Raw genomic sequence first — 139,471 nt, 5'->3', positions numbered from 1 at the left:
GGGACCAAGTGGGGCTGCTGCTGCGGTGGCTGCTGCGGCTGCGGCTGCTGCTGCTGTGGCGGCTGTGGCTGCGGTTGCGGCTGCGGAGGCTGCTGCGGCGGCTGCGGTTGCTGTGGCTGCTGCCAGGCGGTGACGTTGCCTAGCGACAGCCCCCCAGGTGAGCTGAAGGCTGGTAAGGAGGAGAGCTCGGCGCTGGTCAACTGGTAATCTGCAGCGGGAAGGACAGAGAAGCCTGAGGGGGAGCACTACAGGCAGTACTGGGAGGACTACGGAGGCAAGGGGCAGGCGGTGCGTGACAGCAGGTGTGGGGTTTGAGGAACCCACAGAAACTCAGTGGACACGGCCCCAGAGGCAGAGAAATGCCACTCAGAATAATCATGAGGTGCTGGTTTGTAACAGGATGAAAAGAGAGAGAGTACTTTTGGAGTGACGACAGGGGATTGAACTCAGAGACATTCTGCTTCCAAGCTACACTCCCAGCCCTGTTGCCCTGTTTATTTTATTTTATTTTATTTTATTTTATTTTATTTTATTTTTGTACTGGGGATTGAACCCAGGGGCATTCTACCTCCAAGCTACATACCACAGCCCTATCTTTTATTTCTTTTTGGTGGTACTGGGGGTGGAACCCAGGGTCTTTCTACCTCCTGGCTAGACTCCCAGCCCTATTTTATATTTTATTTGGAAACAGAGTCTCACCAAGTTGCTGAGAGCCTCACTAAGTAGCTGAGGCTGGCTTCGAACGTGTGCGATCCTCCTGTCTCAGCCTCCCAAGCATTGGTATTACAAGTGTGCACTACCACGCCCAGCTTGATTTTGTTTTTAAGTTCAACACTTTAAAAACATTTCTTGCTCCGTAGAGTGACGTGTACCTGTAATCCCAGCTTTTGGGAGGCTGAGACGGGAGGATCAGGGTTCACAGCCAGCCTCAGCTACTTAGTGAGGCTCTTTGACACTTAGTGAGACTCTGTTTCAAAATAAAGAATAAAAAAATAGGGCTGGGGTATAGCTTGGAGACAGAATGTCTATGGGTTCAACCCCCAGCACTGTGAAAAAGAAAAAGGGGGGCTGGCTGGGGTGGTGCCCATCTATAATCCCAGTACTTGGGAAGCTGAGACAGGAGCAGCCCAGGTTCGTGGCCAGACACGGCAAGTACTGAGACTTTCATCCACTCGGCGAGACTCTGTTTCAAAATAAAAACTAGGGTTGGGGTGCAGCTAGGAGGTAGAATGCCCCTGGGTTCAGTCCCCAGTACCACAAAATGGGGTAAGAGTGGGAGGTCCAGCAAGCACATGCCCACCATCTCTCCCTGCATCAGCGCTGGGGCCTTCCCGAGGCAGGGGGCGGCCATGGGGGCACGAGGCAAATGGGGCCGGGGGAGTGAGACTCCCGGACTGCTGACACCTGCACCAATGGTGGCTGGGTCTAAGCCCGGGGCGCACGCAAGCAGGACGCCTGCCGATGCCCGGTCCTGCCAGCCCGCCACGGGCTAAGTAGAGGATGCACCTGAGGGCGCTTGCTCTCCCTAAGAAGTCTAGCCTCAGGAAGACACTGGTGTCTACGCTGCCACGGAACAGACAGACCACAAACCGTCTCACGACTTACACCGCACTGTGAGGTTCCACACGCTGCAGGAACATTGTTTGGGACAGTTTAGAAAAGCCCTGCCCTGAGGACCACAGAGATGCTGACCACGGCGAGGGCGAGCTGGGACCGGGCCGCACCCAATCACTGCAACCGGCACCACAGGCCAGCCCTCCGCCTGGGCAGGAAGATGAGAGCGTCTAACTTCCAAACTTCCTGGCCGCCTCCACTTACAAACCGCATGACCTTGGGCGGCTTAGACACTCTGCCCGCATGGGAGGCACCAAGCTGCCTTCGGTGCACTGCTGCTGCGAGGACCTGGATGGCATGCAGCACGGACCCTGTTACTTTACCTGAGGAACTGGCCGCATGGCGAGCTCAGACAAGCTCCCAGTTCTCTGTGGGGCCCATAAAGCTCACCCACAGGTGGTCCACGCTGGACGCTGGCTTCCTAATCTTGGCCCACTCACAAGTTTAGAGATGCTTCTAATTTGTTTTGTTTGGGTGGTACTGGGAATTAAACCCAGGGGCAAGCTACCTCTGAGCTATTCCTCAACCTTTTAAATTTATTTTTTGTGGTGCTGGGGATGGAACTCAGGGTCTTTCTACCTTCGGGCTACACTCCCAGACCTATTTTATATTTTATTTGGAAACAGGGTCTCACTAAGTTACTGAGAGCCTCACTAAGAAGCCGAGGCTGTGCAATCCTCCTGTCTCAGCCCCCCAAGTACTGGGATTATGAGCATGCGCCACCATGACCACCTCAACCCTTTTTTATTTTTATTTCAAAACACAGTCTTGTTGGGTTGATGAAAGTCTCACTACTTGCTGAGGCTGTCCCTGAAACTACAATCCCCCTGTCTTAGCTTCCTAAGTACTGAGATTATAGACATGCACCATCATGCCCAGTTTGCATGCTTCTATTACTTCTTCTTCTTCTTCTTCTTCTTCTTATTATTATTATTATTATTATTATATTATTATTATTATTATTTTGATGATACTGGGGATTGAACCCATAGGCATTGTACCTCTGAGCCACACCCCTAGCCCTATTTTTTATTCTTTTTGAAACAAGGTCTAAGTTGCAGAGGGCCTCACTAAGTAGCTGAGGCTGGCCACGAACCTGCGATCCTCCTGTCTCAGCCTCCAAAGTACTGGGATTACAAGTATGAGCCACCATGCCCAGCTGAGATGCTTCTATTTATTTTATTTTATTTTATTTTATTTATTTATTTGTGGTACTGGAGATGGAACCCAGTGGCATTCTACCTCTGAGCTACACCCCCTCCCCTATTTTTTATTCTTTTATTTTGAAACTGGGTCTCACTGAGTTGCAGAGGGCCTCACTAAGTAGCTGAGGCTGTCCGCGAACTGCAATCCTCCGGTTTCAGCCTCCCAAATGCTGGGATTACAAGCATGCGCCACCACCCCGGCCCCGGCCATATTTTTAATTCTTTATTTTTGAAACAGAGTCTCACTAATTTGCAGAAGGCCTCATTAAGTAGCTGAAGCTGTCCATGAACCCAAATCCTCCTGTCTCAGCCTCTCAAATGCTGGGATTACAAGCATGCGGCACCACACCCTGCTTGAGATGCTTCTATTTAAAAAGCAAAAGAATGAAACTGGTGTGGTAGTAAATACTTATAATCCCAGTACTGGGAAGGCTGAGACAGAAGGATCACAGGTTCCAAGCCAGCCTCAGCAACTTGGTGAGGCTCTCTGCAACTTAGTGAAACCCGATTTCAAAACAAAGAATAAAACAGGGCTGGGGATGTAGCTCAGAGGTAGAATGCCCCTGGGTTCAATCCCCAGCAAAACAAAACAAAATACCACCGGGCGTGGTGGCGCACGCTTGTAATCCCTGCGCTTGGGAGGCTGAGACAGGAGGATCGCACAGGTTCCAAGACAGCCTCAGCTACTTAGTGAGGCTTGCAGCACTTAGTGAGACCCTGTTTCCAAATAAAATATAAAAAAGGTCTGGGAGTATAGCCTGGAGGTAGAAAGCCCCTGGGTTCCACCCCCAGTACCACCAAAAAAAAAAAAAGCACTGGGCAGCCGGGCATGGTGGCACATACTTGTAATCCCAGCATTCAGGAGGCTGAGACAGGAGACGGGAGGCTGAGACAGGAGGATTGTGATTTGCAGACAGCCTCAGCTACTTAGTGAGGCCCTATGCAACTCAGTGAGACCCTGTTTCAAAATAAAGAATAAAAACTAGGGCTGGGGGTGTAGATTATATATATATATATGACTGGGGGTATATCTCAGAGACAGAGTGCCCCTGGGTTCAATCCCTAGTCCTGCAAAAGATAAATAAAATAAGCTAGGGTGCTGCGCGTGGTGGCCCATGTCTGTAATCCCAGTAGCTGGGAGGTTGAGACAGGATGCCTGTAGGTTCAAGAACAACCTCAGAAGGAGTGAGACTCGCATTCACCTAATGGGAACCTGTTTCAGTATAAAACTATAAAATAGGGATAGGAAGCTGGGCGTGGTGGTGTCAGCTGGTAGTCCCAGTACTTGGGAGGCTGAGACAGGAAGACTGCAGGTTCTTAGCCAGCCTTAGCTACTTAGTGAAGACTTGTTTCAAAATAAAGAATGATAAATAAAGCCAGGCGTGGTGGCGCACGCTTGTAATCCCAGCACTCCGGAGGCTGAGACAGGAAGATCCCGGTTCACGGACAGCCTCGGCTACTTAGTGAGGCCCTTTGCAACTCAGTGATATCCTGTTTCAAAATAAAGAATAAAAAATAGGGCTGCGGTGTAGCTCGGAGGTAGAATGATCCTGGTTTCCAGCACCGACTGTTTCTAGGACTTGCTTTACAAACAAGAGAGCCTGGCCCAGAACAGTGCAGAGCCTGCTCCCAGTCCCCTTGTCCCCTCCCAGGCCCTGTGACTGAGCTGTAGCGCTCACACTCAGTCCTGGCCTGTTCCACAGACCCCAGCCCAGGGCCAAGCACAGCCCAGGACACCCGGCTCCCTGTCTGTCCCAGAGCCACCCCTGCAGCCAGCGTCAACAGGGGCCAGGCCCTCTCTTGCCCAAGACGTTACCCTCGCCAGATCACCCCAGCCACAACCCGCACCCAGGCCAGCACGGTTACAGCGAGCCAGGACACAGCAGCTGCCCACTGGCGTTTGGTTTATGCACCTCAATTCACCTGAGAACACCTGCTGTCTAAACTGCGGCTGGCTTAGCTACGGAAGCAAGAGAACTGGAGTCCCGGTTGGTTTGTAAGGTGTGAGAAGTCCCATCCGTGTCCCAGCAGGGCCCCAAGGGCAGACGCTGCTTTGCACCAGAGCGGCGAACAAGAGCCAGAGGCCGGCCCTGCCGGGCGCCTGCACCAGGTCCACAGCCAGCTTTCTTGCTTTATGTCACTGCTGAACCAGAAGAACCGCGGAGCGCCCAAGGTGGGACCCAGCTAAACCACGGCTTGAGGCTGGCCTAGCTGCTCTCCGCTATTTGGCCCCCACCAGGGACTGAACCAGGAGCGCTCTGCACCCCAGCCTTTGTTTTTTAAATTTATTTTGGGACAGGATCTCACTATGTAGCTCAGGCTAGCCTTGAACCTACTTACTTACTTACTTCCTCTTTCTTTCTTTCTTTCTTTCTTTTTCTTTCTTTCTTTCTCAATACTGGGGATGGAACCCAGGGTATTCTACCTCTGAATGACACCCCTACCCTATTTATTTTTTATTTTGAAACAAGGTCTCACTAAGTTGTGGAGGGCCTCACTAAGTAACTGAGGCTGGCTGTGAACCCAGATCCTCCTGTCTCAGCCCCCAAATGCTGGGATTACAAGCGTGCGCCACCACGCCAGCTTTTCTATCTAAATTTGAGCGAAGTAAGGCATAACTTTTTTTTTTTTTTTAAGCATAAGTGTGTCTTTGGGGCATACTCAGGGAGAATGTCTTTGGGGTAGTTGGTCACAGGAACACCCCTGATGAAAGTATTCAGCTGTGAGACCTGCAGAAGGCAGTCTCCTCACGGGCAAGAGCCCAGAGTTCCCGCTGCCAAATGCTCCAAAGCTGGGTGACCAGATAGTTCCCCTAAGAAGTCCTTCCTGACACCTGGAGCAGCCAGAGCAGGGACAGCGATGGAGAGCATAACAGGGTGTTCCTGGGGAGGTGTGAGTGGGTGATGCAGCAGGACAGCCCTGGGGACCAAGGATAGCCCTGGGTATCCCGTCTGAATTCTTCCTCTGTGCTCTCCATGACCCCCCAGCTTCAGTCTCCTGCCTGCCTCCCGCCACTGCTCCACCACCCACCAGCACCGAGGGTGGGGACGCTTCTTCTCCACCACCTTGCCCAGTAAACTGGCACATCCACACGCCTGCAATCCCAGTACTTGGGAGGCTGAGACAGGAGGACCGCAGGTTCAAAGCCAGCCTCAGTAACTTAGCTAGGCCCTATTTCCAAATAAAAAAAATAAAGTAGGGCTGGGAGTGAAGCTGGGAGGTAGCATTCCTCCGGGTTTAATCCTCAACACCACACATGTGCATGCATGTGCACACACGTGTGCACACACAAATAAATTTCAAAAGCAGACAAAACGATGCATAATTTTTAAAGCATAAGTATGTCTTTGGGACACTCTAGCAGAAGGGATTTAGTTAAAATTGTTTTTTGTCTTTGGGGAATGGGGGTCAAACCCAGAGCACCACACCTGCAAAGCAGGTGCTTTGCTGCCGAGCTACATCCCAGCTCCTTAGTTAAATTTAAAAAGTGTGTTTTTTTTTTAATCTGAAACTCCAATTTAACTAGGCATTCTTTTTTTTTTTTTAGTACCTTTTTTTTTTTAGTACCAGGGCCTCGTGTGTGCTAGGCACTCTACCACTGAGGTACAATCCAAGCCCTCCCTATTTTTTATTGTATTTTGAGACAGGATCTCGCTATGTTGCCCTGGCTGGTATCAAACTTGCAATCCTCCTGCCTTAGCTCCTGTGCATTAAGATTACAGGTGTGCACCACCACACCCAGTCAGCATTCCATGATTTTTTTTTAAATATATATATTGGAGATTAGACTTAGAGGTAGACTACCTCTGAGATACACCCCAATCTTTTATTTTTTAATGGCACCAGGGAAGAAACCGAGGGGCTACCTCCGAGCTACACTCAGCTCAATTTTTATTTATTTTATTTTATTTTTTATTTTTTTGGTGGAACTGGGGTTCCTGGAAGCCCTTCTACCTCTGGGCTACACTCCCAGACCTATTTTTACATTTTTATTTGGAAACAGGGTTTCCTAAGCCAGTGCGCACGGCTGGCTTCGAACCTGCGTGAAGCGTGTGCCACCACGCCTGGCTCAATTTTTATTTTGAAACAAGGTCTTATTAAGTTGCAGACAGCCTCACAAGTTGCTGAGGCTGGTCTCGGACCCGCGATCCTCCTGTCTCAGCTTCCCAAGTACTGGCATTACAAGTGTGTGCCACCACACCCAGTTCCTATTTTGCTTTTTATTTGGAAACAGGGTCTCACCAAGTTGCCGAGAGCCTCACTGAGCTGCTGAGGCCGGCTTTGAACCTGTGCGATCCTCCTGCCCTAGCCTCCCAAGGACCTGGATTACAAACCACCACACCTGACTACGTTCTACGTTTTTGCTAAATTTAGGAGCTGTAATCAGACGGGGACTTCCCGAAATCACAGCTTTCCTCAGGTCGGTGTCCCCACAAACCTGACGCTCTCTGGTGCACACGAGCACCCGTCCCTGGCGCACTCACCTGTGCTGTAGGCGGTGGGCATGGAAGAGAAGGGGAGGCCCTGGCTGAGTAAACTCGGCGTTGCCACGGAGACCACTGGGGTAGTGAGCGAGTGGGTAGACTGGGAGACCCCGAGGCGCTGGGCGTTGTTCTGCAGGAGAGAGCCATCAGTCAGGGTGCGCAGGCAGGACGCCCAGACACAGCCGGTGCGTTCACAGCCATGAGATGGGGCAGGACGTGTGCACACCGGCTCCCTGACACCTGCATGCGTGCCCCACCCCTGGCTCCAGGGCCCTCACGCTGTGCGTGCTCCCCCGGAGAGGCGCACTGGCGTCTGGGAGGGGACGCAGGGCCCAGCGTGGCGTGTGCCCGCGTGCACGCACACATGTGCATGGCTGTCAGCCCCATCTGCTGCTGAGTCACTTGTTTATTCCAACTCCACACTGGGGCCGAAACTGCCGCCGTGTTGGCCGCCAAAGCCTGCCTGCCTTTTCCAGTCTCCCTGGCCTCCCGTCAGGGAGCTGGGGAGGGAGGAGCCCCCCATTCCTGGCTCAGGGTGAGCACACAAGTGTGTGAGAGGGAAGGAGAGTGCTTTAGAGAAGGGCTGAGTGTGGGAGGGAGGGAGGACAGTCCGGCCAGGAAGGACAACACTTGGACTCTGGGCCTGGGCCTCGGCTTCCCCTGGAAAACCAACACTACCGGCTAGCCAGCACCCTGAGGTCCTGTCCTGGCTTCCAGGAATGCTATGTGGGCCTACATGGGTCAGAGGGCTGTGGCGCCCCCCCCCCCGCTGCACAGATCTGTGAGTGCATGCACACGCACACACACATCTGAACGGACATCACAGATACCTGCACACACTGGCACACACCCATGCATATGAAGCCCCCACCCCCTTCACCTCAGTATCCCACTCAGCAACCAGCATAGCTCACGGCGGGTAACCAGACACACAGCACATGCTGAACACAGGCAGGGCACATGTCTCATGCTGGGCTGCGGGCCCCGCACTGAGGGCGCCCGCAGAGCTCACGGCCCACTCACCAGATCTAAATGGTCCTCAGTCTGGGAGCGGAAATAAAACCAAGGGTCGCTTCAGTCTCTGGCCGCGCCCGCCCCAGAGCTACCCAGCCACCCCTCTGCCTCGGAGCACAGTGCTCCTGCCTCCGAGGCTCCTGCCTCCAGCGCGACTTCACCGACCTCCAGAAGACGGGGTACCCTAGCCTCCACTGCTGAGGACGACCTCTGATCCCACTCTCCGGCCATAGCACGAGTCCCCGCTACCATCCTCTCCATCACAGAATCCTCCACCCCCTCCTGGGACCCTTCCTGGTACTTCTGGGCTCCAACTTGTCAAAAGGCCCTTGGGAAGAAAGCACCCACGAATGGCCTGGCTCCCTGACCGCTCTCCACAGCCCTACTTACCAAGTGATGCATCAGCCCCTTCCCAGCCTGCGACGTGATGACCCGCAGGTCGGGCTTGCGGCTGGGGGCGCCGAGCTGGGTGCTGTGGGTGGGCGGGGGCGGAGACTTGGCAGGGATGACCTTGTTGAGGCTGTTGCCATTGGCCACGGGGAGGAGGCCGGGCGAAGCTCGAGCGCTGACGTAGCCATTCCCTGGAGAGGCAGGAGGGAGGGTGAAGGGAGAGCCTAGGCTGCCTCACCCCATTCACGTCCCCCGAGAGCTCCGTCACCCCGAGAGCTCTGAGTGCCTGCGTGGCAGCCCCCAGAGCCTCCCATCCTGGGACAAGACAGGGAACACACTGGTCCCTGCATCGCAAGGGCGGCTGGGAGCACTGAGGGAGAGGCAGAAAGCAGCTGCTGCCCACATCAGGACCACAGGACGAGCGAGAGGCTGCAGCCACGGCCTCGCAGCCTTCTCCAGCCACCACAGGCAGCAAACCCCACTCTCAAGACCCCACAGTCTGCCCAGACCGGATCCAGAGGGAGCAGATGGGAAGGGCGCAGCCTGGACCTCCGTGGGGAGCAGGTCAGCAGGACCAACAACCTGCCACTGACTGCTCTCTCTGCGTGTGCTGGGGTACTGTGATTTGCACCAGCACCTGACACACAGCCTGCGGGGAGACGCACCGCTCACGGTGGGGATGGAGTGCCCGGCGCTGAGGGCAGACGGCATGGCCGCCACCGTGATTAGGCTAGTAATTGCAGTGTGATAACCACCTTATGGGCTCGCTCCACTCCCCGTGTGCAAAGGCTCCTCACACACAGATCAGCTCATCTAATCCTCACACTGACCCCGCGTGGGGGACGGCACAGGTATCACTAGTCCTCTACGGCGGACACTGGAGCCTGGCTGGGCACTGCTTCTTTAAAGCCTGCAAGCCTTTCTCTGGCCCTCTCCTGGAAAAGGAGGGATACTCACTCACTGCCCCCCAGAGTCCTGGCCCCACCACACCGTTGCTGCCAGGAGGAACCGCAGGCAGCTGCGGCTGAGCTGGGGACTCTGAGGCTAGGGAGAGGGAGCCACTGCGGTCAGAAATGCCACCTGGGCCCATCCCAACCCCCGAACTGCCCCACGAGCAGCGGGGATGGCAGGGGGACGTCAGCACGACACTGAGACAGGCAGGAGAGGCTGTCGGCCGCTGGGCTAGGGGCAGAGGCGACAGCTTTCTTCTGTGGCGTATGTACTTGTCCTGTAAGCGTACACCTCACCTCCAGGCATCTTGGGAGAGCGAGAATGCACACGCACATGTGCTGGCGCCCGCTGCGCATGTAGGTGAGGCCGAGCCTCCTCATCCTCCAGCCCCACCTGACACCCCTGCTGGACCAGGAGAGCTGGGACCTTCTGCTCCAACTGGAAATGCTGGCCTATTCCACAGCTGGCCCGGCATGCCCCGAGCCCGCATCTCGGCCTCCCGTCAGCATCAACTGCAGCCACAGATGTCCAAACCTAGGGGCTTACAAACGCTCTGCCGCTACGCTACAGCCCGTTCAACCCTGCAAGCTCCTCTCTAGTCCGTTTAGGTCTAGACACACTGAGCGGACAGGCTCCCCTCTGCCGGGCAGGATGGCACACTCACCTACGGGGCTGGGGCAGGCTCCGTTAGCACTGGTGAGGTCTCCCCCCAGCATGGCCCCTGTGGAGAAGCACAACTGTGATGAGCCGGCCCTTCGAGCCAGCCTTGGGGACTGAGCGGAGGAGAGGCCCCAAGGAGGGCGGGGGCCCTGGTCTAGAATCCCAGGTCCGGTCTGTGTCCCAGCCACACTCCCCCGCCCGCCGCAGCACACTCACCTGCACTGGCCGGCCGCTGGGGCAGGCCGGGAGACACACTGTTCCTCTGCAGTGCTGGCTGCTGGGGGGACAGGAGCCGCGGGTCTGTGAGGGATGACGTCACCAGGGAAGGGGTGACCAGGGAGCCGCTGGGATTGCTGAACTGCAGTGAGCTCTGATTGGATGCGGGCACGGTGACAGGCATGGCGAAGTTGGGGGCCGGGACAGCTGACTGCAGGAAAGACAGGAGGGCGGGTCAGGCCAGGTGAACCCCTTGCCTGGGCCCCATGTGCCCGGAGGGCAGCCTCTCACGGGCCCACCCACTCCCCCTTCAGAGGCAGACATTGGTGGAGTACTCTGGGACCCCGCTCTGGCCCAGAGAAGGAGAACAGGGCTCTGCTCACTGCAGACAGGACCAGGGACGCTCCCTAGACGAGTGGGTTAGTCCTCAGCCAGGCAGGACATGCGGAGCAGGTTAGAGGCCCCAGGACAGGCCACGCTCACACACGCAGCTGTCGGGCTGTGCTGGGCCAGGGCATCACTTGGCCCTCAGCCCCTCATCCGCCCGGCCCCTGCAGGGAGGTTGCACCGCCTCGCTGCCTGCCCCTCGGGGCGTTCCGCTGCCCCTCAACCAAGCCCAAAGGGGCCTCTCCCCAAAGTGGGTCCAAGAGCACACTGCATTTTCCTGTCGTCTGGGGCTCCCAGGTCATCTACACACTGGTCTGGGCCACTCCACGCCTCTCAGGTTTGGGCCCCGTCCAAGATGAGCAGGGGTCAGAGGGTGTCCTGACCGAGACTGGAGGGTGCCCAGCATGGCTCAGAGCAGAACACGCATCAGAGGCAGCGAGGCTGGAAGCCACACCATGCACGGGCTCCTCCATGCGACTACTCACGGCCAGTCTATAACTCTGCATCATTTTATCAAACTCCTCGTCTATCTTTTTATATTTCTCCTCCGTCTGGGGGGTCAGGGCAAACACCTCGTCCACCTCGGGGCTCTCACACTCCCTGTGCTTCTTGTGCAGCGCCTGGGAGAGGGGCCGGGAGGGGCCAACAGACAGAGAGTGAGTGGGGCTCACCCCATAGCGCCTGAAGAGCCCGTCCAGCTCCTCGCTGGCGCGCCGGTACTTGTCCTCCAGCAGGGGGCTCTGCTCCAGCGAGTCCTCCCCGTCGGGCTCCGGGCTGTCGCAGCCGTTGAAGCCCTTCTTCCTCAGGGTCTGAAACCGCACGCGTGCATGGCTGGGTCAGCCCGCAAGCCCCGTCCACCCTATGTCCATCCCATCCTCAGGGGCCCAGCATCCCAGCCTACCTCAGGGCCACCTTGCCCTTCCCTGCCCTCCAAGAGGGCCCGCAGGCCCAGTGTGAAGACCAACACAGCGCTCAGAACAGGGACACGCGGGATGCCAACCTAGCCCAAGGAACTCGCCTGGGGAAACACACGCTCCCAGAGTGGAGGCTTGGAGGGCACCACGGGCGACTGCCGAGGGGCTGGTGCCCCAGGGCCAGAGGGGAATGTGGCCAGGGGCTCTGCCTATCCCAATCCCGGGGCTCTACTTAAAGAGAGGGAGAGAAATCGAGGTGGAGACGGTGAGGGAGGAACACAGGATGTAGGAAAGCAAAGAGGAATTGGCACTTATTGAATTCCTACTGTATACCACTGCAGACCTTGTCTCTGCCAGTGGACTGACGGTGTGAGTGTGACCCTGTGAGCACAGTGGAGGCGCGTGAGGTGCGACCTCAGGCAGCCTCATCAAGCTCACAGTCTTGCGGACACAAGCCATTGTCTTGTGTCTGCGCTGCCTATGGCTTCCTGGGCCCCTCTTTTGTGTGTGTGGTGCTAAGGATTGAGCCCAGGGGCTTTCCACCTCTGAACTATACCCCCAACCTGATTTTTTTATTCTTTATGTGGAAACAGGGTCTCACTAAGTTGCTGAGAGCCTCACTAAGTAGCTGAGGCTGGCCGCGAACCTGTGATCCTCCTGTCTCAGCCTCCCAAGTACCGGGATTACAAGCGTGCGCCACCACGCCTCCTGGGCCCCTCTTGATCAGCACAAGCTCTGCACCCCGAGGCATGCGCCTCACTGTGAGGCCGGGCGCAGGCTGCCTCATCTGCCCACACGCACCCCTCTAAGCAGGCACTGCCTCATTCTGCACAGAGGCACGCCGCGGCCGATGGAGGCCGAGCCACCAGCCCAGGACCACCTGGCCAGTAAAGGCCGGAGCCGAGTTTCAAAGCTTTTACCCTCCCACAGCTCACGAATTCAGCTCTCTCTGAAACAAAAAGAGCAACACAGACCTACGGAGGAACAGAGACAGAGCAGGAGAGACAACGGGACCCAAAAAGAGGAGTCGCGGGACACAGGAACCGACCAGGGTGAGCGGCCCGCCCCCGTGCCCCTCCCGCCTGCCCTCCCGGCTGCTGAGGGGCCGTGTGCAGGCGGCCGGCGGCCCACCTCGATGATGTCGGCGTTGGTACGGCTCTCGTGCGGCTCGTTGTACTCTGTGTACTTGAGCAGCACCTTGTCCATGTCGGTGCTGGCGTACTGGAACAGCTTGTTGGAGTGGTTGAAGATGATGAGCGCGATCTCGCAGTCGCAGAGCACGCTGAGCTCGTAAGCCTTCTTCATCAGCCCGAACTTCCGCTTGGTGAACGTCACCTGCAGGAGGGCGGGGGTCCGGCTCAGGAGGGCCCGCCCAGGGTCCCGCTGCATGGCCACCCAGTGGCCGGATACAGAAGGAGCCCACTCTGCAGGATGCCCAGCATCTGTGCTGGGAAGGAGGAGTCAGCCTGGGGTAGGGAGCGCACGACAGACCCTTGGGCTACCCAGGAGCCACAGAGGTTCCAGAGCTAAGGGGAACTGAGGGCTCTTCTCCCAGCTCGGCCCCGCCCCTCCAGAGTTGCTCCTCCTCTTGGAATCCCGCGGGATAAGGGGCAGAGGCTCCGCCACTCTGAGGGCCGGGACTTCCTCACCTGCCGGTTCCGCTCATCTGTGATTCGCTGGATCTGAATCTTTTTCCTCCCCATCTTCTCCGGAGAGCCTCAGTGCTATGGAGGGGAGGGGCTTCTGGGTGTGGGTCTCACGCTGTGCTCATCAATGGCTGGGACCAGCGCTCAGTTCATGGTCTGCAGGACACCTCTGCACAGCCTCCTGGCAGGGGAGGTCACAGGAGGACTGTCAGCCCCCAGCCACGCGCTCCTTGGGGACACGGGCTGGCTCCTGGCACCCCTGCGAGGGGCTGGCAGTGTTCGCACCCTACCCTCAAGAGGACGCAATGCCGGCCACCCAAGGCAGTGGTGCGCCATGCCAGGGACACGTAGCCCCACACAGGGCCCGGGGCTCTGGTCCAGCTCTGTCTGCTGCCCTCAGGTTCCAGGATGGACAGAGGACATGGAGCCCCTGGCTTCAGAGGGTCTGAGTCTTAGACAATGCCTTTGCCCCCTTCTCTCCAGAGCCTGCCCTGGCTCCCAGCTGCCCCCTGGCCTGGAGCAGCAGCTCCACTCTGAAGCCTGCCAGTGAAACCTGCCCAGCCCTGAGCAGTCACACGGCACGCCTGGTGCTGGGACACAGTGTCTCTGGTGCCCCTGGCTCAACACACTAAACCAGACCTGCAGCAGGGGTCCTCGTACCAGATCACAGGACCCTGGAACAGTGGATCCCACAGTGGGGCTCAGAGCTGTATAGCTCCCAAATCCCTTTACCCAGCCCCGTGCAGCAATCCACCTCACTCTGCAGGACTTGGCCTAAAATTTTTGTTTGGAGAAGGGGTTCTGCTGCTCCAACCAGCCAACCAGCCAGCCAGCCAACTAGCCGGCCAGCCAGCCATCTACCTTTCTAGACCAGGTCAGCAAGGTGTGTTTTGGGGTTTGTTTTGTTTTGTGGTACTTGGATGGAAACCAGAGCCTTGGGCGTGCTAGATGACCACCCTGCCACTGAGCTCCATCCACGGCCCTGGCAGAGCTTACTATAAGTAAGGGTCAAGTTAGCAGGCAAGGCCATAGGTCAACTGCCACGGTCGAGTGCAGGCTCCTAGGCAGCACCAACACAAGCCAGCAGGGCTGCGAGCCAATCAAACGGCACGGGAGACAGGCTGCGCCATGCCCACTCCCGACAGGTCTGGGCCAGGCCTGCAACCCAGCTCCCCACCAGCAGTGCCAAGCCAGTGATGCCAACCTCGTTGACCTGCACCCAGCCAGGCTTGTGATCCCGGCATTTGGGAGGCTGAGAAAGGAGGATCACGGTTCACGGACAGCTTCAACTACTTAGTGAGGCCCTCAGCAATTCAGTGAGACCCTAAGAATGAAAAATAGGGCTGAGAGTGTAGCTCGGAGGTAGAACACCACTGGGTTCCATCCCCAATACCACACACACACACACACACACAAAGAAAGTGATTCCAGACCAGCTGACCGCGAGGCCCTGGCGGCCAGGGGACGCAGCAGGAGGAGGACCCCATCTCAGCATGCCTGCAACCCACTCGTGGCCAGCTAGAAGCCCAGGTCCTCTGCTGAAGCAGGCTGGGAAGCAGAGCCCTGACCAGGGCTCCCAATGGCCACGTGAGGGGACGGCCACACGCAAGGCAACCCAGCCCAAGCCACAAAGAGTGCTCCCCGTGAGGGCCACCGGGGCCAGAGGGGCTTAGGAGGGGGGGAGAGACCTCGAGCCTCGCCAGCTGTCACGGCAGGGTCCCTGCACCACGCAGAGCTATCTGGGAGATGGGAGAGGCACATGCCTCCTTCCTTCCTTCCTTCCATACTAAGAATTGAATCAGGGGCATTCTACCTTCCAGCTACACCACCATTTCTATTTTTTTTTTCCCCACAACTGGGGATGGAACCCAGAGGCATTCTACCTCCGAGCTATACCCCCAGCCCAATTTTTTATTCTTTATTTTGAAATAGGGTTTCACTGTGTTGCAAAGGGCCTCACTAAGTAACTGAGTCTGTCCTCAAACTACGATTCTCCTGTCTCAGCCTCCCAAATGCTTGGATTACAAGCGTGTGCCTGGCTCCCAGCCAAATTTTTAAATTTTTATTTTGAAACAGGGTCTCACGAGGTTGCTGAGAGTCTCACTACTTGCTGAGGCTGTCCTCAAATCTGTGCTCCTCCTGTCACAGCCTCCAAAGTACTAGGATTAAAGGCGTGTGGCACCACGCCTGGTTTCTTTTTTTAAGAGTCCTGCTAACTCACTGAGGCTGGCCTTAAACCTGCAATCCTCCTGTCTCAGCCTCCCAAGTACTGGACCACTGTTCCGGCTAAGGAGGGTTAGGGTGCAGCCTGTCTGACCTCCCCCTAAGTTGGGCTGAGCCAGTGCTGCCAATGGGCTTAATCCTCTCTGGGCCCCCTCCCCATGGTCTCAGGTCCCACAATGCCTGGCATCTCAGCCACAGAGGGACAGGGGGGCAGCAAAGAGGGGCATCTGAAGCCAAGCGTGGTGGCACACGCTTGTAACCCCAGTACTTAGAAGGCTGAGACGGGAGGATCACAGTCCCCAGACAGCCCCAGGTACTTAGTGAGGTCTTCCACCTCTTAAAGAGATCCTGTTTCAGAATAAAGAATAAAAAATAGGGCTGAGTGTAGCTCAGAGGTCGAATGCCCCTGGGTTCTATCCCTGGTTCCACACAAAAAAAGAGGAGCAGCCGGGCGTGGTGGCGCACGCTTGTAATCCCCGCGCTTGGGAGGCAGAGACAGGAGGATCGCGCAGGTTCGAAGCCAGCCGCGTGTGCTGGCTTAGGAGACCCTGTTTCCAAATAAAAATGTAAAAATATGTCTGGGAGTATAGCCCGGAGGTAGAAGGGCTTCCAGGAACCCCAGTACCACCAAAAATAAATTAAAAAAAAAAAAGAGGAGCACAAAACAAAGAGTCCAAGTGGCCCAGACTGCTCCCCAGCCCGGCTTCCACTCTGCTTAGTGAGCTAAGGAGACAACACAGCACCGGCCCCTCTGCGAAGGACCTCGGCCTCCCCTGCTCTCCCCAGAGGCGGATCCCACCATTTTTCCTCCTCGTTAAAGCACGCCACGGGCCCTGGACTCCTGTTGCCCCGACGCCTGCCTTCTGGGACAGCACTGGCAGCCTGGTCAGCCCCGCATGGCCCAGCAGACACCGGGGCCTGGACCCGGCACTGGACACTCCTTTCCAACCTCTGCCTAACTCCCACTGCAGAGACCCGCGAGGCTCTGGATCCACCATTCTCACGCTCCCCGGAGCTGCTGGGGTGGGCCTGGGGGAGGGCACACAAGGCAAGGGAGGGGTGAGAGATGCCTCTAAGTGGGATTCTTGGGCTTGGCTGTGAACCCCAATCTAGATTGCTAGGGGCAAGAACTGCTGTACCCCTTGGGCCGAGGCATCTGCCCGCCTCCCCTCTGCCACCTCCTCTCCTCCCTTTCTCCATCTATGTCTTTATTTAGTGGTACTGGGGAACTGGACCCAGGGGCATTCCCAGTAATAGGGTTGTCCGCAGCCCTATTTTATTTTATTTTGAAACAGGGTCTCACTGGGTCGATGAGAGTCTCACTATTTGCTGAGGCCGACCTCAAACCTGCGATCCTTCTGTCTCAGCCTCCCCCGAATACTTGGATCCCAGGTGTGCGTGTGTTGTCACGCCCAGCTTCCCCCCACCTTCTGTTCAGAGCAGAGTCTGGCTGAGACGAAGCCCTGGGCAGCTCCAAGGCAGTACTGCCTCTCCCTCCCAGCCAGGAGGTAGCCGTCTGTCCTCAGGACGCTCTGAGAAGCCGCTCTCGGAGTCGTTCTAGTGCTCACCGTGACTAAATAGCCACCTTTTGTGCTTCTCTTTAATCCTGGCCCCCACCAGACTGGAGCCATGCCTGCTCCACTACCCTATCCCCGTGAAGAGGGGCTCTGGGGAGGAAAGATGGTGTGCTGTGATCCTGTAAGAAGTCCTTCTTGCTGTCTAGCCTCCGTTAGCCCTGCTGCAGCGCCAGCACCTCTCGCCCCACCTCTGGGTAGCCAGAGCTGTCCTCTCAGGTGCCCTTGAGGCTTGTGTGTTTGGACACCACCCACCCTCCAACCCATCCTGCACCCAGCACCCGCCACGCCCACCTCCACCCCGGGGCTGGCTGGTGCAGAGGGTGAGACTCTGAAGTCTTCTAAGGAGCAGCCCCGAGCACATGGAGATGGAGAGGATGGGGTTGCTTAGGCAACTGTCGCCTGGCAACCAGCTCCCTGGCTGATCTCCTACACCCCCCACCCCCGCCTCAGCTGGGGGAGCTGAGATGCAAGAGGGATCAGGGCTGCGAAGGCAGGGAAGCCAGAGACCCACTGCGATCCTCTGACAGAAGGAAGTTGGGGTCACAGAGACCAGGCCCCCATCCACCCCAACTCCCTCCAAGCAAACTCAAAGCAGCCTTTATGATTCCGTGCTTCCTGGGTGCTCCGTGCTGCCAAGGGAGCCGTCTCCGTCCTGGGCAGTCCTTCCTCCCGTCTGACCACCAGCCCTCCTACACGCGGGCTCACTCTGTACTAGCCGTCTTCCCCTTCTATCCATTCCGCATGCTGCAGGATCTCTGGAAGCCCTGGGGCGAGAACACGAACTCTGCCAAGACTTTGGAAGGAGGGTGAGGGTATCTGGGGCCCAGATGAGTAGAAGGACCCTAAAGTGCCCCTGCCTGAGGTGTGGAGGCCATCCCGCCCATCGGGGAGATGCTAATGAGCACCTGGGCCTCCTTAATTAGCCCTCTGCCTAACTGCCTGACAACTGCGAGGAGCCAGGGGCCTGGGCATCTGTTCTCCAGATGTGCGCCAACCTCTGCAGCCTGGCCTGGCCCCCTTCCACTTCTGCTTTACAGCCTAGTGCTCCTCCGAAAAGCCCTCTCGGGTGGCCTGGCCCTTGGCTGCTTCTCCTCCAGCCCCTTCTTCACTCTGCCCTGGGAGCCAGGGAGTGGAGGGCAGACTGGCCTCCCTGCTCCAAGTCCTTGGCTTCAGCTGGGACTCTCCTGGCGCCCTCCTGTCACAGCACCCCTACAGAGGCCCGCACGGTGGGCAGGGCAGGGCGGGAGGACCCTCCTGGAGACCAGGAGGAGCTCAGGGAAGAGGGCAGCTGGGTCGGCCCAGGGTTCATGGGGAGGGCAGGAGGGAGGGTGGGGGCCCACCTGGCAAGGTGGGGGGACCAGGGAGCACGTCAGAGCCCTGGACAGCCATTTTCCAAGCTGCACTACAGACCCAATGGGAACTCTGGGCTGTGTTTGTGTGCAAAGAAGGTACACATGGAATAAAAACGGATCCTGAAGGGGAGTGGTGCGGATGGGGCAGAGGGGAAGAAACAGGCCCCTGCTCACCCAGCAAGACACCTCTCAGCACCTGAGCAATATTCAAACCGCGCTGGGGTTTCAGAATGAGGCGAAGTCAGTTCCTGTGTGAGGGCAGCCTGGAGCTGGGGAGCTGCAGCTGCCGCAGGTCGGGGCATCCTTCCCATCATGGGGTACCTGCCTGTTCTCCCTCCCACCCTCCCACCCAATGCTCTGGGTCAAAGCCAGCGCTGGCCCAGAGAGGTCGAGCACAGCCGGGTGGCACAGAGCCGCCCTCCATGGCGGGCAGGGAGCTCATTAGGCTAGGCGGGCCCAGGCTGCTTGGGGCTGCAGAATGTGGAGTGGAGGGGAGGCGGAGGCGCTGGAGACAGCTGTCACCCTCCTCCCGCCCCTTCCCTGTGGCTGGGCTGCAGGGCATGAAATAAGCAGCAGGCTGGGGGAGGGGTGACAAGCCAATCCACCTGTCACCCCAGTCAGGAGGCCTCCAGCAGGCTGCGCCTCTAACGAGGGTGGGGAGGTGGCGGCATGAGGGAGGCAGACAGGACTGGGGGCACACACACCAGGAGAGCAGCGCAGAGGTGGCGAGGTCAGAGGCAGCGCGGGCAGACACGGCCCAGAGGCAGCCAGGTCCAGCCACCATGCGGCCGGTCTGCCCCGCAGGTGCTGGACACCATCCCTGCCCTCTCCAGAACTTGTAGTCCAGCCAAGGCCCAGCAGGGAGGGGCAGCGCCCTGGGCCCTGGGACACAGCACCAGCTCGGCCTCCCCAGGGCGGGAGGCCAGGGGGCCCCAGGATGGGAGGGAGGGGTGCGACCCCTGAGCTCACTTCTTGGGAGACTCAGCCTCAGGCAGACTGGAGCTCCAGCAAAAGGGTTCCTGGGGCACCTTCCCATGCTGGGGGGAGGAGATGAGGGCGCTGCCCCTCATCAGGAAGCCTGAGAGACAGGCCCAAGGCCCCCACTTCCCATGCCCCTCCTGGAGGGCCCTCCCCATCCCACCCACCCACAGCAGCTTCTTCTCTTCACCCCAGAGTTCTTTGGGGTCTGATCCCCAAGGCGAGGGGAGCAGCTCCACCCTTCCAGGTTCCTAGGCCAGGCTCACTACCCAAAAACCTGGTTCCCACCATCTTCCCTTCCCCGGGGACTCCCCTCCCCCAGCCCAGCAGCCTCAGGGCTGGGCAGGGGCTATTTTTAGCCTGGGCACTGTGCTAATTTTAACTCACCGACAGGGAACCTGGGGGCGGGCAGGGGGGAAGCAGTCCAAGAAAGCTGGGCCTAGGGCAGGGGTGGTCTCAGGCACCCAGGCAACCTAGGAGCACAGGGGGTGGGGGCTGCCCCCGGGCTTCTGAATTGAATGAGGGGCACCCACCCTGACAGGGGATGGGGCAGTGGGGGGAGTTGGACGCCCTCCCCTGGCTTCCGCTGGACGGCCCTCCCAGGCTCCACCCCAGCTTCCCGCGCCTGCCCCTCCTGGCAGATCTCCTGGGATGGGGTCATCCTGTTCTGGCCCAGAAGATGCCTCTGCAGGAGGGTCTTCCGAGCCGCCCCGCCTGGCCTTCCTGTAGTCTAGCTCCCATCCGTCCTGTAGCTGGAGTGGAGGCAGGGCCTGAGGACTCCAGCGCTTCCCACCCACCTCTGGCCTTCCCCTCCCAGACCCCCCCTGGAGAAAGTTCCCAGGGCCACCCAGGCTGACCTCAGGAAGTGCCTGGGGCTGAGAAAGATTGAGTCCTCATAGAGAAGGGGTGAGTGGCTGGTAATGTGACGCAGGCCTGTGACCCCAGCATTTAGGAGGCTGAGGCAGGAGGATCAAGGCCAGCCTCTGCGACTTAGACCCTCAGCAACATGGTGAGACCCTGTGTCAAAGTGCAATAAACAGCGCTAGGATGTAGCTCAGCGGTAGAGCACCAGTACTGAAAAAAAAAAAAAAATTAAGAAAAGGGGTGAGTGTAAGGATGTGGGAAGGACCAGCCGGGCGCGGCTCTGGGCAGGCTCTGGGCTGGGGTGCTGGCCCCTTCTGGCCCCTCACTTTCTATGTGGCTGTTTTGTTTTTTTCATAGGAGTATGGAACCCAGAGGCAGTTACCTCTGAGCTACACCCCAGCTCTTTTATTTTTTATCTTGAAACAGGATCTTATGGAGGATCACAGGTTCTAGGACAGCCTCCGCAAGTAGCAAGACTCATCAATAAAAATTTGAAAGCAAAATAAAAATTATACAGGGGTGGGGGTGTAGCTCAGAGGCAGACTGCCACAAGTTCAATCCCCAGTACCACAAAGAAAAAAAAAAAAGGGACTGAGGGTATAGCTAAGAGGTCAACCCCCAATATCGCAAAAATAAACATATATATTTACACATAGATAAACTATACAAATATAAATGTATATTTATATATAAATACATATAAAAGAGTGTCTTACTAAGTTGCTGAAGATCGCACTGAGTTGCTAAGGCTGGCCTCAAACCCACGGGCCTCCTTTCTCAGCCTCCCAGGCACTGGGATCTCACGTGTGCACCACCATGCCACTCACTGTGTGACCTGAGTGAGTCGCTCCCTGGATGGCTTCACCTGTCCTGACAGGTACAGTGGATAAGCTGCCACGTGCCCCCCAACCCAGATATTGTTCGCACATGCTCTGCAGAGGCCCAAAAGAAAGTGGGGTCGGGAGTGTGTGACTCCGGAGATGGCCCTGCTGGGCCGAGCATCTCCAGCTGGGGAGGACTACGGAGGGCAGGAGGGTTGGGCTAGCAGAGACGCAGTACCCGCTCACTGTGCCCCAGCAGATGGCCCAGGCCAGCCAAGGCTCGTGGCCACTGCAGCAGAGCCAGCCTGTGGCAGAGGGCCTGCCGCCCCACCCGGCCAGGGCACCGGGCCCCCCACAGTCACAGCACGGTCTGGCCAAGGCTGCTGTCATGGCCCTGGTGGGGCCAGTCCTAAAACCCAGGCCTGCGCAGTGTGACTCACGCAGTTCATTTGCATGGGGATTTGCATGGTGTCTCTGACCTTATTCCTTCAGGTTCAACTTCACATCCCAGCACCCGGCCAGCCCACCCACACCCAGAGGATTCCAGGCCCCAAGTAGTGTTCGTGGCCCTCTGGCCTCGGGTCCCACCTTCTCCAGAAAGCACTCCTGGGTCTACAACCCCAGGGCCGGCATCAGGCTCCGCCCTCCTGCCCAGGTAGGGACCTGAAAGGGCTGCTCCACCACTGCGCGCTCCCTCCCTAGTGCCAGCCGTGGGCAGTGGCTCCTGCCTCCCATCCCCATTTCTAGAATCAACCCACAAGAGCGCAGAATGCAAGGAAATGGCCCAGGACGGCAAGGGGGTACCTCCCACGGATCAGCCCCTGGGTTCCAGTCTTTGAGGTGCAGCCTTGCTTTGCTGGAAACCACCATCACCAGCAGCTGGAGGCCCTGGCATCGGCATCGCCCGCGGCCAGTCCCCTACCTGCCTTAGAGTCTGGTCTCCATCTGTCTAGGCCCAGCGTCTACACTTCCAGCCACACCTTCTGAAACAAACGAAGCCCAGTAGAGGTCCCCTGGCCTAGGAAGTCCTTCCTACCATCCAGCCACCACCTCCAACTGCAACCTGAGCCCATTCAGTGGTCGAGACAGGCCGGTGGACAGGGGCCGAGGAGGTGAGAGCGGTTGGGACGGTTAGGGTGTCACCTCCCGCCTCCCCACTCCACTTCCCCTGGGGTCTCAAGAGACAGAAGTGAAAGTGGCAGCTGGGCTCTAGGCGGGTCAGCTCGAGAGTGCTGGGCTGGGCTGCCCGCAACCCCGGGGGCACTTCCCATGGAAAGGAGAGCGGGGCACATAGACAGGAGAGGCGCTCTTCAGGAGGGCTCCCCTCTCCCACCCTGACTGCCAGGTCGGAGGCAGGGCAAGGGCGCCCGAGGAGGGAGCTGGAGGGCCAGCGCAGAAGTGTTCATCTCCCTCACCCACGCCAGGGGATGGGGACCCGAAAGAGGCCAATCCAATCAGGGAAAGCAAATCCTCCTAGAGACATCATGCCCTCCAGAAGCCACCAAGGATTTAAAGGGGCCGCTTGGGGGCAGCGGCTGGGTCTCCTTCTCGCTGGAAGGACAGGCCTCTAAGCTCCTGGCAGGGCGGGCGGGCGGGCAGCAGGGCCGCGTGGGCCCACGCAGGCGGCCAGCCAGGCAGCTCTTACAGGATTAGCTTGCCGCTTTCAGGAAAGGTGCCAGGTGAGGCTAAGATGCCCAGCCGGATGGAGGATGGAGGGGCCTGCTGGTGGGAGGGTGGGAAGGAGCACCGCACAGGGCTCTGCAAACTACCGGACACTCGTCCCTTCGTGAGCGCCCCGACTTCTGCCAGTGGGCCTCTGCCTGCCAAGCTTTCCCTGCCATTCTTGTCACCAGGGGCCATCCCGCCTCGGGAGGGGAAGTCCTGCCTGTTGTCTACTCTCAATCTCTTGGCTACACTTTCCAAGGAGGGCCCCACCCTGGGAACAGGTGAAGGGCTCCTCTCCCCACCCCCAGGCTGACAGGTGGGAGAGACGAGAAGGAGCAGCTGGGCCAGGGCACCTGTCCCACCCCACCAGCCGGGCCCAGGGGCCTGCCACGCACACACACACGCACACACACACACACACACACACACACGCATGCACGCGGTGGGGTCTGCATCGGGGTCAGCACAGGGGCGGCAGTCCTGGAGGCTGAAGAGAGGACCCAGAGGCCCAGGGGCGAGGTGCTTCGAGATGAGCCCATCCTTTGGCCTGACCCCATCACCTCTCACCCAGCACAGCGCAGTGCCCTACAGGGGAAGCCACAGACTCAAGGTCGTCCCTGCTCCCCTGGCTCCATCCCCTTGCCTCCAAGTTACTCGATCCAGCTGGAGAGGGGGTGCTAGGGAAGAGGCCCAGCCTGCCCTCCCCCACTTTCTCCCGAGGCTGGGCGGAAGGCTCCCTTACTCTATTCTCTGGAGCCTCGGCATAGGTATTTGCTGGCTGGCTGGGGTGAGGAAGTACAGAGGCATGAGCGCGCCTGCATTTGGAACAGGCAGGCGCTGAGCAAGAGAGCTGGACTGGACGCTCCCCCCAGACCCACCCAGGGGGCAGCCCTCAACGCTGCCTCAATCCCCGCGTGGGACACCAGGGTCCCTGTAGCTGCCTCAGCAGGCAAGCCCTGGGCCTGGCAGGGCGGGAGGAGGGACGCAACTCCCATCTCCTCCAGGGGGGGCAGACAGCTTTCCCTCTCACAGACATGATGGAGACTGACCCCAGGGTGGGCAAGGGCTGCCCAAGGACACCACGGAGGAAAGGAAAAGGGAAAGTGCCTGTGGACCCAGCACTCCTCTCCAACCTGGACCAAGAGGAGGGGGCTCCTTCTGCTGGGATCACAAGTGGCCCCTCCTCCCATCCTTGCTGGCAGGAACAGGCACCCAGGAGGTCGCATGTTCTCCAAGGCCCTACTTTGAGGGCTCACTGCCACAGCATTCAAATCCCAAGAGGACACCTTCTCAGGGAACCTCAGCCCCATTCCAGTCCCCTCAACGGGCTGCCAGCCCTGATCCTCTGCCCTGGCAGGGAACCCGGTTAGGTGGACTTCATCAACCTCCGCCTCTCTTAGGGGTCTCCTCTGCCCCTCCGGGAGGACAGGACGTGTCCTTGAAGCCTCCAGTCCCTGGTAACTGGAGAAGCCTGACCGAGTCACTTAGATCTCTCAGACTCAGTTTCCCCAATCATTAAAAATGGTGGTGGAGACGAAGGGGTTTTGTATGTTACCCTGCCCGGCACAGAGCTCTGCACCTGGCCACGTACAAATGGAGGTTTCCTTCCTCCAGGCCCCAAGGATCTCACAAGCTCTTGGTTTTGGTCTCTGAACTCCACACAGTGGAACACTGGGTGTGTGATTAATGCCTGCTGGGGAGGCTCCCTTGGTGGGGGCAAGGAAAACTCCTTCCCCAGGGCCTGCCCGTCTGCCCAGCTCCAGGGAGCGGCCAGGGCCCTGGCCAGAGGCACCAAGCCAAGGTCGGTGACCAGGCCTAGAGCCCAGGGCCTCCTGGGAGGCAGGTTTAAATGAGTAAATATGGTCCCGCCTGGGTGTGGCTAGCCACAGGCCAGAGCCTCAGACCAGCCCCTCCCCTCCGGCCTACAGCAGACAGCAGGGCTTCAGCAAGCCATCAGGCCCAGGCCCCCCATCAGGGCCTGTGGGTCAGTGGGCGCACCCCTGCCCCATCCAGCCTGCCCTGCCCAGAGCGTGGCTGGCTCCTGGAGGTCAGACTGTGGACCTGGCCTCAGGAAAAGTCAACTGTGGAAGGCCTTGAGGGTCACCTAGGCCAAGATGTGCCCCCCACACTAGCATGCAGCCTCGCCCTTCAGGCTGGCCTCCGAAACCAGAGGCAAACCACCAAGGCGCCAGGTGTTCGGATGCCGGATGGCGAAACTCCTGTGGCCAGGGAGGGTGACTTACCCAAGGACACACGGGCGGGGCGGCAGGGGAAAGGCACTGGGCTGGCCAGGACAGGGCCACACGGGGAGGGATGGAGGTGAGCCGGGGCTGCTCTTCCCTTTGCACATAGGGCTGTCTGCCCATCAGTGGTCTAGCCTCAGCCCCTCCTGCTCCCTCCCCTCTTCTGAGTTCTTGCTATGCCCTTCGCCTTCTCGCCTCTGGTCCCTTCGCCCCATCCTCACCCTCCAATCCTTTAATCATCTTTGCTGTTCGTTACCCTCCGCCCCCCGCAGGGTGGCAGCTGCTCTGTGGGTGTCTACACACCCAAGCAGGCGCGCACACCTCCACGCGCGTGTGCCTCTAGGTGCTGGGTGCCTGCCAGGTGCACCTGGGCCTGCTGGTCCACAGACCCGCAAGCCCTGCTGGGAGAAGGGGGCTGAGGCTAGCCCTCCTGTGGCCTCGGGACACTCTCCTTAGAATACTCTGTCCCAGGCAGGGGAGAGAAGAGAAAATAAATACACCAGGAGCCAAACAGCACCAACCCCACTAGGCCAAAGGTCAAGGCCTCCTAGCAGAGCAGGGAAGAGTGCTTTGAGCTCTTTCTCTTCAAGAGGCAAGTTAAGAGCCATCTCCCTGGGAAGTTCTTCCTGAAGTCTCAGCTCCATCCTGCCTGCTCTATATAATTGTGAACAAGCTGGGCAGCATCAATCACAACAGAGCCAGATGTCCAGCTTCTTGAGCAGAACTCCTACCACCGAACACCGCCTCTCCCCCCATGAGTAAGGCACCAAACTAGGACAGAAGGGCAGAAGGTTGGCCGGACTCCGGCCCCATGACTGGCTCATAAAAGCCGCCAGCGATTACAGTGATGCTGAGGCTGTGCGGGCCGCCATGACCTCCTCCTTCCCTCTTCCCTGTAAAAGGGAGATAATTGCCTCAAACCTCCGAGAACCTGGGGCGCCCCACCATGGTCCCGGGAGGCAGGGCAACCCCTGGCCCTGCGGGGCCGCAGGCCCGGAGCCTGGACCCTGAGAAAGGGTGCTGGCTTGCACGGGACCCACCTACAAAGCAACAGTGTCCCTGAGGACAACAGGTACTGCCCGCCCGGCCCGCGCCTCAATCCAGCCCACCATGGCAAGGGGGCAGAGAGGGGCCAGCTCAGACACCAGCCGCCAGCAAAGGGCCAGGCTGCTTGCAGCCTGCCTCCCCTTCCCCACAGAGGCGCACAGGTGGGCGACAGCGCCCAGTGGGCCCACCCAGGCAGGGTAAGCACCGAGACTCTAGACCCAGTGCCAACCAGGGAGGCCAGGGAGAGCAGGGCGGGAGCCCGGGTCTCTCAGGACACCCACAGCAGAGGCACCTTCGGGGGCAGGTTGGAGGAGGAGAGTGGGAAGGGCTGGACCTGCCCCCCAGGCTTCTCTTCCCAGTCCCGGGGTGGGGGACAGGGCACCCCCTCAGCCTCCCTGCTGCAGCTCCTCCAGCCTCCAACCTGGGGAGTCTCCCTCCACCTTCTCCCCCCATCACACCTCCCAGGAAAGACCCAAGGAAGATTAAAAAAAAAAAAAAAAAAAAAGCCCTGCTGGAGAGAGATTATATAACCGCAGCCAGAAAGACTCCCAATCTCCCAGCCTATGTGAAGAGCCGGAGCCTAGAGGGTCAGGGGCTTCCAGCCCGGAGCCAGCAGGCAGAGGGGCTGGGTGGTGGGCAGCGCCTGCCGCCCTTCCAAACCTCCATCACTCTGTCGGGTACTGGGCACAGCAGACACACCGCCAGTCCAACCCCATGCCCCTCCCCCCCGCACGGGACTCTGGACGCTCCCTGGCTGGTCCTGCTTCTCCCCTTGGACCACAGCCTCCAGGAGCGCAGCTTCTGTGTCCTCTTTCATGGGGTCTCTCCCTACCCTGAAGCTGTGCCTCAAAGGCTGGAGACAAAAGCGCTGCCACAGATTTGCTGTGTGGCCTCAGATAAAAAGATTTACCTCTCTGGTTGCTACAGAGGTATGAGTGGAAACTATCTCGCCCAGAGGAAGCCCCTGCATATGTACATGTATGCACAAACACACATACGCACACATGCAAACACAGACAGCATGCTGGGGGGGGCAGAGAAATTAAAACAAAGAGATTAGGACCACTGAGACCCAAGGGCCCGAGTGCCGTGCCAGGCTAGTGGGGAAAGAGCTACATTTGCGCCCCAGTGTCCCCCAGTCACCCCACATAGAGGTCCTGAGCCACTCCCACGATCCCACCCTGCCCCCACCTCCTGCCCAGCACTAGGAAGCCACAGGAAGGAAATTCATTCCCAGGCAGGCTGTGGGAGCCGGGACAGCCATGCAGAGCGCTGGGGCCCTGTGACCTGGTGGCCATCTGCACACACTGCCTTTCCAGTACCCTTCTCAGACCCCCACTGTTGGGGGCTTGGAGGGATGGGAGGTGGTCAGCTCCCCAGCTCCAGCCTGCCCAGTCTCCTGCTGGCCTGGGCTCCCCTCCTATCTCCAGGCCAGAGCAGCCCAAGGTCACCACCCCAGACGGGAAACTTCCCACAGCCCAGGCTGCCCAGGCGCTGCACAGACCCTCCGGAGGGAGTGAGGGAGGGCCGAGTGACAGCCACCCCCAGACCAAGGAAACTAGGTCCCTGAGGGAAACCCGAGGTGGGGGGGGCACAGGATCCACCCACTATGCCCCCAGACCCTAACAATACACGTGGTAAGGGGGACAAACTGGATGCCCCAGGAGAAGCTGGACTACCCACTCCTGGGTTCCAAGTGTGAGCCCCCTTTCCCGGAGGGACCTCAAGGGACTGCTGGGAGGTCAGCGTGAAGCACCAGGGGACAGCCCCTTACCCCATCCCTGTTACCCCAGAACCCGAGGGAAGGGGCTGGCATTGGGGTGGGGGACTAAGTGCATCTGTGTCCCAAAGCCCCCCAGGTCCCCCACACAGACCCTACTACACTGTACCCCAGCCCCGTGCAGCCTGCCCTCCATGGAGAGAGGAGCTGGAGAACTCTTGCCCAGATGTTGAACAGCTGCAAACTTCTGGCCAGGGGGTTCTCCAGCTGGGGCTGCTGACAAACCCCATCAGGGGGCCGGGGCGCGGTCCCAAGCGGGGTCCCGCGCGCCCACCTCGGGGCCACTCCGCGTCCCAACTCCACAGGCGCCGGGCGAAGGCGGCCCGAGCCGCACGCACTCACACCCCAACCCACCGCCCCGGTGTCATCTGAACAACATCCCCCCTCCCTCCCCCGCTTCCCAAACAGCTGCGGCTCCCCCCGCCCCCACCCTCCGCCGCCCTCCCAGGCCCCCTTCTGCACCATTTCGGGCCAAGGAGGAGGGAGCAGGCGGCGAGAGGAGGGAGAGGGAGGGGGGGCCGGCTGTTAAAATGTCAGTCGCTCCCGGCTGTCACCGGAGACCCCCTCTGAGGCTGGCGCCCCATCCCGGACCCCGGGGAGGCCGCCGTGACCCCCGCCGCCCGCGGGCCGGCGCGCCCCGCACCGCCGTCCCCACCCGGACCCCGCCGCCCTGGGGGACCGCAGCCCCCGGCCCCGGCCCCCCAAGCCGACTCCCCGACACACGCACACGGTCCCCGCGCCATCCCGCACACGGTCCCCGCGCGTTCCCGGCGGCCGGGGGGCCACCCGGCGCACCCCTCGGGGGGACGGTCTAGACCACCCTCCACCCCAGCCCAGGACGGGGTGGGGGAGGGGGCCTCTTAAAGTGGCAGGCGCGCTATTTTTCTCTACTCACCAGTCCCGCGGGGGGAAACGGGGTGTCGCGGCCGGGGAGGGGGTGCCCTCGCCTCGGGTCCCGGGGCTCTCCAGCAGCGGGAAGCCGCAGCTCCGGGCGGGGAGAATAATAAATGAGGCCGGCGTCCGCGCGGGCCCTGGGCGGCGCCGGGGGGCCGGGGCCCCCGTCGTGCGTGCGGGGGTGGGCCGGCGGGCGGCGGGCGAGCGGGGCGCCGGGCCGAGCGCCGGAGCCGCCTCGACTGTTGTTGATATTTTGCTTCCTTCCTCCTTTCGGGTTCCAAAGGTAACTCCTCCAGCCCCCGGGAGTCGAGGCCGACGTAGGCACAGCTCAGCCTAGCTTGAGGGGTGGAGGGAGCGGCTGATGGACGGCCGCGAGGACCAATCAGGTCGCAGTATGGGGCACGGGGCGGGGCCGGGGCGGGGCCTAGGTCCGCCCCGCCCCTCGCCTCCCGGGCCGGCCGCGCCGGGCCGGGCAGGGCTGGCCTCCACCCTCCGCCCTCCCAAGCTAGGCTGCGGCGCCGGGAGCGGCGGATCCCTCCGCCTGCCGGGAGGGAGGGATGGAGGGCGGGCGGCGAAGTCGGGAGGCCAGACCCTGAGCCCTTGGCGGGCATCGGCCGGCGCCCGCGGTGCCCCTTGGAGCTGCCTCGCCGCCACGCGCTCAAGGCGCTCCCCCCGGGCGGGCCGCACGCACGCTCCCCGCCGCACACGCGCTGCCTCGCAGCCCCCCCCCCCCCCGGGCCCCGGGAGAGTTGGGAGGTGGGAGTCTAAGTAGATAAATTAAGGGGAGACTGTAAGTGGCGAAAAGATTCCTTCTCCCCCACTTAGCGTGTGACAACGCTGCGCTTAAAGGGCCACGCTCTGCTCTGGGTGGGGGGCACCTGGGAGCTCAGCTGCTCCCTCTACCTGTGACAGGCCCCCTCCCCTCGCCGGCCCGGCTCGGCAGACGCCCAGCAATTTAAAGCGACAGCTCATAGTTCTCGGGTGACCTAATCTTTAGTGCCTTGCGGGCCCCAGCGCACTTAGAGCCGAGGGGGCAATTTAAAGGGGCGGGACCCTAACCACCATCACCACTACCCCTCACCACCCCACTCCAGCCTCGCAGGAAACATCCAGAAGCATCTTATTAAAGAAGCAAGGAGTAGCTCTTAAAAAAAAAATTTTTTTTTTTTTTAATTCCTGGCTGCCACAGGGTGGGGTGAATTTTGAAGTGTCCTACCACAGGAGTGTGGGCGGCTTGCTTCTGGACAACTGGCCCATCAGGCTTCCTGTCCGATCTCCCAAGTCCTGCCTGCTTTTTACCTGGAGTTTGAGGAAACGATGGGATGATGGGATCTGGCTTAGATCTCAAAGAATCTCGCAGAACAGAAGAGCGTTCAGCTCTTCACACACCCTGATTTCTATCGGGCTGGGTCTGATTTGCTGGACAAAGACTCAATTCTGGGGTAGTGCTGAAGGGACCAGTATAGACAGAGAGAGGTGGTGTGTCATGGTGGTTAAGAAATTGTCAATTCTGCAATAGAGCTGCCTTGGTTTCAAATCCTTCCTCCACCATTTATTAACTGTGAACACAGACACATTATTTAACTTTCCTCTACCTCATGATCCTCGAGGGTAAAATGGAGATGGTGATAAATTAATACCTAACTCATAAATTTGGTGTGAAGATTAAATTAGTTCTTGTAGCCGGGCGTAGTGGTGCACGCTTGTAATCCCAGCATTTGGGAGGCTGCGACAGGAGGATCGGGTTAGCAGACAGCCTCAGCTACTTAGTGAGGCCCTTTGCAACTCAGTGAGGCTCTGTTTCAAAATGAAGAATAATAAATAGGGCTGGGGGTGTAGCTTGGAGGTTGAATGCCCCTGGGTTCCACCCTCAGTGCGGGGGGGGGGGGGGAGTTCTTGTAAGTAGATTACTTCATTCTAATACCTAGGACTGTTGGGCCAGGGCTGGGCTCCAGAGACCCCTTGCTAGTCCACAGGAGTCCCTGAAGTTCAGTGGGGCTGTTCTGCAAACAGGTTGGAAGCTTATCCTAGACCTCAGACAGGAAGCTGGCAGGCTATTTCCTTGGCCTCCCTTTCCAACCCTTCCACCTGGCCTCTCCTTCAGGAAACCTGAAACCTTTATCCTCGAATGTGGCCTCTGGGTTCCCCATTGCTGTGGAAGGTGGAGCCCCTAACCCCTGAGGATTTCAGTTCTCCCTGCCAGGCAGCACTAGCTTGCCCCCAAAGACTCCAGGGTAAACAGAGGGCGCCCACCGGCCCTTCCCTAGGAACTTGGAGAAGAGCAGAGCCTGTGTCAGGCTGCGGGATGGGAAGGAGCCCCCCCTCCCCAGTGGGGAACCTCCCCTCACTTGTGCCTCTATTTTTAGTGTTTCCCCGGGCTCTAGCAGGAGAAACCGTTTAGTCATCAGGGTGTTTATTTTCCGGCTGTTTCCGACGTCGGGAAAGCAGAATGTTGAGACTGGAGAGATCCAGGACTGCTGGAAAAGACGTCTTAGGAACAGGCATGGGAAGACAGCCTTCAGCCCCTGGGGTCTCACACCTTGGGTGGGGGCGGGGAAGGACCTCAGAATGGCCCAGCCCCCAGGAGACCAGGCCGGCTCGTTTCTCAACCTGCCTCCAGTTTGGAGGCTCTCCAAGCCAGAGAACCCTCTGGCCTCAGCTCGACTTGAAGGATTCCCTCCAGAAACATAAGCAGCCCTAGAACAAATTCTTTCCCAGAGCCCGTTCCCAGAAACCCCCTCCCCATCCTGCAGTTGATGGGTGGCGTGGTGAGCCTCCCGCCAACTCGAGCTCCAGCCAATCTGAAGCCCGAGGCGGGCCTGCCAGGGCTATGATTGGCTGCCCGGTCCTCCCAATCTTGGAATGTTGGGTCCTTAACAAAGGAATGAGGAAGAAGGTGAGTCACCTGGGGAGGGTATTAAAGGGCCAGGAACGGAGGGGAGGGAAGAGTCCAGTGGCTGAGATGGTGTGTCCTGGACCCGAAGATAATTATCCTGGGATGCTAATCTACCAATGGACACAGTAGGAAGCGTCGACTCCACAAATGGGACAGAATTCCAAACACAGAGAGCTTCCTGGGAGAGGAAGAGCAACCCACGCGAGGTCCTGATTTCCATGGGGAACTGGGAGAGGACCTAGGGAGCAGTGTTGCTGGGAGTTGGATGGAAGCGGGGACTTCCTGAAAATGACTCACTAATTTTTTCCCCCCCAGTATTGGGAATTGAATCCAAGCATGCTCTACCTCTGAGCTACACCCCCCAGCTCTATTTTATTTTTTTTTATTTGGAAACAAGGCCTCACTAAGTTGCTGAGGCTGGCCTCAAACCTGTGATCCTCCTGCCTCAGTCTCCCAAGAACAGGGATTACAGGCCTCGTATACCACCACGCCCCGCTGACTCATTAATTTTTTTTTCTTCTGGCCCTGGACTTCCCATCCCAGAATGCTCAGGGTGGAAGATGACGGAGAAGGCCCAGATGCCTGGGTCTCTTTTTTTTCCTTCCCCACTTCTGGCAGCCCACCTGCGTTTTCTAGAGGAAAACTACCTAGCAGATCAAAGTTGCAGTGAAATCCTCTGGGAGTCAGACACTTAGATATTCACCAAAATTCTAAGAACAAAACGCGATACAAACTATGAACAGTGTCATCCCCATAAGTTTTCAGGGTGTCTGGCTCTTCTCAAATTTCCCTAATCCAACTTCTCTTTCCTTTTCTCAAGCATCACCCTCGGGGCTGTTTCTCTATTTGCCCGTAAGTTCCATAACTACCGTGGCTTCCAAGGAAGCCATTAATGCTGGTCCAGACTCTATCTGCTGGGCTGCATGGCTGACCTCTTATCTTCTCCACAGCCATCCGGAAATGTCCAGCCCCCTAATCTCCATCCACCTCATCCCTTCTATTGGGTTGACTTCTTCCTCCAGTTTTTGAGTGGTGCTGGAAAAGCTCCCCCCCCCAATCTCTCCCCATGAATGCCACTTCCATGGCAAGAGAAAAGACCCCGTCAGCAGGTGTACTCTCGTGTATATATTCTCTGCACGGACTCGGTACCACCCCGCTCCATATTTCCGCCTCCTCAGCACGCACCAGCACCATAGTATACTGGCATTTTTGGCCTTCTGATCAGACCCTGAGCTCCTTGAAGGCAGCAACCCAACTCAGGTTTGGGTCTTGAGGGTTTTGCAGGACTAGGATGGTACGCGGTACGCGCTCAGGGAGCGTGTTCCATGAGTGTGCGCGTGTGCTACCTGCGCATCTGAGTTAAGACTGCAGAAAGTTATTGGACACCTCCCTTGCCCACTGAGAGCTGTACCAGCCCCGGCCGAGGGGGATCTGGTCTGGGACCCCTATGAGTTCCACTTCAGGCTAGAGTTGGGGAGGGCAGGCTGACAGCTGTCCAAGGCTGTCCTGGCAGAGCAGTGTCAGGAGTGTCAGAGCTCAGTGCCAGGGTGCCTGGGGCAAAGGGCAGAGGCCCCACCCTGGAGCCCAGAGGGCAGGGTGGGTGCCAAGGCCGGTCCTTGGTCAGTGCATCCCCCCACGCGAGCTGCCTGCCCCCGGCTGGGCAGGATGTGGTGGCAGCTGCAGGAGGGTGGGCAGGATGTGGGGGTGGGGCAGCTGAAAGGCAGCCTTGACAGTCGCCTCCCCAGCTCCTCCCTCCTTCTCTCCTGCCCCCCTCCGCCCCCTCCCGGTCACGTGCTCCCAGTCTGGCACCGACGGACTATTTCTCCCTTTTCGCGGAAGGACATAATTGACATCGCAAACTCTAGTCACCAAGGACTTCTTCGGGAGCACCACGCCTTTTTCTAGCCCCGTAGCCCAGGGGGCAAAGTTTGCCAAGGCACAGTGCTTTAAAACCTCCATCACTAACCCTCCCGGAGTGGCCCCTTTAAATGCAAATGAAGCCCGTCTCGCCCGTCTCCCCCCCCACCCCCATCCCAACTTCGCTCCTCGTGCCCAGACTCCACCAGCTGCCATTGACGTCATGCGTGCGTCAGCGTCGCCAGCCCAACCAGACGGCACGTGGGGGGAAGAAGGAGGCCTTAAAGGGCCAGGTGCAGAGGATCGCTTCACCGGCAGCTAGAAACTGGGCACGGAGTGGGTACTCGATTTAAGTATCTGCTGAAAGAAGGGATGGATCATGAATCCTTGGAGTCCAGTGCGAAGACGCTCAGGGCACACACTCCGCTTAAGAGTGTCACACTTTGTGGGGGGAAGGGGGACATTGGAGTTGAACCCAGGGGTGTCCTACCTTCGAGATACACCTCCAGCTTTTTTTTTTTTTTTTTTGCGGTACTGGGGATGGCACCCAGGGGCATTCTACCTCCGAGAGACACCCCCAGGCCTATTTATTCTTTATTTAGAAACAGGGTCTTACTAGGTTGCGGAGGGTCTCACTAAGTAGCTGAGGCTGTCCGCGAACCGCGAACCTACTGGCTCAGCCTCCCAAATGCTGGGGTTACAAGCGTGCGCCACACCGGCCAGCTTTTTTAAAATTTTTATTTTTATTTGGAAACAGGGTCTCACTGCTTGCTGAGACTGTCCTCGAAGCTGCGATCCTTCCTGTCTCAGCCTCCCAAGTACTGGGATTACAAGTATACACCACCAGGCCCAAGTACTGGGATTACAAACATACACCACCATGCCCAGTTTCTATTAAAAAGGGACCGAACTTGGAATCAGGAGAACTTGGGTTGCAGTTCTGTTTACAGTGTCTACTAGTTGAGTGACTTTGGATATGTCTCCACATCTCATTTATTTCCTTTTTTTTTTTTCCTTTCCTTTTTTGATACTGGAGGTTGAAACCAGGAGCATTCTACCTCTGATCTACACCCCGAGCATTTATTTATTTGTTTATTGACTTATTTTTGTGTGTGATGTTAATACACCCAACACTATTTTCTTTTTTTTGGGGGGGGGGTACTGGGTATGGAACCCAGGGGCTTTCTATCTCTGGGCTACACTCCTAGACTTATTTTTTCTTCTACTTTATTTGGAAATAAGCTCTCACTAAGTTGCTGAGAGCCTCACTAAATAGCTGAGGCTGGCTTCAAGGCTGCAAGGTCCTCTTGTCTCAGCCTCCCAAGTACTGGGATTACAAGTGTGCACAACCATGCCCAGCCCCAACACTATTCATTCATTAATTATTTTAATTTTCATTTTTTTGTAGTGCTAGAGATTTAACCAGAGGCATTCTATCTTCAAGCTAAACTCCCAACCCGCTTTTATTTTTTATTTGGAAACAGGGTCTTGCTTGGTTGATGAGAGTCTCACAGGTTGCTGAGACTGGCCTTGAACCTGTGATCCTCCTGTCTCAGTCTCCCAAATACTGGGATTACAAGTATGTGCCACCACACCTGGCTTAATTTTTATTATTTTTTATTTTTATTTATTTATTTATTTATTTATTTTGCAGTCCTGGGGATGGAACCTACCTCCAAGCTATACCCCCAGCCTTACTTTTTATTCTTTATTTTGAAACAAGGTTTCACTGAGTGGCAAAGGGCCTAAATTGTAGCTGAGGCTGTCCTCCAAGAGCAATCCTCCTGTCTCAGCCTCCCAAGTGCTGGAATTAGGAAGGGTGCGCCACCACACCCGGCCTTAATTTTTATTTTAAATAGGGTCTCATCCCAGCGTGGTGGGGCACGCTTGTAATTCCAGCACTTGGGAAGCTGAGACAGGAGGATCACACAGGTTCGAAGCCAGCCTCAGCTACTTAGTGAGGCTCTCAGCAACTTAGGGAGACCCTGTTTCCAAATATAAATATAAAATAGGTCTGGGAGTATAGCCCAGGGATAGAAAAGCCCCTGGGTTCCACCCCCAGTACCACAAAAAATAAATAAATAAAATAAAATACAAATTAAAAAAATGTAAATAGGGTCTCATCAGGTTGGTGAGAGGCTCACTCTTGATGAGGTGTTCTCAAGCCAGCAATCCTCCTGCCTCAGCCTCCCATTCCCAGCTTCTAGTGTGTGTGTGTGTGTGTGTGTGGTACTGGTGAGGAACCCAGAGGCTTTTCTACCCCTGGGCTATACTCCCAGACCTATTTGATACTTTATTTGGAAACAGGGTCTCACTAAGTTGCTGAGAGCCTCACTCAGTAGCTGAGGCTGGCTTCAAACCTGTGCGATCCTCCTGTCTCAGCCTCCCAAGCGCTGGGATTACAAGCGTGCACCACCACGCCCAGCTCTTATTCTTTATTTTGAAACAGGGTCTCACTAGGTTGATGAGAGTCTTACAGAAACTGTGATCTTCCTGTCTCAGCCTACTAAGTACTGGGATAGAGGCATGTACCACCACACCCAGCTGCTAGGAATAGGTTTTTTGTTTTGTTTTGTTTTGTGGTACTGGGGATGGAACCCAGGGACATTCTACCTCCGAGCTACACCCCCAGCCTTATTTCTTATTCTTAAATTTGAAACAGGTCTCACTAAGTAGCTGAGTCTGGCCGTGAACACGAATCCTCCTATCTCAGCCTCCCAAATGCTGGGATTACAAGCGTGCGCCACCACACCCGGCTCCTGATTTGTTTTTTATCGTGAGACAGGGTCTTGCTTAGGCAAACTTGTCATCCTCCTGCCTCAGCCTCCCTCCTGAGTCACTGAGATTATAGGCCTGAACCACTGCGCTGGGCTAAAATACTTCTTGAATGAGTAAATATGAATGAATGAACTATTTCAGTATTTCCTGCAACCTGACCTCCAAACTCACCCCTGAAGTCTTTACCCAAAGAGAGAAGACATTCCCCATTCCCCTCCCGCACCCTCCCTTGTCTTGTTTTCAAGCTCTGCGGTAGAACCGCAAAGCAGGGTTGAGGTTGATGTTTGCAGTTGAACCAAAAATACCAGGCATCGCCTGGCATGGCGGCACATGCTTGTAATCCCAGCACTTGGGAGGCTGAGACAGGAGGATCGCAGTCCATGGACAGCCTCAGCTACTTACCCTTTGCAACTCAGTGAGACCCTGTTTCCAAATAAAGAATAAAAAATAGGGCTGGAGGTGTAGCTCGGAGGTAGAATGCTCCTAGGTTCCATCCCCAGCAACACACACACACACACACACACACACACACACACACACACACACACCAGGCAAACCAGCCCCCAGTGATTGTTTGCCTTCCCCGCAGGCCCCGGCAGCCCACGCTGGGCTTCTGCAGTTGGGGACCCAGGACTGCGAATGGGAGCTGGAAGAGGGGGTTCTGGTCTGCCCGCTAGCCCATCTTTGCCTTTTCTTCTCTGGAGCCTGGTCCATCCTTCCTCCACCAATTCCTCTTCTCTCCCTAGTTCTGCCTCAGGCTCCCCCTCACTCCACACACTCCATTCACAGCTTCCCCATGGTGATGGGGTGGGGGCACAGCTCCTGGGGCCGGGGGCTGTCCGGAGGAGCCATGGGGCCTCATTCTGGTCCAGGCTGTTTAGTTCATCATGATCTGGTTGTGAGAATCTCTCACCATATCTGTAAGGAGACCTGACCGACCTTCAACAGGAGACACTTGCAGTAGGTGCTGTAAGAAGACCAGAGCAGCAACAGATCCTTAAGAGGGGACGCACCGGGCGTGGTGGCGCACGCTTGTCATCCCAGCATTTGGGAGGCTGAGACAGGAGGATTGCGGCTTGAGGACAGGCTCAGCTACTTAGTGAGGCCCTTAGCAACTCAGTGAGACCCTGTTTCAAAATAAAGAATAAAAAATAGGGCTGGGGGTGTAGCTCAGAGGTCGAATGCCCCTGGGTCCCATCCCCTGTACCGCGAGAGAGAGAGAGAGAGAGAGAGAGAGAGAGAGAGAGAGAGAGAGAGAGAGAGAGAGAAGAGAGAGAAAGAAAGGAAATAGGGATGGGGTGTAGCTTGGCGGCAAAATGCTTCTGGGTTCCATCTTTAGTATCACACCAAAAAAAAAAAAAAAAAGGGAGAAGAAGCAGGGAACCCTCCTCTGGCCCAGAACAACCTGTTAACCTGAGGAGTAACCCCAGGGGTGCGAGTGGGTGTCCCTGCACACTGACAGGAATCTCCCAGCAGCCTCCATGCTGTCTCCGCCCTCTGTGGGGAGGGGTGTCACACCCAGGAGCATGTGTTCCAGAAAACCCCAAAATAGCCCTCTCTCACTGTCCGGCTGCTATTTCTGTCCATCTTGTTTAATTATTCAAACCCAAGTTGGGGAGGGAACTATAAAGAGCTCTCCTGCTTGGGGACCCAGGAGGGCCGGGAGCCCGGCCAGGCGGCCACAGCAGCAGACCACAGGGTGTGGTGAGGTCACTCGGCAGCCTCCGGCCTCAGAGTTCCTCCCGCTGTCTGCTCCCTCGGCTGGAAGGCAGATCCAGGCCTCCTTCCCAAAGTGCCCTCCTTCCTGTGCCTGTCTGGCCCCGGTCCCAGGTCCTGCCTGGGACCTGACCTTCGCCCCATCTTCCTTTGCTCTTAAAGTATTTCCTCTCTCTGTCCCTTTGAGGAGCAGTTCCTGGCTTGGTCCTGGCTGCTGCTCCTGCTCCTCCTCCTCCTCCTCCTCCTCCTCCTCCTCCTCCTCCTCCTCCTCTTTCTTCTTCTTCTTCTTCTTCTTCTTCTTCTTCTTCTTCTTCTTCTTCTTCTTCTTCTTCTTCTTCTTCTTCTTCTTCTTCTTCTTTTAGTACTGGGGATGGAACCCAGAGGCTTTCTACCTCTGAGCTACACCCCATCCCTATTTTTTATCCTTGATTTTGAAACAGGGTCTCACTAAGTTGCAAAGGGCCTCAGTAAGTAGCTGAGGCTGGCTGTGAATCGCGATCCTCCTGTCTCAACCTCCGGAATGCTGGGATTACAAGCGTGTGCCCAGCTCAATCTTCTGCTTTTTTCTTTTGGTACCAGGACGGAATCCAGGGGTATTCTACCTCCAAGCTACACCCCAGCCTTTTCTTTTTTTTTTTTAAGTTTGAAACAAGGTCTTAAATAAGTTTCTGAGGACCTTGCTAAGTTGCTGAGGCTGGCCTTGAGGCTGTGATTCTCCTGTCTCAGCCTCCCAAGTACTAGGGTTACAAGTGTGCACCACGCACAGCTTGGTGTTGGCTTTTTTTTTTTTTTTCGTGGTCCTGGAGATTAAACCCAGGGGTATTCTACCTCTAGGCTATACCCCCAGCCCTCTTTTTTATTCTTTATTTTGAAGCAGGGTCTCACTGAGTTGTGAAGATCCTCACCAAGTAGCTGGGGCTGGCTGAGAATCACGATCCTCCTGTCTCAGCCTCCTGAATGGTGGGATTACAAGCATGTGCCACCACACCCAGCTTTGGTCCTGGCTCTTAACCCACAGAGAATATTCTCAGACAAAATTTTTAAACCTAGTACTTGGGAGGCTGAGAGAGGAGGATCAAAGGTTCGAGTCCAGCCCTACCAACTTAGTAACAAACTGTTTCAAAATAAAAAATAAAAGCTAGGCATGGTGGTGCACACTTGTAATCTCAGTACTTGGGAGATTGAGATAGAAGGATCTGTGTTTACAAAAAGCCTCAGCTATTTAGGCCCTCCAAAATTTAGTGAGACCCTGTTTCAAAATAAAGAATAAACTGGATGTGGTGGGGCATGCTTGTAATCCCAGCGCTTGGGAGGTTGAGACAGGAGGATTGCACAGGTTCAAAACCAGCCTCAGCTACTTAGTGAGGCTCTCAGCAACTTAGTGAGACCCTGTTTCCAAATAAATTATAAACATAGGGCTGAGGTGTAGCCTGGATATAGAAAGCCCCTGGGTTCCACCCCCCAGTACCACCACAAAGGAAGAAAGAAAGAAAAGAAAGAAGGAAAGAAAGAAAGAAAGAAAGAAAGGAAGGAAGGAAGGAAGGAAGGAAGAAAATAGGGCTGGGGTATTCTGGATATAGAAAGCCCCTGGGCTCCATCCCTCAGTATCACGAGAGAGAGAGAGAGAGAGAGAGAGAGCGCGCGCGAGCGAGCAGGGAAGGAGGAAGGAAAGAATAAAAATTGGGCTGGGGGTGCTCAGAGGTAGAATGCCCCTGGGTTCAATCTCCAGTACTATATAAGGCCAGGCGTGGTGGCGCACGCTTGTAATACCAACATTCCAGAGGCTGGGACAGGAGGATCAAGGTTCGCGGACAGCCTCAGTTACTTATTGAGGCCCTTTGCAATTCAGTAAGATCCTGTTTCAAAATAAAGAATAAAAAATAGGGCAGGGGCCAAGCGTGGTGGCGCATGCTTGTAATCCCGCACTTGGGAGGCAGAGACAGGAGGATCACGCAGAGAGACCCTTTTTCCAAATAAAAAGTATAAAATAGGTCTGGGATTGTAGCCCGGAGGTAGAAGGGTTTCCAGGAATCCCAGTACCACCAAAAAAAAAAAAAAAAAAAAAAAAAAAAACCGAAAGAAAAGAAAATAAAATAGGGTAGGGGGTGTAGCTCAGAGGTAGAATGCCCCTGGGTTCCATCCCCAGTAACACACACACACACACACACACACACACACACACACACACACACAAAAGAAGTGACAGAAGCCCCAAATGAGGGCAAGACCCCAGGGGCCGACCTGGACACCGGGGCAGAGGGAGGCTGATGAGCAGCGGGCAGAATCCAAGAGGGGGACACAGCAGGACTTTGCAAGGGTCAGCGTGGAGCCTGTGTGCAGAACAGCCATGGCCTCACAGGCAGGCTCTCAGGGGGCTCAGTCCCACAGGCTGCCACAATGGCGGTGGCCGTGGCTCTGGCCAGGGCCAGCTCAACCAACAGCAAGGCTTCCCCAGCTCCCAGCAAGGTTGCTGAGCTGGGGAAGAAGCGGCCGTTGCTAAGCAACAAGAAGCTTCCTACCTGGAGGGCATAGGAGGGGGCCTGGCACCTTTGTGTGGGTGGGTGGAGGCAGAAAGACAGAATAGGATCAGAGGGACCAGGCTCAAGCCAGCCTGTCCCTCCCCTGACGGTAGTGCCCCAGTGGGAGGTCGGGAGAAGCGCCAGGGTCAGCATCATCACAGGACCCGGAGGCCTGGTTCCATCTGCTAGACGGTGGGAACCTGGGCAGAAACGCAGAGGTCAGGAAGGGAAGTTGGTGGGGCGAGGGCAGAAAGTGGAAGGAGGCAGCCAAGCGTGGTGGCGCACCCTTGTAATCCCAGTACTGGGAAGGCTGAGAATGGAGGATCACAGGTTCGCAGACAGCCTCAACTACTTAGCGAGGCCCTTCGCAACTCAGTGAGACCCTGTTTCAAAAATAAAAACGACTATACCGGGCGTGGTGGCACATGCTTGTAGCGCTTGGGAGGCTGAGACAAGAGGATCGCACATGTCTGAAGCCAGCCTCAGCTACTTAGTGAAGCTCTCAGCAATTTAGTGAGATCCTGTTTCCAAATAAATATAAAATAGGTCTGGGAGTATAGCCCGGAGGTAGAAAAGCCCCTGGGTTCCACCCCCAGTACCATAAAAATAAATAAATAAATAATATTTAAAAGATTAAAAAATAGGGCTGGGAGTGTTGCTCAGAGGTACAATGCCCTTGGGTTCCATTCCCAGTACCGCAAAAACATAATAATAATAAATAAAGTTGGGCGTGGTGGTGCATGCTTTTTTTTGTGTGTGTGTGGTACTGGGGTTCCTGGAAGCCCTTCTACCTCCGGGCTACACTCCCAGACCTAGACCTATTTTTTATACTTTTTTATTTGGAAACAGGGTCTCATAAGCCAGCGCGCGCGGCTGGCTTCGAACCTGCGCGATCCTCCTGTCTCTGCCTCCCAAGCGCGGGGATTACAAGCGTGCGCCACCACGCCCGGCCTTGGTGGTGCATGCTTTAAAAATAAATAAATAAATAAATAATAAATAAATAAAACCGGGATGGGGGTGTAGTTCAGAGGTAGAATGCTCTTGGATTCCATCCCCAGTTCTGCTAAATAAATAAATAAATAAATAAGGCTGGAGTTGTAGCCTGGAGATAGAATGCCCCTGTATTCAATCCCTAGTACCACCAAAAAAAAAAAAAAAAAGTAGGAGGAGCCTGCGCAGTGGGGAGGCAGTGCGGCCAGTAGGGCACTCCCCCTTAGCCAGGTTAGCTCAAAGCTGACCTTCTCTACTGTAGGTCATTAATTTTCTTTGCTTTTCTTAATTATTTTATTTATTTATGTATTTATTTATTTTGCTGTACTGGGGATGGAACCCGGGGGCATTCTACCTTTGAGCTACACCCAGCCCTGTTTTTTATTCTTTATTTTGATTTTTTTGTTTTTGTTTTTGTTTTCAGATCTGGGGAAGGAACCCAGGGGCATTTGACCTTTGAGCTACACCCCCTATCCTATATTTTATTCTTTATTTTGAAACAGGGTCTCATTGAGTTGGGGAGGGCCTCACTGAGTAGTTGAGGCTGTCGCAAACTGGGATCCTTTGGTCTCAGCCTCCCAGATGCTGGGATTACAAGCGTGCATCACCACGCCAGGCTCTTTATTCTTTATTTTGAAACAAGGTCTCACTGAGTTGCAAAGGGCATTATTACTAAGTAGTAGCTGAAGCTGTCTGCGAACTGCAATCCTCTACAATCCTCTGGTCTCAGCCTCCCAAATGCTGGATTGCAAGTGTGGGCCACCACACTCAGCCTCCCAGCCCTACTTTTTATTCTTTATTTTGAAACAGAGTCTCAGTGAGTTGCAAAGGGCCTCACTGAGTAGCTGAGGCTGGCTGCAAACCTGTGATTCTTCAGTCTCAGCCTCACAAATGCTGGGATTTCAAGCCTGCGCACCAAGGCTCTATTTTATTTATTTATTTATTATTTATTTATCTTTTGCGGTACTGGGGATGGAACCTGGGGACATTCCACCTCTGAGCTACACCCCCAGCTCTATTTTTTTTTTTATTCTTTATTTTGAAACAGGGTCTCACTGAGTTGCAAAGGGCCTCGCTAAGTAGCTGAGGCTGGCTGCAAACCTCAATCTTCCTGTCTCAGCCTCTCAAATGCTGGGATTACAAGCCTGCGCCACCATGCTCAGGTAATTTTATTTTCTTATAAATATTTGTGGTACTGGGCATTGAATCTGGGGTGGGTGGGGGTCCTCTCTCTGAGCTATACCCCTAGCCCTATTTTACTTTTTACTTTGAAACAGGGTCTTGTTAAGTTTCTGAGGATCTCACTGAATTATTTAGGCTGGTCTCAAACCTGCAATTCTCTTGCCTCGGCCTCCCAAGTACTGGGATTACAGGCATGTACCACTACCCTCTTTTCTTCTCTTCTCTCTTTTATTTCCTCCTCCTCCTCTTCTTCTTCTTCTTCTTTTTTTTTTTTTTTTTTTTTTTGGTGGTACTGGGGGTGGAACCCAGAGGCTTTCTACCTCCGGGCTATACTCCCAGACCTATTTTATATTTTATTTGGAAACAGGGTCTCACTAAGTTGCTGAGAGCCTCACTAAGTAGCTGAGGCTGGCTTTGAACCTGTGCGATCCTCCTGTCTCAGCCTCCCAAGCACAGGGATTACAAGCGTGCACCACCACGCCTGGCTCTCCTCCTCCTCCTCCTCTTCTTCTTCTTCTTCCCTCTCCTCTTCTCCCTCTCCCTCTCTCTCTCTCTCTCTCTCTCTCTCTCTCTCTCTCTCTCTCCTTTGTTGTGGTACTGGGGGTGGGACCCAGGGGCTTTCTACCTCTGAGCTATACTCCTAGAGTATTTTTATATTTTTATTTGGAAACAGGGTCTCACTAAGTTGCTGAGAGCCTCACTAAGTAGCCGAGGCTGGCTTCGAACCTGTGCGATCCTCCGGTCTCAGCCTCCCAAATGCTGGGATTACAAGCGTGGTACTCCACCATGCCCAGCTATTATTCTTTATTTTGAAAGAGGGTCTCTCATTGAGTTGCAAAGGGCCTCACTAAGTAGTTGAGGTTGTCTGAGAACTGCAATCCTCCAGTCTCCGCCTCCCAAATGCTGGGATTACCAACATGCGCTACCACACCTGGCTTCTCCCCAGCTTTTAAAAAAAATTTTATTTGTCATGAGACGGCTTTTCTTTTCTTTTTCTTTCTTTCTTTTTTTTTTTTTGGTGGTACTGGGGTTCCTGGAAGCCCTTCTACCTCTGGGATACACTCCCACGGGCTATACTCCCAGACCTATTTTTTAACTTTTTATTTGGAAACAGGGTCTCTTAAGCCAGCGTGGCTGGCTCTGAACCAGCCGATCCTCCTGTCTCCGCCTCCCAAGCGCGGGGATTACAAGCTTGCACCACCACGCCCGGCCATGAGACGGCTTTTCTAGGTTGCTGAGAGTCTTAAATTGCTGAGGCTGGTCTTGAACCTGCTATCTTCTCGTCTCAGCCTCCCAAGTACTGGGATTCCAAGTATGTGCCACCCTACTGGGTGCACCTCTTTTTGTTTTTGAAGTTTTTAGTACTGAGGGTTGAACCCAAGGGTATTCTACTACTGAGTTCCCCCCTCACTCTTTATTTTTTTTTTATTTTTTACTTGAAATAGGGTCTAGATAAGTTGCTGAGCCTTTCTTCAAACCTGCTGTCCTTTGTCTCAGCCTTCCAGTGCTGGGATTAGAGGTGTGCCCCACCCCACCCAGACCCCTTCAAAGTTGCAGCCCCCCTGTCTCCTCTCCTCCATTCCCAGGTCCCTTCTGCTGTCTCTTCCTTTTCCCAAGCACTTAATACTTTAACACACCCAGGCATCTGTCTTTCTTTGCCACATGTGGCTCCAGGAGGCATTGGTCTATGTCTGACCAGGTCTCTGAAGCATCTATCCCAGGGCGATGCCTGGCACACATAGAGCACTTCACAAATATTTGTTGAAGGATTAAACATTTTTAAAAATACTTGCTGCTGTCAAGGGTGTGATGAGACGAACACACACCCACTGAGTGGGATTAAAATAAACTTTAACTGGGCATGATGGTGCACCCTTTTAATCCCAGGACTTGGAGACTGAGATGGGAAGGATCGCAGGTTCAAGGACGGCCTCTGCAAGTAGTGAGATTCTTGTCCATCTAGAGAAACCCTGTCTCAAAATAAAAGTAAAAAATAAGGCTGGGAGTGTAGCTCAGAGGTAGAATGCCCCTGGGTTCCATCCCCAGTACAAAAATAAATTTTTTATTAAATATAAAATAATTATTAAATAAATTTATAAAGTTTATTTATTACAAAAATATATAAAAATAAGTTTATTTGTTTATTTTATTTATTTACACTAGGGGTTACAAGCCCGGCTAAAACTAAACTTTTACTTTGTAATGATTTTGGGTGGGGGGAGGCATCTTAATTTGGAAACCAGGTCTCACTGAGTTGTGGAGGGCCTCACCAAGTTGCTAAGGCCAAGGCTTCCTGCGAAACTCGATCCTCCTGTCTCAGCCTCCCAAGTGCTGCTGTCCTTAGATTTCCTTCTCCTAAGTTGCTAGTCTTCCCTAAGTTAAGTGACCTCCAACCTGTGACCCTCCTGTCTTAGCCTCTCAAGTTCCTCTTTTGTTCTGTTCATTTGTACAGGCTTTCTGGAGGACAGCAGACCTCCTATGACAAGATCCTACATAGCCGGTGTGGTGGTGCACGCTTGTAATCCCAGCCTTAGGGAGGCTGAGACAGGAGGATCGCGGTTTGTGGACAGCCTCAGCTACTTAGTGAGGTTCTCTGCAACTCAGTGAGACCCTGTTTCAAAATAAAGGATTAAAAAAAGGGCTGGGGTGTAGTTCAGCAGTAGAATGCCCTTAGGTTCAATCCCCAGTAACACACACACACACACACACACACACACACACACACACACACACGAAAAAAAAAATCTATCAAGTACATAGACTTTGACCCAGCAATTTCCCTTCTAGGGATGTGTCCGGAAAGAGTCTTTATAAACAAGAAAACAGGTGCCAAGGAGCTCCACCCTGGAGGGATGGGTTGGGAGCGTGCAGAGCACACCCAGTCATCATAGAATTGAGATGACTTGGGAAGGAGGGCGCACTGGCCTCTGGGACCCTGTGTCCAGGTGACTTGTCTCCTACCTTCCAGGGCCACCCTCAGAATTCTTGATACCCCCCCTCCCGAAGCCGGGTGTGGTGGCGCACGCTTGTAATCCCAGCACTTGGGAGGCTGAGACAGGCAGATCACAGTTCAGGGACAGTCTTAGCTAGTTAGGTACTTGGCAACTCAGTGAAACCCTGTTTCAAAATAAAGAATAAAAATAGGACTGAGGGTGTTGCTAAGAGGTAGAATGTCCCTGGGTTCCATCCCCAGTACCAGAAAAAAAAAAAAAAAAAGAAAAATTTCCTGATCCCAGACAGAGGGAAAGGGCTCAAGGGGCTGGTCTAGAGCCTTAAGCCTACCCTGGACAGTGGGGAAGAAGGTTCTGCCAACCCTTAACCTACCAGTCATGGGAAGGGAGGGAGAGAGCCAGTTCTAAAACAATTTCTTTTCAATCTGAGCTGGGCATAGTGGCACATACTGGTAATCTCAGTACTTGGGAGGCTGAGATAGGCAGATTGCAGATTCAAGGCCAGTCTCAGTAACTTTGTGAGATTCTGTTTCAAAATAATAAGTAAGCTGGGCGTGGTGGCGCACGCTTGTAATTCCAGCATTTGGGAGGCTGAGACAGGAGGATTGTGGTTCGCAGACAGCCTCAGCTACTTAATGAGGCCTTTTGCAACTCAGTGAGACCCTGTTTCAAAATAAAGAATAAAAAAAGTAGGGCTGGGGTGTCACTTGGAGGTAGAATGCTCTTTGGGTTCTACCCCTAGTACTGCAAAAATAAATAAAGAATAAAAAATAGGGCAGGGGGTGTAACTTGGGAGGTAGAATCCCTCTGGGTTCCATCCCCAGTACTGCAAATAAATAAATAAAATAAAATATAAAATAAAAAGGGCTGGGGTGTGGTTTGAAGGAAATAAATGGAAATGTGTCCCAGAGAAGAGAAAAATACAGGGGCCATCACGTCTGAGTGGAAGGGGCTGAGTTTAAGGCCCTGATCTGTCCAACCCTCTCCAGGAATTTCATCATCTGTTAAAGCTGGTAAACGCTCACAGACATCCCAGCCCATGAAGGCCCTAATGACATTTTGTCTGACCCGTGTGGCCTGGCTCACGCGATGGTGGGGGACAGTCGCTGGGCTGCGCTGGGCTAGTGCTGGAGCCGTTTGACGAGCGTGGGATTTTTAATGATGACCGAGCACGCGTTAAAAGCTCGGATCTGCTGGTATGCATGTGTCACTGTCACCCAGAGCAAGGTGGCACTTGAAGTCTTTGCCGTGACACCTTAGGGGGAGAGGCTGTGACTGAAATTGATGTGACAGCAACACATTCTGACGGGACAGGAGCGCAGAGGAGGGAGGCAGGCTGCGCCCGCACGTGTGGGCCAGTGGAGGCTGCCCGGGTTCCCGTCACAGGGCAGGTGTGTCTGTGCTCCATGGAGGGGGGCTTCGGCCAGAATACACAGCCTGCAGGCCCCCGGAGCCCGACACCTCTGCTGTGGCCGCGGAGGCGCTGGTAGGGCCTCCCAGGCTGTGTGGCCTGGGTGGGGTAGAGCTTGGGCTGGTTTCTCCTCTCGGCCTGGTTTTCAGAGCAGCTGAGAAAAACAGAATTGAAACCAAGGCATTCCTTCCCCTTCTTTGTCCCCTGAGGGGGAGGAAGACAGGAATAACTGTCTTGTCTCGTGGAACTATAGGGTCTCGGGCAGGCAGAGGGGCCTGCACCGCTCTCCAGGTGGGCGCAGGCCACAGGAAGGACCCCCAGTTCCCTTGGGGACTCTGTGTCCCACAACTTGAGGCTTGTACTTCCAGGAAAAGAAAAAAGGGGTAAACAGATGCGGGGTTAACAGCTGCTTTTATTAAGAAAGAATTGGAAGGGCGTCAGGGACAGGAAGTTGGAGATGAGGGGTGGACAGAGACAGTGGTAGAGGCGGGCTTGCAGATCTACGGAAGCTGCTGAAGTCAGCTCTGAGAGTCCTGAGGGTGAAAGAAAAGTGACTGGCCGCTCCTCGCCCCTAGACACCAGCAGGAACCCCACTGCCCCAACCCGAGATGGCTTTACCACAAGGTGGAAAAGACCAGCACGGATATTAGTTTTGTTTTGGTTTTGTTTCGTGTGTGTGTGTGTGTGTGTGTGTGTGTGTGTGTGTGTGTGTGTATGGTACGGTGATGGAACCCAGGGGCGTTCTACCTCTGAGCTATACCCCCTGCCCTATTCTTTTATTCTTTATTTTGAAACAGAGTCTCACTGAGTTGCAAAGGGCCTCACTAAATAGCGAGGCCGTCCTCGAACCACAATCCTCCTATGTGAATCTCCCAAATGCTGGGATTACAAGCGTGCCCCACCACGCCCAGCTACGGATATTAGTTGGGATAGGGGAAATGAGAACTCTTTCTGTGAGCTCAAAAAAATGAAACAACTGTAATCCCAGATCCCAGTTACTCAGGAGGCTGAGGTAGAAGGACTGCAAGTTCGAGACCAGCCTGGTAACTTAGTGAGAACTTGTATCAGAGCTCAGTGGTAGAGCATGATGCCTGGGTTCAATCCCCAAAACTGAAAAGAAGAAAAAAAAAAAAAAGAATTAAAACCATGATTAAGGCCACACTATGACCTGGAGTGTAGGAGTGGGAGAGAATAAATATAAAAGACCATACAAGGGGGAGGCTGAGGATTGTGGGAGGCCATTTGCCCACACGGCCACAAGGGCATCACAGCCCTGCGCCCCTGGCTCTCTTCCCAGGGGAGGCTGGGGGCTGGAGGGCTCACAGCGCCACCTGGGCAGGAACCAGGGCAGGAGCCACCACTGCTGAAGAGGGAGCTGGGCGAGGGAGCTTGCCCTGGCTCTGGGGGTCTACACAGAGAAGGCAGCGGAGGCCGGGAGCACCAGCCTTCCCAGGCAGAAGTGGGGCCTGGGCTGGAGAGCCGTGGGGTTTGGCACCGCAGATCTTCCCACCCGGGAAGGCCTGAACATCGTGGAGCCGCCGGCCCTGAGCGCCGGTGTCCACGGAAGCAGAGTAGTGTGTTCGCATTCAAGCATCTAGCCCAGTGCACGGGTCGCCGGCAGGTGGAGGGGTCTGTCACTTCCGCAAGAACTTCTTGTTGAGGAGGAAGATGAGGAGGTTGACGTTGACTTTGGCCTTGTTGAAGAGCTTCATGACGGCCACGCCCTCGTACTGGAGCTGAAGGAGGTCCTGGAGGGAAAGGGCCTCGCACATCACTGGAGGACGCCCACCGAGGAGGCTGAAAACGCCCTTCAGCACCGAGGCAGGAGGGCGGGGACGTAGCGCCCGGGCTTGCCAGTTCTCCCGTGCTGTTCCCAGGCAGAACGGCAGAGCAAGACTGAGATTTTTTTTATTCTTTTGGCACTGGGGATTGAACCCAGAGGCACTCTACCTCCCCTCTGCACCTCCAGGCCTTTCTTCTTATTTTTTATTTTGAAGCAGGGTATAGCTAAATCACTGAGGCTGGACTCAGATCTGTCATCCTCCTATCTCAGCCTCCTGAGTGCTAGGATTACAAGCCTGTGCTACCTCGCAGGATAGGCTTTGCATTTAAACTGCTGCTTCCCTGAAGCTGGCTGTGACTTAGGCTGGCTTCTTAACCTTTTAGCCTGAAGTCTGCAAAAAGGATAATTCTTGAAAGCAGCAGGAGAGGATTAAAAGAGGTGACACAGAGCCGGACACGTGATAAGGCTTAGAATTAGTCCCACTTCCGGCGCCATCAGCCCACCCCTCTCCCCAGTTCCCGGTGGGGTCTGCGTCAGGGCAGGGGGATCGGGCTGCACACACCCCAACCTGCTTTTCAGGAATAGACAGGACTGAGAGGTGGGGACCCAGGCCGAAGTTGTCTGAGGCCGTGGGAAGCCAGGCTGGCCACCTGGAGGGGCCGCAGGGGAGCCCCCTTACCTGATAGTGAAGCTGAAATCGTTCCATGTCCACACCCAAGAACTTGGCGTTTACTTGAAATGCTCCTGCCTCATCTCCTGGTGTGATGTTAAAGATGACATTTCGGAAGCTATTGGAAACAGGATTCAAAATGGGGACCTGTCAGCTCTTTTTTTTTTTTTTGATACTGAAAATTGACCCAAGAACACCCTACCCCCCTAACCTCTTTTTTTTTTTTTTTTTTTTTTTTTTTTTTTTCCAGTGCTGGGGATGGAACCCAGGGACATTCTACCTTCAAGCTCCACTCCCAGTGCTATTTGTTTTTATTCCATATTTTTGAAACAGGGTCTCGCTGAGCTGCACAGGGTCTCACTAAGTAGCTGAGGCTGTCCGTGAACCTCAGCCTCCCAAATGCTGGGATTACAAGCGTGCGCCACCATGCCTGGCTCCTCCTCCTTTTTCTTTCTTTCTTTCTTTGTTTCTTTCTTTCTTTCTTTTTCTTTTCTTTTTTTTTTTTTTTGTGGCACTGGGGATTGAACTCAGGAGCATTCTACCTCTGAGCTACACCCCCAGCCCTATTTTTTGTTCTTTATATTTGAGACAGGGTCTGGCTAAATTGCAGAGGGCCTCACTAAGTAGCCGAGGCTGTCCTCCAACCTGTGATCCTCTTGTCTCAGCCTCCCAAGTACAGGAATTATAAGCATGTGCCACCATGCCCGGCTTCCTTTTCTTAAATTTTGAAACAGGGTCTAAGGTACTGAGAGTCTTGCTAAGCTGCTGAGGCTGTCCTGGAACCTGTACTCCTCCGGTCTCAGCCTCCCAAGCACTGGGACTACCGGTGTGCGCCACATGCCCGGCTCACCACCTCCTCCCTGGGGCGGGCCCTGCTCCCGCAGCTCATCGGGGCAGCGGCACGTGTCAGCTTCCCTCCCTCTGCCACTCCCAGGGGCACAGCTTCTGTTCACTCATGTCTCTCCTACTGCTGGGTCCTAGCAGCTGTTCTTTTTTGTGTGTGTGGTACTAGGGATAGAACCCAGGGGCTTTCTACCTCTGGGCTATACCTCCAGCCCTGTTTTATATTTTATTTGGAAAGAGGGTCTCACTAAGTTGCTGAGAGCCTCCCTAAGTAGCTGAGGCTGGCTTCGAACCTGTGCGAACCTCCTGTATCAGTCTCCCAAGAGCTGGGATTACAAGCGTGCACCACCATGCCCGGCCCTACCGGCTGTTCTCGTCTGCAGAAAGCTGTCCTTAAACCTCTGACTCGGGGTCCCTCGCGCCCTGCTATGCCCTGCTCACTGCCTGTGATGTGAGCCCAGGGATGCCTGTCTCTGTAGCTCCCCAAGGCAGGGGTCATACTCCTCCCCTCCTTTCAGGTGGCTTGCTGGTCTCCATCCCCACCGGCGACTGCACGGGCCTGACCCCTGCCCGCTAAGGACACTTACTGAGAGGCGGGAAGGTCTTCAATTTCCATCAAGACACCTTTCTCCAGGAGCTGGGCTGCCGTGTAGTGAAGAGACAGCTGCTTCTTTCTTTTCCCAGAATTCCTGGTTAAAAGGCCACAAATAATCCATCCAATAAGCTCTTTGCCGCCACAGACAGTGCTCTATGGCCGGCAGGAAGGAAACTGGGCCCTGTGGAAGACGCCTTGCTGGGGAAGACAGAGGACAGGCTGCTCTGGAGCCCAAGACCTTGGCTGTGAGGCTCGGACACCAGAGTCAGGAGGGGACCGTTGTGCCGGGCTGAGTCCTGGCTCAGAGTAGAATTGGTGGGGTAAGAGGTCAGGGTAACGTTCCCAGCCGCAGCTGCACCTACTGGGAGCCAGGGGCCAGGTGGTCCAGGCAGGCCCGGATGTACTGGCTGTAGTAGTCCCCCTGCTCCTCATAGAAGGTGGTCTTGGCGCTCAGTCCCTGCAACGTGGCCTGAAGCTTCACCAGCTCCGCCCTCCGCCGCTGCCGGTGCCTGCGCTGGTTGCGGATGTCCTGGAGTTGGGGACCAAGGGACAGGGTGTCAGTTGGCCTTTCCTGGTGGGGCAGCCTCAAGGCCCGACACAGGCCCCAGAACAACTCAGTGTTGGGTGATATTTCTATCATGATTGTCATTTTGGTGTGTGGTACTGGAGATGGAACCCAGAAGGCATTCTACCTCGGAGCTACACCCTCAGCCCTTTTTCTCCTCTTATTTATTTATTTATTTATTTATTTATTTATTTATTTATTTATTTATTTATGCGGTACTGAGGATGGAAACCAGGGGCAGTCTACCTCTGAGTTACACCTCCAGCCTTGTTTTTTATTCTTTATTTTGAAACACGGTCTCACTGAGTTGCAAAGGGCCTCACTAAATAGTAGCTGAGGCTGTCCTCGAACTGTCGTGATCCTCCTGTCTCAGCCTCCCGAATTCTGGGATTACAAGTGTGCGCCACCACACCTGGCTCCCAGCACTATCTTTTTTTTTTTTTTTTTTTTTGCAGTACTGGGGGATAGAACCCAGGGGCATTCTACCTCTAAGCTACACCCTCCAGCTCTATTTTTCTATTTATTATTATTATTATTATTATTATTATTATTATTATTATTATTTTGTGGTACTGGGGATGGAACCCTTCTACCTCTGGGCTACACTCCCAGATATATTTTATATTTTATTTGGAAACAGGATCTCTCTCTCGCTCTCTTTTTTTTTTGGTGGTACTGGAAACCCTTCTACTTCTGGGCTACACTCTCAGATCTACTTTTTATATTTTTATTTGGAAACAGGGTCTCCTAAGCCAGCGTGGCTAGCTTTGAACCTGCACGATCCTCCTGTCTCTGCCTCCCAAGTGTGGGGATTACAAGCGTGTGCCACCACGCCTGGACTTATTCCTTATTTTGAAACAGGATCTCACTGAGTTGCAAAGGGCCTATGATTGAGGCTGGTTGCAAACCGTGATCCTCCTGTCTAAGTCTCCCCGATGCTGGGATTACAAGCGGGTGTCACCGTGCCCGGCTTATTCTTTTATTTTGAAAACAGGGCCTCACTCAGTTGCTGAGGTTGGCCTTGAACCTGCAATTCTCCTGTCTCAGCTTCCCTAGTACTGGGATTATAAGCATGTACCACCATGCCCATTTAGGTTCTTTGTTTTTTAGTAAAAGAGTTGTAGGAACATCCCCGCTCCCCATATAGCTTTGGGACCATTCCTTTTGAAAAAGTCTGGGCTTCCTCTGGCTGGTGACAACTTTGGGCGGCCAGCCTTTGGACTGCTACTCTGGGTCCACTCACACGAGTGTGGGCCCCCTGGTGCACGCGCACCCGTGCACAGGCACACAGAGCCCGGCCCCCGTCGTCACCTTGGCCAGCTCGTCCACGATGCCCTGGTAGCCATCCCTGGCAGTGAGCAAGCCCAGGCCTTCCAGGCGACGCAGGTTGCGCAGAACGCGCTGCTGCTTCTCTGCCAGTGGCAGGAGGGAGTGCGCCCTGAGCGAGCGGTGGCGCCGCAGCAGCTCCGGGGTCTGGGCCTCGCAGGCCTGGCGTCGGCACATCAGTCGCTTGTGAGCTGCTTCCTGTGGGGCAGAGAGGCTGGACGGGCACCATTCTGTCTCAAACCAGGGCAGCTGGGCCCCAGAGGAGGGAGCCGGTGTCCTCAGGAAAGTTAGCTTTGGAGATGGTGCACAGGTGGCCGGCCGCTCACTTGAGTGTGAACAGGCCTGTGGGCTGCTAGGGCCGGGGACGGCGTCGGGGGGTCGGTGGGAGTGGGTAGCACTTGGAGGGAGGGAGGGTGGAGGGGTGAATGAGCCGGGACTGTGGCTGGCTCAGCACTCACCTGCTCTCTGGAGGCCGAGAGGGACAGGACCTCCATGATAGAGTCCCCCGGCTGGAACTGTATGATGTCAGCCAGCATCTGCTTGGTGCTGCAGGGACCCGAGGGTAAACGGGCCTGTCCCCTCAAGCACACACCACACACGCCCTCCTCCCCACCCTCCTCACAGCTCCCGACACCTCTCCTGGTCCTCCTGTGATCCTGTGAGCTCACCCGGCCCACCCACTCCCAGCTCTCCCGGGCAGGCAGAGAGCTCCTGGAAACTCAGCTCCTCTTCTGGCCCGCTGGGGGTCCTGCCTCACTGTGCAGACGCAGGCCTAGCCACCCAGAGCTGGGGATGGCAGACTCTCATAATTATTGCATTTTTATTTTCTTTTATTCTTTTGGTACTGGGAATTGAACCCAGGAGCATTCTATCTCCATCATTTCCATCTCCAAGCTACATTGCTAGTCTTTTGTATTTATTTTTGTGGTACTAGGAATTGAACCCAGGGGCATTCTACCTCTGAGCTATAGCCTCAGCCCAATTTTATTTTATTTATTTATTATTATTATTATTATTATTATTATTATTTTTTTTTTTTTTTTTTTTTTTTTTTTTTTTTGCGGTACTAGGGATGGAACCCAGGGGCATTCTACCTCCGAGCTATATCCCCAGCCCTATTTTTTATTCTTTATTTATTTTGAAACTGGGTCTCACTGAGTTGCAAAGGGCCTCACTAAGTAGCTGAGGCTGTCCTGAACCATGATTCTTCTCTTTCAGCCTCCCAAATGCTGGCATTACAAGCGTGTGCCACCATGCCTGGTCCCATTTTATTTTATTTTATTTTGAAACAGGGCTTAAACTGCTGAGGCTGAGCAAGAATGTGCAATCCTCCGGACTCAGCCTCCCAAGTACTAGAATTATAGGCGTATGCATGCCACCATGCCTGGACCCTTTTTTGTTGTTGTTGTTTGGTTTTTTGGTTTTTTTTTTTTTTTTGGTGATACTGGGGTGGAACCCAGAGGCTTTCTATCTCCGGGCTATACTCCCAGACCTATTTTATATTTTATTTGGAAACAGGGTCTCACTAAGTTGCTGAGAGCCTCACTAAGTAGCTGAGGCTGGCTTTGAACCTGTGCATTCCCCCTGTCTCAACCTCCCAAGTGCTGGGATTACAAGCGTGCACCACCGCGCCCGGCCTGTCTGGCTCCTTTATTTTGTAACAGTCCCACTAAGTTACTGAGTCTGGACACAAACCTGTGACCCTCCTGTCTCAGCCTCCCCAGTACTAGAATTACAGGTGTATGCTCCGGCTCCCGGCATGGCTGAGTTTCTTGCCTTAACTACGAAGCAGGAAATCCCCACCCGCCTCATAGCTTGTTCCTGGTGGTAAAGGCTAACTTGAAGAAGGGTCTGGTATGCAGCACAATCTGCAGACCCACGTTGTTGCCAATATCTTAACCACCCCTTTGCCTTCAGCTCTAACACTCAGCAAACAGCTGAGGCTGTCGGGAGAAGAGCAGAGACTCCAGCGAGGGGGATTCGAGATAAGCTTCAGGCAGAACTTCCTGAAGGCTATGGGGCCAACAAGAAGGTGGAATGCTTGCTCGGGGCAGGGCCATGGCACCCTCCTCGGGCGGGGGAGCTCGGGCCGGCGGGCAGAGGCCACCTCACCCACCTCAGGAGCAGGCTCCGGACGCTGGCGTCATCCTCGTCGGCCTCCAGCCCTTCCAACTTGTTGGTGAGCGTCAGGGACACTTCGAGCTTGCTCAGATCCGTGTGCCCATCTGCAGCGATGCTCTCCCCTGCGGCGGGACACGCGTGTGCAGACAGGGTCCCAGCAGAGATGCTCCTTACACACCCTTCCTCCAGGAAGCACCCACCCAGCACTGGTGCCGAGGGGAGTGTTGTGTCTCCTGTAGCCTGGAACCCTGCCCCCATCCTGTCCTTCCACTCTCGAATGGAAGCCTCAGCCCTGATATCTCCCACCACCAGAGAAGCCTACTGAGATCCCCGTCGACACGACGTTACTGGGTCTGTCTGTCATCTGTCCACTTTTCCATATCAGTCCACAGGCCTGTGTCCGTGTTAGGACCAGGGAGATGAGGGAGGGAGAGAGGGTGCGACTGGCCACTGGGCACTCGCTGCAGGCTGAGCGCACACACTCCCGAGCGGGGCACGCACCTATGAGGTCGGGGATGGTGGGCAGCTCCCCGAGGTCCTCCAGGAGCTGGTGCAGCGGGTCCCGGTGATCGGGGGCAATCCAGTCCTGGTGCTCCAGCAGCAGCTACAGAGAGAGGGACTGTGGGGCTGAGCTGGGCCTGCCCAAGGGTGCATAAGGCCGGCCCTGCCCACCGGGACCAGGACCCTCACCCTGTGCGTGTTGACCAGCTCCCCGACGGTGATGTACACCACGGGCTTGGCCACAGCCACTGTGTCTGAGTACTCGTCCACCGAGAAGCGCTCCTCTGGCTCCGGCACCTGGCAGGCTCTGCGGATGAAGTTCCTGTCCCCAGAGGGAGGGAGTGCGCGTGTGGGGAGGGCACGCCGCGGCCAGGCCCTGCCCCTCCAGCGGCTGCTCGGGCCAGCCCTGCCTGTCCAGCCTCGGTCCTGCTGGCTTCCGTCCCAATGTCCTATCAGAACTGACCCCCCCCAACTGTCCTCTTTTCTCCACTGGAGAGCCCTGCCACACCTGCCCGCAGGCCTGTCTTCCTCCATGACCCCAGAGGGGAGAAGAATCAAAAGGGACAGGGCGGGGCAAGATGCCGGGAACAAGACCTGAACTTGAGGTGCGTCTCTTCCAGGTAGTCGTTGAGGACGCACAGGTGCCGGCTCTCCCCGAAGGCCTTGCCGGCCACAGCATGCTGCAGGAGCTGGGCCACGGCCCCCAGGGTGTGGCGCTGGGGGGCAGCCAGGGCGCCGCCTGCTGCCATGGCCACGATGTCGAAGGCGTCGGGAGCCACCACGGCTGGGTTCAGGAAGCGGTAGTACAGCAGGTTCCCCACCACCTGTGGGCAGAGGAGACTCCCACAGGCCCTCCAGAGGCACCCCTGTTCCCAGCTGCCATGGCGGGAAGAGACCCGGGGGCCAGCCTCTCTCTCTATGGAAAAATGGCCCCGGAGCGGGTGGCTCTGGAGCACCCTTGAGCAAGACCCAGGCTTCCCCATGAGGAACCCAGCGGCGTCCCTGCTGCTTGCTGTCCGAAGCCTGCAGCGGCCCGACCACGGGCGGAGCACATTTCCCTGCTTGGCTCTCCTGTCCTGTCCTTGCGTAGGCTGAGGACCACAGGCCCCGCACGGGAGAGAGGGGACATACTTGCCTTATAGATCTCGCTCTCCTGGGCGTCAGGGAACTTCTCTGCCAGGGCTGTTTTCAGGACTTTGGCCACATAGCGCATCCCGTACCTGGAGACAAAGCAATAGTCATGCTGTGGCCCTGCCCACGTCCTTCTCAGGGCTCTGGAAACCATCCTGGGCTGCTCTGCTTCCCAAAGACGTCAGAGTTGAGCCCAAGAACTGTCCCCCGGCTGCCCACAGCCAGGCCCCGCTGCCGCTGCCTTCCAAACAGCTCTGGCCCTGGCGTCAGTACCAGGGACAGGGCCTGCCATCTGCTAAGGTTCTCAGGAGGCTACCTCCCGCCCGACCCAAGACGACCCTCCTCCTCCTCCTCCTCCTCTTCTTCTTCTTTTTTTTTTTTTTTTGCAGTAATAGGGTGGAACCCAGGGGCATTCTACCTCTAAGAGATACCCCCAGCCCTATTTTTTATTCTTTACTTTGAAACAGGGGCTCACTGAGTTGCAAAGGGCCTCACTAAGTAGCTAAGGCTGGCCGTGAATCGCGATCCTCCTGTCTCAGCCTCCCAAATGCTGAGTGACAAGTTCGAGTCACCACGCCCAGCTTAAGAGTCTCTTCTTTAAGACTTTCTTGTCTCCCCTGAGGAACCTTCAGCCTATCCCTTGGGTACGTGACACTCACAACCAAGTCCCAGGTCAGTGCTGGAAGCTCTGAGGCTATCAATCTTGTCAGCTGTCAGAGCAGCTGAGGGTCCTGCCTCCCACCTCCTAGGGCATACAAGCCGGAAGTTTACAACTCATCTCTGATGTCCCTTTCTTAGGCTGAGAACAATCTTCTGTGTCTTTTTTTTTTTTTTTTTTTTTTTACAGTACTGGGGATGGAGCCAAGGGGCATTCTACCTTGGTCTCACTGAGTTGCAAAGGGCCTCACTAAGTAACTGAGGCTGAAACCAGATCCTCCTGTCTCAGCCTCCCAAACGCTGGGATTACAAGCGTGTGCCACCACATATGCCCCTATTTTTTTTTAATTCTTTCTTTCTTTCTTTCTTTCTTTCTTTCTTTCTTTTTTATTTTTTTGGTGGTACTAGGGGTGGAACCCAGATGCTTTCTACCTCCAGGCTATACTCCCAGACCTATTTTATATTTTATTTGGAAACAGGGTCTCACTAAGTAGCTGAGGCTGGCTTCGAACCTGCGTGATCCTCCTGTCTCAGCCTCCCAAGCGCAGGGATTACAAGCGTGCGCCACCATGCCCGGCCTAAATTCTTTATTTTTTTTTGAAACAGTGTCTCACTGAATTGCAAAGGGCCTTATTATGTAGCTGAGGCTGAAACCAGATCCTCCTGTCTCAGCCTCCCAAACGCTGGGATTACAAGCGTGTGCCACCACGTATGCCCCTATTTTTTTTAATTCTTTCTTTCTTTCTTTCTTTCTTTCTTTCTTTCTTTCTTTTTTATTTTTTTGGTGGTACTAGGGGTGGAACCCAGAGGCTTTCTACCTCCAGGCTATACTCCCAGACCTATTTTATATTTTATTTGGAAACAGGGTCTCACTAAGTAGCTGAGGCTGGCTTGGAACCTGTGCGATCCTCCTGTCTCAGCCTCCCAAGCGCAGGGATTACAAGCGTGCGCCACCATGCCCGGCCTAAATTCTTTATTTTTTTTGAAACAGTGTCTCACTGAATTGCAAAGGGCCTTATTATGTAGCTGAGGCTGTCCATGATCCTCCTGTCTCAGCCTCCCAATTCTGTGTCTTCTAATTGTAAACTCTTGATCCAGTTCTCTAGTTTGGGGCTGGATTATGAACTCTGGGCTCCACCCTCCACCCCCTACCTTGCCCTGGGCAGCACCAGGAAGGCTGGCAGCCAAATGATGGGTCTCAAGGGTGCGCACCTAGGCAACATTTCCATTCAGTTGCTTTCCAAAAACCACTCACTGACAAATTTTAAAAAAGGAGATAACTATAAAATGCTTTGTTAGTTTGAACTATTTTTTTTTTTTTTTTTTTTTTTTGTGGTACTGGGGTTCCTGGAAGCCCTTCTACCTCCGGGCTACACTCCCAGACCTATTTTATATTTTTGAAACAGGGTCTCTTACGCCAGCGTGGCTGGCTTCGAACCTGCGCGATCCTCCTGTCTCCGCCTCCCACGTGCGGGAATTACAAGCGTGCGCCACCACGCCCGGCTATTTTTTTTTTTTTTTTTTTTTTGGTGTGTTACTGGGAATGGAACCCAGGGGCATTCTAGCTCTGAGCTACACCCCCAGCTCGATTTTTTTATTCTTTGTTTTGAATCAGGGTCTCACTACTTTCCAAGGCTGGCCGTGAACCTGCGATCCTCCTGGCTCAGCCTCCCAAGTATGGGGATTACAGGTGTGCACCACCACGCCTGGCTCCTCAGGCCTATTTTTAATTTTAATTTTATTTTTTGTGTGTCGCACTAGGGATTGAATCCAGAGGCATTCTGCCTCCAAGCTACACCCTCAGCCCCATTTTTTATTTTCATTTTGAGTCGGGGCCCTCACTAGGTTGCTGGGAGTCTTGCTGGTTGCTGAGGCTGGCCTCCAGCCCGCATGGCTCCTGTGTCAGCCACACCCAGCTTTTCATTTTGAAATGGGGTCTTGCTAAGTTGCAGAGACAGGCTTCGAACTTACAATTCTCCCATCTCAGACTTCTAAGTACTGGGTTCCAGACCTGTGCCATGATGCCTGCCTAGTATGAAGTATTTCTTATTTTGGATTTTTTTGACCAAAGAGTTCCATTTTATCCGCAATCCCTCTCAGACTATAATACGTGCCTGCCATGACGTCCCTGGCTCCCATGGGCCCCTGGTGGGCCACACACAGCCCTGCTTGCTGAATGCTGTCTCGGCTCCTGGCAGGGCGTCCATCCCTCCCCCCCACAGCCCCTGGAGCCCCCCGACAGCTCTGTCGCCCTTCCCGCTCTTCTTTCTTCAGGATTCACCCTGCTCTACCCTCCCCGTCACAGCCTGGCGCTGCTGCCACCCCGTGCCCAGCCTGTCACACGTACGGAATTTGGTCCACAGATGAGATGATGGCCACGAGGAATTTATCAGTGATGGTGAGGAGGTTGCGCAGGGAGATGTCCAGTCGTCTCTGGACCTCAGGGTGGCTCAAGGCCTGCTCGGGGGTGACATCATAGGGCAGGTGGCTGTGGGCAGAGAGAGGGAAGTGAAGCTGGGGCCCCTCCTGTGCCCTTGCTCCCCAGGCCCTCTCCTTTAAACTCCCGACAACAGAGTTTCACATTGACTTGCTAAGGCAAGAACTGCAGGTAGCAGGGGGAGGAGCAGGACGCGGGAGTGCCCCGGGGGCCTGGAGCGTGTATGAAGGACCACAGAACCTAGAACCTATGCAGAACCCAGAACCTATGCAGAACCCAGAACCTATGCAGAACCTAGAACCTATGCAGAACCTAGAACCTATGCAAAGACTTTATTATTATTATTATTATTATTTTTTTTTTTTGGTGGTACTGGGGATGGAACTCAGGGGCTTTCTACCTCTAGGCTACACTTCCAGACCTATTTTATATTTTGTTTGGAAACAGGGTCTCAAATAAGTTGCTGAGAGCCTCACTAAGCAACTGAGGCTGGCCGCGGACCTGCAATCCTCCTGTCTCAGCCTCCCAAGTCCTGGGATTACAAGCGTGCACCACCACACCCGGCTCAACGCAAAGACTCTTAAGGGGAGCAGAAGAAACCGGGGTCTGCTTGTCAAATAGTCTTTGGCACCGGGGACAACAGGGAAAGTGGCTTCAGTCCCCCTCCCCTGAGGCCTCCTGCGCCCCGGAGCAGCCACCATGACTGCCGGGCCTTCTCAGTGGCTCCTTGCCGCCGGCCCTACTCGCCAACCTGAGTAGCTAGTGGCCAACGTACGGGGCCAACCTATGTCTCCCAGTCTCGTCTGCCCATTCATCTGTAAAGTGAATATTCATCTACACCTCTTCTCAATGCGGAGTCTATATCCTAACTCCCAACAACTCTGGCATATCATGTGCAGGTCCTGACAGGGCAATTAGGCACACCTGCATATTCATCCCTGCTCATCTTCCCTCAAGCGCACCAGCATGGCGTCATTTACATCACTTCTGAAAGGCTACCTTATTTACTCCCACAGGGCTGGTGTCCTATTTGCATGAAGCAGCATGCCCTTTCTAAGTCACCTTCCGGCACACTAGGCAGCCCCCAGCACAAGCCGAATCCGATGGAAGAGGGCGCCCCCTCTGGCCATCCACTCACCTGCGCTGCCCGGTTTGGGCCTCCGTCTGGTTGACCCAGCTCTTGTAGAGGTGGACGGGGTCCGTGTGGACGCTGGGCGCCTTGTCCTCCAGCACGTCCTGGATGACCTTGCCCAGGATCGCCCGCAGCGCACTCTGGCCACGCTCATTGCGGTAGAACCTCACCACCAGCCGCACCACCGTGGGGTTGCCTGTTACCACGTCCTGGGGCCGCTCCACCTTTGACCTGTGGTTGGGAAGGTCAGTGGAGCTGCTCTCCTGCCTCCTGTAGCACAGGTAGCTGCTTCTCCATTTGGAGAAGTTGCTTCTTCCAAACTTCCAGGACTGGTGTCCTCATCATTTTTTGTTTGTTTTTTGTTGTTTTTGCGTTACTAGGGATGGAACCCAGGGGCATTCTACCTCCGAGCTACACCTCCAGCCCTAATTTTTTTTTTTTGGGGGGGGCAGGTTTGGGGATGCAACCTAGGGACATTCGACCGCTGAGCTACACCCTCTGCCCTAATTTTTATTTTGAAACAGGGTCTCACTAAGTTGCAGAGGGCCTAAGTAGCCGAGGCTGTCTGCAAACCACAATCCTCCGGTCTCAGTCTCCCGAATGCTGGGATTACAAGCATGTGGCACCACACCCAACTTTATTCTTTCTTCTGAAACAGGGTTTCACTGAATTGCAGAGGGCCTCACTAAGTAGCTGAGGCTGTACTCAAACCACGATCCTCCCGTCTCAGCCTCCCAAATGCTGGGGGGATTACAAGCGTGAGCCACCATGTCTGGCTATGGTGTTCCTGTCTTAAGGAATGTCCTGTCTCTGTCTTGTCCTTTCCGCTGACATATCAGCCTGCCCCATCCTGCTGTGCTGCCCCAGAAACTCACAGTCTGCACAAGAGGCCAAGAAGAGTGGTCTTGTGATGCCAACCCACCCCCACCGCCTGCAACGGAAGGCACCTGGGGGCATCTCCAGCCCAGCCTCCCAGCAGGTGCCCTGGGCCCAGGGGACCTACGTGATTTCCTCCTGCAGGGCAGTCCTGAAGAGCTGGAGCAGGAGGTAGGCCTCCCGGCGGTTGGAGGCATAATTGTACAGGCTGAAAATCACTGCCTCCATGAACTTGGTGGTTTTGTTCTGTGGCATCTGAAAGATCAGCTTGGCCAGGTAGATGGGCTGGGTCTGTGAACAAGCGGGGAGACAGGAAGGGCTGGAGTGGGAACTCACTGCCACACCTTCTCAGGGTTCTGGGAATGACCTGTGTAAATAGCGGAGGAGGCAGTCTTTTTCTCTGGGGACGGGGCACTGGGATGAAGGAAAAGGACCCCTTTTGTGGGGAAAAGGCATAGAAGAGGTTTCAAGGTCCTGGGCCCTGCTCGGGCGGCAAGGTAGTGGAGACTTCTCTCTTTTTTTGGGGGGGCATACTGGGAATGGAATCCAGGGGCATTCTACCTCCAAGCTACCCCCCAGCCCTATTTTTTATTCTTTATTTTGAAACAGGGGCTCACTGAGTTGCAGAGGGCCTCACAAGTAGCTGAGGCTGTCTGGGAACCCGGATCCTCCTATCTCAGCCTCCCAGATGCTGGGATTACAAGCGTGTGCCCCCATGCCTGGCTAGAGTGACTTCTCTTTCTCTAGTCCTCTGCTCACCTGGAGGAGGTAGAAGAGGTGTTGATAAGCCTCTAGTTTCTGCCGTTTCTCTTTGCTCAGCGCCTTTAGCCCCTTCTGCTTATCCAGAACCATCATATCTGACAGCTGCTCCTTATTCTTCCTGGTCAGTCTCTTGCAGTGGGAGACCACCTCCTGCAGGGCGGGGTCAGAGATACAACCAGCCCGGCCAGCACCAAGCGCAGAATGCAGAGTCTAGAACCAGCACCTAGAAGGGCCAGGGCTTTCGACAGCTCAGGGAATCGCACAAGCCAGGGAATGACAGTTCTGGAGTGGGGAGGGTCCCTACTGCCCCAGCCTTCACCTAAGCCTCTGTGCTCACAGGGAGGAGTCCCCACAGAGGACTGCGTCGCTGGGTGGGGGCCTTGGGTCCACTTGGTGTTTTGGTTTCCATTTCTTTTTTTTTTTTCACTTTGTGGTACTGGGAGAATGAACCCAGGGGCTCTCTACCATTGAGTTACATTCCCAGCCCTTTTTGTTTTGTTTTGAGATAGGGTCTTGCTCCGTTATCCTGAGTTGGCCTCGAGCCTGGGCTCTTCCTGTCTCAGCCTCCCAGATCCTGGGATTACACATGTGCCACCATGCCTGGCTTGATATTATTTCTTATTAGACTATTATATAAATTTCAGGCAGAGATGTCACTATGTCACTACCATCTTGTCACAGTGTATCTGTATGAAATTTACATTTTAAGAAGCTTTCATACCTACATCTATATTTGGCCTGGGGAAGGTAGACATTCTCATTATTACAGTGCACTAAGTAGGGGAGTCTTAGAGGTTACATGATGGCTCACTGCTGGTCACTAGGAATCAGTAGAGCCAAACATTCCAGTTTCATGTATGTATGTATGTATGTATGTATGTATGTATGTATTTATTGTGGCAATAGGGATGGAACCCAGGGGCATTCTACCTCTGAGCTACACCCCCAGCCCTATTTTTTATTCTTTACTTTGAAACAGGGTCTCACTGAGTTGCAATAAGGCCTAAGTAGCTGAGGCTGGCTGGGAACTGCGATCTGGTCTCAGCCTCCCAAATGCTGGGATTACAATAGTGTGCCATCACAACCGGCTTATTTATTTATTTTTTTGTGGTACTGGGGATTGAACTCAGGGGCATTCTACCTCCGAGCTACACCCCCAGCCCCATTTTTATTTTTAAACAGGGCCTTGCTAATTTGCCGAGAGTCTCAATACTTGCTGAGGCTGCCTTCAAACCTGCACTTCTCCTGTCTCAGCCTCCCAAGTCCTGGATTGCAAGCATGCGCCACACGCCTGGCTGAATCTACATGGTGGTTTTTTTTTTTGTTGTTTTTGTTTTTTGCGGTACTGGGGATGGAACTCAGAGGCATATTACTTCTGAGCTACATACATAGCCCAATTTTATTCTTTATTTTTGAAGCAGGGTCTTACTGAGTTGCAGAGGGCCTCACTAAGTAGCTGAGGCTGTACGCGAACCACCATCCTCTGGTCTCAGCCTCCTGAAAGCTGGGATTACAAGCGTGTGCCACCACGCCCGGCTCCACATGTTTTTAAAAATGTGGTTAGCAACTGGAGAATGGCTGCGGGTTGGGGGTTGGGCCGGTGGCTTCACCTGCAGGGTGATCCGGTTCTTTACCAGCAGCCCGATCTTGATATCCAGAAGGTTGAGGTCCTGCTCCAGCTGCTGGTTGGTGCGGATCTTCCTGACCACCTCTCCCTGAAGTTTCAGCAGCTCCGCCTCTGCCGAGAAGTCCTGCTGACTCTGGCTCAGGAGGTGGGCGAACCTGCGCACCACGCTGAGGGGAGGGTGGGCCGCGTGCACTGGAGGCAGGAGGAGGGCTGGGCTGGCACACCTGCCACAGGCTCCTTGTCCCCCAGATTCCAGCCCAGGCTCCTCTAACTGGTTCTGCTTGCAGCCTCCTAGCCGGGCCCATCCCAAGCTCCTCTCTATAGTGGGGGTGCTAACGGAGCTGTTCTCCCGCTGCCCCAGTGCGCCCCAGCCCAGGCCTCTCCCTGAGACCTCCCACCCAGAGCCAAGCCCCGCTCCTCACTGCCTCAGTCCTCACTCCCTCCCCACCGCCGGGCCAACCCAGCTCTTACCCTCCCACCCCCAGCCTCTGCTCAGGCGTGGGGAGCCCAGCGAGAGCCGGCGGCCACTGGGTTTCATAACAGGATAATTTGGTATTTGAGGGAAAGAAGGAAGGAGGAAGAGGAGGGGGAAGAGGAAGAAGCCTCTGAACCAGGAAACAGTAACTAACACGACATTTACTGTGTGATGGACACTGTTCTAAGGGTATTAAATAACCCTGCAAGGTCTCACCTTCCTGAGGTGCGCAGTGAGTCACAGAGGGGTAAGTAACATCTCAGGGCCACATAGCTACCAGAGGATGAAGGAGGCAGATGTGTGTGTGTGTGTGTGTGTGTGTGTGTGTGTGTGTGTGTGTGTGTTACTGGGGATAGAGGGGCTTTCGACCTCCAGGCTACACTCCCAGACTTTATTTATTTTTTGGATGGAACCCAGAGGCATTCTACCTCTAAGTTATAGCCACAACCTGATTTGATTTCTTATTTTAAAACAGGGTCTCACTAAGTTGGAGAGGGCCTCGCTAAGTAGCCGAGGCTGGCTTCAAACCTGTGATCCTCCTGTCTCAGCCCCCCAAGTGCTGGGATGACAAGCATGGGCCACTCGTCCAGCTCAAGACAGGCATCATGATCTTCCTGGTACGAAGGAAGAAACTGAGGCAAAGGAGATTAAGCGACTTGCCTGGGGCCACACAGCCAGTAAGAGGCCGAGCTCCGTAGAGTCCGGGGGCTAATGAAGTTGGGAGATAGAACTAAGAAGAGCAACTTTCTCCAGAAAAATCATGAATTTAAAGAGAAGAAAAGCCGGGCATGGTGGTGCACACTTGTAATCCCAGCATTCAGGAGGCTGAGACAGGAGGATCACGGTTCACAGACAGCCTCAGCTACTACTTAGTGAGGCCCTTTGTAACTCAGTGAGACTTTGATTCAAAATAAAGAATAAAAAATAGTGCTGGGGGTATAGCTTGGTAGAATGCCCGTGGGTTCCATCCCCATCCCCAGTATCCCCAGTACCTCAAAAGAGAGAGAGAGAGAGAAGAAGAAGAAGAAGAAGAAGAAGAAGAAGAAGAAGAAGAAGAAGAAGAAGAAAAATAAAATAGAGGGAAAATAAGAAAAATAAGATAAAATAAGAGACCAGGGCAGTGGTATTAGTGCAAAAGTGAGAGAAAAAAAAAAAAAAAAAAAAGAAGCCAGGCTGGGGAAGGTGGGGAAGGAAAGACGCTCCCTGCATCTGCATGGCGGGGTCCCTGAGGCCCCTGCCTGCAGGAGGGGCGGGATGGAGAGAAGGAGGTGGCTCAGGTCAGCACATCACCCTGAAGGCGGAGTGAGCTCCCAACCCAGAAAGGAAGGGGTCTACTGCTTCAGAAGCCAGGGCCAGGGGGGAAGGTGGCGGCTGCACTAGGCAACTCCACAGACAGGAAGGATGCTCAAGGCTGGGCTGTGGGCTGAAGGGACAGGGTCAGGAGCTGCCTCTGGGGCCTCCTTAAGGCTCTGCGTGCTCTCCAACTGAGGGAAATACAGGCGGGAATATGGCGCCCCCTGCAGAGCGTCTTAAGTTCTCCAGCATGGCAGGATGACTGCGTGCCCATCGGGCCTTGTGTCAAGCCTTATGTGTGCAGGACTGCTGAGGTGGGAGGCCGAAAAGTCAGAGTCTGGGGAAAAGAACAAAGTTAGAGAAGGCTGGACTCTGGGGAGAGGAGAAAGAATCTTTTCACTTTGCTCTAAAATGGTAGCAAGAGTTGGCAGGCAAGCTAAGCCTGGTACAGACCCAGGAATAGGGCTTTGCCTGTGACAAGCTGTCAGTTGCTGGGCCTGGGGAAGGTGTGTGTGTGTGTGTGTGTGTGTGTGTGAGAGAGAGAGAGAGAGAGAGAGAGAGAGAGAGAGAGCGCGCGAGAGAGAGCGCCCTTGTGCCACATTCCTGAATGCACCAACAATTCATTTTCTGTGCATCCTCAAGAGAGCTGCCCAGCTCCGCCGGGCTCTGGGGGTCTAATCTCACCAGCAGATGGGGTGGGCCAGCGGGCGGGGGGGGGCAGACAGCTTACCTAACATCCTGTAATCACCCCGGGCTTTCCTGGCTCGGAAGAATGCCTGGATCTTCACGACAGAGCCAACCTGCCATGAACACAGATGGTGACGGGGTAGCTGGTCACATGGCCAAGGCCGGGTGCGGGGCGCAGAGCAGGGTCACACTCACATTCTTCTGGAAGTAGCGCAGGCGCCTCAGGTACCGTCTTCGAGCTGACCACATCCGGGCCCAGGCCTGGATCTGGGAGGAGAGACACTGCCTTAGGGCCAGCACCAGAGGTCACTGGAGGTGAGGGGACTACAGAATTGCTCTGAAGGCCCCTCAAGAGACAGCAACGACAGAGCGTGGTGGTGCACCATTGTACTCCCAGTATTTGGGAGGCTGAGACAGGAGGATCGCTGTTCGTGGACAGCCTCAGCTACTTAGTGAGGCCCTTTACAACTCAGTAAGACCCTGTTTCAAAATAAAGAATAGATCCTGGCTTCGCAGGCCCCGGCAACAGCCTCGCTGCTCAGCCTGTGAGGCCAGGATCGGAACCTGCCATGCGGCAAGGTCAGTGCCAGGGCCTGTGAGGCTGGGTCCCTGCAATCGCGCGGTCAGGCAGCACTTGAAGCTGCCGCTGCCTCACCCCATCTCTCAGCAGATCTCCAGATCCAAGTGACCTCTATTAGAAAACTGAGTGTGAGTGGATCATCTCGTCAAAGTCGCTCACCTTCTGGCTGTCATGATTTCAGCAAATGGAAAATAGTGTGGAAAATAAAAGTAGGACTTCGAGGAAGAGATTAACTGTAATTGATCGGGTGTGGAGAAGTTGAAACTCTAAAACATTATTGGTGGGATTGCAAATTAATGTAACCACTTTGAAAAACAGCATGGAAGAGCCTCAGAAGAATGAAAACGAACTTACCATGTGACCCAGCAACGCCACCTCTGGGTATCTACCCAAAAGAATGAAAACCAAACGGCCAAACCAATGCACGAGTATCTGTGCTCATAGCCGCACAATTCATCATTGCCAAACTGTGGGACCAGCCAAGATGTCCATCAACAGCTGAGTGGATTATAAAACTATGGGATATGTACACAATGGAATTATACCCAGCCATAAAGGAGAGCAAAATTATGGCATCTACAGGAAAATGTCACAAAAAATAAGGAATCAGATGCTTCCCCTAATATGCAAAAACAAGGGAGAAACGGGTAATAGGAGGAACTCTAGTTGAAGAAGGGGCCCTACAGTGGAGCAATTAAGGTGACCTATCTAAGGGGATGGGGGGGTTGGAAACTCTTCAAAGCACATGATGTACTAAAACAAACCTATCAAAGTCAATCACTAAATCAAGCATGGGATCGAGGGAGGGGGAGGGAATGGGATGGGGACTGGATAGAGGCTAATTGGGATACATGTGTACATGTATATCTCCACAAGTTTTTTATTCCATTAAGATGTTTGACTACAATGCACCAATAAAAATATATTTAAAAAATAAAGAAAGAACAGAAAAATTGGGCTGGGGATGTTGCTCAGAGGTAGAATGCCCCTGGGTTCCACCCACAGTATAAAAAAAAAAAAAATGTAAGAATAAAAAAATCAAAAATAAATAAGAGATAGCAATCCACCCAAACTGCCACAGCTACCTTGATTATGGCATCCAGGTTTGCTTTAAAGTACTGCAGCCGCTCCAGGTAAACCCTCCGCTGTCTATAACCCCGCCAGTGAGCCTGTGGAGCACGAAGATAGAAAAGTTAATGCTAGCAGGTCCCCTGGGGCCTTAGAAATAGCTTTGTCCGTGTGTGTGTGTGTGTGTGTGTGTGTGTGTGTGTGTGTGTGTGTGGTACTGGAGATGGAGCCCAGGGGCCTTCTACCTCAGGGTTACACCCCTGACCTATTTTATATTTGAAAATAGGGTCTAAGTTATGAAGGGCCTCCCTAAGTAGCTGAGACTGGCTACGAACCTGCACGATCCTCCTATCTCAGCCTCCCAAGTACTGGTATTACCAGCGTGCGCCACCATGCCCGGCTCCAGACCTGTTTTTTATTCTTTATTTTGAAACAAGGTCTCACTGAATTGCAAAGGGCCTAAGTGTAGCTGAGGCTGTCTCCGAACTGCAATCCTCCTGTCTCAGCCTCCCAAATGCTGGGATTACAAGCGTGCGCCACCACGCCTGGCTGAGAAGCACTTATTAAACAGGGCAGCTCTGTACCGCCAGCATCTCCATGAGGCTGTCAGGTCGCAGCAACCTGGGAGGCTCCCATCACTCCTGGCCTGCACAGGGCCCCTGCCATCTTCCCGGCTGGCCCCAGTCCCCTGTTACCATGGGCAACCTCAGAGGGGGACTGCGTGCAGGCTGGGGAACGAGGTGAAGGGGCCGGTTCCCAAGAACAGGCAGAGGACTCTCCTCTCTCTAGGGACAGTTCACCCACTCCCGTCCAGCCACTGTGTCCTCCCCGTGACCATCAAGCCAAGACATCCTCTCGGTGCCCGGCCACATCCTGCTTCACTCTGAACAGTGCCAGGCACTACCTAAACTTTCCATTCTAAAGACTGGACCCAGGGCATGCTGATTCTGAGTTATAACCCCGGGCTATTTATCTATTTACTTATTCTGGTACTGGGGATTGAACCCAGGGCATTCTAACTGAGTTACTACTCCAGCCCTATTTTATTTTTGCTTTGAAATAGGTCTTGCAGGTTGATGAGAATCTCACTACTTGCAGAGGGTGTCCTCAAATCAGTGATCTTCCTGTCTTGACCTCCCTGGTACTGGGATTACAGGCATGTGCCACCACGCCAGCTCCTTTTTATTTTTATTTTATTTTAATTTTTAAATTTTTTTTTGGTGGCACAGGGGGTGGAACCCAGAGGCTTTCTACCTCCGGGCTATACTCCCAGACCTATTTTATATTTTATTAGAAACAGGGTCTCACTAAGTTGCTGAGAGCCTCAGTAAGTAGCTGAGGCTGGCTTCGAACCTGTGCGATCCTCCTGTCTCAGCCTCCCAGGCACGGGGATTACAAGCGTGCGCCACCACGCCTGGCTTATTTTTATTTTTTTGAAATAGGGTCTTGCTAAATTGTCCAAGATGGCCTCAAACTTGTGATTCTCCTGTCTCAGCCTCCCAAGTACTGGGATTCCTGTACTTTAGAAATTACCTCACTGAACCCTTGCAACAACCCCAGTCCCTATTTTTCCAAGGAGTAAACTGAGGCAGAGTATTGCAAGGTCTGCAGCTGACAGGTGGCAGAGCTGTACTTTATACCTTGACTGTCAGCTCCAGTCTGGGCTTCTCACCAAGGACTATGTCAGCCCTCCTCAGTAGAGGAAGGGGGCTGTCTGCACTCAGGTAGCCCTGGCCTGAACCTCCAGCAGCCAGAGTCACCACCTGCATCCTTTTTCCCCCTTTTTTAGCAGTACTGGGGATGGAACTCAGGGGCATTCTACCTCTGAGCTATACTCCACCGCCCTAATTTTATTCTTTCTTTCTTTCTTTCTTTCTTTATTATTATTATTATTATTTTTTTTTGGTGGTACTGGGGTTCCTGGAAGCCCTTCTACCTTGGGGCTACACTCCCAGACCTATTTTTACATTTTCATTTTGGAAACAGGGTCTCCTAAGCCAGCGCACGGCTGGCTTCGAACCTGCACGATCCTCCTGTCTCTGTCTCCCAAGCGCGGGGATTACAAGCGTGCGCCACCACGCCTGGCATTTTTTTTTTTTTTTTGGTGGTACTGGGGTTCCTGGAAGCCCTTCTTCCTCTGGGCTACACTCCCAGTCCTATTTTATATTTTTGAAACAGGGTCTCTTACGCCAGCATGGCTGGCTTCGAACCTGCGCGATCCTCCTGTCTCCGCCTCCCAAGCACGGGAATTACAAGCATGCGCCACCACGCCCACCTATTCTTTATTTTGAAACAGGGTCTCACTGAGTTGCAAAGGGGCCTCACTAAGTAGCTGAGGCTGACTTCAAACCTAGATCCTCCTGTTTCAGCCTCCCAAATGCTGGGATTACAAGTGTGCGTCACCATGCCCAGCTAGAACCACCTGGATTTTTTTTTTTTTTTTTTTTTTTTTTTTTTGGTGGTACTGGGGTTCCTGGAATCCCTTCTACCTCCGGGCTATGCTCCCAGACCTATTTTTATACTTTTTTATTTGAATGGATTTTTTTTTTTGTCTTTTTTTTTTTTTGGAACTGGGGATCGAACCCAGAGCACCACACTTGCAAAGCAAGCGCTTTGCCACTGAGCTACATCCCAGGCCCTGTACCACCTGGATTTTGATGGCCGCTGGGAGCCGGGTCCTCAGAAGGTGCCAGCGCTCAGCAAACTCCTGGCGAGTGAGGAAGCCGCGGAGGCGGGCCTGGAGCCGGATGACGAAGTCAACGTTGGCCTTCCAAAGCTGTCGGCGGTCGTGGGCAGCGGTGACCTTGGTGACGGCTGACTGGTGGTAGGAGAGGGAGCCAGGGGCCCTCTGGTGGGTGGGTCTCTCCTGCAGGCTCCCCTCACCCAACATCCCCACCTGGCAAGAGCCCTGCAAACCTGGATCTCCTCCCGAGTCAGGTGGGAGGTGTTGAGGTGGCAGCTGGGTGGCCTCTCCCAGGTCCCCTGGAATGTCTGCAGATGGAAGTAGTAGCTGGTTCCATCCTTCATGTTATGTTGAACCCAGAAAGCCGTGGCCCCTGCGCAGAAAGCAAAGCAGAAGAGATTCCAAAGAGGCGGCAGGTACTCAGGCGGGCAGAGAAGATGACGGTCAGGCGGGGGCCATTACCTGGACGCCGCTTCTTTGCCACAGCCCCTTCCAGGGCACGCTGGTAGCCCTCGGCACAGTCAGGAAGGACCCCGCAGAGGGCCACAGTGGGGTTCCGCAGCACCCGCTCTGTTTGGGCTGCTTTGCCCTCCTTGATGGCCTGGTTAATGGCAGCCACGCCAAGGGCCACTGCCAGGGGTGGAAGGAGACAGCAGTCAGCCCTCCCCGAGACCCTGCCCTGTGCCCTGTCCCGTCCAAGGGACAGGATTCAGAGGAACACAAATTCACTGTCTGACAGCAGCAGCGGCAGCTAGACCAGAGGTGGGAGTGGTGGACAGGAGGCAGTGGCAGCTGGACCAGAGGTGGGGGTGGTGAACGGGAGGCTCCCACTGAAGCCAGGGATAAAGAGCAGGATGCGGTACCCTCGTGCAAGGTCCGTGGGAACCGATCCCACCTCTCCTCCCCACACTCCTGCCGACCCTTCTCCCACCCGAGATAGAACCTTCTCTTGCCAGAGTTAACTGCTGGAACCCAAACTCAAGCTTCCGGCGGAAGGATGGCTCTTTGGCCAGCACGTGACCACACCCTCACGTTGCAGGGAGAGAGCCCACAGAGAGTGACAGTGGACTCTGAGTTCTCAGCCTGCCCGCTGACCTCCAGGAAGCCCACCTGTGTCTATGTGGTAGCCTTCCTGCTTTTTCCTTCTTCCTCCCTCCCTCCCTCTCTTCCTCCCTTCCTTCCTTCCTTTGGTACTGGGGATGGAACCCCAAGGCATTCTACCTCCAAACTACACCCCCAGCCTTATTTTTTTAATCTGTATTCTCTATTTTGAAACAGGGTCTCACTGAGTTGTAAAGGGCCTCAATAAGTAGCTGATGTTGGCATTGAACAGTGATCCTCCTGTCTCAGCCTCCTAAATGCTGGGATGACAAGTGTGTGCCACCACATCCAGCTTCTCCTTTTTATTTTTTATTTTTAATTAATTAATTAATTTATTTATTTATTTATTTATTTGGGTGGTACTGGGGTTCCTGGAAACTCTTCTACCTCCGGGCTACATTCCCAAACACCTATTTTTTTATATTTTTATTTGGAAACTGGGTCTCTTAAGCCAGCGAGGTTGGCTTCAAACTTGCATGTTCCTACTGTCTCCTCCTCTCAAGCGTGGGGATTACAAGCGTGCGCCACCATGCCTGGCTTAAACAGTGTCTTGCTAAGTTGCTGAGGCTGGCCTCAAACTTGTGATCCCCCTTTCTCGCCTCCCAAGTACTGGGATTACAGGCATGCACCACCGTGCCTAGCATACTCCTGCTCTGACTGTGATATTCTTCCCCACAGAGGTTGAAGGCGGGGCTGGGGATGCCAGGGCCCCACCCCCACCTCCCCTCCCAGTGCCCACTGGGCTGTGTACTTCTCTGGGCTGTGTCTGTGTCCTGGTTGGCTCTGGCCACGCCTTGGCGTATCTCCTCCAGCCACAGCACAGCTCCAGGGTCTCCTGTCACCTGGCAAATTAAGAGAGAGGAAGAAAAGACAAGACCCTGGGCTGGTCTCTCCAGGCTGGAGCCACACTGAAGGCAGACACTGGGGCCACAGGGATGACAATCTCCACCCTCCTCTTTTTTCTTTTGGTGGTACTAGGAATTGAACACAGATGCATTCTACCTCTGAGTTATATACACAACCCCTCCCCCTTCTTTTTAGCAGTACTGGGGATTGAACCAGGGCCATTCTACCTCTGAGTCATACCCCCCCTTTTTTTGTAGGTCTGGGGATGGAACCCAGAGGCATTTAACTTCCAAGCTACATCCACTGCCCTATTTTTTTATTCTTTATTTTGAAACAGGGTCTCACTAAGTAGCTGAGGCTGTCCACGTACCGCGATCCTCCAGTCTCAGCCTCCCAAATGCTGGGATTATAAGAGTGCGCCACCACGCCTGGCTTACCCCCTAATTTATTTATTTATTTATTTATTTATTTATTTATTTATTTATTTATTTATTTATTTTATTTATGTACTAGGGATGGAACCCAGGGGCACTCTACCTTCAAGCTACCCCCCCAGCCCTATTTTACTTTATTTTTTGCGGTACTGGGGATAAAGCCCAGGGGCATTCTACCTCCGAGCTCCACTCCCAGCCCTAGTTTTTTATTCTTTATTTTGAAACAGGGTCTCACTGAGTTGCAGAGGGCCTCACTAAGTAGCTGAGGCTGTCACAAACTGAGATCCTCCTATCTCAGCCTCCCGAATGCTGGGATTACAAGTGTGCGCCACCACGCCCGGCTTCTCTTCTCCCTTCTTGCCCTGCACTCCTTGACCTCGTGAGGGAGTAGGGGATGACACAGGGCCGATGACACAGGGCCATGGGTCAATATGGCCTGCGCCTGCCCTGTCAGCTGGAGGGTGGCCCCGACTCTACTCCCTCTCTGGCAGATGCACTTTGAAGCCCCATCGTCAGCTCACTTGATGTTCACCCTCATTCTGGGGGGCACAGAGAGGCAGGGGATGCACTTTTTTTTTTTTTTTTTGGTGGTACTGGGGTTCCTAGAAACCTTCTACCTCCGGGTTACACTCCCAGACCTGTTCATATATATATATATAATTTTTTTTTTTTATCACAGAGCTCAGAGACATCAAGGAATTTGTTCAAGGTCAAGTGGTCACGAAGCATCAGAGCAGGGAGCCAGCCCAGGTTCTGTGTCCCAGGCCCAGACAATGGTGGCCACGCTGCTGCCCTGGTGACCCTCACCTGGCTGCAAAGTGGCTAACCTTACCTGGGCCTTCTGCCTTTTGGCTGCCATGAGGAGGAGGTGGTACCGAGGAGCCACGGGAAGGCTGACATCTTCCAGACCAGCCGCAGGAAGCAGCAGGGCAGACAGAGTCTTCTCACAGCTGCCCTGGTCCAGAGCCTCATTGATGAGGCTGACTGCGAGGACCTCTGAGGAAGAGAGATGTGGGTGGGCAGGGCCATGGGCGTACGGCCAAGGGAAGGGGCTGCCTGGGCAGGGCCACCACCCCCTGCCCGGACTGCCCTGTACTCACGATCCGTCTCTTCCTGGACCTGGGCGTTGACCTGGCCGACAGCGGCCTGCAGGTCGTTCCAGCTTAGGAAGGCCCCATCCTCACCACGCGCCTGCCGCAGCTTCACCAGGGCCTCAAAGTAACTGGCGCAGGGCAGAAGAGCCAGGTGAGCAGCCGGGCAGCGCCAGCCCAACTCCGGCAAGTCCGTGCCAGCTCGGCACATGGGCCCAGGGCAGCGCGCCCTCTGGGTTCTCTTCCCCGTCACGGGCCGTGGCACCTTCCTGATCTCTGAACAGGAGTGTGCACCCCGCACAAGAGCCAGAACGAGCCCTCTAAAGTGGGCCATACCGTGGCTTCCTTCCTGCTCAGTGTAAGAGCCAGAGGCCCTCACAGTCTGGCCTCTGCTACTCCATGGTTGTCTCCTACTCCGCTCCCTGCTGAGTGCCACTTCCTGGTGTTCTTTGCTGTGTGTGTGTGTATATACACATGCGCACAGGATATCTGGAATTGAACCCAGGGTGTTCTACCTCCGAGTCACATCCCCAGCCCTTGTTATTTTGAAACAGAATCTTGCTAATTTGCTGAGGACCTCGCTAAATTGCTGAGGCTGGCCCCAACCCTGCCATCCTCCTGTCTCAGCCTCCCAGATACTGGGATCACAGGCAGATGCCGCCACTCTTGGCTTCTTTGCTTTATGTATTTTGTAGTGCTGGGGATGGAACTCGGGGCCCTGCACGTACCACTGAACCATGCCCCAGCCCTTCCTGGAGTCCTTTGAATGCACCCAGCACACTGCTTCTCAGGCCTCTGCCTCATGGTGACCACTTGGGCCCACTGGCTCTCTCTCCAGGACCCCGTTATCCAAGAGGCCATCTGTAACCATGTATGAACAGAAAAACCATCGTGTTCCCCCTTTACCCCTTTTTCCCTATTTCATTTTGCATAAATGTCCGTCTAAGCTGGGCGTGGTGGCGCACGCTTGTAATCCCCGCACTTGGGAGGCTGAGACAGGAGGATCACACAGGTTCGAAGCCAGCCTCAGCTACTTAGTGAGGCTCTCAACAACCTAGTGAGACCCTGTTTCCAAATAAAATATAAAATAGGTCTGGGAGTATAGCCCAGAGGTTAAGCCTCTGGGTTCCACTCCAGTACCACCAAAAAAAAAAAAAAAAAAAGTCCATCTAATTCCGGTCCCCTCTCTGCACCTGTAGGCTTGATGAGAGCAGGAATGTTCTTTTTTTTGTGTGTGGTACTAGGGATGGAACCCAGTGGCTTTCTCCCTTCGGGCTACACTCCAGACCTATTTTCTATTTTATTTGGAAACAGGATCTCACTAAGTTGTTGAGAGCCTCACTCAGTAGCTGAGGCTGGCTTCGAACCTGTGTGATCCTCCCGTCTCAGCCTCCCAAATGCTGGGATTACAAGTGTGCGCCACCACGCCCGGCCTCAGGAATGTGCTTTGAATAGTACCTGGCAACTTCGACAGGGACTCTTCTTTTTTTGCAGTACTGGGGAATGAACCTAGGGGTATTATACCTCTGAGCTACACCCCAACCCTATTTTTTTTTTTTTTTTTTTTTGGTGGCACTGGGGTCCCTGGAAGCCCTTTTACTCCGGGCTACACTCCCAGACCTATTTTTATATTTTTATTTGGAAACAGGGTCTCCTAAGCCAGCGCTCGTGGCTGGCTTCGAACCTGCGCGATCCTCCTGTCTCTGCCTCCCAAGCGTGGGGATTACAAGCGTGCGCCACCACGCCCAGCAACTATTTTTTATTTTGAAACAGGGTCCCACTGAATTGCAGAGGCTGTCCGTGAACCGTCATCCTCCCGTCTCAGCCTCCCAAATGCTAGGATTACAAGCGTGCACCACCAGGCCTGGCTTGGGCAGGGACTATTGCTGCCCAATGAATCAATGGAGGAAAGGGGGATGACTATGATCCACCCCCTCTGGGGTTAGAAACTCAGGCCAATGTATCAAGAGCAGGCTTGGGCCCCGGAACGACACAGCACGCTCAAGGCTAGTTCTAAGCAGTAGGGCCGTGAATCTTGGCCACGTTCCCCACCCCCAAGCACATGGCTGAACCTTTCTCACCGCTGGGCGTTTTCTCCTTCCACCTCGGCCAGGCCCGCGGCAGGGCTCACCAGGCTGCTCCAGAAGCCACGTGCATCCCTGGCCTCCAGGGCCCGGTTAATCAGCACCACGGCTGAGAGCATCTCCACAGCCACAAAGAGCTCCTCCTGGCCAAGTTCCTGCGGATGAAGGGAGGGTGGTTCCCAAGGGGGCTGGAGGAGGCAGCTGCCAGCCTGCCTGGGGTTTCCAGGCCCCCAGTCCTGTCCCTAAGCCCCAGGGACAGATTCATTCACTAACATAACACTCAACACACAGGAATGCTGACTGTGTGCAATTACAGGTACTCCACGCACAGCATCATTTAATTTTCATAACAGGCCAATGAGGTAGGTACCACTAATAGCCCCATTTCACAGCCAAGCCCATAACTAATAGCGTAGATTACACCTAGCTACCCGATCTCAGATCCCACACTTGACTAGTGATGTCTGCCACCAACCTCTGGTCCCTACTTCGCATCAAGAACTGCACTAGAGCTGCCCGAGGTGGTGCACGCTTGGAACCCCAGCATTTGAGAGGCTGAAACAGGAGGATTGCGGGGTCACCGCCAGCTTCAGCTACTTTCTGAGGCCCTTCGCAACTTAATGAGACCTGGTTTCAAAATAAAGAATAAACAATAGGGCTGGGTGTGTAGCTCGGAGGCAGAATGCCCCTGGGTTCAAACTCTAGTATTAGACACACACATACACACACACACACACACACACACACACACACACACACAATTGGACTAGGCTGGCAGCCTGTGCAAGGCCCTGGGTTCAACTCCCGCTATGGCAAAAAAAAAAAAAAACACAAAAAAAAACAAACACCATACTAGCCCTGGGCACACAGAGACACAGACAACATGGGCACCTGCACTATGCACCGTATACCAAGAGGCCTCGGCTGCCACCCCCCGTTTTCCCGTACTAGAGATCAGACCCAGGGACATTCTACCTTTGAGCTACACCCCAGCCCTTTTTATTTTTTTTATCTTGAAACAGGGTCTAAGTTGCTGAGGCTAGCCTCAAACCTGTGATCCTCCTCTCTCAACCTCCCAATTACCGAGATACAGGTGTGTGTAACCACACCTGGGGCCCTACTTCCCTGCCTACTTCTTTTTTTCTCTCGTCTTCAAGTATCTGCTTATGCTACTCCCTGTCTGAAGCATCCTTCCTTTCTACAAATAAAATGTTGGGGTTTGTTTGTTTTTTGGTGTGGTGCTGGGGATTGAACTCAAGGACATTCTACCTCTAAGCTACACCCCCAAGCCCTATTTTTTTATTCTTTATTTTGAAACAGGGTCTCATTGACTTGCAGAGGGCCTCACTAAGTAGCTGAGGCTGGCCGGAACCGTGATCCTGTCTCAGCCTCCCAAATGCTGGGATTGCAAGCGTGCGCCACCACGCCCAGCTTAGAATACTGTGAATAACAACTATCTCCAAGCTACAGCCCCAGGACTTTTTATTTCTCATTTGAAGACAGGGTCTTGCTAAGTAGCTGAGGGCCACACTAAGTTGCTGAGGCTGGCTTTGAACCTGCAATGCTCCTGTCTCAGCCTCCCAGATTACAGGATTACAGATATATTACCAAGCCTGGCCGGCCAGGCTTCTTCTAAGGACATGTTGACTCAACCCTTACAACAACCCTACAAGATAAAGGTGCGACGAGTCCCTTTTTATATATGAAGAAACTGAGGGGCACAGGAGGCTCACCCCCTCCTGCTGCCGCTGGAGCACAGCCAGCTCCTGCTGGTACACGGCGGAGGCAAAGGGGTACACTGGAGGCAGCTGGGCGTCGGGGCTCATCAGCTCCTTCAAGGTGTCAGCCGCTACTCCCCTCAGGATGGCTCTGTTGATCCGCTGCACCGCCTGGAGCACTGCGGGGAGCACGAGAGACAGCACAGGCTGAGTGCTCCCTGCCATCCGTCTCCCTGGCAGCTGACTCTGCAGCGGGACCTCTGAGGGAAACGGCATGTGACTGCGCTGGAAAGCCATTTTCATCCGCTTATTTATTTATTTACTTACTTACTTATGGTGGTGCTGGGGACTGAACTCAGGGAAACTCAACCTCTGAGCTGTACTCTCGACCCTATTTTATTTTATTTCATTTTCACTACTGGGGATGGAACCCAGAGGCATTCTACCTCTGAGCTACATCCCCAGCCCTATCTATCTATTAATCTACCTATCTTTCTTTCTCTCTCTCTCTTTCTGGGTCTGGGATGGAACCCAGGGGTATTCGACCTCTGAGCTACACTCCCTGCCCTAATTTTTATTTATTTTGAAACAGAGTCTCACTAAGTTGCGGAGGGCCTCACTAAGTAGCTGAGGCTGGCCACAAACCTCGATCCTTTGGTCTCAGCCTCCCAAATGCTGGGATTACAAGCGTGCGCCACCACACCTGGCTTCCTTTTTTTTAATTAACTTTTTTTGCAGTACTGGGGATGAAACCCAGGGGCATTCTACCTCCGAGCTACACCCCCAGCCCTATTTTTTTGTTCTTTATTTTGAAACGGTCTCACTGAATTGCAAAGGGCCTTACTAAGTAGCCGAGGCTGTCCTCAAACCTGGTCTCCTGTCTCAGCCTCCCGAATGCTGGGATTACAAGTGTGCACAACCACACCCAGCCCATTTTATTCTCAATTTTATTGTTACTGTTTGTTTGTGTACTGGAGATGAAACTCAGGGTCATTCTACCTCTGAGCTACACTCCCAGCCCTATCTTATTACTTTATTTTGAAACAGGGCCTCACTAAGTTTCTGAGGCTGGCTATAAACCTACAATCCTCCTGTCTCAGTCTCCCAAGTACTGAGATTCTAGACATGGGCCTCTGTGCCCAGCCAGAAAGCCATTCTTCTAGGTTCAAAATGCTTTTCTAAATGTTCAGGAGGAAAAAGGGCTGGGTCACTTTAAGAAGAGGCTCTGTAGGAAGTGATTTGTCAGGGCTAGAAGTTGGAGTCTAGCTCAGCATGGAGCACGGTGGCTGTCATGGCAAAGATGAGTTTCTAAGGGGGTGAGGCCAAGATTGACAGGTGGCTACGGAGCAGAACTAAAATGAGGTAGTTAAGGGGCTCCAGGGACCAAATCCTGGTGACAGCACAGAGGAATAAGGAAGCAGCTTCAAAGCAGAGCCACTTGGCTTGCAGGTGGGGCTACGGTGCAGTCTTGGGTGTGTGAACTCCGGCGATGTGAGGGGCCCGGCGGAGGTGAACGCTGGCATCAAGGAGCACATGAGCTACTGGGGAGAAAGGCAGATTCAAAAATACTCAGTGCACAGTGCACAGCTGTCAGTGCCGGGAGAGGTGCCCCGCCCCAGGTGACAAGCTCCAGCGGGGCAGGGAGAGCGGCTCTCGCTGGGAGCGAGCAAGGGGCTGTCTCACAGGGGAGCCTGAGCTCCGCAGATCTTCATCTGCTTCTGACAGCTGAAAAGTGGGGGAAACGCAGCCCAGAGGACCAGAGGCTTGGTGAGGGAGGCCCTGGGGCCAACCCAGGAGGAGCAGGTCAGCTGGCTCGGCCGGCTGTGGAACGAGCAGAAAAGGGCCAGGGAGATGGGACCGAAGTGTAGGATAGATAGTGAAAAAACCCACGAGGATCCGAAGATGTTCAGCTGGGGAGATCGGACGAGATCTGCGCTGCAGACTCCTCAGAAGGAGCTCTGCCGAAAGGCACGTGGCTAGCCAGGATGGCGGGGGCTCCCCTGGCTGGCCTCTCAAGCCTGACAGACAAAGGGTCAGGGCTATTGAACAACCTCAAAACCAGGGTCAGGTCTGAGGGGAGCAATGGTTACAGGCCTCGTGTCCACAGGCCACTGTAGCGGGCCTGGCACTCTTAACTCTCTTCTCTCCCTCTTGGAGGGCGATGAAGACTAACTCACATTCTTCAAATAAAGAATTATAAGCCGGGTGTGGTGGCGCACGCTTGTAATCCCAGCATTTGGGACGGTGAGACAGGAGGATCGCGCCAGGTTCAAAGCCAGCCTCAGCTACTTAGTGAGGTGCTCAGCAACTCAGTGAGACCCTGTTTCAAAATAAAGAATAAAAAATAGGGCTGGGCATATAGCTTGGAGGTAGAAATGCCCCTGGGTTCCATCCCCAGTACCGCAAAAAAAAAAAAAAATCTATTTAGCCAGGTATGGTGGTACATGCCTGTTATCCCAGTACTTAGGATGCTGATAGGAGGATTGCAAGTTCAAGGTCAGCCTCAGCAACTTAGCAAGACTCTATTTTTTTTTGCTTTGGGTACTGGGGATGGAACCCAGGGCCTTTTTGCCTTGGACTACACCCCCAGACTTATTTTATATTTATATTTTATTTGGAAATAGGGTCTCACTACATTGCTGGCAACCTCATTAAGTTGCTGAGGCTGGCCACAAACCTGGGATCCTCCTGTCTCAGCCTCCTAAATACTAGGATTACAAGCATGTGCCACCACACCTGGCTGAGACCCTGTTTCAAAATAAAAAAGGGCTAGGGGTATAGCTCAGAGGTAGAAAACCCCTGAGCTCAACCCCAGTACCAAAAAAAGTAAAAATTGTTATATTTGAGCTGGGGTTGGTGTTGCACACCTGAAATTCCAGTACTTGAGAGGCTGAAACAGGAGGATCATAGGTTCAAGGCCAGCCTCACAACTTAGTGAGGCCCTCAGCAGTTTACCAAGACTGTGTTTCAAAAATAAAATAAAGAATCACGGGTTCCGGGACAGCCTGAGCAAGTAGTGAGATTCTCATCAACAGAGTGAGACTCTGTTTTTGAAATAAAAATAAATAAATAAAATAAAGCTGAGGGTGTGGCTCAGAGGTACAATGCCCCAAATTCAATCCCTAGGACCACAAAAGAAAATAATAATAATAAAAAATAAATAAAAGAGCACAATGGCACATATCTGTAATCTTAGTACTTGGGAGAATGAGACAGGAGGATCACAGAGACTCTCATCAACCTAGCAAGACCCTGTTTCAAAATAAAAATAAAATAGGGTTACGGGGTACAACTCAGTGGTAGAATGCCCCTGGATCAATCCCCAGTACTACACACAAAAATAAAATAAAATATAAAGATATATAAAAATAAGGGTGGGGTGTAGCTCAAAGGTAGAACACCTGTGGGGATTCAATCCCCAGTAATACACACACACACACACACACACACACACACACACACACACACATTAAATTTGCATATAATTTTTTTGTGTGTGTATTTCTGGGGATTGAACCCAGGGGCATTCTACCTCTGAGCTACACCCCCAGCCCTATTTTACTCTTATTTTAAACAAGGTCTGATTAGGTTACTGAGTCTCACTATTTGTTGAGGCTGTCCTCGAACCTGCAATCCTACTGCCTTAGCCTCCCAAGTACTGAGATGACAAGCCACTACACGCAGCTCAGCGTTTAATGTTTTTAAAGGAAATCAAGTTAACATGCTTTGTTCTCACCTGGGAAATGACTACATTTCAAAAGCCAAAAGAATTCAATTTCAAATACCGGGCATGGTGGTGCACACTTGTAATCCTAGCATTTTGGAGGCTGAGACGGGAGGATCATAGTTCACGGACAGCCTCAGCTACTTAGTGAGGCCCTTTGCAACTCAGTGAGACTCTATTTCAAAATTAAAAAAAAATAAAAAAAATGGGGCTGGGGTGTAGCTCAGAGGTAGAATGCCCTGGGTTCCATCCCCAGTACTGAAAAAAAAAAAAAAAAAAAAAATTACAGGGGAACTAACTGCCTGGAAGGAAACTGCAGCCAGGAGCTGGGCCCAGTGCAGCGGTTGACGGCAGTTCTGGGGCCTCGGTGAACTTATCTACAGTGTCCCATCAGGCAGTCAGGAGGGCGGCCGTTCATGAGGGAAGTCCCTTGCCTGGCGGAGAAGCACAGACACAGTTCATCTTGCCCAAGACAGAGTCAGCCAAGGTTGGGATGCTCTCCCAGGAGCCAGTGGGACACGCAGCTGCGGCCCAGGCCTGGACACGACTTACTGGCTTGTTCCTGGTCGCCCTTCACGTTGGCTGCAGCCACGGCGGCCTGGACCTCCTCTTTTTCTAGAAGCTCCACGAGGCCCAGTTCCTAGAAGAAGGGAGAGATGTAATAGAAGAAAGTCTTCCAGGGGCATGCTTTAGGGGTGCCGGGATGACCCCCAGGGCCGGCCAGCCTCCCAGCAAGTCCACCTCTGCCTTCTAGGCAGAATAACCTGGCCCAGCCAGCCCCATGAACCCATCTTTGTATGTGTCTGTGCACGAGGACGTGCGTGTGTTTCCTGGGACTGAGCCCGGAGCTCTGTGTGTACTAGGCAAGTGCTCTACCACTGAGCTACCATCTCGAATCCTTTTTAATTTCGATTTTTTTTTTTTTTTGAGTACTGGGGATTAAACTCAGAGGCATTCTACCTCTGAGCTACATCTCCAGCCCTATTTTATTTTGTATCTGGAAACAGGGTCTTGTTAAGTTACTGAGACCTTTGCTAAATTGCTGAGGCTGACTTTGAACCTGTGGCCCGCCTGTCTCAGTCTCCTAAATACTGGGATTATTAGGCGTGTGCCACCATGTCCAGCTTTAGCCCTCCCCTTTTTTTTGGTGGTGGTGGGGATTGAGCCCAGGGGCACTCTACCTCTGAGTTACACCCCCAGCCCTATTTTTTATTTTTATTGTTTATTATTTTTTATTTTTTGGTGGTTTTGGGGTGGAACCCAGGGGCTTTTCTACCTCCAGGCTATACTCCCAGACCTATTTTCTATTTTATTTGGAAACAAGGTCTCACTAAGTTGCTGAAAGCCTAAGTAGCTAGGCTGGCTTCGAACCTACACAATCCTCCTGTCTCAGCCTCCCAAGCGTGGGGATTACAAGTGTGCACCTCCACGCCCGACTTTTTATTTTGAAACAGGGTCTTACTACATTGCAGAGGGCCTAAGTAGCTGAGGCTGGAAGCAAACCTTGATCCTCCTGTCTCAGCCTCCCAAATGCCGGGATTACAAGCATGTGCCACCACGCCTGGCTTCTTTAACCTTTCTTACCCAGCAAGAATTTGAAATAACAGGAAAGACAACAGAAGCATAAACAGTGTCAGGGAGAAAGTGGAAGCATTGGAAACAAGATTACTCAGTTGGTGCTGGAATTCTGCTCGGGGTGTGGCACTGTCTACTGGACTGCCCGGCTTCCTTCCCAGACAATCTAGGGAGCCCCGAAGAGCAGAGTGAGGTCCATCTTATCTGCTAGGCTTTGGGGGGGGGGGTTACCATGTCAACCTATAGTGAGCACTTACTGAATACAAGGAACTGACCGTGGTGATGTATGGAAGGCCCCTCCCACCCTCGCCAGACACAGGAAGCGGCAGGTAAAGGAGCCTGACCTGCGCTTTCTGCTCTCGGTCTGAGCTCAGCTGTTCCAGGTACCAGTCAGCAAAGTCTCTTCTCACCCCGAGCAGGGCCAGGACAGGGTCTTGAAGGGCCTGCAGCAAGGCCTCCGGGCTCTGCCTTTCCAGGGCGTCGTCAATAACTTCTAGAGCCCCACGGACTGAAAAAGCACGAGATTCCATGACGGCTGGTGGCAGGAAGCCCACCCCTCGCAGTCCCCAGGCCAGCCCTCTTCCGCCTGCCCCCTGGGTTCCTGGGCCTATTTGATCCAGCCCTTCGGCTTGGTCCTCACAGCCTTTCCACCTTGCCACCCTCACCCCCCAAGGACGAAGTGACCCTAACGGACAAATGTCCACCCCTCTTGAGCCTTAAGCTGCCCTTTCCGCCCTGGCCTCCTCTGCCACACATATCCTCCACAAACCCTACTCAAAGGACCCCAGTCCCACTGCCCCCTGCACCAGGAGCTAAAATGGGCCTGCCCCCAGGCCCCTCTGTGGGTCTCTATCCAGGCAGGTGCCTCCCCGGCAGGGACCATTTCTCCAAACACTGACAGCCAGAAAGCAGGGCAGCATCCTAGGATTCTGACCTTTCCCAAAGGCTCAAGTGGGACCACTGGGCTTTCTGGCCCAAGAGAAGTCATCCCCAAACCTCCCAGTGCAGGGGTGGATGCCAGTGGAACCCCACACCCCTCCTGGTCCGCGCCCTTTACCATTGACGTGGTTGATGTTGCCCTGGATTTCAGCCTGGGTTAAGTAGTAGTCGTAGAGGTCCTGGCTTTCTCTGTCATCCTGCAAAGACTATATTGAGTGGGAAACCTGCGAGGACCAGCAGTCTTCCCCTCTCCACCCACACCCATGTCCTCTTCTGGGGACCTTTCCGAGACTAAAGCTTAGTCTCTTCTGAAGGACTCTAGAGAAGTGGTGGGCTCTAACCCCATGTCCATGATATGCTTAAGGCCAACCAACCTTGGAAGTCTAATCTCCTCCCGTCCCACATTCTAGAGCCCTCTGAGGCCTCCCCGAAGGCCAGCCCCGAGAACCTCTTCTCCAGTGGTCTCTTCTGAATTCACATCATTCTCCCCAGTCCCTCTAGTTCCCTAAAATCCTGACAATTAAGTTCCCCTAGAAAGCAGCTTTGGGACCTAGAGACAGGACAGGAAGGAGTCCTGGTTTTACCCGAGACTTTCAGGCCACTCAACTTTTGACCCCCTCATCCCAAGATGCCTCCTTACGCGGTTCCGGGCATTGGCAGCCTTCTCCATCTTGGCCAGGGCCAGCAGTTCCTGGTAGATGGCTGCCAGAGGCTCTCGAAGATTTCCCAGAAGAGCACTGGGATTCTGCAGGGCAGCCAACGTGTCCGGGACCACCCCTCGCTCCACCGCCTCATTGATGGCCAGAACGGCTGCGTGGACTGGGAGGGGAGCGGGAACAAGGTCAGGGGGCCAGGCAGACCAGATAGCCCAACTGCCTTGCAGCTGGAGACAGGAGAGGTGGGTGGGGCCCAGTGGGCACTACAGAGAGGAGCCCAACCCTACCCGCAGCCTCGTCCATGGAGAGTTCATTGGCCAGGATGCCCCCGATCTTGCTGAAGGCAGGCAGCTGGAGGCTGTACTTGGCCAGCTCCGAGGCCATGTCGCTGAGTTCCTCAGCTGCAATGATACCGCAAGTGTCCGCGAGTCGGACCCGGAACTCCAAGCCCCCGCCTGGCCCGTGGCGGAGGTGAAGGAGCCAGGCTTACCTGTGAACTTCACTTTCCCGTAGAGGTCATGAATCTGAGGGGCCAATCCCAGTCGGAACAGGAAGAGACTGAGAAAGATTGGAAGACGTTGGAGCCTATGCATTTCAACCCTCTGCCCACGATGGTCTCGTAGGTCCGACTAGGGACTCCCTCAGGCCACCCCCAACCCATGGGAGAAATCAGATGCGGGTTGGGGCACTCACCTGAGAGCGTGGATGCAGTAGATGACCCGGGGCATGTTCTTCTTGTCATAGATGTCCGTGGTCTCTGGGAAGAAGGTCTAGAGGGGAAATCTGCCAGTTACGGCCCTGGGGGCCCGTCAGCAGCACCAGGTATGGAGAGAGGAAGCCAAGAGGGCCTTCCCTCCAGCCCTAGGCGTGCATCCCAGTTGCCTGAGGCTTTCAGGTCTGCCCCCACCGCGCAGCCTAGGGCAGAGGAAAGCTCTGGGGATGGATTCTACTTTAGGACTCAGTCACAGCCAAAAGGTCTGAGGGCGCCCTGTATCAACCCAACACTAGACATGGCTATCGGATTAAACCACACCCTCCAGGAAAAACAGGCCCATTTTCCTACAGCCACAGTGAGCCTGTGCCCTCACCTTAGGCTGTCCCCGGGAAGACAATATGCTGGGGAGCTGGTCCTGCTCCCCGAGGCCCGGTGAGACATGAATTGTCCAGGACCACAGAGGCCTCTGATCGGGGCCTTGGGGAACTCGGCGGCCCGGGCATGTGTTCCCATGCCAACCAGCAACCGGAATGCACCGCCACCTCAGTGCATCTTGGCTACCTTAAGGTTTGTGATAAAGGGCCAAATCTCAAGACCTGAAGTGAGTGAGTCGCACTCAGGACACACGCCCTGCTACTTCTGCTTCTCACCAAAGCATCTTTTACTACTGTTTCCTCACCTTAAAATTCCTTTCTATTGGGAAGGAAAGCAGAAGGAACCATACATTGTACAATTGTGTGTTTGTGTGTGTGGGGGTGGTGCTGAGGACTACACCTAGGGGCATTCTACCTCCAAGTTACACCCCCAGCCTGATTTTATTTAATTGGAAACAGTGTCTCACTGGCTAAGAGCCTCTTTAAGTTGCCAAAGCTGGCTTTGAACCTGCGGTCCTCCCATCTCCGCCTCCAAAGTCCTGGGATCATAGGTGTGTACTACCACTTCCAGTTGTAGAATCCTTTCATGCCTTGATTCATATAGTTCTTTACCAAGGGAATTCACACTGATCATGTGATTTTCCTGTCAACACGATAAGTTAGACAGGGCCGGGATTACTCGTCCCGTATTACAGGTGAGATTCACAGGGTGAAGAGACATGATCGTGTGCCCTGTTGGGGTCTTGGGCCTAGGCTTCCAACCTAAACTCTGTTTTTTTTTTTTTTTTTTCTAGTGAGGTGGAACCCAGGGGTATTCTATCTCTGAGCTGCACCCCCAGCCCTATTTTTTATTCTTTTTTTGTGGTACTGGGGATGGAACCCAGGGGCAAGGGCATTTCACCTCTGAGCTACACCCCCAGTCTTATTTTTATTTTTTTATTATTCTTTTATTTTGAAACAGATTCTCACTGAGTTGCAAAGGGCCTCACTAAGTAGCTGAGGCTGTCCTTGAACCGCGATCCTCCTGTCTCAGCCTCCCAAATGCTGGGATTACAAGCATGTGCCACCATGCCCAGCTTTATTCTTTTTTTTCTTTTTTCTTTTTTTTTTTTTTTTTGTGGTACTGGGGATGGAACCCAGGGGCATTCGACTTCCAAGTTACACCCCTGCCCTATTTTTTATTCTTTATTTTGAAACCGGGTCTCACCGAGTTGCAGAGGGCCTCACTAAGTAGCTGAGGCTGTCCGCAAACCGCGATCCTTTGGTCTCAGCTTCCTGAATGCTGGGATTACAAGCGTGCACCACCATGCCCAGCTTTATTTTTTATTTTGAAACAGGGTCTCACCGAGTTGCAAAGGACCTCACTAAGTAGCTGAGGCCGTCCATGAACCACGATCCTCCCGTCTCAGCCTCCCAAATGCTGAGGTTACAGGCAAGCGCCACCATGTCCGGCTTTTATTCTTAATTTTGAAATAAGGTCTCATTGAATTGTGGAGGGGCTCACTAAGTAGCTGAAGCTGCCTGCAAACCATGATTCTCCTGTCGTAGCCTTCCAAATGCTGGGATTACAAGTGTGCACCACCGCACTCACTCAGCTTTGAAATCTACGTTCTTGCTTCGCTCTGAAATTCTGGGGGCAGCTGGCTGGCTGTCAGGAGCCCCATCTCTTGCACAATATGGGAGGCCTGCTGCACAGTGAGACTCAGGACAGAGGCCTTCGCCTCCTTTCATCTATAGGGAAGTGGAACACAGATCAAGTAACCTAGTTCAAAGACACACAGCCCCATGGGACTATTCCCTCAGATCAAATTAGTTTAGAAGACACATGGAGAAGGGGACTAAAGGGCCCTGGAAGACAAAGCATTTGCAGCTGGGACTGGTGAAGGGTATAGATGAACAATTATTATTATCATTTTTTTAAATTGTTGGCAGCGCTGGGGATGGAATCCAAGACCTCACACATGCCAGGCAAGTGCTTGTCACTGAGCTGCACCTCCAGCCCAAAGACGAATGACCAGGCTGAGACCTTACCGAAGGCAGACCGATGTGGGCTATTGCAGACAGCCAAAAGTTGATGTTGTCTGTGTGACGGAAATGCAAGCCAGTTGCCTGGAAAGGAAGGAGAGAGAGAGGAAAATCTGTTTGCACAGTTTTCAGGGTTCCTATGGGCAAGCCCTAACCACAGCTTAGAGGGGGAGGCAGAGGAGCCCATCCTGAGGATTTCCCATCCTCCCAGGACAGAGAAAGAGAGACAGAAACCACCAGGAATGGGAGACCCAGCTGGACATCAAACAGGGTGGGGCTAGCAATCCAGTAAGGTTTCCTAGAGAGGGAAGACCAGGGCCAAGATAGGAGGAAGAGGAAAGTCGGACCGGCTGCAGCAGAAGACTAGGCGCATGCACAGAAGATCCTCAGGGTGGAAGCCCACGAGTTTCTGAGCACAGACTGTGGGTAGAGGAGTCCGCACGCAGTTCTCATCTCAAAGCTATCTTTTCTTGTTTGCTTGTTTTTTGAGGTGCTGGGGACTGAATCCAGAGCCTCACATATGCTAGGCAAGCACTCTACCCCTGAGCTCTATCCTCAGCCACGGAGACCTTTTTTTTTTTTTTTTTTTTTTTTTGGTGGCACTGGGGTTCCTGGAAGCCCTTCTACCTCCGGGCTACACTCCTAGACCTATTTTGTATTTTTTTTATTTGAAACAGGGTCTCTTAAGCCAGCGAGGCTGGCTTCCAACCTGCGCGATCCTCCTGTCTCCGCCTCCCAAGCCCAGGGATTACAAGCGCGCGCCACCACGCCTGGCCCATTTTTGTGTGTGTGTGTGTGGTACTGGGGATGGAACCCAGGGGCATTCTACCTCTGAGCTACACCCTCAACCCTATTATTATTATTATTATTATTATTATTATTATTATTATTACTGGGGATGGAACCCAGGGGCATTCTATCTCCAAGCTACATTCCCAGTCCTATTTTTTATACTTTATTTTGAAACAGGGTCTCACTGAGTTGCAAAGGGCCTCACTAAGTAGCTGAGGCTGTCCATGAACCATGTTCCCCATCTTAGCCTCCTGAATGCTACATTGAGACCATCTTAAAACCCACTCTGGCCGGGCATGGTGGCACATGCTTGTAATCACAGCATTTGGGAGGCTGAGACTGGAGGATCATGGTTTGTGGACAGTCTCAGCTACTTAGTGAGGTACTCTGTAACTTTGTGAGACCCTGTTTCAAAATAAAGAATAAAAAATTGGACTAGGGTATAGCCTGGAGGTTTAATGCTCCCGGGTTCCATCCCCAGACACACAAAACAAACCAAACAAATAATAAAAAAAAAACCACTCAGCAAGTGTCCCTTGCTGTTGAGGATAGTATACAACACAACCGTTGTCCCAGTACAATGACTAGTAGCATCTTTGATATGTGTGTGTGTGTGTGTGTGTGTGTGTGTGTGTGTGTGTGTGAGTATGTGTTAATGGGGATTAGATTGAGGTGCATTCTTCTGAGCTATACCCTCAGTCATATTTTTTAATTAAAAAAAAATTTTTTTTTTGGTGGTACTGGGGGTGGAACCCAGAGGCTTTCTATTTCCGGGCTATACTCCCAGACCTATTTTCTATTTTATTTGGAAACAGGATCTCACTAAGTTGCTGAGAGCCTCACTAAGTAGCTGAGGCTGGCTTCGAACCTGTGCGATCCTCCTGTCTCAGCCTCCCAAGCGTGGGATTACAAGCGTGTGCCACCACGCCCGGCCCTATTTTTTAATTTTGAATCAGGGTCTCACCAATTTGCTGAGGGCCTTGCTAAGTTGCTGAGACTGTCCTTGAACCTACGATCCTCCTGTCTCGGCCTCCCAAGTGCTGGGATTACAAGCGTGTGCCACCACGCCCGGCCTCTCTCATCTTTCAAAGTGTCTAGATTTGGACAATAAATGGCGTGATCACCCTGCCCTCAGAGCTGCGAGGAGAAGAGGGAAGAAGGCCGACGTGGGAGGACACTATGCCCACCTGGTACCGCAGCTGCTCCGCGTCGTAGATCTTCCTCAAGGGGACCACGGAGGGTGCGAAACAGTGGCCCAGCTTGGCCAGCAGCACTCCGTTCCGGAGGCTCTCCTCCAGCTCCACCGGGGACGGGAGCTCCTCCTTCAGGCAGGCCTCCATCCACCTACAGGCACGAGCACAGAGCCACTCCAGTTTACTCAGCTGTGGGATCTGCCCGCCCTCTCGGCCCCAGCGGCCTCCCTTGCATCCCTACCCCACTGCCTGGCTGTCCCCACCTTTTCCCAGATGCCCCAAACACCTGGACTGGCCAAGCCTCAGTGCCACCGGTCCCAGAAAACCCTCGCTGACAGATGCTGCCTACCTTCGGTGAGGCCAACCTCAACAGCAGTGTGTTCCGAAACACAGCCTCTCAGCCCGCGCGGCCACACCTGACCACCAAGGCGAAGCCACTCTGCTGCCGCTTTGACTCTGCACTGTTCTGAGGACGCTCATGTCTGCTAACGTGATCTGCAGGGCACACAGCCCAGTATTTTCTTTTTTCTTTTGGTACTGGATATGGAACCCTGGGGCATTCTATCTCTGAGCTAGAACCCCAGCCCTATTTTTTTTTTTTTAATTCTTTATTTTGAAACAAGGTTTCATTAAGTAGCTGAGGCTGGCTGCAAACCATGAGCCTCCCAAATGCTGGGAGCATGCACAACCATGCCTGGCCTTTTTTTTCTTTTGTGGTACTATGGATTTGGACATTTTACCTTCAAGCTATACCCACCCTAGCCCGTGTGTGTGTGTGTGTGTGTGTGTGTGTGTGTGTGTGTGTGTGTTACTGGGGATGGAACCCAGGGACATTCTACCTCTGAGTTAAACACCCAGCCCTATTTTTTATTCTTTATTTTGAAATAGGGTCTCACTAAGTTGTGGAGGGCCTCACTAAGTAGCTGAGGTTGGCTATGAACCTGCAATTCTACTGTTTCAGCCTCCAAGTATTGGGGTGACTAGCCTGCACCACCACACCTGGCCTAGAAGATGCTATTTCTTTTTTGTGTGTCTGGGTTTAGGGATGGAACCCCGAGGCATTTGACCTAGCTACACCCCCTGCCCTATTTTTTATTCTTTATTTTGAATCCGGGTCTCACTGAGTTGCAGAGGGCCTCACTAAGTAGCTGAGGCTATCCACAAACCGCGATCCTCCGGTCTCAGCCTCCCGAATGCTGGGATTACAAGCATTCACCACCACGCTCGGCTTGCCAGCCCTATTTATTCTTTATTTTGAAACAGGGTCTCAATGAGTTGCAAAGGGCCTCACTAAGTAGCTGAGGCTGTTCGGTCTCCTGAATGCTGGGATTATGAGCGTGCACCACCACGCCCGGTTTGCCTCCCTATTTTTTATCCTTTATTTTGAAACAGGGTCTCAATGAGTTGCGAAGGGCCTCACTAAGTAGCTGAGGCTGTTCAGTATCCACCTCCGGAATGCTGGGATTACAAGCATGCACCACCACGCCCGGCTAGGAGATGCTATTTCAACTAGCCCTTTTCCACAGTATATGCCCTCGTCTCGCTGCATCTGCTGTGGGGGCAGGTGCGTGGGGCGGGGAGAGTGCAAAGGCCGACCACAGAGGCCCTCTTTCTGGCCTCCGCTCACCGCTTGGCCTCTTCCAGCCGGCACAGGTACTGATAAGCGACGTTCTGCCGCCTCTGCTCGTCCATCTCCTCGGCTGTGAGGCGTTCATCTGAGGAGGGAGGAGGAGGAGGTCAGGAAGGAGCACTAGACAGGGCCAGCATGGAAGCAGCGTCTTTCCCCAGGGCTGCTTTCCTATGGCGATGCACTACCAGCCCTCTTTTTTTAATTTTTATTTCTTTGTGTTGCTGGGGATGGAACCCAGGGGCATTCTACCTCTGAGCTACACCCCCAGCCTGATTTTTTATTCTTTATTTTATTTTATTTTATTTTTTATTTTTATTTTGGTGGTACTGGGGGTGGAACCCAGAGACTTTCTACCTCCGGGCTATACTCCCCAGACCCATTTTTTATATTTTATTTGGAAACAGGGTCTCACTAAGTTGCTGAGAGCCTCACTCAGTAGCCGAGGCTGGCTTCGAACCTGCGCGATCCTCCTGTCTCAGCCTCCCAAGCGCAGGGATTACAAGCGTGCACCACCACACCCGGCTTATTCTTTATTTTGAAACAGGGTCTCACTGAGTTGCAGAGGGCCTCACTAAGTAGCTGAGGCTGGCCAAGAACTGCGATCCTCCTGTCTCAGCCTCCCGAATGCTGGGATGACAAGTGTGCGTCGCCATGCCCGGCCCCTTTTTATTTTTTAATTTTGAGACAAGATCTCACCAAGTTGCTCAGGTTGGACTCAAACTGCAGTCCTCTTACTGCAGCCTCCCAAGGAGCTGGAACTATAGGCTCACAATATGTCCAGTTTAACACTGAACTCTGTGTGTGTGTGTGTGTGTGTGTGTGTGTGTGTGTGTGTACATGTGTGTTACTAGGAAATGAACCCAGAGTGTTCTACCTCTGAGCTATACTTCCAGCCAATTTTATTTTTCATTTTGAAACAGAGTGTCCCTATGTTGCTGAGGATGTAACTCAGTTGCTGAGGCTAGCCTCAAACTTGCAAACCTCCTACCTCAGCCTCTTAAGTACTGGGAGTATAGGTGTATGCCACCTCACCTGGCAGACCTCTACTCTTAAAGAAAAAGGGAGCTGGGCACAGTGGTACACACTTGTAATCCCAGTACTTGGGAGGCTGAGACAGGAGGATCCAGGTTTGTGGCCAGCCTCAGCTACTTAGTGAGGCTATAACCCCAGTACTTGGGAGGCTTAGACAAGGGGAGTACATGTTTTTCCAGTACTGGGGATGGAACCCAGGGGCATTCTACCTTGAGCGACACCCTCTGCCCTATTTTTTATTCATTATTTTGAAACAGGGTCTCACTGAGTTGCAAAGGGGCTCACTAAGTAGCTGAGACTGGCCATGGTTGGGAACCAGAATCCTCCTATCTCAGCCTCCCGAATGCTGGGATTACAAGTGTGTGCCACCACGCCTGGCTTGGATTGCATGTTTTAAACGAGTCTTAGACAGCAAGACCCTGTTTCCAAATAAAAAATAAAATAGGGCTGAGGTATAGCTTGGAGGTATGATGATGTCCCTGGGTTCAATCCCTACCACCACACACACACACACACACACACACACACACACACAAGATCTGGGCATGGTAGCACACGCCTGTAATCCCAGGATTTGGGACTTGGGAGACAGAGATAGAAGGCCTACAGGCAAGCCAGGCGGGGTGGGCACGCTTGTAATCCCAGCATTCGGGAGGCTGACACTGGAGGATCACGGTCGTGGCCAGCCTGAGCTACTTAGTGAGGCCCTCTGCAACTCAGTGAGCCAGTCTCAGCAATTTGGCAAGACTCAACAAACAAGTTAGTGAGACCCTGTTTCCAAATAAAAAATAAAATAGGAAATCCAGGTGTGGTGGCTCATGCTTGTAATCCCAGTACTTAAAGAGATTGAAACAGGAGGATCACAGGTTCAAAGTCAGTCTCAGAGCCGGGCATGGTTGTACACGCCTGCGATCCCAGCCTTTGGGAGGTGGAGACAGGAGGATCAAGGTTTGCTGACAGCCTCGGCTACTTAGTGAGGCCCTTTGCAACTCAGCAAGACTGTTTCAAAATAAAGAATAAAAATAGGACTGTGGGTGTAGCTTGGAGGTAGAATGCCCCTGGGTTCCATTCCAGTACTGCAAAAAGTTTTTTAATTAATTAAATTAAAAATTAGGGCTTGGGAGTGTAAGTTGGGGGTAGAATGCCCCTGGGTTCGAGTACAAAAAAAAAAAAATCGAAAGGTGTCTTCACTATCCTTTTGGTTTAGGTCACAATCGTCAAGTTAAGTAAATGCAGACAACACTCTGGCCTCCAAACTCTAGAACAGGAATTCCGTTCAGTGAGAAGCTCTGCGACTCCGCCTTCCTCGAGGTTTTCTTTTATGCTTCTCCCCCTCTCTCTGTCCTCCGTAGGGAAGACAGTACAAAATAAAACACACAGGGCGAGAGAAAGCCGTACACACACGAGGCAGATAAAGCGAGAGCTTAGAGACAGTGCTAGTCTGTGCTGTCTTTGACTCAGCACTTTGTGCCATTCTCACTCTTTATCCTAGTTCCTAATATTACATATCCTGCAATACAGTTTAGGGCAGGGCTTATTTGAATTGGCAGTTATGGCCGGGCGTGGTGGCGCACGCTTGTAATCCCAGCATTCGGGAGGCTGAGACCGGAGGATCGCAGTTCGCAGACAGCCTCAGCTACTTAGTGAGGCCCTCTGCAACCGGTTTCAAAATAAAGAATAAAATAAAATAAAATAAAGCCAGGCGTGGTGGCGCACGCTTGTAATCCCCGCGCTTGGGAGGCTGACACAGGAGGAATGCACAGGTTTGAGGCCAGCCTCAGCTACTTGGTGAGGCTCTCAGCAACTTAGTGAGACCCTGTTTCCAAATAAAATAGAAAATAGGTCTGGGAGTATAGCCCAGAGGTAGAAAGCCTCTGGGTTCCACCCCCAGTACCACCAAAAAAAAAAAATAAAAAAAAAAATAGGGCAGGGGGTGTGGCTCAGAGGTTGAATGCCCCTGGGTTCCATCCCTAGACCCGCAAAAAAAAAAAAAAAAAAAAAAAAAAAATTGGCAGTTATGAAAGTTAAAGTACACACACACACACACACACCTCCAAGTACAGATTTGAAAGTGCTGGCCAACCTCAGGAAATCCACTGGTTCCTCTAAGAGGGTGTATATCCTCAAGGGCTGGTTGTTAAGCATGGAAAATAAACCAGTAAGTGAATGACATCACCTTACAGTTATGAATTGAGGACTGAGAGAGATGGGGGGGGGCATGTGCATGCATACACACACACACACACACACACACACACACACACACACACACTCACAGTCTGGGATAAAAACCAAAAAAAAAAAAAAAAAAAAAAGAAAGAAAGCACCCACAGAATAATTTTCCTGCCCTTCTTAGGTTGAAACTAGCTTTCAAGAGATGAGAGCCAGGCGTGGTGGTGCACACTAATAATCCCTGCACTTGGGAGGCTGAGACAGGAGGATCGCACAGGTTCGAAGCCAGCTTCCGCTACTTAGTGAGGCTCTCAGCAACTTAGTGAGACCCTGTTTACAAATAAAATATATAAAATAGGTCTAGGAGTATAACCGGGAGGTAGGAAGACTCTGGTTCCACTCCGAGTACCACAAAAAAAAAAAAAAAAAAAAAAAAAGAGATGATGGGATGATGGGAAAGGGAAAGGTGGATATGGGCTTTCCTCTTTGAATCCTAATGGAGGTTTGGTCTTTCATTCAGATGATCAGATGGAATTTCTATCCTCCCATCCTTTCAACTCCAACTCCATTTTCTCTCCCTGACCTTTTCTTTCTTTCTTTTTTAAACAGGCTTTCACTAAATTGCTGAGGTTGGCCTCAAACTTTCAATCCTTCTGTCTCAGCCTCCCAAGTACTGGGATTATAGGCGTGGGCCAACGGTCGGTTTTCCAAAGACTACCTGCATCAACCACCTGGGAAAGAGACACAGCAGGGCTTGTTAAAGAGGCAGATTATGGGCTGCAAACCAGACTACTGCAGCTGAAGCTCTGAGACAGAGCTCAGGAATCTGGATTGTTAACAAGCATCTCTGATATTTTCAGCACCTTAAAGTTTGAGCGCCATGGTCTCAAAGCCCAAGAGTTTCTCAGGTCCCTTTAGGAGTCCTGTCGCGTCCAGCGCTGCCAAGTATGACGGCCATCAGTAACTTTTTCTTTTCTTTTTGGTGGCACTAGGGATGGAACCCAGAGGCATCCTACCTCTGGGTTACACCCCAGCCCTGTTATATTTTTTGTTTGGAAACAGGGTCTTGTAGGTAGCTGAGAGCCTCACTAAGTTGCTGAGGCAATCTGTCCATGCCTGGAGATTGCCGAGTTCTTAGGGGCCGTCTAGACCACCCACATTCTCCCGACCCTGGAGCCCGCGATTCGGGAACACAGGTGGAGAAAGGCCTGGCGCTCCCTCTGATCCGCGGCGCGGGACCGCGCTCCTTCTCGGCAGAGCGGTCCCTCAACCCCGGGCCGAGCCAGCCCCGCGCCCCGCCGGGCCCCCTCCCCCAGGCCCGGCCCCGCCGGCCCCTCCGACCCTCCTCCGACCCTTCCCGCACTCACAGGCCGCCCGGCCCCGGCCCGATCCCTTCCCCTCCATGTTCCTCCTTCTTCCAGGTTTGAATCTCCCGCCACCGGGCCACCGCCCCTCACCGTCGGCCCCAGGGACGGGCACTTCCGGTCCGCGCGCGCGCGGCCCTGGGATTTGTAGTTCTGGGCCGCCAAGTTCCTCCAGGGCAACTTTGTTTCGGGAAGGTTTATTTCAAGTGTCCTTGCCCCTGCCCTCGCCCATGTCATTTACCCTTTGGGCTTCCATTAATCCTACCCCGCAGCCGGGCGTGGTGGCGCAGGCTTGTAATCCCAGCATTTGGGAGGCTGAGGCAGGAGGATCGCGGTTCACGGCCAGCCTCAGCTACTTAGTGAGGCCCTCTGCAACTCAGTGAGACTCTGTTTCAAAATAAAGATAAAAAAATAGGGCTGGGAGTGTAGCTAAGAGGTAGAATGCCCTGGGTTCCACCCCCAGTAATGCAAAAAAAAAAAAGAGAAAAGAAATTATTGGCTTGTTGGTGTTGGTAAAATCAGGAAAAGATGACAGGTTCTTGGAAGGCAGGTAAAGTAAGGAAAGAAAGTGGCAGAGGCAGAGTGCTGGGGAGCAGTAACACTGAGGGGGCGGGAAGAGGACCCAGGAAAGGAATTGAAAAGAAATGGTAAGAGAAGGAGAGCAAGACCCAGCATGCAGTGGGCCCTGGAAACCCAGGGGAGACCCGGGCAGAAAATCAAACAGGAAGATGGTGCAGAAATCATCACTGGAAGCTGGGCGTGGTGCACACGCTTGTAATCCCAGCATTCAAGAGGCTGAGACAGGAGGATCGCGGTTCATGGCCAGCCTCAGCTACTTAGTGAGGCCCTTTGCAACTCAGTGAGACCCTGTTTCAAAATAAAGAAGAAAAATAGGCCTGGGGGTATAGCTTGGAGGTAGAATGACCCTGGGTTCCATCCCCAGTACCGAAAAAAAGAAAAGAAAAAGAAAAGAAATCATCACTGGATCCTTGGGCGATTGCGGCAACCTCAAGCAGTTCCAGTTCCTGCCCTCTCCCTAAAACTGTCCTCTTCCCTTAAGGAAGCCTGCTGAGTGAAGCCACCTGAGCTGCACAGGCTGTGGTAGCATCCCGAGGAGCATGGGTAGGAGCTGCAGCCTGTGTTGGGCATGGGTACCACCCCTGACACCGGCCGTCACGTCTGCCCACAGCAGGCCCTCAGCAAGCGCTGCAGGCCTGTGCTGATGAGCCTATTTCCTTGTACATTTATTTCTGGCAAAGGCCTCTCTACTTGAAAGAGGATTTTTTTTTTTTTTTTTGTAGGTAAATGAGAACATTTCTTTCTGACGCAGGCCACCCTTAGTGAGCTGGGTCATTAGGTCCCTGTGGTCCTGGGGCTCGCTGTCCTCTCATAAAGAACCTGGAGGTTGCAGATCAATGGCGCTAGGAAAAGGAGCCCGGGGCAGGGGGCTCCTCTGATCTCCAGACATTTCTGCCTGTCAATCGTTCATCCTTTCCAAAGTATGAAACTACTACACAAAGGCACAGTATGAAGGTGTGTGTGTGTGTGTGTGTGTGTGTGTGTGTGTAATCCCAGTACTTGGGAGACTGAGACAGAAGGATCACAAATTCGAGATCAGCTTTAGCAACTTAATGAGACCCTCAGCAATTTAGCAAGACCCTTTTTCTTTTTTCCTCCTCCTCCTCCTTCTCCTTCCTTCCTCCTCTTCCCTCCTCCTCCTCCCTCCTCCTCCTCCTCCTCCTCCTCCTCCTCCTCCTCCTCCTCCTCCTTCTTCTTCTTCTTCTTCTTCTTCTTCTTCTTCTTCTTCTTCTTCTTCTTCTTTTCCTTCTTCTCCTTCTTCTTTCCTGTGGCACTGGTAATTGAACCCAGGAGCATTCTAGCCCTGTTTTATTTTTTTATTTGGAAACAGGGTCTTTCTAGGTTGATGAGAATCTCTCTACTTGCTGAAACTGTCCTCAAACCTGGGGTCCTTCTAAGTACTGGGACTATAGGTATGCCACCATGCCTGGCTTCAAGACCATGTTTCAAAATAAAAATAAAAAAGAGTTGAGAGGCTAGGCATGGTGGCACACATCTGTAATCTGGGTTCTATCCCCAGTACCACATACAAAAAAAGGTTGAGGGTGTAGCTTGGGGATAGAACATTCCTGGGTTCAATCCCTAGTACTAAACAAATAAATAAATAAAGCCAGGTGTAGTTGTCCATGCCTGTAATTCCAGTGTTTGGGGGGCTGAAATAGGAGGATCTCAGGTTTGAAGCCAGCCTCAGTGCCTTGGTGAAGCTCTCAGCAACTTAGTGAGACCCTATTTCAAAATAAAAAATAAAAGCCGGGCATGGTGGCATACGCTTGTAATCCCAGCATTCGGGAGGCTGAGACAGACGGGAGGATTGTGGTTTGCGGACAGCCTTAGCTGCCACTTAGTGAGACCCTTTGCAACTCAGTGTGACCCTGTTTCGAAATAAAGAATAAAAACAACAGGGCTAGGGGTGTAGCCCGGAGGTAGAATGCCCCTGGGTTCCATCCCCAGTACTGCAAAATAAAATAAAATAAAATAAGGCTGGGGGTATAGTAGTTCAGAGGTAGAAGGCCCTTGGGTTCAGTCCCAAGTAACAACACAGGGAGAGAGAGAGAGAGAGAGAGAGAGAGAGAGAGAGAGAGAGAGAGAGAGAGAGAGAGAGAGAGAGAGAGAGAAGGAGAAGAGGGGGGGGGGAAGAAATGAGCCAGGTGTGATGGTTCATGCTTGTAATCCCAGTACTTGGGAGGTTGAGACAGGCAGATGGCAAGTTTGTGGCCAGCCTTAGTTACTTAGTGAGGCTCTCCAAAACTTTATGAGACCCTGTTTCAAAATAAAGAATAAGCCAGGCTTGGTGGTGCATACCTGTATTCCCAGTATTTGGGAAGCTGAGACAGGACCATCGCAGGTTCAAGGCCAGCTTCAGCAACTTAGTGAGGTCCTTTTTAACTTAGTGAGATCCCATTTCAAAAAAGAAAAAAACCACAAAATAGGGCTGGGGGTATAGCTCAGAGGTAGAATGCTCCTGTATTCAATCCTCAGTGCCACAATAAACAAACAACAACCAAACAAATAGGATTCATTTTCTAGAACAGCCTGAGCCCCATTGAAGCTTGCAATTTAGTGGATAGGACCCTCAGAAAACCCGGGTCATTTAATCCCAGCTGTAGGGCTCCAAAAAGTCACAGAAGCTCAGTCACTTTTTCTGTGGAAAGAAGGTGAGATCTAAGGGTGGTAACAGTAACCAGCCCACCAGGCTCAGAGTCCTTCTGGGAGGAGGGGGATTTGAGGGCGTGACCTCTGCAGTCTGTGTCGGAGAATCATCAGGGTTCAGCATTGCGATAGGCCACCTGAGCTGTCACTCAAAGGTCTCTGGGCGCAGAGGGCAGTACCAGGTTGTCTGGTAACCCTGGGGGCTCTGGCTGAGAGCTGGGGGAGGTAACTCTAGCCTGGGGAGCCATTCCAGAAACCCAGCTGCGGAGGAAAAACAATGGGTGAGTGTCTTACAGCTGGGATCCCCAAGACTGGGTGGGGGCAGCCAGGACTGGGATGAGGGAAAGTTAGGAGTTGTGGGTGTTCTTAGGAACAAAGAGAATGTCTTTAAAAAGAAAATGTATCAGCCGGGCATGGTGGCGCACGCTTGTAATCCCAGCATTTGGGAGGCTGAGACAGGAGGACAGTTCACAGACAGCCTCAGCTGCTTAGTGAAGTCCTTTGCAACTCAGTGAGACCCTGTTTGGGAGTGTAGCGGGGAGGTAGAATGCCCCTGGGTTCCATCCCTAGTAACGCACGAGAGAGGGGTGGGGGGGTGGGGGGAGGGAATGGCTCACTTCTGCCTGCCTGTCCTAAAAAGAGGTGGAGGAGGAGAAGATGATACAAGCCAGCAGTGCTGGATCTTTCCCACCCTATTCCTGTCTCCTGGAAGGAACTTTCTGGAGAAAGTCGTCCCCCCCCCCCACTGGGGATGGAACCTAGGGGCATTCTACCTCAGAGGGACACCCTAGCCCTATTTTTTTTATTCTTTATTTTGAAACAGGGTCTCACTAAGTTACAGAGGGCCTCACTAAGTTGCTGAGGCTGTCTGTGAACTGCGATCCTCCTGTCTCAGCCTCCCCAGATGCTGCTACTGCAAGCCTGTGCCACCACACCCGGCTCTTTTTTTTCTTCTTCTTCTTTTTTTTTCTGCTGGTCTGGGGATGGAACCCAGGGGCATTCGACCTCTGAGCTACACCCCCTGCCCAATTTTTAATTCTTTATTTTGAAACAGAGTCTCACTGAGTTGCGGAGGGCCTCACTAAGTAGCTGAGGCTGGCCGTGAACCACGATCCTTTGGTCTCAGCCTCCTGAAAGCTGGGATTACAAGCGTGTGCCACCACGCCTGGCTCATTTTTGGTTTTAAACAGGGTCTTTAGGTTAATCACAATCTCGTGTCTCACTTCTTGAACTTGTGACCCTCCTATCTCAGCCTCCCTAATAATGGGATTACAAGCATGTGCCACCATACCTGGCTAGCATTTTTTTTTTTTTAATTGTGGTAAAGTAGATAAAACTTAACTTTTTTTTTTTTGGTACTAGGGATTGAACCTGGGGGCATTCTACCTTTGAGGTATACCCCCAGCCTTTTTATTTTTTATGTTGAAACAGTGTCTCACTAAATTGTTGAGGGCCTAAATTGCTGAGGCTGGTCTCCAACCTGGGATCCTCCTGTCTCAACCTCCCAAGTACTGAGATTACAGGGGTGCACCACCGAGCCTAGCAAGAAGTTAGGGTCAATTTTCTTTCCTTCTTTTTTTTTTTTTTTTTTTTTTTTTTTTCAGTGTACTGGGGATGGAGCCCAGGAGTATTCTACCTCTGAGCTGCACCCCCAGCCCTACTTTTTATTCTTTATTTGGAAACAGGGTCTCGCTGAGTTGCAGAGGGCCTCGCTAAGTGGCTGAGGCTGGCCTTGAACCGCGATCCTCCGGCTCACTTTTCTTTCTGATGGCCAGATGAAGCACAGTGCGTTGCCAGAGAGAACTCAGGAACCCTGAGGTCACACCAGGACAGGGTAGAACGGAGTTGCCCTCTGGGGACCTTTCTGTGGGGGAGTCCAAGGCAAACCTACTGGCCCCTGTGCTCCCTGCTGTGAGACGCCTTATGTCCTTGCCCAGCCCTGAGGAGGTTCCTCAGGAGCCTGAACCCTCAAGCTGCAAGAAGAAAAAGAAGAAAAGAACAGGGCAGCAGCGGGAGGCCAGCATTCAAGACCTCACCAGGGCTGGCCACGGAGCCCTGCAGGCTGGCCGGGCCCGTGAGGCCTTGAGCAGCTTCCAGAAGGCCTTTGTCCTGGCCTATGAGCTGCCACAAACCAGAAACACCCCTGTACTTCGAGCCTGTGCCTTCAACCTGGGGGCCGCCTACGTGGAGACCGGGGACCCCGCCCGAGGCCTGGCGCTGCTCCTGCGAGCCCAGCCCGAGGAGAAGGCCCAGGGCAGGTATCATGGCGACCAGTGCTTCAACGTGGCCCAGGCTTACCATGCCCTGGGCGACCTGCCTCGAGCTTTGGACTGGTACCACCGAGCCCTGGACCATTACCAGCCACAGGGTGACCAGGGAGAGGCCCAAGCAAAGATGGGCGCCTGCTACCAAGCCCTGGGGCGTCCTGAGTGGGCAGCCTGCTGCCTGCAGGAAGCAAGCCAGGCGTATGCCCAAGCTGGCCGGCCCCGGGCTGCAGCCATGGCGCTGGGGGCCGCAGCCGGGTGTATGCTGAAGAGCGGTCGGCACGGGCTGGGGGAGGTGGTGCAGGCGCTGGAGGAGAGCCGGAGGCTGGCAGAGCGGAGCCCCGAGCAAGAGCTGCTAGGTGAGGCTGGAGGCAGGTGTGGAATCTGGGGAGACACTGAGTTGGCGGTACCCTGAGGGTTGAGAAGGAATGGACGGAGTTGAACCAGTACAGCCTTAGCTATGGCCCACCTGGCCAGCAAGTGATCCTGTTTGTGCCCTCTAGGGCGACTCTACAATGACCTAGGCCTGGGCTACTCTCAGCTCCAGCTGTTCCCGCTGGCCGTGGAGGCCTTCCTGCAGGCGCTGCCCCAGTGCGCACGGCCAGGGGAGCAGGCCACCGTGCTGAGAAACCTGGGGATGGCCCATAACGCCCTCGGCAACTACCAGGAGGCCCGATGGTTCCACCAGAAGGCTGCGGCTCTCCACGGTGAGTGCCTGGGCTGGGGAGTGAGCCAGGGGCCCCCAAGCTCACTAGTAAAGCCTCCATAGCTCGGAGGTAGAATGCCCCTGGGTTTAATCCCAGTTCTGCAAAATAATAATAATAATAATAATAATAATAATAATAAACAATATTATTATTATTATTATTAAACAGATGGAAAGCTGGGCGTGGTGGCGCATGCTTGTAATCCCAGCATTTGGGAGGCTGAGACCAGAGGATCGAAGTTCGTGGACAGCCTCAGCTACTTAGTGAGGTTCTCCACAATTTAGTGAGACCCTGTTTGAAAAATAAAGAATACAAGCTGGGCGTGGTGGCGCACGCTTGTAATCCCCGCGCTTGGGAGGCTGAGACAGGAGGATCGCATGGGTTCAAAGCCAGCCTCAGCTGCTTAGTGAGGCTCTCAGCAACTTAGTGAGACCCTGTTTCCAAATAAAATATAAAAAAATGGGTCTGGGAGTATAGCCCGGAGGTAGAAAGCCTCTGGGTTCCACCCCCAGTACCACCAAAAAAAAAAAAAAAAAAAAAAATAATAATAATAATACAAAATAGGGCAGGGGAAATAGCTCTGAGGTAGAATGCCCCTGGGTTTCATCCCCTGGCCCACAAAAAACAAAAGAAAAGAAAAAGAAACTGTGTGTGGTGGCGCATGTTTGTAATTCCAGCATTTGGAGGATCAAGGTTGGTGGCCAGCCTTAGCTACTTTGTGAGGCCCTTTGCAACTCAGTGAGACCCTGTTTCAGAATAAAGAATAAAAAATAGGGCTGGGAGTGTAGCTCAGAGATAGAATGCCCTTGGGTTCCACCCCTAGTGCTTCAAATAAATAAATAAATAAATAAATAAATAATAAAATTAAAAATTAAAAAATGCATCCGTTGACACCTGTGTTGCCCACCTCACACGGTCCCTGCGTGGCTCCATCTAGCCAGGAGAGGCTTTTGGGCCGCAGCTCCAGATGAGGAGAGGCTGGGCATGGAAAGCCAAGGTCTCTGGTCCACTGGGCGGTACGCTGAGGCTGGGTGCCAGGACTCCTGGGAGCCTCCTTGCTTGCTGGGGGCAGGCTCCCGATGCCTTGCAACCTGAGTCCCCTCTTAGGACGGTGCACTCTGTCTTCAGGCTGTCTGGGACAGCGGTGGGAGCAGGGCCGGAGCTTTGGCAGCCTGGCATTTGCCCTGAGCCAGCTGGGTGACCATAAGGCCGCCAGAGACAATTACCTGCATGCCTTGCGGGCTGCCCAGGACGCCGGTAAGGGGAGGGGTTAGCACAATCCTGGGTAAGGGATACCCAAAGACTAAGGATCCTGGGGACTGGCTGGGAGGGAAAGGTCCATGGGATGGGACGGGGAGCCATGAGAGGACCTTTCCGACTCTATCCCAGGGGACGTGAAGGGACAGTGGCAAGCCTGCGAGGGTCTTGGGGCTGCTGCAGCCAGACTGGGCCAGCCAGACCAGGCCTTGAAGTACTATAAGGACGCGCTGGCCCAGTGTCAGGTTTGACCTGCCAGTGCTTCCCCGCCCGCCCTGCCTCCTCCAGCAGCATCGGCCTCTGACACTCCTGCCTGCACTGCTCAACCCCTCTCCCGTTCATTCACTATCAAATATGCGTGGACACACTGGGTGCCGGGTCCTGGGTTACTAACTGGGTGGACGAGGCAGTCTCTGGGCATCGACCCTGGGAGCATGGGGATGGAGGGTAAGAGGGAAAACAAGCCCACTTCTCTCCTTCCTGTCTCTCTCTCCCCATCCCCTCCCCGGGCACCAGAAAGCCCAGGCCACTTTCTTTCCCCTGCTCTCCCCTCCCCAGAAGGAGCCGGGGTATGTTCGAGAACGTCTGGTGGGCAAACTGGCAGATGCCCTCAAGACCCACTTGGCTCAGGAGGGGCTGGCCCAGGCACCCACGCTGGTGAGGAGACCCCTGAGACAGGAGCCAGGGTGGGGAGAGGCGCCGGGAGAAGGGGGCAGCAGACAGCAGGGCTGACATGCTCAGGGATGCTGGTCTGACCTGCTTACTGTCTGCAGCCCGCCAGCCACTTCCACAGGGCCAGGGAGGTGGGCGGGGCGTGTGGTTCATTTCCAGCCACTGGGCCAAGGCCAAGAAAAGCGCCAGACAGGGGTGAGAGGCGGAGGCAGAGGAAGTCCTTGGCTGCAGTTCCCGCAGTGGCCACAGGGTGGGGTGATGCTCCAGCAGAGTCCTGCTCACCCGCGGACTGGTTATGTGGACATTCTCAGAAGCAATCTCTGGGCACAGTTTCTCTCTCAGTCTCTCTCCTCGGACCATTATCGCTCCAACTCCTTCACACTCTGAGAACCCCTCAGAAAACCTCCCACTCCCGGCGCTGAAGTTATATTTTATTTTATTACTTATATTTTTGTGGGACTGGGGATTGAACCCAGAAGCAGGTGGCGGTGACCTCAGCCCAGGTGCAGAGTAGCACAGCACGTCCCCAGGGCAGGTGAGCATCATGGGGCGCCAGCGGGGGCGGGACACCGGGTGCTGGGAGTGATGGCCGGGGTGGGATCGCTCTGCCCGGCTGCACCTTTAGTTACGGGTGCCTGCAGATATCCTGGTAGGTGGAAAGAGGAAGAATTTGAGGAAGGCCAGGACGAGAAAGAAGAGGAGGGATCCGTGAATATTTCCACGATGTCTGGACCTCCGAGACCAGAGTGTGAGTCACAGCAGGCTGGTGGAGCCACTTCCCTGCAAAGGGAGCTTGCTTCCCACCCTCTTCCTGCCCCTTCTGCCCCCAGCCCTGCCCTCCTTGGCTCCGGATTGCCAACCCTGGGATGGCCCGACACTCCCCATTTTTTTTTTTTTTTTTTTTTTTGGTACTGGGAATGGGACCTAGGGTTTTCTACCTCTCAGCTTTTCTTTCTTTCTTTCTTTCTTTCTTTCTTTCTTTCTTTCTTTCTTTCTTTCTTCTTTCTGTGGTACTGGGGATGGAATCCAGGGGCATTCTACCTCTGAGCTACATGCCCTGACCTATTTTATATTTTATTTAGAAACAGAGTCTTACCAGGTTGCAGAGGGCCTCACTAAGTAGCCAAAGCTGTCTTCAAACCGCGATCCTCCTGTCTCAACCTCCCAAGTACCGGGATTACAAGTATGCGCCACTATGCTTGGCTCCCCCACCCCCATTTCTTACTACTTTTCAAGACCCCAGCCTCTTTCTCCGGGAGCCCTTCAGATGTCCCTCTCCCAGGCTGCTCCTGTGCTGTCCTGACCTCTAGAACTTGGCATCACAAAGCACCAAGGTTTGTTGAGAGCCGGCTGCCTGCTGGCCACGGCGCCCGGTGCTTTTCTTACCCCAGCTCACAGTTCACTGAGACCCCTCTCAAAGCCTCACAGCTCTGGGAGAAGAGTTCTTGCTGCGTGGCGAGCTGGTGTGATTTGCTGAGCCTTCTTCCCCGTGTTTCCTTCCAGGCACAGCCGATCATACTCTGTCTAGCTTCCAGTCTGGCCCGACTTACCAAGTGCCTCACCAGTAGAGGGCGCAGTCCCCAGCATACCCTCTGTATAGGACTCTGTCCTTCTCCCAAAGCTGTCTCTGTCCCACCATGATGGTCCTTGGTGTGGGAGGCCTGTGATGAATGTTTGACCCTCTATATCCAGGTCCAGGACCCAGGGCCCATCTTCCATGTGGAGGTCTGAGCGTTCCCAGAGAGCACCCTGCTATCCTGGTTCCCAGTGGCCCCCAGGCCAATCGGTGAGTACCAGGGGGGCAGAGGAAGCTTGGAGAATGGACAGAAAGTAGCAGATGTGGTTTGAGGTGGTTTTAGTGGAAGCTGTCCATGTGATCTGGTTCTCAGGATACACAGCGAGGTGCATCTGCTCTTCAGCAACCTAAATGACCCCCACCCAGCTCTGGGGGCCTGACTATCCCCTGCCTCCTGCATGGTCTGACTGTTGGCTTCAGAGAGAGGGAGAGTTCTGCAGGAGACGTGAAGCCAAAGCCTACGCCCTCCTGCCCCAGAGCCCACCAGCTGAGGTTAGAGACAGAGAGAGCCAGCCGGGCGTGGTGGCGCACGCTTGTCATCCCAGCACTTGGGAGGCTGGGACAGAAGGATCGTAGGTTCGCAGCCAACCTCAGCTACTTAGTGAGGCCCTTTGCAACTCAGTGAGATCCTGTTTCAAAATAAAGAATAAAAAATAGGGCTGAGGGTGTAGCTTGGAGGTAGAATGCCCCTGGGTTCAATACCCAGTGCTGAGAGAGAGAGAGAGAGAGAGAGAGAGAGAGAGAGAGAGAGACAGACAGACAGACAGACAGACAGACAGACAGACAGACACAGAGAGGGCCCAGGAAACTGGAGCCAGGGGGCAGGCACGGGTATCTCCTGGTTTTTCTCTACCAGCCCCACTGGCAAGCCCTTTTCTGCCTCCTCCAGGTCCAGATGGCCAGGGGAAGCCACCAGCAGGAGCTCCCAGAGGAGACTCACTCAGTCTGGCTTCTGCACCATCACGTGACTGGTGGCCTGCTAGTCCCAGCCCTCACCCCTGCAGGACTCAGCAGCACACACACACACCTTCGGGGATTCTGGGGGCTGAGCCTCTTCCTGTCATCCAAGCTCCTATGTCCATAGAGCACAGATTTCTGAGCAGGTCGGCACCAGATGAGACCAAAAGGTTTTCCTTGCACGTTGTTGGAATTTTTAGGCTCAACAGGCAATAAAAAAAAAAAAAGGAAGAAAAGAAAGAAAAAGAGAATGGATAGCGAGCTTTCCTCCCCCCACCCCCGCCGCCCCGGATCCTGACCTCATGACCACTTAGGCCCTTGCACTTCTAAAAAAGTGAAAAAGCATGACTCCTGGCCAGCTGTGGTGGTGGTGCAGGCTTGTAATCCCAGCATTTGGGAGGCTGAGACAGGAAGATCATGGTTCACAGACATCCTCAGCTGATTAGTGAGGCCTTTTGCAACTCAGTGAGACCCTGTTTCAAAATAAAGAAAAAGTAGGGCTGGGGTGTAGCTCGGAGGTAGAATGCCCCTGGATTCCATCCCCAGTACACAGCAAAAAAAAAAAAAGCATGACTCATGCCAGTTGTGGGGGTGTGCACCTGCAGTTCTAGCACTGGGAGGCTAAGACTGGAGGATTGCCAGGATTGAGACCAGTCTCAGCAATTGAACAAGACCTTGTTTCAAAAAGAGCCAGGTGTGGTGGCACACACTTGTAATCTCAGTATTTGGGAGGCTGAAGCAGGAGGATCACGGTTCACAGATGCACCCTCGGCTAATTAGTGAGGCCTTTGCAACTCAGTGAGACTCTGTTTCAAAATAAAGAATAAAAAATAGGGCTGGGGGTGTAGCCCCTGGGTTCCATCCCCAGTACTGCAAAAATTAAAAAAATTAAAAATAAAGGACTTTGAGTGTAGCCCAGAGGTAGAATGCCTCTAGGTTCAATCCCCAGTACTACCAAAACAAACATACAACGGACTTCTTGGTCTGGTGGCCTTGGACACACTGACTTTCTCCAGACCTCCTTTTCTCATGCGGGAAATAGGGCGTGTGGTGCTACAGAAGAGGTCTTAACCCAAGCACGAACTCCACTCTCAAGCCTGGAGCCAGGCAAGGGCAGTGATATTATGTAATATTTATTGAGCACTGAACACATGCCCCATGTGCTCAGTGTCTTACAGATGCCCTCTCCTTATACATGCATGAGGTGCTATTATAATCCTCATTCACACAGAAGGATATTAGAAGCCTCCAAGAGGGTAAGGGGCTTGACTGGAGAAGGCGGGATCTAGACAGCGAGCAGCTTTCAGAACACTGTGGGGCTCCACCTGGGATTTATCATCGCACGTGTTCATGCTGGCTGTTTGTTATTATAATGTATAATTTCATTAAATATCATAGAAATTCATGGACTATGTGAAAAGCACTGTTTTGTGCAAGTGTATGTGTGTGTGTGTGTGTTACTGGGAATTGAACTTAGGGGCATTCTACCTCTTAGCTATACCCACACCCCTATTTATTTATTTATTTATTTGTGTGTGTGGTACTGGAGGTTAAACCCAGGGACATTCTACAGCCAAGCTATATCCCCGGCCCCATTTTATTTTATATATATATATATATATATATATATATATATATAATTTGGGGGGGGGGATTTGGGGGTAGAACCCAGAGGCTTTCTACCTCTGGGCTATACTCCCAGACATTTTTTTATATTTTATTTGGAAACAGGGTCCCACTAAGTTGCTGAGAGCCTCACTAAGTACCTGAGGCTGGCTTCGAACCTGTGCAATCCTCCTGTCTCAGCCTCCCAAGCGCAGGGATTACAAGCGTGCGCCACCACGCCCAGCTTATATTTTTATTTTTGCGGCACTGGGGATGGAACCTAGGGGTATTCTACCTCCGAACCACATCCCCACCCAGCCCTATTTTTTTTTTTTTTTTTTTGAAACAGGGTCTCACTGAGTTGCAAAAGGCCTCACTAAGTAGCTGAGGCTGGCCGCGAAGCGCAATCCTATTGTCTCAGCCTCCCAAATGCTGGGATTACAAGCCTACCACTCTGGACTCTCCCTAGCGCACAGCAGATAACCTGCACCAGGAGGGCCTGAATTCACTCAGCTAGCAAGTGATGGGGCAGGACCCCGCAGGCTGCTTTGCTATAGTTTCCCAAAGAGCCAAAAAGTCATGAATTACTCCCCAAGGCGGGCGGCCCAACGCACTTCGGTACATCTGGGAATGTGGGACCATTTGTACACACTCTCGGGAGTGGGGATCCTGGCGGTACCGGAAGGTGCACGGGGGCGAGACGCAGGCGGGAAGATCCCCAGGTCCACGCTGCGCGCCGCAAGGGAACCCGAAGCGCGCACCCCACGCGCGCGCGCCGGCCACTTCCGGCGGGGGCGCGCCGGGCCAGCGCAGGGGGCGGGGCGAGCGCCGCGCATGCGCCGAGCCGGCCGCGCGGCTCGCGAGCTGGATGTCCGGGCTGCGGGCGCTGCTGGGGCTCGGGCTGCTGGTGGCGGGCTCTCGCCTGCCGCGAATCCGAGGCCAGGCGGGCGGCTGCTCGGGCCCCACCTGGTGGGGGGCGCAGCGGCGGGGTTCGAGTGGCCCTCGCGGCTCCGAGGCCATGGCGAGCGCGGCGGTCAAGTACCTGAGGTAGGCGAGGCCGGGGCGGGGCGGGGCGGGCGGGCGGGCGCGTCCAGCGCGGGACTCAGGCCCCGGTTCCCCCAGCCAGGCGGAGGCGCAGGCGGTGGACGAGGAGCTGTTCAGCGAGTACCAGTTCAGCGTGGACCAACTCATGGAGCTGGCCGGGCTGAGCTGTGCCACGGCCATTGCCAAGGTCAGTGGTGCATGCGCCCTTGGGAGGAGGCAGGGGCGGCCACTGCCCGCGCCCCGGCCCCGGCGTACGGCTGACCGATCTGGTCCACATCTGCCTGAATCCCCGCTGGCTCTGCCTTCAGGCATATCCCCCCACGTCCATGTCCAGGAGCCCCCCGACTGTCCTGGTCATCTGTGGCCCAGGGAATAACGGAGGAGACGGGCTGGTCTGTGCTCGACACCTCAAGCTCTTCGTGAGTATGTGGGGAAGGGCTGGGGGAAGGGTCCATACTCCGTGGACCTGGGGTTGAATCGCCACGTTCCTTTTTAACTAGGGCTACCAGCCAACCATCTATTACCCCAAAAGACCGAGCAAACCACTCTTCACTGCGTTGGTGACCCAGTGTCAGAAAATGGACATCCCTTTCCTTGGTGAAATGCCTTCAGAGGTAGGTGGCTCCATCCAGCACCCACTGCCCTGGTAACCACTGCGGGTGCTGAGCTCACCCACCTGTGCCCGTCACAGGGATGCTTAGAGGGTGCCACCTGAACGGTGGTGGGAGGGCCTCGCCATAGGGCCATGCCAGAGGCCCCCACCTCTGTGGCTTCCTCCATCCCTGGGACCTCTTCCTTTCTTTAATCAGGGCCTCCTCCCTCACATGCAGTAAATAAATGACCTGCCCACTGGGGCTGGAGCAAGGGCCTCAGCAGAAACCTTTTCTGCAGATGCATGGGGTTAGGGGTAGCAAACAAACAAGAAAATTAAAACTTTTTCTCTGTGTGTGTGGCATTGGGGACTTTAACTCTGGCATTCTACCTCCGAGCTACAATACCCAGCCTGGTTTTATTATTTGGAAACAGGATCTCACTAAATTGTAATCCTCCTGCCTCAGCTTCCCAAGTGCTGGATTAGAAGCATGTGCCACCACACCAGGGGGGAAATCAACACTTTTCACATGTGAAGATACTGAGAGGCTGAGAAATGGTTTGCTGGAAGTCACAGAATTAGATCTTGGCAGAGCAGAGACCAGAATCGGGCCCGCCAACTCGAGGGGCACTCAGAACAGAAAGTGTGCCTGGATTCAGCTTGGCCCGACCCAGTGACCATCGCCCCCTTACTCTAGGCCTTGGGATGCCCTCTGAGTGCGATACCATGGTAGCTGTGGGGACAGAGGACAGCCCTCCCCCCCAAAGGCTCTGTGCAGCAGCCAGTTCTGACACCCTGCCTTTTCCCATTCCACCACAGCCCACAACAATTGATGAGCTGTATGAGCTGGTGGTGGATGCCATCTTTGGCTTCAGCTTCAAGGGCGATGTTCGGGAGCCGTTCCGCAGCATCCTGAGTGTCCTGAATGGACTCACCGTGCCTATTGCCAGCATCGACATTCCCTCAGGTGCCGGGACCTGAAGGCTGGGGAGTGGGGCCCTATTCTCTGCTTCATGGCTGTTACCTGGAAGTCACGGCTGGGTCAGACCTCAAGTCATTTGAGGGCAGAGGGGCAGAGTGCAAGCTTACCAGGTCCCACGTTAGGGCCGGAGAGCAGAGTTCAGAAGCCCCCTTTACATGCTGGTCCCATGAAAAAACTGGAACCCTGAAGGTGCATGGAGTTGCCAGGATGAGAGTTCTCAAGTGAGGACTGAGGGCTTCCCACTGCTTCAGGACAGGGCAAAGCCAGGTGCAGAGAGCAGATGAGACCATGGCCTCTTTTACACTTCTGAACACCACCTTCTTTCCAGGCTGGGATGTGGAGAAAGGAAACTCAGGAGGGATTCAGCCGGACATGCTCATCTCTCTGACAGCACCCAAAAAGTCTGCAACCCAGTTTGCAGGTCGCTACCATTACTTGGGTGGTCGCTTTGTACCACCTGCTATGGAAAAGAAGTACCAGCTGAACCTGCCACCCTACCCCGACACGGAGTGTGTCTACCGCCTGCAGTGAGGGAGTGAGTGGGCTTCCTTCCCAATAAAGACTTGGCGCCTCTTTCCCAGAACTGTGGAATTCTGGGAGCTCCTCTGGCCATGAAGGACAATGGGAGCCAGAGAGCAATGGTGGGGAGGTGGTGCTCTCTTTGGGAACAGGTGGTCACTGTGGCATTTGGAAGAAATAGAGATCACTATTAGATGCCAAGTGAGGTATGCTGTCCTTTACAGAGAGTAATCCGTTTGGGACAGGCAAGGAGCTGGACAACATCTCTAAGCTATTGTTTTTTTGGTGGTTCTGAGGGTGGAACCCAGGGGCCTTCTACCTCCGTGCTATACTCCCAGGCCTATTTTATATTTGGAAACAGGGTCTCACTAAGTTGCTGACAGCCTAAGTAGCTGAGGCTGGCCTCAAACCTGTTGTGTGATCCTCCAGTCTCAGCCTCCCAAGCATGGGGATTACAAGTGTGTGCCACTACGCCCAGCTCTCTAGGCTATTTTTATTTACATTGTTGTAGCAAGACTTTAGGTGATTTTTTCTTTGGGGGTGGTACTGAGGATGGAACACAGGGTATATTCTACCTCTGAGCCACACCACCAGCCCTATCTTATTATTTTGAAATATGGCCTAAGTTGTGGAAGACTTCAATAAGTTGCCGAGGCTGGCCTTGAACCTGCAGTCCTATCTCAGCCTCTCAAGTACTGGGATTACAAGTATGAATTACAAGTGTCTTCAAAGGCCTCCAAGGAAGGCAGGACTCCAGTCCCATATGTGGTGCCAGAGACTGAACCCAGGGCTTTTGCACGTGCTAGGCAAACACTACCCACCAAGCTATATCCCTCAGCCTTCTCTGGTACTAAGGATTAAAAACAAGACTGTTCTTCTGAGCCAGCCCCATCCCCCCTATTTGCAACAGGGTCTCACTAAATTACCATGCGCTGGCCTTGAACTTGCAATCCTTCTATTTCAGCCTCCCAGGCAAGGGATTAAAAGCAAACCCCACCAAACCCACCTTCCCCCTTTTAAGATAGGGTCTCAGTTGCCCAGGCTGGCCTGAAACTTGTGACCCCACTGCCTTAGCTTCCCAACACCTGGGAGTGTGTCACTGTGCCTGGCTGGAAAAAAAAAAAAAATCTTCCTTTGGATTCAGGACCCTCCCAGGCTGGGAATGGAGCTGCAGTTGAAATTCATCCACAGGCTAGGTTCCCAAGCAGATCTTTATCATTAGCCATTTGGCAGTGTTAGGAACAGGCAACCTGTGAGCTGAACATATCCAAAGAGGCACCTGAGCTCATCATCTCTGGGTTAGAAGCTGCGGGGGACCGTGTCTGCTTCCTCTTCTGAGGTGTGGTGTCTGGTGCTCCAGAGTTGTTTCCTTCTCAAGAGGGTGCCTCATTTAGGGGGATGCAAAAGCCCCCCCCCCCACCCTACCACACCTCAGGCTTCCACTGGAAGGAGCTGATCAAGCCCCGCCCTGATCAGACCTCTGGTCTCTCCTCTTCTGTTTCTTTCTCGTGGCCCCCTGCTCAGCGTGGACGCCAGCCCTTTCCTCCTCTGGTCGCTGTCTCCACCTCTTCCCTGGGCGCTTTGTTTCCCCAGTTCTGCTATGGAGGAGCGCCTCCTCTTCTCTACACCGCTGACTTTTCTTCTTGCTGCTTTTGTCCCCACCGCCTAAAGCAGTCCTGTCCCCTTCTTCGTTCTTGGTGCTGGAGTCGGCCTCGCCCCGTGGCCTCCTGCCTCTGCGGCGTGGGTGTGTGCACGCTCTGCTCTCAGCCTCCTCTTCCACAGCACCCGCAGCCTCCTCATTCACCACAGGGTCCTCCTCCTGGTGCCACCGCTTTTTCTTCCTTTTTCTGGGGGCCTGACAGGACAGCTCTCTGCCATCCAGTTCACCTGGCCTGCCCGCTGTGGCTGCTGCCTCGTCCTCACTCTCCACAGCTGGCTCCTCCGAGACCTCGCCTTCTCGACGCCGCCTTTTCTTCTTTTTGCTTTTCCTGGTGCTCTGCTCGGTGGGCTCCGGGTGCTCCTCACCCGTCGTCTCCTCGGCTGCCCCAGTCTCTTCCTCTTTCTGCTTCCTTTTCTTTTTCTTTTTCTTGGGGGGCTTGCTTTCACACTGTGGCTGAGAGGCTCCAGGGTCCTGGCCTTTGAGATGAGCCAGGAAGGCCTGCTCCTGGGCCTCTAGCCGAGCAAGCTTGGCCTTCATCGTGATCCCAAGACGGGCTGCCCTGAAAAAGATGGGGCCTGAGTTGGTGAGGGTACCGGGAGGGGACCTGATGGCGGGCTGCAGGGAAGTTGGGGATGGAGAACTGCCCGTCTGCAGGCAGTGGGTGGGTGCACAGCAGAGATTGAGGTGGCATAGGCCTTCCTCAAGGGGTGGGCTGGGTAGAAAAGAAGGGAGTCCCCAGAGGCGAGCGCTACTTACTTGTGCGCTGTCCGCCCCTCGCAGGCTTGGAGCAGCATCTCGTCAGTGAGGCTGTGGAGGCCGACAGGGAGTTAAAAGCAGATCTGATGGAAGGCTTGGCCTCTCAGCCCCCCCAAAACAGCTCTTCAACACCCAGTTTTTGATCAAGACTTAGCACTTTTTGAAGTACTGGGGCCACAATTAGTGTAATCTAATTCCACCCCCAAGAAGCCCAGAGGAGCACTGGGGCCCCTTCTCTTTCTTTTTTTGCAGTACTGGAGATGAAACCCAGGGGCATTCTACCTCCGAGCGACAACCCCAGCCCTATTTTTTATTCTTTAGTTTGAAAAAGGGTCTCACTGAGATGCAAAGGCTAGGCTGTCCATGAACTGTCTCAGTCTCCCAAATGCTGGGATTACAAATGTGCGCCACCACGCCCGGCTTTGGTCCCTTCTCTTAAAACCCAAGAGTGCCTCCTCCCAGGTCTGCCCGGCACCCACAGGAACGCTCACATCTTTGCAGGTGTGGGTTCCTGCTCCTCACCGCCGCTCTCCGGGTCTCTGTCTGGCTTTTCTCCACTTGAAGTCAGCGTGGCCGTCTAGGGAGACCATGGGGTAGACAAGGCCCGCTCAGCACCACTACCTTCCCTCTTCCCTCGTGGCCGTCTCCCAGGAACCGACAGCCCCAGGCAAGAACGCGGCTCCTTGTGGAGCGGGGAGAAGCGTGGCACCCATGGCCTCTGGCCGTCTAGTGGGCAGAATGGGCAGGGCAGCAGGACCTTGGGTCATCAGGTCTTCACAGCAGGACAAGCGCCAATGACCGAGGATGAAGACGGCACTGTACCCCACCCACTCCCGTTCACAGTGCCTTCACCTAGCTAGATTAACAGAGAACCTACTACAGCCAAGGAGTCGGGGGACAGAGCACAATAGGAACGCGAAGGGCCCAGCTCGGGGCGGGGGGACTTCACAGCGAGGGGAAGGGAACACAGCCACGTGCAGGCGGCCAGGGTGGACGCGATGCCTGTGCTAGAGGAGCGTGCCCTAAGCCAGACTTCAGGGCCTGGGAGTGGCTTGTCAAAGCAACGGATGTGTCAGCGGAGTCTGGAAGACAGGAAAATGCTCGCAGGTTAGGGGCAAAGGGAGAAGAGGGAGCAGCATGTGCAAGGCCCTGAAGGTGCCTTGAGAGGAAAGAACCATTCTGTGGGTGTGCCGGTCCTGGACAGAAGGCAGGACAGGGCCCTGTCCAAGAGGAGCCAGCGACATGATGACATCTGTTTTAGAAAGCACCCTGGGATGCTGCGCGGAGACTGAGCTGAGTGCGGTGGCGAGGGGGCTAGAGGAGAGGAGGCTGTTAAGAGGTGATGACGGAGCCGGGCGTGGTGGCGCACGCTTAACATTCAGTACTTGGGAGGCTTAGACAGGAGGATCACAGGTCTGAGGCCAGCCTCAACTACTTAGATTCTGTTTCAAAATAAAAAATAAAACAGGATGGGGGTGGCTGGGCGTGGTGGCACACGCTTGTAATCTCAGCATTCAGGAGGCTGAGACAGGAGGGTCACAGTTCACAGACAGCCTCAGCTACTTAGTGAGGCCCTCCGTAACTTAGTGAGACCCTGTTTCAAAAAATAAAGAATAAAAATAGGGCAAGGGCTATAGCTCAGAGGTCAAATAAATGCCCCTGGGTTCCATCCCCAGACCCGCAAAAAAAAAAAAAAAAAAAAAAGAGGCCTGAACTGGACAGAGTAGATGGCAACAGAGATGTAGGCAAACAGGAAAGGTCGCCAGACAGCAAGTGAAGCCCTTGGCACGCCACAGGGGACCACCAGCGGCCAGGCCCCTTCTGTTGGTGCAGTCCAGCTCTGGTCCTGCCTGCCATCGCTACCCAGCCGTGGGCCCTTCCGCAAGCTTTTGCCCTTGTGGCCACATAAGGATGGACCAGAGAGAATCCCTCAGCTCCCTCTGCCTTCCAAGTCCTTTAGTTGGACCCTGATGCCACCACTGTCACCCACCACCCCACTCTGCCCCCAGGTAGCTCCTGCTCCCAGGGACAGGTCAGCCGGGGTGGCAGGCCGGGAACCTGGAGACCTCAGTTCCTGACAAGAGCCTGCAGCCTAAGCAAGCACAGCAAGGCTGAGCACAGGGCCCCCACCAGGTTGGACGCTCCTGAGAACCGGTGGGGCACAAGGCCACTGCTCAGGCCCCACGGACACCAGGAAACAGGATGGACTCCCTCACCCAGCCCCCAATACCTTCACAAACTTCTGATACAGCAAGCTGGGCTTGGGGCGGTGGTGGCGGGCGGTGTCCTTGGAAAGGCGGCGTATCTGTACTCCATCCTGTAGGAGCAGATCAGCGAGACAGTGATGTTCCGTGCCCCCACCCCCTATGTGCAGGTCTCCGTGTTTCCTGAGCCCACCATCAGCTCATACCTGCCCGGATTCCACTACCAAGCTGGCCGCTGTCTTGTTGAAGAGCTCGTTCCACCAGTGGTCTGTGAACTCCTTGGCTGGGTCGTGCCCCACCTGGCGGGCAGCAAGTGTGAGCTGGGCCAGCGCCGCGCCCTCAGGGCCCCGCTCCCGACATGCCGCGCGGCCTGCCACTCTTACCCCGTGGTTGTCTTGCTTCAGCGTCACCTTGAGGGCCTGTGTGATGCCGTTCTCCTTCCGGCCCAGACCTTTGCCTGCGGAGGATGGCGAGTGTCGGCACACTGTGCAGTTGCTGGAGCCCCAGCGGGCAGCCACACGCCCTCCCTGCCACTGCACACTGCACACACGAGTGCGGGCATGCTCTGTGCCTTCCAGAACCTCTCGGCTCCTTTCTTCCTAGTACCCGGCATGCAGTCCTGCAGTCTGTCTGAGCCTGAACTATTTTTTTGCATAACTATTTTGGGACAGAGACCATGTTTACTTACTCCTTTCCCCAGTCTTCCCAACCACTTTATTTTTTTGTGTGTGTGTGTGGTGCTGAGGATGGAGCCCAGGTGCATTCTACCTCCAAACTACACCCCAGTCCAATTTTCTAGTCTTTACTTTGAAACAGGGTCTCACTAAGTTGCACAAGTCCTCACTAAGTAGCTGAGGCTGGCCTCAAAGCCGGATCCTCCTGTCTCAGCCTCCCAAATGCTGGGATTACAAGCATGTGTCTCCAGGCCTGGCTCCTAACCACTTCTTGTTCATTATCTGCTCTCAAATTTCTCCCATTCTTCCCTTTTCTGAATACATCAAAAATTTATTCTTCTGCAGATTTCTCTCTTCCTTTACTGGGGATTGAACCTACCTCTGATGTATACCCCCGCCCTTCCTTTCCTTTCCTTCCTCCCTCCCTTCCTTGCTTCCTTCTTTTCATACTGGGAGTGGAACACAATAGGCTTCTACCTCTGGGCTACACCCCCAGACCTATTTGATATTTACTTGGAAACAGGGTCTCACTAAATTGTTGAGGGCCCAAGTAGCTGAGGCTGGCTTCGAACCTGTGAGCCTCCTGTCTCAACCTCCCAAGTACTGGGATTACAAGCGTGCGCAACCACCCCTGGCCTTTATTTTGATTTGAAATAGGGTCTTACTAGGCTGATGAGAGTCTCACCACATGCTGAGGCTGTCCTGAAACCTGCAATCCTCCTGTCTCCGCCTCCCAAGTACTGGGATTACCAGCATGCACCACCATGACCAGCTGTGCAGATTTCTCTTTAAACTAGCTTTTCCTCCAACTGAAAAGACTACAGGACGATCAGGACAACCCCTGCTGGGCGAAGGCAGGCAGGGCGCAGAGGGGGTAAGAGGATCACCTTGAGTCCATCCATGCTTGAGCAGCTGCTCCTCAGCAAATTTCATCCCACGACTCTTGATCTCTGGTGTGAGGCTCATGGTGGGCAAAGAGGCTTGGTCCCCAGGCTCTCACGAGGGAAGGAGAGGCAACGCCATCCTTATGAGACTAAGAAGCTGTCCAAGGCAGCAGCACCCCCACCTGCTGTTCAGGTAAAAGTTCTCTTTCCTGAGCCCTGGGGAGAGAGAAGGAAGAGGAGGCCTGGTTTTGAGGAGCTCCCTATCTGGCCACGAAGGGCCAATGCCAACATATCCTGGACCCAAGAAAGACTGACATTAATCCCAATTTCTAGATTCCTGGAGAGCTTAAAATGTGCCATGCTATGCTAAGACTTTACATGGATTATTTCACACTATCTTCCCAGTCTTTCAGGAAAATATTATAATCATCTCTAGTTTACAAATGAGGAAATTAAAGCTTAAACAGGTTAGGTGATAAGCTGGGCATCCTGGTGCACATTTGTAATGCCTGTGATGTAGGACAGAGAAAATAGGTAGAAAGGAGACAGACAGGAAGGTAAAGTAAAAAATATCACTTTAATCTAAGACCCCGGAGCTGAAGTGCTTCAGCCTCTAGTCCACAAACCAGTTCTCTTTCCCAGGCCTGACTCGCCCAAATTCCTGGGAAACCTGTAGCTCCTAGAATTAACTAAAAGAAACTACACAATATTTCGAGAAACCTATAATTTAGGACACTCCAGCTTATCTGTCAATCAGCTCATGAGGACCCCAAGCAGCCTGAAGACCCTGAGGTTGAGCAGACCACCAAAAAGCGCCTTGGGACTACTGGACTGAAATCATCCACCCTAAGGCTGAACAGACCACCTGCCCACCATAAACTGCCTCAGGACTACCCGACTGAGCTCATCCTCACAGACTTCTCTAGCCCACCCCTCACGAAAGTCCCCTGAAAGAGAACCCTGAACTCTCCAAAATGCCTTCCTCATCTTGAGGTGGCTCACATTCTCTCTTCAAGGTGTATTTCCTCCTTTCTCCCAAATAAACCTCTGTCCATGTCTCTAACTGGCGTGTGCTGGAATTCTTTTCTGTTATGTTAGCCAAGGACCCTGCGGGTCCTGAGCTGAGGGCTCACCTCAACACCTGTACTTGGGAGGCTGAGACAGGAGGATCACAGGTTCACAGCCAGCCTCGGCTACTTAGTAAGGCCCTCCGTGATTTAGTAAGACCCTGTTTCAAAATAAAGAATAAAAGCTGGGCGTGGTGGTGCACACGCTTGTAATCCCAGCGCTTGGGGGGCTGAGACAGGAGGATTGCAGGTTCAAAGCCAGCCTCAGCTACTAAGTGAGGCTCTCAGTAACTTAGTGACACCCTGTTTCCAAATAAATTATAAAATATGGCTGGGGGGTGTAGCCTGGAGGTAGAAGGCCCCTGGGTTCCACCACCAAGTACCGCAAAATAAATAAATAAATAAATAAGAATAAAAAATAGGGCTGGGGGTGTACCTCGGAGGTGGAATACCCCTAGATTCAATCCCTAGCAACACATATAGGCACACACACACACATTTAAGACTACCAATGTTTTCCTGATTCACAGTTAACTTGTACTAAGATCTGTGGATATTTCGGAAGCCTGAGAGGATGATTGTGTTTCACAGACAGCCTCAGCTACTTAGTGAGGCACTGTGCAACTCAGTGAGACCCTGTTTCAAGAATAAAAAAAATAGGGCAGGGGTTGTAGCTCAGAGGTAGAATGGGCCTGGGTTACACCCCCAGTACCGCAAAAATAAAAAGTAAAAAGAAAAAAAGAAAAACCGGGCGAGATGGCGCAGCCTGTAATTCCAGTACTTGGGAGGCTGAGACAGAAGGATTCAGGCTTCGTCCCCCAGCCCGAGCTCAATGCAGCTCGAGAATGCGTTTGGCCGTCCTCGAGCTGAACGACACGGGGGTGGGGGCCGCTTGCAGCGGACTTTCGACGAACAGCCGCCGCCCTTTCCCGAGGCCGAAACCCTCTTCCTGCAGGGCCACTTGGGTGACACCGCTCTCTGGCCCCACACCTGCTCCCGAGCCAGGGAAGGAGCCCTTACCGTCACCGCGGGGCCCTCTCCGCAGACACACGTGCCGCACCCGACAGGGGCGCCGCCATCTTCCCGGAAGTGCCGCGTCGGTCCTTCTAGGCCGCCGAGACCATAGAGACGCCCGCGGGTACCGAGGTCGGGTCCGCCAAGGAAACTCGCTGGTGTGGTTACCATAGAAACTGGCCGGGCCTGGGCTTGGGGAGCAGCGCTGGATCCCTGTACTTGGGAGGCTGAGACAGGAGGATCGCAGGTGTCATCAACCTAGTGAGACAGTGTTTCCAGTGTCTCAGCCTCCCAAGTACTGGGATCACAAGCATGTGCCACCACGCCCAGCTCTTATTATGAATATATATATTTATTTATGAATATATATTTATATATATTTTGTGGTACTGGGAATGAAATAAAAACCAGGGGCTTTTCTACCTCCAGGCTATACTCCCAGACCTATTCTATATTTTATTTGGAAACAGGGTCTCACTAAGTTGCTGAGAGCCTCACTAAGTAACTGAGGCTGGTTTGGAACCTATTTGATCCTCCTGTCTCAGGCTCTCAAAAGCGGGGATTACAAGCGTGCGCCATCACGCTTACCTCTTATTATGATATCTTGATGATTTTATTTTTTTAATGTAAATCTTTGCGCTTTCTGGATTTAAGGAATGAGTTGTGGATATGCTTAATTTTCCCCAAAATAGCTAGTTGTTCCAACACCTAGCAACCTAAATGTGTTAATAGGCATCGCATTAAATAAATTAGGCTACAGTTATCTACTGGAATGTGATGCAGACATGAATAACAGAGCCGAGCTGCATGTTAGGTGCTGACAGAGATGCTAACTACATAGGAATGGTTTGTGTAACAGGATCTCAATTAGGTTAGAATACATGTATGATAGCCGGGCATGGTGGCGCACGCTTGTAATCCCCAAACTTGGGAGGTGGAGACAGGAGGATTGCTCTGGTTCGGAGCCAGCCTCGCTGGCTTAAGAGACTGTTTCCACATAAAAATGTTTAAAAATAGGTCTGGGAGTGTAGCCCGTGGGAGTGTATACCGGAGGTAGAAGGGCTTCCAGGAACCCCAGTACCACCAAAAAAAAAAAAAAAAGAATACATGTATGATAAATGTTTCTATTTTTCTGCTTCTGTAGGCTGTGTATGTGTGTGTGTGGGGGGGTGCTGGGAATGGAACCCAGGGGCATTCTATTTTCAAGCTACACCCCCATCCCTATTTTTTTTTTCGGGTCTGAGGATGGAAGCCAGGGGCATTTAACCTCTGAGGTACACCCCCTGCCCTGTTTTTTTATTCTTTATTTTGAAACAGGGTCTCACTAAGTTGTGGAGGGCCTCACTCAGTAGCTGAGGCTGTCTGTGAACTGCCTCACTATGTAGCAGAGACTGGCAGAGAACCCAGATCCTTCTGTTATAGCCTCCCAAGTATCAGGATTACAAGTGTGTGCCACCATAACCAGCTTGTAGGGTTTTTGTTTTTTTTTTTTTTTTTTTTTTTTCAGTACTGGAGATGGAATCCAGGGGCATTTTACCTCTGAGCTACACCCCCAGCCCTATTTTTTTTTCTTTATTTTGAAACGGTCTCATTGAGTTGCAAAGAGCCTCACTAAGTAGCTGAGGCTGTCCGCAAACCACAATCCTCCTGTCTCAGCCTCCTAAATGCTGGGATTACATGTGTGTGCCACCATGCCTGGCTTGTTTTTATTTTGTACTAGGGATAGCACCCAGGGTCATTCTACTTCTGAGTTACACCTCCAGCCCCTTTTATTGTTATTTTGAAACAGGGTCTAGCTAAGCTCCTGAGATTGGCCTTGGACTTGCAATCCTCCTGTTTCAGCCTCCCAAGTACTAGGGTTACAGGCACGGGCTACTATGCCTGGCTACCTGTAGATTATTTATCAAAGACCCTGGACAACAAAGTTACATTCTGTTAGTCCAGTCTCCAGTATTTCAAAAAAAAAGTGGAAAAAGAAAAAGAAAAGATCACTGAATTCGAAGAAATACTAACTAAAACATCCAATTAGAGCCAGGCGTGGTGGCGCACGCTTGTAATCCCAGCATTTGGGAGGCTGAGACAGGAGGATCGCGGTTCACGGACAGCCTCAGGTATTTAGGGAGGCCCTTTACAACTCAGTGAGACCCTGTTTCAAAATAGAGAATACAAATTGGGCTGGGGTTGTCTCTTGGAGGTAGAATGCTCCTGGGTTCCATCCCCAGTACTGAAAAAAAAAAAAAAATCCATCAGGTCTTTTCCTTACAAGCTTGGCCCTTCTGGATTCTCATCCCAGAAGGGCAGTTAGAAAGGAATTGGGACGAGGAGCCTGGGAAAGGAGGTGGTGCAGCTCTCTTCTGCTATGGGGCTCCTTCTACTCTTCCTCCCCCTCCCCCTCCCCTCCCCCTCCCTCCCTCTGTTTGAGTTGGGAAGAAGCCAGTCTTGAGGAGCTGGACCAGGGTGTCCTGTCCCATGAGACAGGGTCTGTTTTGTCTTCTCTCTTGAGAGACAGTCCGGGAGGAGGAGGAGGCCAGGGCTCAGAAAGAAGGATGGAGTGAACCTGAGGATAGGCCATCGGAGCCCTGGAGCTTTTAGCCAGCTGCCCCCACCCTTGAGCGGGTGTAGCCCAAGTGGAAACCTGGAGCGCCTCTCATTTGGATAGCTGAGGAGGGGAGCAGAAAGTTCTAGGCTTGACTCAACACTGCACTGTGTGTGGTTGTGGGCAGTTCCCTCTCTTTTCTCTTTCTTTCTTTCTTTCTTTCTTTCTTTCTTTCTTTCTTTCTTTCTTCTTTCTTTTGTGGTACTGGGGGTAGAAACCAGGGGCTTTTCTACCTCCAAGCTACACTCCTAGACCTATTTTATATTTTATTTGGAAACAGGGTTTCACTAAGCTGCTGAGGCTGGCTTCGAATCTGTGCATCCTCCTGTCTCAGCCTCCCAAGCGCAAGGACTACAAGTGTGCGCCACCATGCCCAGTTATCCTCTTTCCTGTCTCCTCTTCTTTTGATGAATGAGGAGGCCCTTTGTCCTTAACACCCCCCACCTGCTTAGTTCTGAAAGTGCGCGGCTGCAAAAGCTAGAAGCTATCCATGCGAGATTGCTCAGTGGTGAAAGAAAGAAAGAAAGAAAGAAAGAAAGAAAGAAAGAAAGAAAGAAAGAAAGAAAGAAAGAAAGAAGGAAAATAAGATTCTTAAAGGCTGGGCATGGTGGCACATGCTTGTAATCCCAACACTTGGGGGGCTGGGACAGGAGGATCATGCAGGTTCGAAGCCAGCCTCAGCTACTTAGTGAGGCTCTCAGCAACTTAGTGAGACCCTGTTTCCAAATAAAGTATAAAATAGGTCTGGGAGTATAGCCCGGAGGTAGAAAAGCCCCTGGGTTCCACCCTCAGTACCACCAAAAAAAAAAAAAAAAAGATTCTTAAAGCTCTAAATGTAACCAGGTGTGGTAGCCTACTCCTGGGATCCCAGTACTTGGCAGTACTTGGGAGGGCAAGACAAGAGGATCATAGGTTTGAGGCCAGCCTCTGCAACTTTGTGAGACCCTCCACAACTTAAGGAGATCCTCTTAAAAAAAAAAAAGGGCTGGGGTGTGTATGTCAGAGGTAAAATGCTCCCGGGTTTATGCCCTATCACTCCTTCCAGTTAAAAAAAAAAAAAGCCAGGGGTGATGGCTCACCCTTATAATCCCAGCATTTGGGAGGCTGAGACAGGAGGATCGTCATTCATGGCCGTCCTCAGTTATTACTGAGAGAGGCCCTTTGCAACTCAGTGAGACCCTGTTTCAAAATAAAGAATAAAAACTAGGCTGGGGGTGTAGCTCGGAGGTCGAATGCCCCTGGGTTCCATCTCAGACCCGCAGGGGGAAAAAAAAGCTATAAATGTGTAACCCCAGCAGCTCTGAAATCCTGGGTAACTTAGTGAGACTTATTTTCTCTAAATAAAAATTAAAAGGGCTGGGGGTGTGGCCCAGTGGTAGGACGCTCCTGGTTTCAATCTCTATTACCAAAAAACCCCAAAACCCCGATTTCTCTCTTGGAGAACTTTCCAAAGTTCTCCCAGCCTCAGAAATCCCATATCCCTTCCGTATTCCTTCCTGGAGACAGAAAACTCTTCCGCACTAATTTTCTTCTCTCTGTCTACGTCCTCCATGGACACAGGCCGTTCCTCTGGCCTGAGACGCAGCCTCTGTACAGTTGTGCAGACCAGGGTGTTGAGGGGACCCCAGCCTCCCGCTGCTGCGCTGTCCCCTCACCCCTTCTCCTGGCCGTCAGTCCCTGCCCTGCCCCGCCCCGCAGAGCCCTCTTTCCGGTGGTGTGTGTCAGCCGGTCCTGCATCCCACATCCCCAGCTGTTGGCATTTCGTTGCCATTACCCATGAGATAAAGAAAGGGGCCCTGTTATTTAACAATAGGGGGAAAGACAGAGACAATGGGAAATTGTGCTTCCGATGGGGTGGGGACAGAGATGGAAGGGACAGACTGACAGGACAAGTGGACAGACAGGGGGGCTGGAGAGAAGGGGTCAGGCTCCTTGAAGCCGCTAGAAGCCACGGAAGTACGGATGCCACCCTGAAGCCCCTTCCCAAAGGCAATGTGCGCACAGACCCCGGAGGGCGGAGGTGAGGACAGGGGAGTGGAGGGAAAGGTAGAGGCTCCGGAGCCTGGCAGCTGTGGAGTCTGAGCCACCTCGGAGTTCAGCCCCATCCCCATCGGTGGGACACTTGTACCCACCAAACAGGCCAACCCGTCCTGCTCCAAGAACAGAAGCAGCAGGCGCCTGCTGTCTACGCTCTCCCAGGGAGTCACTCCTGGGTGGCCTCCAGCGTCTCCCCTGACCAGCGCCATCTCACCCCAAGCCCATGATCTCCCCGCTGGTGTCAGCGCAGTGAGCTCCGAGGGATAGCGACCAGGCTGGAGGCCGGTCACAGCCTGGCTTGCTGCCTGATTTGGGGGGACTGGCTTTTGGTTCCGTGGCTTCTTTGTACGCGGGAAAGAAGCCTTTTCTCAAAGGTGTAACCGGAGCAAACATGGGGATGGGTAGCCCCAGTCCCGGGGCTGTGAGTCTCGGGCAACACTTTCACCTGGCACCTCTTTCTTGGGCAGGACCGAGAGCTGCTAAGCGATGCTCCCTTCCTCTGGGAAGAGCCCAGCTTCTGACAGGTAGGCAACGGAGCCCCTGGCTACCACGTCATTTTCTGCAAGGGCAACAAGATGGTATGTGTGCACACGGTGATTTTGTTTTGTCTACCAGAGATTGAACCCCGGGGCATTCTACCTCTGCCCCAAAGTACACTTCCAGCCCCTTTTTTTTTTAAATATTGGGGGATTGTTTGTGGGGGATAATGGGCATTGAACCCAGGGGCATTCTACCTCTGAACCATACCCCCAGCCCTATTTTTATTTATTTATTTATTTATTTATTTATTTACTTACTTACTTACTTACTTACTCACTTATTGTGGCACTGAGGATTGAGCCCAGGGGCATTCTACCTCCAAGCTACACCCCAGCCCTATTTTTTTTTTTAATTCTTTATTTCAAAACAGGGTCTCACTGAGTTGCAAAGGGCCTCCTAAGTAGCTGAGGCTGGCTGTGAACCATAATCCTCTGGGCTCAGTCTCCTGAATGCTGGGATTACAAGTGTGCACCACCTTGCCCGGCTAGTTTATTTTTTTTTTTTAAGGTCAAGAATACATATGAGAGCCAGGTGTGGTGGCGCACAATTGTAATATTGCTACTTGACAGACTGAGATGGGAAGATGGTAGGTTTGGAGTCAGTCTCAGCAGCTTAGTGAGATCTCAGCAATTTAGCAAGACTCTGTTTCAAAATTTAAAGACAAAAATAGAGCCAGGCATAGTGATGCACGCTTGTGAGTCCAGTACTTGGGAGGCTAAGACAGGAGGATCACAGGTTTGAGGACAGCCTCAGCAAGCAGTGAGAATGTCATCAACCTCGACAGATTCTGTTTCAAGTTAAAAATAAAATAGGGGTTGTAGCTTGAAGGTAGAATGCCCCTGGGCTCAACCTCCAGTGACACACACACACACACACACACACACACACACACACACACACAATTAAAGATAAATAGAAGCCAGGCATGGTGGCGCACGCTTATAATCCCAACATTTGGAAGGCTGAGACAGGAGGATGGTGGTTCAGGGCCAGCCTCAGCTACTCAGTGAGGCCCTTTGCAACTCAGTGAGACCCTGTTTCAAAATAAGGAATAAAAAATAGGGCTGGGGGTGTAGCTCAGAGGTAGAATGCCCCTGGGTTCCATCCCCAGTTTAAAAAAAAAAAAAAGAAAAGAAAGAAAGAAAGAAAAGAAAAGAAAAAAAGAAATGGTGTAGTTCAGAGGTAGAATGCCCTTGGTTTCCTGTGTTCAAACCTCAGGACGAAAGAAAAAAGAAATCTGCTAAAGCACTTGCATTTGAAATACCTTTTTTATTTAGCTGGGCATGGTGCCTGGAGGCTGAGCCACGTTCAAGGCCAGCCTCAACAACCAAAGGGGGTTCCTCTTCCTCCATCTTCTCCCCTCTACTCAAAGAATGCCCCCCCCACTCTGCCCCGCACACAGTGCCCTCCGCCTCCCGAGCATGACCAGCCCGCTGACCTCTGCGCTCTGCCTCTTCCTTCTCCCTTCCTTCACCATCTTCCACAAGGCCCTGGGAGACCCAGGTAAGACCCCCGCCCAGCCCAGAACCCGCAGCACACCGCGGGGGGGGGGTGGCTCCAGGGGCGGCGGAGTGGGGCGTAGCTGCTGGAGATCCCGGGTGGAGAGGAAGGGGAGAGGTTCTGGGCAGCCTGGGAGGGCGCGGGCCGGGGTCTGGATGGGCATCGCGGGCAGGTGAGGACCAGGGGGTTCCTGCCACTGTGGCCCCCTCTGCTCAGCCTCCCACCCGGGCCCCCACTACCTCCTGCCCCCCATCCACGAGGTCGTTCACTCCCGCCGTGGGGCCACGGCCACGCTGCCCTGCGTCCTGGGCGCCTCGCCCCCCAGCTACAAGGTTCGCTGGAGCAAAGTGGAGCCCGGGGAGCTGCGGGAGACGGTGATCCTTATCACCAACGGGCTGCACGCCCGCGGCTACGGGCCCCTGGGCGGGCGCGCCCGGCTGCGCAGGGCCCACCGGCTGGACGCCTCCCTGGTCCTCGCGGGCGTGCGCCTGGAGGACGAGGGCCGGTACCGCTGCGAGCTCGTCAACGGGCTGGAGGACGAGAGCGTGGCGCTGACCCTGCTGCTGGAGGGTGAGCGCGGAACGGGGGCCCTTCCAGCGCCGCCCTCCGGGGCCCCGCCGGCCTCCCCGGGCGGCACCGCCACCCCATACTCCCTGCCCCCCAGGCGTGGTATTCCCCTACCAACCCAGCCGGGGCCGGTACCAGTTCAATTACTTTGAGGCAAAGCAGGCGTGCGAGGAGCAGGACGGACGCCTGGCCACCTACAGCCAGCTGTACCAGGGTGAGCGCAGACCCGGGCCCGGGGGTGGGGGGCGCAGGGCTCGGCCGGGGGGGGGGGGCTCCGATTGACGCCTCCCGGCCATCCTCCCGCCAGCCTGGACCGAGGGCCTGGACTGGTGTAACGCGGGCTGGCTGCTCGAGGGCTCGGTGCGCTACCCCGTGCTCACGGCGCGCGCTCCGTGCGGCGGCCATGGGCGCCCCGGGATCCGCAGCTACGGGCCCCGCGACCGCCAGCGGGACCGCTACGACGCCTTCTGCTTCACCTCCGCCCTGGCCGGTGAGGGGTCTGGGGGCGGGGAGGGAGGCAGAGGGGCGGCGGACCCTGCAAGGGAGGTGTGAGATCTGGGGCGGGAGCCTGGCGGCGGCGCGCTGGCAATCCCAGGACTTGGGAGGCCGAGACGGGAGGATCACGGGTGCGAGACCAGCCTCAGCAATTTAGTGAGACTCGGCAACTTCGTGAGATCCCGTTTCAAAATTAAAAAAAAAAAAAAAAAAATTAAGCCGGGCGTGGTGGCGCACGCTTGTAGTCCCAGTACTTGGGAGGCTGAGACGGGAGAATCGCAGGTTCGCAGCCCCGTCTCAGCTACTTAGTGAGACCCTCCGCAACTTAGTGAGACCCTGTTTCAAAATAAAGAATAAAAAATAGGGCTGGGGGTGTAGCTCGGACATAGAATGGTCCTGGGTCCCATCCCAAGTGCCTCAAAAAGAAAAAAAAAAAAAATTAAAAGGGTTGGGAGTGGAGCTCAGAGCCTCTGGGTTACAATCAAATTACCAAAAAGGGGGCTCCTGATCCGGGTGTGGTGGCTCACGCTTGTAATCCTAGTACCTGGGAGGCTAAGACAGGAGGATCACAGGTTCGGGGCCAGCCACTTATCGAGGCACTCGGCAACTTAGTAAGATCCTGTTGCAAAATAAAGAATAAAAATATAGGGCTGGGGGTGTGGCTCGGAGGTTGAATGATTCTGGGTTCCATCCCCAGTACCACAAAAACAGAAAGAAAGACGAAAAAGAAAAAAAGAAAAAGAAAAAGAAAAAGAACCTAGGTGTGGTGGCGCACACTTGTAATCCCCGCGCTTGGGAGGCTGAGACAGGAGGATCGCGCAAGTTCAAAGCCAGCCTCAGCTACTTAGTGAGGCTCTCAGCAACTTAGTGAGACCCTGTTTCCAAATAAAACATAAAATAGGTCTGGGAGTATAGTCCTGAGGTAGAAAGCCCCTGGGTTCCACCCCTAGGACCCCACACACAAGAAAGGAAGAAAGAAAGAAAGAAAGAAAGAAAGAAAGAAAGAAAGAAAGAAAGAAAGAAAGAAAATCAAGCTGGGGAAAATAAAATATAATGGGGGTGTAGCTCGGAGGTAGACTGCCCCCGGGTGCCACCCCCAGTACTGCAAGGCCCCCCGCCCCGCCATTCCGCACACCCAGGCTCCCGCCCATCTTCCGGATCCGCCTGCCCGCGATGGCGGAGACCCTCGCCCCCTCGCCCCAGCGGGCCGGCCCCCCGGTTTGGGTGCTGACCCGCTGCGGTCCCCAGGCCAGGTGTTCTTCGTGCCCGGGCGGCTGACGCTGTCCGAAGCCCACGCGGCGTGCCGGCGGCGCGGGGCGGCGGTGGCCAAGGTCGGGCATCTCTACGCCGCCTGGAAGTTCTCGGGGCTGGACCAGTGCGACGGCGGCTGGCTGGCGGACGGCAGCGTGCGCTTCCCCATCGCCACGCCGCGGCCGCGCTGCGGGGGCCTCCCCGACCCGGGGGTGCGCAGCTTCGGCTTCCCCAGGCCCCAGCAGGCGGCCTACGGGACCTACTGCTACGCCGAGTAGGGCTCACGCAGCCCCCGGGCCTGGGCAGTGGTGGCGGGGCCTCTCGCCGAGCAGCCGTCCCCCCCAGACCTGCCTGCCCAGCCGGGGAGCTGGACCAGCATCCGGGAGGGAGGTCGCGGATGCAGAAGACGCTGGGCTGCCCCGACCCAGGCAGAGAACAAAGCCAGCAGTAGGGGGCGGGAGGAACGCCCGGGGATTAACTGGCCTCTGCCTACAACAATAAAGTAACTGGGACCTCCTGTGTTTGAAAGGCTGAAAGGCTTGGAAGCTGGGGGTAAGTGTTGGAGGGGATGATCTAGCACCCAGGGCGCCGACTGAGCCCCGAGAAGGTAAAGGATGTTAATTAAGCCCGCATGGTGGCACACACCTGTCATCCCAGAATTTGGGAGGCTGAGACAGGAGGATCGTGCAGATTCGAGTACAGCCTGGGCCAGTAAGACTAATCAATCTAATGAGACCCTGTTTCAAAAATAAAATAGGGCTGAGCCGGGCAGTGACCTATGCTTGTAATCCCAGTACCTGGGAGGCCGAGACAGGAGGATGGTGCAGGTTCAAAGCCAGCCTCAGCTATTTAATGAGGCTTTCAGCAACTTAGACCCCGTTTTTCAAATAAAATATAAAATAGGTCAGGGGTGTAGTCCGGAGGTAGACTGCCCCTGGGTTCTATTCCCAGTACCACAAAGTAAAATAAAATAAAACAAAATAAAATAGGGCCGGGCGTAGTGGCGCACGCTTGTAATCCCAGCATTCCGGAGGCTGAGACCGGAGGATCGCGGTTCGCGGACAGCCTCAGCTACTTAGTGAGGACCTCTGCAACTCAGTGAGACCCGGTTTCAAAATAAAGAATAAAAATTAGGGCAGGGGGTATAGCTCGGAGATCAAATGCCCCTGGGTGCCATCCCCAGACCCGCAAAAATAAATAAATAAATAAAATAAATAAATAAATAAATAAATAAATAAAATAAAATAGGGCTGATCCCGGCGTATGCTTGTAATCCCAAAACTTGAGAGGCTAAGACAAGAGGATCACAGATTCGCAGCCAGCCCCAGCTACTTAGGGAGGCCCTCTGCAACTTAGTGAGACCCTGTTTAAAAATAAAGAATAAAATATAGGGCTGAGATTGTAGCTTGGAGGTAAAATGTTCCTGGGTTCAATCCCCAGCATTGCCCAAAGTAAAATAGGGCTGCAGGTATATCTTGGAGGTAGAATGCCCCTGGGTTCAATCTCCAGTACTACACACATACACACACAAAAAAAATGGGGCATGTGTCTCTATATGGGCCAGCATTTCTTTTAAAAAAATTTTTTTTATTGGTGCATTATATTCATACAACTTATTGGGGTAAAAAACTTGTGTGTACAAACATGTACTCATCGCTGATTTAACCCCTACCCAAATCCCACCCCATTCCCTCCCCATCCCTCCCTCCCTTGCTTGGCTTAGTGATTGACTTCGATATGTTTAAGTACATTGTGAGCTTTAGAGATTTTCCTCTTCCCCCCTCCGTTCTCCTCCTTTAGGTTGTCTTGTTTGCTCCTCTTTTCTCCCTCTCACATATTAGGGAAAGCATCTGATTTCTTATTTTTTGTGCCTGACTAATCTCACTTAGCATAATGTCCTCCAGTTCCATCCATTTCCCTGAAAATGACGTAATTGAGTTTTTTTTTTTTTTTTTTATATGGGCCAGCATTTCTAACAGACCAAGGGAGAGGGAGAGTGGGAACCCAGGCTGTTGTTGAAAGTGGGGAACGCCCGGGGCCACACGGGGGCGCCACATACTCACCTACAATTCTCTAGTTCTGTCAGAACGCTGCACACTCTATAGCCAACCCTCTGGGCCCCAGAGAACAAATATACCATAGACCTAAGCATATTTGAATATGTGTGTGTGTGTGTATCCTGCGGTCACCCAGAAGCGTTTGCATGGACAACATTAATGACAGAAAGCCATATAGTTGTTTAAATCTACAGGGAATTAACTCTGCTGAAGGACAAACTGCAGGCACATGGCCTGAGGCTAAGGCAGGAGGATCCCAGGTTCGAGGCCAGCCTCAGGTAAAAGGTTGAACTGGACCAGTAACATTTTAAACACCCTGATCTAGGAAGCATACTGCCAACTCGAGAGACACAGGCTCATGTTATTAATTCAGTTTTCACATATGTGTTTCATATATAGATATCATATAACCGTGCACCACTTAACAACAGGGATACGTCATGAGAAATGTGTCTCGGGTGATTTCCTTGTGTGTGAACACGATAGCGTGCACTTACACACACCTCCATGGTAGAGCCTCCTGCACATCCAGGCTCTAGGCTAGAAAACTTCAGTCTGTAGGTTGAACACACTGGTACTTGCAACACACTGGTGTTTGTGTAATGTCAGCCACTCAAGAGGCTGAGGCAGGAGGATCCCAGGTTCAGCAACTTAGCAAGACCCAGTCTCGAAATAACAAAAGGGCTGGGTATGTAGCACAGTAGTATAGCACCCCTGGGTTCAGTTCCCAGTACCGTAAACAAAAACAAGCAACAACAAACTAAGACCCAGATGTATTCATTAGCCTGGACCTAGGCAAGCCCAAGACTGTCACTGTCATCCTCTTCCACCTCCAGGTCTTGGCGTGGGGCTGTCATCTCCTGTGATAGCAAGCCTCCTTAGAGAAGTCCTCCTGAAAGGCCTGCCTTGGGCTCTTCAAATAATGCTCTTTCCAGAAATATGTCCATGGGGAAGCTGGGCATTGCACTGGTGCTTTTTTTTTTTTTTCCTCCTGTACTGGGAATGAAACCCAGGGGGCATTCTACCTCTGAGCTACACCCCTAGCCCTGTTTTACTTAACTATTTCTATATTGTGGCACTGGGGATTGAACCCAGAGGCGTTCTACCTCCAAGCTATACCCTTAGCCTGATTTTTTTTTTTTTTCTTATTTGGAAACAGGGTCTCACTAGGTTGCTGAGAGCCTCGCTACACTGCTGAGGCTGGCTTTGAACCTGTAATCCTTCTGTCTCAGTCTCTGAAATAGTGGGATTAAAAGCATGTGTCCCCACGGTGGACTCCAATTTATTTATTTATTTATTTATTTATTTATTTATGTACTGTGTGTGGAACCCAGAGGCTTTCTACCTCCAGGCTATACTCCCAGACCTTTTTTATTTTTTATTTGAAAACAGGGTCTCACTAAGTTGCTGAGAGCCTCACTAAGTAGCTGAGGCTGGTTTTGAACCTGTGCGATACTCCTGTCTCAGCCTCCCAAGAGCGGGGATTACAAGCGTGCGCCACCATGCCCGGTTTCCAATTTGTTTTTTATTTTTAAACAGTACCTTACTGAGTAACTTAGGCTGGCTGCAAACCTGGCATCCTCCTGTCTCAGCCTCTGAAGTAGTGGTATTACAAGTGTGTGTCCCCACGCTGGACTCCAATTCATTTTTTATTTTTAAACAGTACCTCACTGAGTAGCTCAGGCTGGCTGCAAACCTGGGATCCTCCTGTCTCAGCCTCCCAGGTACTGAGATTACAAAGTGGGCCACCATGCTCAGCTTTGTCTTTTATTTTGTGATAGGGTTTCATAAGTTTTCCCAGGCTGGCCTGAAAATTTTGATCCTTCTCAGGAGCTGGGATTATAGGTGCTGGCACCCAGGAAACCTTTACTGTTCTTAACTACTGAGATGAATATTTTTGTGGTGTGTGTTAGTCAGCTTTGTGTCACGATGACCAAAATTCCTGGAAAGAACAACTTAAAGCCGGCGTGGTGGTGCACCCTTGTAATCCCAGCATTTGGGAGGCTGAGACAGGAGGATCGTGGTTCGAGGACAGCTTCAGCTACTTAGTGAGGCCCTTTGCAATTCAGTGAGACCCTGTTTCAAGGTAAAGAATAAAAAATAGTTCTGGGGATGTAGCTAGGAGGTAAAAAGTCCCTGGGTCCATCCCAAGTAACACACACACACACACCCCTTACAGGAGGAAAAGTGGAAAAATTCATTTGGAGCTGGATGTAGTGGTGCACGCATGTAATCCCAGTACTTTGGAAGCTGAGACAAGATCAAATGTTCAAGGAGAGTCTCAACAAGTGGTGAGACTTGCCAACCTAGTGAAACTCTTTCAAAATTAAAAACTGAGCTCAGAATGGTGGCGCACACCTGTAATCCCAGCATTTGGGAAATGGAGACAGGAGGATTGTGGTTCAAGGACATTCTCAGCTACTTAGTGAGGTCCTTTGCAACTCAGTGAGACCGTTTCCAAATAAAGAATAAAAAATGGTGTTTGGGGTAGATTGCCCCTGGGTTCCATCCCCAGTACTGCAAATAAATAAGTATAAAAACTAAATCAAGGTAAATAAAAAATAGTGCTGGGGGTGTAGCTTGGAGGTAGAATGCCCCTGAATTCATCCCTGGTACTGCAAAAATAAAAAACAAAATAAAAACAAAGCAGAGCTGGGGTGGAGTGTAGTTTGGAGTTAGAATACCCCTGGAGTTTCATCCTTAGTACCAAAATTTAAAAAAATTCACTTGGGGTAAGGGTTTCAGAGGTTCAAGCCGTGGTTGGCTAACAGTGCACTCCAGGCTGAGAGGGAGCAGAGCATCAAGCTGCGGTAGAGGAAGGTGGCTCAGCTCATGGCAACTGGGAAGCAGAGTGAGGGGAGCCCTGTTATGCAACTGGGAAGCAGAGTGAGAGAGCGAGAGGGCCCAGGACAAGATGCAGTCCAAGGGTAGACCCCAGTTGAGGCAGGGCCCACTATGGGTTAGACCAGGGAGGTATCTCAGCCTGGGACCTGCAGGTTACCTCAGCTCTCATCTCCAAGAGCCAGAAAACACTTGGCTTAGGAGACACAGGAATAAGGCATCACATTAAATAGCAGGCAGGAAAGGCAGCAGGGATCCCACAGGTGTGGAAGAGCCTGAGGGTTGCTGTGCCCTGGTGCTCATGGTGGCCTGGGCCACCACTGTTGCGGAGGAGCCACTGTTGAATTAGTTGCTAGCTCTGGCTTTTGGTGTCACAGCTCTGCAGGTAATGTCGTCTACATCCACCACTGCCTTTCCTCTCCCTCTCCCGGAGGTAGGTAGCCATGGCTCTGGTTCAGTCTTGCTGGTCTGGTTGGTGTCTTCACCCACCACTGCCTTTCCTCTCCCGCTGATAGGTAGCCATGGCTCTGCTTCAGTCCTGCTGGTTGGGGTCTGCGCACACCACTGCCTTTCCTCTCCCTAGCCACAGCTCTGCTTCAGCCATCTCGGTCACCACTACTCTACTTTGTAGGCAGGAGGCTGTCTTATATAGCCTGGCAACTCTCCTAATTGGTTCTTAGATGTGGGCCCTGATTGGTCCTTAAAGCTGGGCCCTGATTGGTCCATTTTCAATCCTTCTTTGGAATCCCTGCTTAGTCTTGACATAGAAGTCAGGGGAAGCGGCTGTACCAGCCTTACTCCTGCTCCAGACTACCCTTTATCTTTTATCACCACCCCCTAAATTGTACTGGAAGCTGCTTCCTTCTGAGTAGGGTAGATGAGGGAGAAAGACAGCTAGGGTCCAGTAGACAGTTTCCAGGGCTCAGAAGATTAAGGGGGCTAGGATAGAATTATCCAGGACTGTCATCCATGGCTCCGTCTGCTGCACCATTTATAATTTAATCACCTCAAATCAGCAAGACACAGCCAGCCAATCATGTTAAGCAAGTATGAGCCACAGCTGGGTGTGGTGGCTCACGTTTGTAACCCTGGCATTTGGGAGGCTGAGACAGGAGAATGGCGGTTCCCCGCCAGCATCAGTTATTTAGTGAGGCCCTTGGCAAATCAGTGAGACCTTATTTCAAAATAAAAAAAAATAGGGCTGGGGGTGCAGCTCGAAAGTAGAATGGCTCTGGGTTCTATCCCCAGTAGAGAAAAAAAAGAAAGGAAAAAAAAGGGCTGAGAGTGTAGCTCTGAAGTAGAATAGCCCTGGGTTCCATCTGCAGTACTGCAAATAAACCCCAAATTAAAAACGAGTGCTGGGGGTATTGTTCAGGGGTAGAATGCCCCTGGGTTTGTCCCCGGTATTGCAAATAACATAAATAAAATATATAAAAATATCTGAGTGTGTAGCTTGAAGTAGTAAGCTCCTGGTTTTCATCCCCAGTACTGAAAAAAACAAAAGTAAAACAAACCAATAAAACAAAGGGAGGCTAGGGGTAGAGTGTAGTTCGGAGGTAGAATGCACCTAGGTTTCATCCTTAGTACCAAAAAAAAGTTTTCATTTGAGCTCCAGGTTTGAGAAGTTCAAGCGATGGTTAGCTGAACAGCAGCACTCTGGGCTGAGAGCATGAAGCTGTGGTTGAGGAAGGAGGCTCAGCTCAAAGCACCTGGGAAGCCAAGTGAGAGAGCCAGAGGGCCCAAGACACTGTCAAAAACATTCCTCATTGAGACAGAGCCCACTAGGGGTGTGACCAAGCAGAGGTAACCTCAGCCTGGGACCTGCAAGTTACCTCAGCTCTTGTCCCCAAGAGCCAAAAAACGCTTAGCTTAGGAGAAACAGGAATGAGACAGCGCATTCAATAAGAGAAAGTGAAAGGCAGCAGGGATCCAGCACACGTGGAAAAGCCCAGAGAGTCATTGTGCTCATGTTGGGCCTGGGCCACAACTACTGCAAAGGAGCCACTGTCAATAAAGTTGCTAGCTCTGCCTTCTCATGCTACGGCTCTGCACCCATCTGCTCTGCAACAGTCAGCTTCAGCTGCCATCGATCTTTCTTTCCCGCATACGTAGCCATGGCTCTGGTTCAGTCCAGCTGGTCGCTGCTGCTTTTCTCTGAGATCTAGCAGCTGTGCTAGAGCCTGTCTTATATAGCCTGGTAACTCTCCTGATTGGTTCTTAAATCTGGGCTCTGATTGGTCCTTAGTTCTGGACTCTGATTGGTCCTTAGATTTGGGCTCTGATTAGTTCTTAGATCTTGGCTCTGATTGGTCCTTAAATCTGGGCCCTGATTGGTCCATTTTCAATCTCTTTTTGGAGTTCCTGCTTAGTCTTGAACTAGAAGTTTAGGAGCTGCTATCCTGCCATACTCCTGCTCCCTGCCACCGTTTACCCTTTATCACCACCCCCCAAATTTTACTGGTATCCTTAACTACTCTTAGGGAACAGGAGCAATGGCTGCTCCAGCTGCTTGCTTCTGAAAAGGATAGATGAGGGGGAAGGACAGATAGGGTCCAGTCGATGGGTTCTGAGGGCTCAGAAGATCTCGGGGGCTGGGGTAGAATTTTCCAAGGCTGTCATCTGTGGCTCTGTCTAGCCCACCATTTATAATTTAATCCCCTCAAATCAGGAAGACACAAGCCTGACAATCATGTTAAGCAAATATGAACCACAGCTGGGTGTGGTGGCGCACGCTTGTAACCCTGGCATTTGGGAGGCTGAGAGGAGGATGGCGGTTCACGCACAGCCTCAGCTACTTAATGAGGCCCTTTGCAACTCAGTGAGACCCAGTTTCAAAATAAAGAATAAAAAATAGGGCTGGGGGTGTAGCTCAGAGGTAGAGTGCCCCTGGGTTCCATCCCCAAGGATTGGAAAACTGGCAAACCAGAAGAAGGCTCTAGCAATACAGTGCTCTGTCCTGGCCTTTCTAAAAGGTTGTTATGGGTTTGTCGGCCCCAGTCCCAGGCTCACAGGTCGGTACCTAACCCTGCTGGGGCTTGGATAACACTATGTTGAGCACGATGTCACAAGGACTGTTCTATGAAAGAGCCAGGGTTAGGAAAGCTGCCAGCGGTAGCCACTGGGGAGCCATTAAGGAACCACACTGAAGAGACAGGTCCTGCAAGAGTACAGAAGCCATGCCAGGTATGGGGTGGGGATGAATACAGCCAGGACCGGAAAAGAGTAAAAACCTACCGGGCGTGGTGCCACAGGCGTGGAATCCCAGGACTGGGGAGGCTGAGACAGGAGGATCTAAGGTTTACAGCCAGCCTCAGCTACCTAGGGAGGCCCCCTGCAACCTAATAAGACCTTGTTTCAAAATAAAGAATAAAAAATAGGGCTGGGGGTGTAGCTCAGAGGTAGAATGCCCCTGGGTTCCATCCCCAGTAGCGCAAAAATAAATAAATAAAATAAAATAGGATTGGGGTGTCGCTCACAGGTAGAATGTCCCTGAGTTTAATCTCTAGCACCACAAAAAATGAAAAAAAGAAAAAAGACTTGCAGAGCCGGGGGCAGTGGCCCACACCTGTGATCCTAGTACTTGGAGGATTGTGGTTCGAAGAGAGCCTTAGCTACTTAGGGAGGCCCTTTGCAACTCAGTGAGATCCTGTTTCAAAATAAAGAATAAAAGCCGGGCATGGTGGCGCACGCTTGTAATCCCCGCATTCGGGAGGCTGAGACCGGAGGATCGCAGTTTGCAGACACCCTCAACTACTTAGTGAGGCCCTCTGCAATTCAGTGAGACCCAGTTTCAAAATAAAGAATAAAAAATGGGGCAGGGGGTGTAGCTCAAAGGTAGAATGCCCCTGGGTTCCATCCCTAGTGCAAAAATAAAAATAAATGAATGAATGAATAAAATAAGATTGGGGTGTAGCTCACAAGTAGACTGCCCCTGATTTTCATCTCTAGCACCACAAAAAAGGAAAAAGAAAAAATGAAATAAAAGGACTTGCAGAGCCGGGGGTGGTGTCCCACGCCTGTGATCCTAGTACTTAGAGGGCTGAGATCAGTGGATTGTAGCCAGGCGTGGTGGCACACACTTGTAATCCCAGTATTTAGGAGGGTGAGACGGGAGGATCCAGTTTCCCAGACAGCCTCAGCTTCTTAGTGAGGCCCTCCACAAATCAGTGAGACCCTGTTTTTAAATAAAGAATAAAGCCCGGCGTGGTGGCACCCTCTCTGAGTTTCAGGGTGGGTAGAAGCGGGGCTCTTTGATGTATTTTTTTTCATACAACTGCTGACTCAGGAGAGCCTCTCAGAAGCTAGGTGCCCTGTTGAGTCCTGTGTTCTCTGGCCTCATGGGACCTGGGGGAAGGAAGCCTTCAGTGGGGAAAGATTGAAAATTCAAAACTACATACAGAAGCCTAGTGTGGTGGCGCACACTTTTAATCCCAGCATTTGGCAGAGGGAGAGGGACCAGGACAAGACGTAGGCCAAGGGTATGCCCATGTTTAGACAGGGCCGGCTTTGGATGGGACCAGGGAGAGGGCAGTCTCAGCCTGGGACTCATGGGTTACCCCAGCTCTCATCTCCAAGAGCCAGAAAAACACTTGGCTTAGGAGACACAGGAAAGAGGCATCACATTCAATAGGAGACAGGGAGAGGCAGCAGGGATCCCGCGGGCACGAGAGAGCCTGAAAGGGACACTGTATCCTGGTGCTCACGGTGGGCCTGGGCTGCCACTACTGTGGAGGAGGCACCGTCAAATCGGTCGCTAGTTCTGCCTTCTTGACCCACTGCTCTACGCACGTCCACTACTGCTTTCCTCTCCTGCCGGGAGGTAGCCACAACTCTGCTTCAGTCCTGCTGGCAACTAGAGCTCTACTTCTTTTCTGGGTCTACTTGGTGGGCAGGAGGCTGTCTTTTATAGCCTGGCAACTCTCCTGATTGGCCCTTATATCTGGGCTCTGATTGGTCCTTAAATCTGGGCCCCAATTGGTCCATTTTCAATCTCCTTTCGGAATCCCTGCTTAGTCTTGAACTAGAAGTTTAGGAGCTGCTATCCTGCCATACTCCTGCTCCCCACCACCCTTTACCCTTTATCACCACCCCCCCCCAAATTGTACTTGTATCCCTAACTGCCCTTAGGGAACAGGAGCAATGGCTGCTCCACCTGCTTACTTCTGAAAAGGGTAGGGATGAGGACAGCTAGGGTCCTGTAGACAGTTCTGAGGGCTCAGAAGATGTAGGGGGCTGGGGTAGAATTTTCTGGGGCTGTCATCTGTGGCTCCCTCTGACACACCATTTATAATTTAATTGCCTGAAATCGGGAAGACACAAGCCTGACAATCATGTTAAGCAAAAATGAACCGGAGCTGGGTGTGATGGCACACACTTGTAATCCCAGCATTCTGGAGGCTGAGACAGGAGGATCGCGGTTCACA

General features: G+C 53.4%; 6 protein-coding genes across 17 annotated transcripts in view; 3 read left to right on the top strand and 3 right to left on the bottom strand.

Moving 5' to 3' along the window:
• MEF2D (myocyte enhancer factor 2D) overlaps positions 1-13,538 on the bottom strand; it is a gene marked incomplete at both ends in the record, with an annotated part of 14,176 nt that extends 638 nt beyond the window's left edge. Inside the window, 9 exons of one of the 6 annotated variants that reach the window (XM_080692010.1) lie at positions 1-208; positions 7,304-7,433; positions 8,327-8,347; positions 8,708-8,898; positions 10,323-10,379; positions 10,535-10,745; positions 11,593-11,730; positions 12,967-13,170; positions 13,485-13,538. The exon at positions 1-208 is cut by the window's left edge and continues 21 nt beyond it. In XM_080692010.1, coding sequence (XP_080548136.1) covers positions 1-208; positions 7,304-7,433; positions 8,327-8,347; positions 8,708-8,898; positions 10,323-10,379; positions 10,535-10,745; positions 11,593-11,730; positions 12,967-13,170; positions 13,485-13,538 — 1,214 coding nt within the window. Of the gene's footprint in view, positions 209-7,303; positions 7,434-8,326; positions 8,348-8,707; positions 8,899-10,322; positions 10,380-10,534; positions 10,746-11,406; positions 11,542-11,592; positions 11,731-12,966; positions 13,171-13,484 lie in introns of all 6 variants that reach the window. The other 5 variants (XM_080692011.1, XM_080692012.1, XM_080692014.1 and 2 more) reach the window with 5 other exon arrangements.
• A 35,321-nt stretch (positions 13,539-48,859) lies between these two features.
• On the bottom strand, positions 48,860-96,584 carry IQGAP3 (IQ motif containing GTPase activating protein 3; the record flags this gene model as incomplete). Its single annotated transcript, XM_080693170.1, has 38 exons — positions 96,506-96,584; positions 91,932-92,019; positions 90,299-90,455; positions 88,326-88,403; positions 85,899-85,975; positions 85,696-85,763; positions 85,493-85,606; positions 85,190-85,368; positions 84,668-84,746; positions 83,955-84,118; positions 82,588-82,675; positions 78,327-78,490; positions 76,591-76,748; positions 74,519-74,640; positions 74,251-74,414; positions 72,890-72,980; positions 71,500-71,667; positions 71,271-71,410; positions 71,002-71,172; positions 68,372-68,455; positions 66,902-66,973; positions 66,750-66,819; positions 64,235-64,443; positions 62,622-62,774; positions 61,990-62,153; positions 60,993-61,217; positions 59,765-59,905; positions 56,765-56,849; positions 56,224-56,453; positions 55,819-55,951; positions 55,630-55,732; positions 55,124-55,250; positions 53,466-53,553; positions 52,993-53,205; positions 51,479-51,645; positions 51,109-51,210; positions 49,688-49,796; positions 48,860-48,973 (listed from the first exon to the last, which is right to left on the bottom strand). The coding sequence occupies exons 1-38, from the start codon at positions 96,540-96,542 to the stop codon at positions 48,860-48,862; spliced, it is 4,896 nt and encodes a 1,631-aa protein (XP_080549296.1). The 5' UTR covers positions 96,543-96,584.
• A 5,069-nt stretch (positions 96,585-101,653) lies between these two features.
• On the top strand, positions 101,654-106,586 carry TTC24 (tetratricopeptide repeat domain 24; the record flags this gene model as incomplete). The annotated part of the gene is made up of 9 exons (XM_080691573.1): positions 101,654-102,353; positions 102,498-102,701; positions 103,830-103,958; positions 104,091-104,203; positions 104,517-104,615; positions 104,752-104,825; positions 105,284-105,378; positions 106,323-106,416; positions 106,520-106,586. 9 exons carry the CDS (start codon positions 101,654-101,656, stop codon positions 106,584-106,586), a joined length of 1,575 nt encoding a protein of 524 aa, XP_080547699.1.
• A 3,050-nt stretch (positions 106,587-109,636) lies between these two features.
• On the top strand, positions 109,637-111,917 carry NAXE (NAD(P)HX epimerase; the record flags this gene model as incomplete). 7 transcript variants are annotated; one of them, XM_080692627.1, is made up of 6 exons in its annotated part: positions 109,637-109,806; positions 109,891-109,999; positions 110,121-110,231; positions 110,313-110,426; positions 111,224-111,371; positions 111,715-111,917. In XM_080692627.1, the coding sequence occupies 6 exons, from the start codon at positions 109,637-109,639 to the stop codon at positions 111,915-111,917; spliced, it is 855 nt and encodes a 284-aa protein (XP_080548753.1). The 7 variants fall into 7 exon arrangements, with proteins under 7 accessions (XP_080548753.1, XP_080548754.1, XP_080548752.1 ...); XM_080692628.1 differs by having other exon boundaries at positions 109,637-109,815; positions 110,322-110,426; XM_080692626.1 differs by having other exon boundaries at positions 109,637-109,815.
• Positions 111,918-113,140: 1,223 nt separating this feature from the next.
• Positions 113,141-118,165, bottom strand: GPATCH4 (G-patch domain containing 4; the record flags this gene model as incomplete). Its single annotated transcript, XM_080691572.1, has 8 exons — positions 113,141-113,274; positions 113,541-114,124; positions 114,322-114,372; positions 114,813-114,898; positions 116,552-116,638; positions 116,732-116,824; positions 116,909-116,982; positions 118,087-118,165. The coding sequence occupies 8 exons, from the start codon at positions 118,163-118,165 to the stop codon at positions 113,141-113,143; spliced, it is 1,188 nt and encodes a 395-aa protein (XP_080547698.1).
• An 8,593-nt stretch (positions 118,166-126,758) lies between these two features.
• HAPLN2 (hyaluronan and proteoglycan link protein 2) lies at positions 126,759-129,428 on the top strand (the record flags this gene model as incomplete). Its single annotated transcript, XM_080691571.1, has 5 exons — positions 126,759-126,840; positions 127,054-127,407; positions 127,502-127,618; positions 127,712-127,894; positions 129,148-129,428. 5 exons carry the CDS (start codon positions 126,759-126,761, stop codon positions 129,426-129,428), a joined length of 1,017 nt encoding a protein of 338 aa, XP_080547697.1.
• Between the last annotated feature and the right edge of the window lie 10,043 nt (positions 129,429-139,471).

Source organism: Muscardinus avellanarius (assembly GCF_963383645.1).
Source record: "Muscardinus avellanarius genome assembly, chromosome: 3".
NCBI classification, from domain to species: Eukaryota; Metazoa; Chordata; class Mammalia; order Rodentia; family Gliridae; genus Muscardinus; species Muscardinus avellanarius.
Note: the sequence above shows the minus strand (reverse complement) of the source record. Positions and strands in the feature narration are given on the sequence as shown.